At 40.8% G+C, this 141,942-nt stretch overlaps 8 protein-coding genes across 21 annotated transcripts in view; 6 read left to right on the forward strand and 2 right to left on the reverse strand.

Annotated features, from left to right (window-relative positions):
• Window positions 1-4,519: 4,519 nt before the first annotated feature.
• Window positions 4,520-6,244, forward strand: tmem250 (transmembrane protein 250). Of its 2 annotated transcripts, none has more exons than XM_029516319.1 (2): window positions 4,520-4,679; window positions 4,973-6,244. In XM_029516319.1, the coding sequence occupies exon 2, from the start codon at window positions 5,170-5,172 to the stop codon at window positions 5,587-5,589; it is 420 nt and encodes a 139-aa protein (XP_029372179.1). In that variant the 5' UTR covers window positions 4,520-4,679; window positions 4,973-5,169; the 3' UTR covers window positions 5,590-6,244. The 2 variants fall into 2 exon arrangements, with proteins under 2 accessions (XP_029372179.1, XP_029372180.1); XM_029516320.1 differs by having other exon boundaries at window positions 4,976-6,244.
• Window positions 6,245-9,150: 2,906 nt separating this feature from the next.
• Window positions 9,151-35,867, forward strand: nacc2 (NACC family member 2). Of its 6 annotated transcripts, none has more exons than XM_029515563.1 (9): window positions 9,151-9,706; window positions 26,184-26,298; window positions 26,934-27,702; window positions 28,721-28,901; window positions 29,017-29,769; window positions 31,240-31,416; window positions 32,800-32,905; window positions 33,144-33,241; window positions 33,338-35,867. In XM_029515563.1, exons 4-9 carry the CDS (start codon window positions 28,790-28,792, stop codon window positions 33,868-33,870), a joined length of 1,779 nt encoding a protein of 592 aa, XP_029371423.1. In that variant the 5' UTR covers window positions 9,151-9,706; window positions 26,184-26,298; window positions 26,934-27,702; window positions 28,721-28,789; the 3' UTR covers window positions 33,871-35,867. The 6 variants fall into 6 exon arrangements, with proteins under 6 accessions (XP_029371423.1, XP_029371425.1, XP_029371427.1 ...); XM_029515565.1 differs by having other exon boundaries at window positions 26,934-27,604; XM_029515567.1 differs by lacking the exon at window positions 26,934-27,702 and having other exon boundaries at window positions 26,184-26,324.
• Window positions 35,868-39,827: 3,960 nt separating this feature from the next.
• nup214 (nucleoporin 214) lies at window positions 39,828-67,527 on the forward strand. 3 transcript variants are annotated; one of them, XM_029516133.1, is made up of 36 exons: window positions 39,828-39,991; window positions 40,679-40,874; window positions 41,010-41,164; window positions 41,723-41,921; window positions 42,001-42,071; window positions 42,166-42,235; window positions 42,326-42,429; window positions 42,737-42,843; window positions 43,009-43,075; window positions 43,384-43,507; window positions 45,794-45,952; window positions 46,600-47,035; window positions 47,126-47,253; window positions 47,376-47,458; window positions 48,193-48,276; window positions 48,829-48,978; window positions 50,038-50,196; window positions 50,313-50,416; window positions 50,501-50,680; window positions 51,099-51,181; window positions 51,273-51,356; window positions 51,782-52,090; window positions 52,251-52,421; window positions 52,787-52,898; window positions 54,630-54,693; window positions 55,314-55,383; window positions 55,579-55,660; window positions 56,202-56,254; window positions 56,368-57,924; window positions 59,174-59,241; window positions 59,335-59,512; window positions 59,694-59,846; window positions 61,849-62,020; window positions 64,088-64,233; window positions 64,946-64,979; window positions 66,637-67,527. In XM_029516133.1, exons 1-36 carry the CDS (start codon window positions 39,950-39,952, stop codon window positions 66,671-66,673), a joined length of 5,991 nt encoding a protein of 1,996 aa, XP_029371993.1. In that variant the 5' UTR covers window positions 39,828-39,949; the 3' UTR covers window positions 66,674-67,527. The 3 variants fall into 3 exon arrangements, with proteins under 3 accessions (XP_029371993.1, XP_029371996.1, XP_029371994.1); XM_029516136.1 differs by having other exon boundaries at window positions 52,790-52,898; XM_029516134.1 differs by having other exon boundaries at window positions 59,338-59,512; window positions 66,637-67,526.
• A 7,876-nt stretch (window positions 67,528-75,403) lies between these two features.
• On the reverse strand, window positions 75,404-86,289 carry fam78ab (family with sequence similarity 78 member Ab). 4 transcript variants are annotated; one of them, XM_029516095.1, is made up of 4 exons: window positions 86,153-86,289; window positions 85,860-86,041; window positions 84,651-84,954; window positions 75,404-80,347 (listed from the first exon to the last, which is right to left on the reverse strand). In XM_029516095.1, exons 3-4 carry the CDS (start codon window positions 84,911-84,913, stop codon window positions 79,822-79,824), a joined length of 789 nt encoding a protein of 262 aa, XP_029371955.1. In that variant the 5' UTR covers window positions 84,914-84,954; window positions 85,860-86,041; window positions 86,153-86,289; the 3' UTR covers window positions 75,404-79,821. The 4 variants fall into 4 exon arrangements, with proteins under 4 accessions (XP_029371955.1, XP_029371953.1, XP_029371954.1 ...); XM_029516093.1 differs by having other exon boundaries at window positions 85,766-86,041; XM_029516094.1 differs by having other exon boundaries at window positions 85,070-86,041.
• A 1,087-nt stretch (window positions 86,290-87,376) lies between these two features.
• On the forward strand, window positions 87,377-93,473 carry LOC115052123 (inactive phospholipid phosphatase 7-like). 2 transcript variants are annotated; one of them, XR_003841343.1, is made up of 2 exons: window positions 87,377-87,662; window positions 91,949-92,081. XR_003841343.1 is itself a non-coding variant. In XM_029516058.1 (2 exons), exons 1-2 carry the CDS (start codon window positions 88,076-88,078, stop codon window positions 92,335-92,337), a joined length of 888 nt encoding a protein of 295 aa, XP_029371918.1. In that variant the 5' UTR covers window positions 87,985-88,075; the 3' UTR covers window positions 92,338-93,473. The 2 variants fall into 2 exon arrangements, 1 of the variants encoding a protein (XP_029371918.1); XM_029516058.1 differs by lacking the exon at window positions 87,377-87,662 and adding an exon at window positions 87,985-88,574 and having other exon boundaries at window positions 91,949-93,473.
• A 2,271-nt stretch (window positions 93,474-95,744) lies between these two features.
• Window positions 95,745-114,123, forward strand: prrc2b (proline-rich coiled-coil 2B). Its single transcript, XM_029515958.1, has 31 exons — window positions 95,745-95,884; window positions 98,375-98,552; window positions 98,645-98,822; window positions 99,143-99,245; window positions 99,502-99,565; window positions 99,751-99,894; window positions 100,071-100,384; window positions 100,527-100,651; window positions 100,740-100,903; window positions 101,079-101,163; window positions 101,247-101,406; window positions 102,148-102,487; window positions 102,595-102,785; window positions 103,511-103,712; window positions 103,814-104,018; window positions 104,186-106,222; window positions 106,937-107,100; window positions 107,227-107,342; window positions 107,436-107,577; window positions 107,940-108,016; window positions 108,113-108,400; window positions 108,635-108,736; window positions 108,908-109,100; window positions 109,195-109,292; window positions 109,375-109,502; window positions 109,654-109,891; window positions 109,978-110,145; window positions 110,238-110,317; window positions 110,417-110,498; window positions 110,812-111,021; window positions 111,694-114,123. The coding sequence occupies exons 2-31, from the start codon at window positions 98,438-98,440 to the stop codon at window positions 111,859-111,861; spliced, it is 6,681 nt and encodes a 2,226-aa protein (XP_029371818.1). The 5' UTR covers window positions 95,745-95,884; window positions 98,375-98,437; the 3' UTR covers window positions 111,862-114,123.
• Window positions 114,124-115,750: 1,627 nt separating this feature from the next.
• edf1 (endothelial differentiation-related factor 1) lies at window positions 115,751-121,727 on the forward strand. Of its 2 annotated transcripts, XM_029515552.1 has the most exons (8): window positions 115,751-115,836; window positions 116,848-116,986; window positions 117,082-117,186; window positions 117,985-118,911; window positions 119,696-119,747; window positions 120,009-120,169; window positions 120,932-121,025; window positions 121,136-121,727. In XM_029515552.1, the coding sequence occupies exons 4-8, from the start codon at window positions 118,834-118,836 to the stop codon at window positions 121,195-121,197; spliced, it is 447 nt and encodes a 148-aa protein (XP_029371412.1). In that variant the 5' UTR covers window positions 115,751-115,836; window positions 116,848-116,986; window positions 117,082-117,186; window positions 117,985-118,833; the 3' UTR covers window positions 121,198-121,727. The 2 variants fall into 2 exon arrangements, with proteins under 2 accessions (XP_029371412.1, XP_029371411.1); XM_029515551.1 differs by lacking the exons at window positions 115,751-115,836; window positions 119,696-119,747; window positions 120,009-120,169; window positions 120,932-121,025; window positions 121,136-121,727 and adding an exon at window positions 115,928-116,113 and having other exon boundaries at window positions 117,985-118,703.
• A 3,809-nt stretch (window positions 121,728-125,536) lies between these two features.
• The window catches only part of prag1 (PEAK1 related, kinase-activating pseudokinase 1), a 17,806-nt gene continuing 1,400 nt past the window's right edge, over window positions 125,537-141,942 (reverse strand). Inside the window, exons 2-6 of the mRNA XM_029516410.1 lie at window positions 139,684-140,022; window positions 137,824-139,592; window positions 131,414-131,550; window positions 129,551-130,314; window positions 125,537-128,116 (exon numbers count right to left, since the gene is read on the reverse strand). Coding sequence (XP_029372270.1) covers window positions 126,956-128,116; window positions 129,551-130,314; window positions 131,414-131,550; window positions 137,824-139,592; window positions 139,684-139,947 — 4,095 coding nt within the window. The 5' untranslated portion in view covers window positions 139,948-140,022 and the 3' untranslated portion in view covers window positions 125,537-126,955. The remainder of the gene's footprint in view (window positions 128,117-129,550; window positions 130,315-131,413; window positions 131,551-137,823; window positions 139,593-139,683; window positions 140,023-141,942) is intronic.

Raw genomic sequence — 141,942 nt, forward strand, 5'->3', positions numbered from 1 at the left:
GAATAAACAGCTCCCTCCAGTGGTGGAAAAATCCAAATGTTGCCTGATGTCGTTTTTCTAGAAAAAAAAAAAAAAAAAAAAAAAAAAAAGAACCAAACAGGAAAATCTATTTTCTTCTTTTCAGCTGTTCTTTCAAAGAAAAAAATACAGGAACTAAAGGAACTAAATGTTTTATGACATGCAAATTTTAAAAAATGAAACAATCATAGAAAAATGGCAATTTGCAAATGCATTTCATTCCATTTAGACACAGTATAATTAACATGTATCATGATAAATCTGAAACCTTCTATGGCACATCTGTGTTCCCATGAGCAGATTAGATCGGAATCTCCCATTATGAAACAACTAAATTCAAACTTTTTCCAGTTCCTTTCAGTAAGCCTTGGTATTAGGTAAGCTCATTTAATTGAGACCAGCCAAAAGGAAACAGCTAATCTGCATTGAATAACAGTAAGTTGAAGAACTGTCCTAGCCAATTTTTGTGCAGGTTTACCACTTTCAGATGGATTACAGATTATACAGATTACTGAAATGCAGTAACGAGGTCTCTGACATAAATGTGAACTTCCATGGAGATCTTTTTGACACCTTTTCCCTTGTCCTTGATCTCTATCTGCCCTTTCCTACTGTGTCAACATTATTCATACCTGAGAACGGAATCTGGTTCTTCACTTCCTGACAAGCAAGGATAACTCTTCAGGCATTTCGTTTCCTGAATGACCATCATTAATCTTCCAAACAGAAAATAGTGCAACCATTTACAAGTTCACATCTCAAGAGACTTAGATAGGCAGGAAAGTTTCTTCCTACAGAGAAGCAACTCAGCTGGGTCAAGAAGTACAGCAACCTGTGTAGTAGCACCAAGATAAGTATGGACAGTATGGTATGGAGTTTCTGACAACATGGGTGTGATAGCAAGGATATACAGAAAAGGGAAATGTTTAGTGAGTTTTCAGCATTTCAATCTCAAAACTCATAGTATACAACAGGAATTACACGGTTTGACATGAAGTATTGTTTTGTGCATTATAGAATGGCGAGAAGGTCAGTGTTTCTGTAAATCAGAGCATCCATCTGTCCATAATCTGCAGGAGGTCAACCATCCATGGTCATACTGGGCTACAAGCAGTTAACCTAAACCCAGAACCACTGCAGTCCAAGATAACCACAACTGCACAATCAGGTCAAACCAACACAAACGCTTTGTTGCTCACTTCCGGCTTTTGAGTGGAGAGAGAGCTCCTCGTCCCTCTTAAATTATCAGTCAGCAAGAAAAAGTACAATTCAGCAAAGTTACCCTGAACACACCAAAGCTAATAACCATTAGCATTAGCCAAAGCTAATGGTAATGGACTGCACAGCAATGCTAGCCAGCTAGCATTAGCAACGTTAGCCGAACACATTTGTTTTGACAGGTTATTTCGTGCTATCGTGTCCTTTGGATCCGGTCACTGTTAAAAACAGACATGTAACATTATGTGTTTTAAACTTACTTCGACACTGAGGAGCAATTAGCAGCAGGTTCGCCGTCTTGGTTAAAATAAAGGTCCGACTGGGGTGTAAACTCAGCTTTGGGCCCGCTGTGTGTCAGAGTCCTGATCCGTGTGGAGCCGGTGAGAAACCCAACAACATCAGAACAGGTGCTGTGATTAAGTTTTGTTCCCTCCTGTTTTAATTGACTTTCATGTAGCGCCCCCTCTTGGCAAACACATCGACTTTTATTTTATCTGAGAAAGCTGACCAACAGCTGTAACTACGGGTGGCTGAGAAAACACACATGGACCTTTATATTACTTTGTTCGTAGGAGGCTGAAAGATGGTTTTCTTCTTAATGGGAAAGTGTGGAGGGTTTCTGTTGTACTACGCCTCGCCAGAGGCCAATCCTTGTTGTAGTTACAAACACAACATGCTGCCAGACTGCACAACAAAGACAGCAGAGAATCTCACATTACAACACACATAGGATGTTAGATTAACCTGCCCCACCTCATTCTCTACTTTATCTTTATGTAGGAAATAGTATTTTGATTATGTATTCTTTTTTTAATTAGTTTTGCAAAACCTTTAATATGTAGTTTGTGTATAAACTTGGAATGGATGAAGAAACTTACTGCCTTAGTGACTTACATACATATAATCCGGATGAGAGGTCACCTTATTCTTTTTCATGCCAATGATAGGAATCCAAATACGCACATCTGAAGTACATATATTAATACTGAAAGTGACAACTTCTCTTTTAGTGATGCAAGACAAGGCCAGAGATTGCTGTGTCACAGTTTCGCACTGACAAGCCAAAGTTCAACCTTGTGCAGAGGAAATAAGGCTTCATCGGCAAGTAATGAGGAAACGGAGTGCTGAAAGCAGCTCTTTAAAAGAATTCAATACACGTGCTGCAGGAACCCCCTGCATTAGTGAAAATAGCTCAGAAAAAGAGTCCATGCAGGCAAACAGAAAATACAATACAACAATATAGCTGGCTTGTCAGCTGCTTGTGACCAACACTTGTGCGCTGGGTTCACTTGCAATTCAGACATTTTGTTTTGAAGATCAATATTTGTGAAGCACATATGAGATAAAAAGTATTAGATGTTGTTTTAAGTGTGATTTTTTTTTTTTTTGTGGTTATCAAGTATTTTAAAATGCAGACCTAACGTCAACAACCCACTGCTCACTGATAATGTAATTATCAATGAGCGCTCTCTTGTGGACAACACATAAAAACAGGCAGTTGAGTTTGCTGACTTAAGATTTTGGCTGCCATTCAAATTATTATGCTATGGATTTCATTACTAAACTCAATCATAATGTGAAAGCAAAGTGCATGGGTGCATATATTAAGCCACTTTGACAGCTTTATGTATGTTTGATTAAATAATATAAGGTTTGTTTTTCTAATTTTGCATATTACACTTTTAAATTTGTAGAAAAATGACCCAGCATTCCATTAACAACTGTAATAAACTCTTATTTAAGATAATTAATCTATTTTTTTTTTTATCTTTTAAGGCCAGTATTTATTATGATTTATGGCCACCTGCTGCCATCTGGCTTGCTGACAGATAGCTGCGATATAATCCTTCAGCCAAACTATTAATCTGCCCAATGAAGGTTACTTGATATACTGAGTGATAGTGTAGGGGACCTACACTTCTGAGGATGTACATGCACAACCTTGTGAGGTTTAGAGAGACACATACTTTTTGCAATGTTAATTTTATTGTTATTATTTATTTATTCGATGTAAAAAAACTACAAATAGGCACCAAGTTTGAGGAGTGTAAGGTAAAAGTGTGATATATCCTTGAAATATCGTGTAATACTGTAAGTCGTGATGTTCCACAAGCACATCAAATCCCTAGCAAACTTAGCAAATTACTGTGTCCATTTCATGTTAACTCTTTTCAGTGAGCTTTAGTTTAGGCTTCTGTGGGAAAAGGTGAAGTCACTTCTTTCTATGCAATAACTTAGGATTTGGTAAGATTTGGCTCCAAATCTGCTGAATGCTGTTTAGTAGCCCCATACAGGCGATTCAAATACGTTTTTATTTGAAATCTAGATAAATAAAAACTTTTGTTTTGAAGCCACTTCAAAACCAAAATAACCCCAAACATTTCCTCATATGTTGAATTTAGAAAAGTTGATGAACTACTTATGCGTTTATACATACATTGTACATATAAAATTTGTCTGTTGATATGCAAATTATTATTATTTTTTTTTTTTTGTGGCTGTGTCTTACACATCCCGTTTAAAAATTATCATGTGATAAGGAAAAGCTTTTTTTTTTTTTTTTTTTTTTTATTGCACTCATGTTTACACAAAGCAAAACTTCCACAGCACACAGTGCAAAGTAGTAACTGCCCAGTGATGTGTTGTGACTGTGGAGTTAAGGAAGGGACTGCTGGGCATTTGGCCCAGCTCAGTAGAAATGATGCAGCAAATATACACTATATTGCCAAAAGTATTCGCTCACCTGCTTCGACTCGCATATGAACTTAGGTGACATCCCATTCTCAATCCACAGAGTTTAATATGACATCGGTCCACCCTTTAGAGCTATAACAGCTTCAACTCTTCTGGAAAGGCTTTCCACAAGGTTTAGGGGTGTGTTTATAGGAATTTTTTTCATTCTTCCAGAAGCGCATTTGTGAGGTCACACGCTGATGTTGGACGAGAGGCCTGGCTCTCAGTCTCCGCTCTAATTCATCCCAAAGGTGTTCTACTGGGTTGAGGTCAAGGCTCTGTGCAGGCCAGTCAAGTTCATCTACACCAAACTCTCTCATCCATGTCTTTATAGACCTCTGCTTTGTGCACTGGTGCACAGTCACGTTGGAGCAGGAAAGGGCCATCAACCTGTTCCCACAAAGTTGGGAGCATGGAGTTGCTCTCTTGGTGTGCCATCAATGGTCCGGGGGAGCACGTCCCCTTTAAGGCGGCCGCTGACGTCACTGCAGGGTGACTGGTTTATTTTGCGACAGGACGTAGAGTCACCGGCTCGCCTTCTCTGCCTCATCTCTGCTGGCATCGTGGGAGAAAAAAAAAAGAAAGAAAGAAAGAAAACAAAAATCATCTGTGCTTACGTTACAGCCAGCTGTTTATAATGTGATACAATCCGAGCATCAAGCACCAGTCGTCTCTTTTATAGAGGAGGAAGGCGTCGTGGTGTGTTGCATGTAAGATGGTCATTGGCTCTGCGCGATCACTTATTTAAAGGCTAGGATGATAAAGGTCCTTTCTTTCTTTAGGATACTAGACTGTGTGCTTAGCTAGGATCGTTTTGTACAAACATGATCAGCAGCTTTATGTTCATATGTAGGTTTAAACCCATCATTTCTAACGCTCTGTTGTCATCTGAGGAAAATAAAGCATGCACAGGCCTGCATATCTTGGGTTGTGTGCATGTGTAGTTCGACAGTGTGCCCACAAAAAAAAAAAAACATACATTAATGATGTTATTCCTTCACAGAAGCTTGTTGCACTTGATGGAGAGAGCGTTGCTGACTCCAGCTCCAGCTGCCACGTCTCATCGCTATGCTCCTGTAAGAGCCAATCTTTGCTCCACAACCAGATGAAGCTATCTGCCTCCCCTGAAGCTGCTCTCACAGAGGCCTCCACTTGTAACTGGGACTACTGTGCACTGTGCTGGGCTCCTGTAGCCCACCCATGCCTGTGATCCCCATCCCACGGCGGGTGCGCAGCTTCCATGGCCCCCACACCACCTGCATGCACTCGGCCTGTGGGTCGACACATGCTTCCAAGCTAGTGCGCACCAAGTACAATAACTTTGACCTCTACCTGCGCTCACGTTGCATGTACAGCTTCCTCCGTTTCCTTCTGTACTTTGGCTGCAGTCTGCTGACCTCTCTTCTCTGGGTGGCGCTCTCTGCTCTCTTTTTCCTGCAGTACATCAGCGTGCGCGTGCTCCTCCGGCTCCAGTACAAGCTGTCTGTCATTCTGCTTTTGCTGGGGCACAGGCGCTTGGACTTTGGGGTGGTCAATGACCTGATCATCTACAGCATGCAGATCACCATGTTTCTGGTGGGGGGGCTTGGCTGGTGCTTTATGGTGTTTGTGGACATGTAGCTGCAATGTGGGAAATGTAGTGTACAATGTGGTTGCTTCACACTGTAATGACAGCACTGTGTGGTTTTATGGGACAACACACACCTTGAGCTTGTCCCGTCGGATGCCCTCTGTCACCCAGCTCTTGTCAAAATGACCATTTTGACATCAACTCATAAAACCTTATCGGTTTCTTTTCAGAAATTATAGAATCTGAAAAGAATCTGTGTAACATCAGATTTATGACGTTTATATTCTATCACATTTTTACCATATTTTGTTGCCATTTGTAAAATGTTTTCGCCAATTTTAAAGGGCATGTCGATCAGAAAATCTTTTGTTTACTGTTATGGAAAATGTGAATGTCAAAGTCAATGTTGCACGGAAATGTTACTTAGTATGTGACTGAAGAGCATTGTGTATGTGTGATGCAAGGCAGTCATGTGTGCCAAACGAACACAAGTTGGGCTCCAAAAGTAAAAGTGTACAATGATTACCACGTTGATTACATATATATAAATATACATGGTTGGTTATAAATATATGCCCCCCAGAGAGATGAAGCTGATATTCATTAACTTAAAGTGGCTAAAACAAGTGAAGTTGTTGGCAGAAGTGCAGTATAATGTCATTTTGTGGGATGGGTGGGGCAGAACAGGAGAGAGGGAAGCTGTTCCAGTGACAAACATGAACTCTTTTTGTAAAGTTATTTAATAAAATTTCTGTTGATGAAACGTGTTTTTGCTTTAAACTGCATGTTCAAGTGAATGTGTTTACTTGTGTTGTCTAACACCCATGATGGCATGCCTAGAGCTGTGTCATAAGAGTGTGTGACAGTTCAAATTGAGAACGGCTTTAGGTCAAGTGTTCCATCAGTCGCTCTTCACATGGTTTCAGAGCTGATCTGACAGACTTCTCTGTTTAGCTTCCCACACACACAAACACCAACCACATCTAGATCCTGCTGTTTCTGCCAAGCATAACAATGGAAATGGCTGTGTCCCAATCACCTTATTTAGTCTCAGTTTCACATAGTGTGAACTATGCTTACAGGAACTAACAAGGGCAAAACAAGATGAAACATTTTAATGCCCAACTTTGTGTAAATATACATATTGTGTGTTTGAATGTACAACATCAGTTCAGATTTCTGTTATTGTGTTTTTCTCTAGCTCAGGAGAAGAACATAAAAAAGACTGGAAACTAAAACCATAAGAGGGCCGTCCTTAGGTATGAACTTTCGGCACAGTGGCTGTTGGCCTGTCTAAGACATGCTTCAGGCTGGTATGACCTCAGGCTGCAAATGGATAATCAGGGGACAACAATAAGCTTTTGTTCTGAGGATCAACACTTCATATGCCTCTTACAGGGAGTCCAGGCCAATCTGACAGTCCAGTTACGCCAGAGGAGAACGAGATTGAATGATTGCATGAGTTGTCTTGTGGTGTCTGTCATAGAGCTGTACTGCAGATGAGCTTGATCATTAAGTCACTCACTCATTCATTTTCATTTCTTCTTTTTTTGTTTGAAAATTGCAGTTGTTTGCTGAGCCTGAATGACTTTGGGCTTTTTTTTTTTCTTTTTTCTTTTTTTTTTTTTGGCTGGTTCCTTAATCAGCATCCTCACCCCTTCTGCATTTGATGCCCTTTCTCAAATTCAAATGTGGAAATCCCACAACTATTTAAAAAACGCAATATACACAGTGATATATTTACCATAATGACCACATGAAATGGAAATATTTTGCCTTGAGCAGTGATTCTCAAAGATTTTTACATGAAGGACAAGTACCCTTAAAGTGGCCACCATTCGATCTGATTCTGTCCTGTGATTCTGTCTGACCTTTATTGTGGTGAAAATTATAACGTAGACCTTTTTGCCTAAGACCTTGTCAAGCCTCTTGAAGAACTGCCTGGATTTTCCTGGACCCTAGAATGAAAACTATTGTGCTCGAGCATTCAGAATGATTCAAACATGTGACTTTAAACAACATTTTTGCTTGCAGCAAAGTGTATCACGCCATGTGAACTTCATTCATCCTATTGTTACAGATCAATGGTTGTGAAGTTTGACCTTCTATATTGTCATTATGTTAGAGCATATAAAAGCTGACATCATTAGTGGACTTTTTATCACATCATCTACTAGTTTAGGTGAACAGTCATAATAATAATAATCTTTAATGTGAATGCAAACATTATCAGGGACATAACTGCCCTACTGGCCTAAATACAATAAGATCATTATAAACTCACCCTTAATACTGCAAACACATGATAGTCCCGCCAGGAACATTACAGAGCCACCATACACTTTTTAAAATAGCAGGAAGCACAATAAGCATACTGTAAACTATGAACCATCAATCCAACGTAGGCCCATGTAGATGTGTCACAGGACTATACAGAGTTTTGTCTTTTCCTAGCACGAGTATTGGAGGTGGCATGGCAGCATTCTTTCTTTGGGTTCTTGACCCAAAAAAATGAAGGTCACAGGTTCGGTTCTCGGGCCTGGGGTCTTCTGTGCAGTGTTTGCATGTTCTCCCTGTGCCTGCGTGGGCTTCCTCCAGGTACTCTGACATCATGCCTGAGTTAATTGGTGACTCTAAGTTTTCCGTAGATCAGAGTGTGAGTGCTTATTTGTCTCTGTCTGTCTCTGTATGTTGGCCCTGTCCAGTGTGTACACCCCCCCCCTCGCAACTGAGAAATGGATACGTGGTCGAAGCTGAATGAATGAAAAATGAGTATTGATCGTGGATGAAACTGGGTATCACACAGAAGCACTTTCACACACTGACAAGATGGAAGAAGCAAGAAAAGCTTCAAATGAAACGTCGCGACAGAAGAGATTAGGCCGGATGCTGTCATAGTGGTAGTTTCATTGAATAAAATATATTTCTGTGTATTGGTACTTTCATAAGATTTCCAAGTATAATTGCAATCAAATTCTTTAATAATTTACTTTATCAAATAGCTTTTGACACTAGTTGTGTGTTTTACTCGTATAACATAAAGTATTAAAACGTTTTTTTTTTAAGTTAACTTTTGCTTGCTTAAATAGCTCACCTTGTTTTCATTAGTTTAATAAAAATGAATAAAAAAAAAAAAGCAAGAAAAATATACATTTTTAATTCACCACTCGAAATAATAATAGCAAACCAAAACTGGCTATAAGAAAATGTCGACCAAACCCCAAAACCTTGAGAACAAACATACATAGTGACCCATGCGGTGAGTTAGCAGGAAGATGTGCTGCTACCATGAAGTTTGCAACCCCTGCAGTGATATTGCATGTCTGCAGTACAGAAAAGTTGACTTGAGGTCACGCCGCCAGCAGTTGGCGCTTACAATTTAGCAGAACAGCACACATGCGCATCGTGTAGCCTGAGCTGTCATCACATGGACACGTGAGGTAACCACACATGTACATTTTCTGTATGGGCGCAGCGGAGCGTCTGCGCGCACGCTTCGTGAGCCTTTTTCGAGCAATGCATCACACACACACACACACACACACATGCAGAGTGGGGGCTGCGGGTTAAATCGCCTGGTTGTGGTTGAGGTGTTGTTTGCTGTCCACAGAGGAGCAGTCTTTATGCCTTTAAGCCTGCGGAGTGCACCGGGTTCAAGTGTCCGTGAAGGCGCACGATGTGACCCGCACACACAGTTCTGACAGTCCGTCCGCTGCGGAGACTTCCACCGGGACGGTGCACACCTACAGTAACCTGGCGGCTCCCGGCAAAAATGTCTGTGTCTTTAAAAAACAACTCTATACCGACCGACTGGTGCATGATGTCAGGCTGCCTGCAGTCCGTATAGCGTTCATGTGAGCGGCGTTCACTTCCTGTAAAGGGACAGAAGCGGGCAGAGAGAGAGAGAGTGGGATAGAGAGATGGGGGACGAGCGGCGGAGATAGGACGGCACTGATAGAGAGAGCCAACGGACGAAGGGGGGAACCGTGGCCTGCTCTTCTTTCTTTTCTTTTCCTTTCTTTTCTTTCTCTCTCTCTCTCTCTCTCTCTCTCTTTTTTTTTTTTTTTTTTTTTTAACAGCCTGCAAACTTTATCGGCTTTCCGAAGAGAAAGGCTGCCACATCTGCGCCAACTGACGGCCGCAGTTTATGGATTAGCGACATATCTGGTAAATATATCACCCCCCCCATCTCCTCCTCCTCCTCCTCTCTACCCCTGTCTTGGCTTGGTGTTTGCAGTGCCTGATTTGTATGACGCATAGGGTTGTGTGTTTTTTTTTTTTTTGTGTGTGTTTTTTTTTTTTTTTTTTTTTTGCTATGCATTATCCCCTCGCGTCTCTCTCTTTAAAGGCACAATAGTCAGCTGCACACAGCGGACACAATGCCGACATTACACTGCGAGTTAAATCGACAGTTCAACTAAGTTACTCTTAAAACTTTCTTGGCGTAATAATCGCGAAATGTGCGGATTTTACGCGGAGCTTGGCGCGTGAGAGCGCAGCCAACTGCACATGGCACTGAAGGAATTCAATCAGATTTATGATATGTGCAATGTCCTCCACCTTCCCCAAAACGTGTAGCCTCACAGTCGCGTTGGGCAGCTCTTTAAAAACCACAGGAAATGGTACTGTCCTGTGAGTTTCAACTGTAGCCATGAGTGGTGAAAGTGGCATGATATTGTCGGTCTTGCGTCACGATGAAGTCAAAACAAAAAATCTCCACCCATAATGCATCCATTGTATTGATAATTATTGCACGGTTGCTGAGATGAAGATAGACATGATACAGTTTCATAGAGTGTAATTTTCTTTTCTTATCTAATCTAAAACAACCGGCTCCTCAAATCTTCAGCTTCCAGCGTTTACATTATCAGCACCGTTTCATCTTAAAATGATGGCTTTGTGTCAAAAAGCTTCCCTTATCACAAGAGACACAAGACTTAGCTTTAACATTTCTATTTATTTTTAAAATTGCATGATACAGGCCAGATCATTTTTTTATTCCTTATTTGAGGATTCAATCAATGTGTCCACATATTTAGCTTGGTGAAAGCTGTAGTGACTTTTTCAGGATGAAGCTGAAAAAGTTGAGAAACAAGTTTCCCCTTACATATACTTACCAGTTGCCCTGCTGTTGTGTTGGTTTAGACTCTGTGTACCTTACCTGAACCCTGCGGGAGTCATCTGACTATACATGCAGTTAACACCCCCACCCAGCCTTGTGTGTACATGGGTGCATTATGTGGCTGGCCCACATGTAGCATTTGGCAATTTTCTTCATTTCCTGTCACTCTCCTTCCCTCTCACACACATTAACTCTCCCTCCCTCTCTCACTGTCACCCTGCTCTCAGTCTTACTGACTCTAATCCACAATCGATTGTTGTGTGTTCGATCTGAAGATGACTGTGAAAAAGACCCCCCCCCCCCCTTTCACTCCCTCAAATATTTGCAGGTTAGTTAAAGGCTGCATCTTATCTTTGCTACGTGATAACAACCCAGACTAACTGTATAACTTCACAGTATGGTTGGCATCTTGTGCCCTGACAGGTGCCACACAGGTTGGATTGCAACTTAAAGCCAACTTTATAGAGTCATATGAATCATTTAGGCAGTGTAATGTGAAGTTCACAGCTTGTTTAAAAACATGTTCCTCACAGTTTTACAGTAATGAATTCCACTTTGGAGTGTTTTAATGCCCATCTGTTTCTGCTTCTCTTATGTAAAAATATCACGGGTGATAATGAGGTGTGTTGTGCTTCTCTTTTTTTGTAGATAACTGAAGCAATATGTATACATAGGTGTACCTGAGCAACACAAAGATATCAGTGTAGTTCATGATAGGCCTTGTCCAAATACGGGGAAATCATTTCGGGGTAATGTGGGTTTGCTCTGCCAAGTTTCTATCTTCAGTGTTTAACACAACATACATGGAAAATGTGGGGATTTTTTTTCTTCTTTCTAAATGGGGGCCTTCCAACATCACTCGTCTTTGACTTGGATGCCTGCCAAAGGGTTGTGATGGCTCTTAACAGCTGTATTTTGTGTGTGTGTGTGTGTGTGTTCGCGTGTGTCTGCGGGTGTGTTAGCATATGTGAGTGTTTGTGCGTGTGCGCTCACGCTGTGTGTCCTGGGATGCCCTTCCTCCATAGGCCTCACACTATACAGCATTCCACAAGGGGGCCCGGGGCTGTCTGTAAGTGGGGAGGGTCAGGGAGAGAGAGAAGGGCAACACTGTGTGAAATGTAAGTGATGCAGATCCTGACAGAAAAGTGAGAGCTAAAACTTTGAGATTCATGCTTCATCTTTTGCTGGACCCAAAAATGAGCTTGAGCTGATTTCTAAAAAAAAAAAACAACACACAAAACATTCCTTCACTTTTAGGACTATCCAGATAATAGATTTTCACAACATGATTAGAATTCACTCTAACATCACAATAATATTAAATGATATGTAAAAATGTAAAATAATACAAATTATAATATCAGTCAAATTCATATTTAACTGTATTGACTGGGTGTTTGCTGAATTAGACTCAAATCTGAGAGCAGGGTGTTGTAGCAAGTGTGATGATGAAGCGATAAACAAAATATCTACAAGGCCTTCGTGTGTATATTGTTAACACAATTTCAGTGTTTAAATATCACGGTTGCTGTCAGCATCGATATATCACGATGACAGTCAGACATCAACCTGTGTAGAATTTCCTTAGAGCTCTCTCAGAGATGCATGGCAGAAGTTTTTTCTGGTCGGGACCTACAGATCAGCAATTGGCAAAAACTGCCCTAAAGGTGCTTGCCACTTTTCTCTCTCTCTCTCTCTCTCTCTCTCTCTCTCTCTCTCTCTCTGACAGCAAATATTTGAGGACAAGCTTCAGTCTTTATCGTATTTCACAAAGACAGACACAGAGGAAGATTAAAACGGCTTGCTGATATGAAAAGTCACACACACTCCCACTCTTCCCAGCTTTATTAAGACACATTGGTCCAAACTACAACATTTAAACCAAGGAAAAAGACTTTGTCTGTGTGTGTTTGTGTGTGTGGGTGTGTTTGTGCAAGCTCATGCTTAGGGTACTTTTGTCCGTATATATGCTTGTGTACTTGTGTGGGGAGTATATTTATGTGTGTATGATTTTCCTCTCCTGAGACAGTGGATGAGTCATTGCTGATGGTATGCGATACAGTTCACCAGTCATACATCATGCTCTCATGCATCCGTCTTGTATTTTCTGTGGAACATAGAGCTAGTTAAACCCTGATGGATTTGGGGGGGGTGTTCAGACTTGTTGGTTGTTGTTCATGGAACTGAAATTCTCACAGGGTAATGTAAAGAAATGTCTTCATGCTGAATGTTAATCAGAGAGATCAGCACAGATATGTTAAAAGAAATCATGGAATGTCACAGGTGTTAAAATTTTAAGGGATATATTTTTTTGGAAGCTCATTCTAATTTTCTGGACAAATTGGTCCTTACTCCAGCTCAAAGTAATTGACTGTGGCATTTTTTCCTCTAACTAGCTACAATTAAAATCTTCTTGCAAATTACAATTTAACTATCTCCAGGTCTATATTGGCTAGCTCCTCTTTGGCCCACATGTCCTATTTAATTTACCCCTGGGGCTGATGGGACAGGAGGATAGCATACTTCTCTTCTTTTTGTCTGTCATTGTCAGAGTAGTACACCAGCCAAATAGATAGACACATCCATGAATAACCTCCACAGGAAGAATACCCTCCTAGCTCCATGTACAGCTTATATGGAGTTATAATTTCTCAACTCATCAAATGCTGATGAATTGTCAACAACACTGGATGTTGACATGTCTGCATATTTCCTCATCAAAGCCCAAATTATGCTGAGAGTCGCATCAAATCAGGTTGACCTTCAAATGAGTGAATTTGGAAGCACTGCAGAATGATACATTTACTGAGATAAACTAAATTATGTCCAACTAAATGATGTTTCATGTCCAAAAGTTACATGGAAGTCTGGTCTGGTTTGGTTTGGTCGTGAGGAGGTCAAATCATCACAAAAAAGATGGTTTGATTGCAGGTATCCAGTTTACGTGTGAGACCGCATTCCTAAAGTTGGCATCAGAGATTTTTTTTTTTTTTTTTTTTTTTTTTATGTTGCTCTGTCTGTCACGACATTGTTTTTTCAACCAAGTTACATGTGTGTGCATGTTTGAGGCATAGAAGGTGATTGCCAAAGCCTCAATACAGGGTTGGGCAGTTCCTCAAATTTGCTTCTCGTTTAATATATGATATGGCACAATTTCTTTCTTGGAATTTACTACTAGTCTCAGTTAGGCCATCCCACTTTTAGTCTCACTTGAGGAAAATTTGTGCATGGTATGTGGGGCAATGTTTGTGTGTCTTTTGTTTTGAAGTTCTGTAAAAATGATGATGTTGCTGCGGATGTTTCTGATACTATAAACTGTAGTGTATTGTCGTGTGGTATGCACAACCACACACACGGCAAGTCTATCTTCAAATATGCTGGAATACAGAAATGTGGAGAAAAAAAAATAATGAGGGAGAAAACGAGAGTGAGGATCAGCAAATGCCATTAGGAATCTTGAAATGTAACTGATTTGGACTGCTTTGGCTTGCTACATGCTTTTCAGGAAGCCTTCCAAGAATTTAGACAATGAACAGTAAACATGGCATGTTCCTCAGAACAATTCCACATTAGATCTCAAAGATCACGTGTACCTTTTTTTTTTTTTTTTTTCCCTGAGAACTGACTGCCCCCACACCACAGTACATTGCAGATAGTGGTAGCAGCTACATTTCATGTTCCCAGTGTATGTACTGTACTTACCCTTGGCAAGGAGCTCTCACAAACTGACAAATGTGCAGAATCTCACTCTCTCGCTTTCTCTCTCTTGCTTTCTCACTGTCTCGCTCTGTCTCAGAGATTTCTGGTAAGTGACATGTTTGGCCGTTGGCATAATGCCTAGCAAGATCACATGGCATGAATGTCAAGCCTGTGTTTTGTGTGTGTGTGTGTGTGTGTGTGAGTGAGAGACTGTACATGTCTGTGCATTTGTGTGCAGAAAAAAGAAAAGAAAGGGAGCATGTGCACATTTGATTGTTCCAAGTATTTTCAGCATGAACAGGAGTACGTAGCCATAGCAGAGAATTACAGACTGTTGAGAGGTATGACGGGAAAGTGTTCCTGATACAGTCATGAGATCACATTCTCAAATAGGATGGAAAATTAGATTTTTTGCCCTTAATGATACTACATACTCAGAGCTACTTTGCCTCATTTGATGGCATTTTTGCCATCAGAATATTAATAAATCCAAGAGGGTACTCTCATGGGGAGGTCTTTACACTCGTTGATGTAACGTGAATTGAAAGAAATTCTGTTAATATCTCAAAACTGTTCATACTTAAATAATCATTCTTAGTATTACCTGGCACTTGATTTCCAGTTCTGGGAACCTTGTTGAACTCCCTCTGTATGTTTAATCCCCAGTATGTCAGGGCTTATAATCATAAGGTCACAGGCACTCACCTAAATATCTCTTGCTTAAATCAACTTTGTAACTCCCCATATCTTTGCAAAAGGCTTCATTGTAACTGAAGACAGTAGCTTGAATAGGTTTAGAACAATTTTCCCAGATTTAGATGTTCAGTGAGGGGACATTAGACTTACTGTGAAAGTCAAACCTATAATTCGGGGGATGACGCACACAGACATGCACAAACATACACACACTTACACACACAAACACATAAATAAACCCCACAGAATCATGCAGATACACACACACACACACACACACTCACACTCACACTCACACAGAGGCAGACACAGAAGGAGAGGAAGGGAGAGAGAGAGAGCTCTGTAGATGGCATTTATCCTTGCAGCCCACCTCAATTTTCCATGCTCTTTTGCCGTGTGCTGTACATAATTAAATTGCTGCAAACTTCAAGCCTCTTTCAAGACTCCTGCCAGTAAACAAAGTTTGCTAATTACTACAGAGGGTAATAAGTGAGGAAAGCAAATTGGCTGACCCCTTCTCTGTGGTGATGACTTGTCCTGTATGTGCACCTCATGTCCTAAAAGCCTGGCAGAATGCTGGTGGGGGCCAGTGGAAAAAGACAGGAATCTGAGGCGGGTCATTTTCATTACACAACCCCCACCCCCCCACCCTTATGTACATGTACATTAGCAATTACTGCTAAAGAGTAGCATTAACTACCTGATGCTTTCATTACAGTTGTGTTTGCTGCAGCAGGTTCGAGCCATTTCGTCTTCAATTTTGTTTTTGGCATTTCCTGGTTTATGTTTTCTTGCTTCAAATTGGATTAAATTTGTCTTATAATGACAACAGTAAATTTTCTGATGTAAAATACTCTGATTAGTTAGCTTAGCTTTGTATAAAGGCAGAAGGCAGGAAGGTAATTAACATACTTCTTAGTTACTTCCTCTGTGCAAGAGAAATGCTAGTTGTCTGACAAACCCATGTTGATAAAAGAAACTAGGAAATCACTGCCTTTCAATATACACATTGCTTTTGATATTAAAACAACAAAAAACTAAAACAAACTGTCTAACAAAGCAAGCTCTGTGACCCTGTTTTCTGTCTTCATGTTAAGCTAACCAGCTGCTAGGTTCATATTTACCCCCATATATAGTTCAGTAGTATCAATCCCCTCAGCTCATTATCGGCAAGAATGTACCAAGAATCTTCAAAACAAGCAGATCATAAAAACAATTTCCAAGTAATTGCTTTCTATTAATGCTTATTCTGCAACTGTAAATACAATAAGTCTCTAAACCACGAAAGGCCACATTGTGCCCACATAAACCCCTTTAATCAACTAAAAATGATCTCACAGACTTAAAAGTGTCACAGTTTGTAACTTCATGAAACTAGCGTGGTAACTATTATGTCTTCATACACAATCACTCCTCTCCTGAACTTTTGTGCGTGTTCATTTTGTGAAGCCCCCTTATTTTTTAGTAACCATCCTTTTATCCTCCTAAACTGGCCAACCCACAGATATACGTTCAAATATTATTTTAAATTTCAGTGGAATTTTTCAGCCGTGCAGGGTGCTGTTAATTTCCAAGTTGTTGACTCAACTTGAGACAGCGATAAACAAGCTCTTTTCATGTTGGTCAGCAGGGGTTCTTTTACGTATTTTACCACTGTGATGAGGTTATACAAGGTGACATGTTATTTGAGCACATGTGTGCTGGCTAAGTCTGTTGCTGACTAGAAGATTCATAGGTCACAGTGAAGTGTGTGTGTCTGTGCGTGCGTGTGTGTGTGTGTGTGTGGGTCTTTCGAAGGGGAGGGAGTATATGCACTCAAAATAAATTTGTATGTAATACTGTGCACTTGAACAGACCATCTTTTATGATAAATTTTAACACATGACAACGTTGTTAATTTTTATCATGGGCAATCTTTGCCGCATGTCATGAGACGCTCTTTTGAACCACCTACTCTGGTCCTGATATCAAATAGTGTTTCATTCCCCCTGCTGTTTTCATTTAAGGGAGTGAAGTAAAGCATTCTGTCTGCGGTAATTGAAAAATGTACACGGGGCACTCGGTCGACGTTGGCACTGCTCTCTCTGTATGTCTTTGTCTGAGTGTGTGTGTGTGTTTGTGCATGCCTGTGTGTAGACAGTGGGGCAGTGATGCTGAAAGATGTGTCCTCATTTTTGCATTGCACTGGGCTCCTCTGGCAGCCATGTTGGGCTGCTCTGATGTCACGTGTGTCACTAAAGAACATTCAGCTCACAAACGACAGTGCAGGGTGATCAAAATGGCATGTTTATTCTCTTCATAGCCCCCCCCAACACCACCACCACCACCCCCACCCCGTCTTTGCTTCTGTGTCACCCTCTTCCTGCCACTCACTCTTTCACCCACTGTTGGCATTAAATGCACTGGAAACTTTACGGTACACATCTTCATTTAAGTTAATCTCTTTCTTTTTATGTCATTATGCAACTTGCTTCGTTAGAGGGATAGAAACAGAAAAACCGTGTTTTCACTGTGGAGGAATTGAAAGCTGCTTTCACACTTAAAGGTGTGACAATGCTGTCAGAGCACACCCTCATTTTATGTGTTTTTTTTTTTTTTTATTATTGCTCTCGCCTTGCATGCCCCTGTATGATTGGCACTATTGCTGCAGCTGTTATTGACCATTTTTAATTGTTCTTAGAATATGAATCCACTGTCATAACATGTCACATGCCTCCAACACGTGAATTCCTACAGTAGGAACCTTCATTGTGAAATTGCTTTATAACGTGCCATGTGTTTCCAGCAGGTAAAAACCTATTGACCTGCTATAAGACTGCAAAAGGAAATAAACTTTTGACCCATGTACTCTTTCGTATTTGAAATCCTGAAGTGGTCCATTAACTTCAATAAGGGTATAGAGAGAAGTTAATGAGTCCTCACTTTGATGTTTTTATTTATTTTATTTTTTTTTTGGAAAAGTTTTAAGTGTGTATCAGAAAAGACTAGTGCTTACAAAATGCTTCTGTCTGTTGGATGGAGCAAGGCCCCAAAAGCTACAGCGATTAAAAATGAAGGACTAAACTACTTAAGCATTGTTGGCTGAGACAGCTCAGATTGATCTAAAACAGCGAATCAAGGTGGCTTTGACGTCTAGATAGTATTTTATTGACCTCAGTGTGGAGACAAAAGGGAGCAATAGGTAGAAGAGAAAGCTGTATGTTTAATTTGGTATCACCAAACTGCTGAGTAAAGCTATGGAGCAGCAAGGCCCTGTTTTTTTTTTTTTTTTTTTTTTTTGTAGCATGTGCAGCAGCATGAATGTGGTTTCATGCTTTCAAAGTTACCAATATGATTAATATTATTATATTAATATTGTTAATTTTAATTATTAAGCTGATTAATTTATTAATATTATATATATTAATAGTATTAATATTGGTAATAATTGGACGTTTTTTAAATACTTTATGAATTACTTCAAGGAAATTCACTGGTTGGGTTTGTTAGTCCTTAAGTATACATACAGTGTCATGATGAGTGGTTGAGTTAACAAAAAAAAAAAAAAATTCAACATTGTACCCTTAAGCAGCTATTAAATCCATGCAGTATGTAAACAGTAGAATGAACAAATCTAACCTTTTTACCCTCTCACCACTTCATTCATTGGATATGTGACTGTCTTTGCTGAGCGTATGTATGTGCAGGATGGTCACTGATAAGCTCTCATTTCATGCTGTTTCATCCTTTTCCATCCATCCTCTACTGTGTCATGCGCTGTGAAAATCAAATCATGTTTGGAACAAATGCACAGGGCACGTCAGCACTGATACACACTGAAACACTCGCAAACATACAGACCTCCTGTGAAATCTAACCTAATTGTAGTCCTTGTGTGACTGACAGTGACACTCAGCAGACCATCTCATGGTCCCTGTTGTCCCCAGAAGAAGGTCACGTATAAAGAAGATGTCAATGAAACTTTTTGGCCTCGCGCTTGTGAATCAAAGTACAAAAGCCACTGCACAAATTTGCTGTGTTTCAGCATACGTGAGTGTCAGATGGTGTGCTAGCACAGCGGTGGAGCATCTGCTTTGTAATTGTACTTGCAAGAATAAATTATCAAGGTGCTCTTAAAGCAGGTATCAACTACAGCCAATTAGCTCCTTCTTAAACTGGTACACTCCCTGCCATGGCACAGTCACAGTTCGGAAATGAGGCAGGCTGTTCGGGATGCCACACCAGCGTCTCCCGAGAATGAACCGGTGTCCTTGTCAAAGCAGAATCACAAGGAAGGAGAGCATCACCTGTATTTTGATGCGAAGGGAAAATGCAGTTTGGCTTTGTTGCATGTTCATAGAGACTATAGTGCAGTTTTTTTAGGGGCTTCAGTCCACAACATTAGTCTTTAGTTATACCTTCATTAAGGGAGAATAAGAAAAACTGCTTAACTGATGATAACTTAGTTTATTTATCTACCTAAGGGAGTCCATCGCCTGCATAATGATGACTTACTTCACAATTCTCTGCGATATCTCATATAATAGCCCATTTTTCAGCTGGCTTTAGCGCTGCTTGGTCAGTCTTTGAAATGCGTGTGATGGGGTGAGTTACATGGTAAGTGTTCATTTGTCTGATGGAGTGTGGGAACTGGAAACCCAATGGTAGCCTCCAAACAGGCAGACAATTCTTGTCCATACCGCGAAAAATAATCCTGCCAGCACCTCTGCTGTTCAATTAAAGGTGCTATGCCTGCCACAATTGACATCAATGTCAGTCTGCCCCCCACTGATTATTTCCTTTCCAGTAATTTCATACTGAGCTTTGAAATTACCAAAAATTTCAAAGGTGGGGAAAAGAAAAACAGCTTAAGCTCATCAAAACTGCTGCTTTGCTGGTGTATCAGTAGATGCCAACAAGAAACTAGGGACCTGAGGTTTCTGGAAAATATAATTAGGTTGTGTTTTAGTGATACACCAGTAACGTGGTAGCTGTGCGTGGATGCCAGTGCTGATGGTTTATCAGTTAGAAACTGTCCCAAATTAAGAAATCTCACATGCCAGTCATTGCGTTGTATTTTATCCCTGCGCATACATCCAAGTGCCGTCGCTGTCAAACACATTTTTAGACACCTCTGTTCCACAAATGCCTCCTGAATCATGTTCTGTGTTACTGGGCTCTCTGTTCACTCCCTTTCTTCCTGTGCTGCTTTCATCGCTTCCTTATAAGTTGGAATTCAGGGGAGTTTTTGGTCTTGTGTCAGTGTTTGTTCAAAATATGTCTTGCGTGAGAGCCAGGTCTAAGCTTCCTGGGCACTCACACGTCACACTTATGTGTTGCTATAAACTGGAATGATCTAAAGGCCTTTGTGGTTCTGCAATATGAATTGAGTGTTTACCCCCCCAAAAAAAATCCAGCTGCCTTTGTCCTAACACTTTCCCTTGATGCTTTTGTGTCACATTGAATAGTCCTCCATTTTTCCTGTCATATGGACCTTTTTGCCCCAGAAATGGCAGCCTGTTTGGTGATTCTGACATTTTGAGTCAGTAATGTGGAGGTGAAATCTCTTTTGATTTGATGTAGGTGTCAACTTGTTGTATCACTTGGCTTCGTCAGTTGCCCTGCTCTTAAAATCAGACACCCAGAGCAACAGTTTGAAAAGAAATCTCACCATATACCAAGTTATATACCAAACTGCTAAGGTCAAATTTCTAGTGGGATTATGATTGTAAGTACAGCCAGTTTAGTTTATTTAGCCACTGATCTCTGTTGTTTTTAGCTCTTACAGTTTCTTTTCTCACCTCCTTCTGAGCTTTACCTTTTTCTATCACTCTGCCTCAATTGCCTATTCATCTCTTACTCTGATGTGCCTGTGACTGCACTTTGTCAAGTTTTCTCTTGTTCTTTTCTATTTGCATCTTTCACACACACTCCCTCTCTTTCCTCTGCTTTTTTTTTTTTCTTCTTTCCCTCTTGCAGTCTTCCTTATTGTTTCTTTCGGTTCAACTTCCCCTCCTGCACTTTTCGATCGTTCTCTCTCTTCTGTTTCTATCACTTAAACCCTCAACAAAAAAGTTGTCATTTTTGTGGGGTGATTTGTGTGCGTGCGTGCGTGTGTGTTTGTGTGAAGCCAACTTGATGTCCTGTAGTAGTCATTGCTACTGTTTGTTTGTTTACCTCCCACTGCCACTTGGAGTCCATTAGGAATGCCTTTGCCTCAGGAGGATCATTCGCACACACACACACACACACACACTTGTGCACACATACTGTACATGCTCTTCCTCTCTTTTTCCCTCCGTCTGGTTTTCTCTCTCACGCACATCACTGTGACTGCAAGCTAAACAGACTGGTAGCCCGCTGTTACTGGAGTTTTCTGTGTTTGATAAAGTCCCCACCCACTGTGAAATGTCAGTTTCTGGTGCAGTAAGCAGTGTTAGTCATTCAATTGCTTCAATGCCATCTTCATCAATCCAGTGGCTGCAGCTCAATGTCACGCACATATTCATGTATACATGTGTGTGTGTTGCTGTTAATTAATCCCCTGCTGCAGCACAACATAGGCAGGTTTTCAGAAAAAATGAATGTTATTGCTCATTTTGCAAAAAAGGCAACCGAGCCTTTGACCGTTTGATTTCAAGGGGAAATAAACAGTGATAAGCACTGATTACAGCAGCAGTCATTGTAATATAGCAATAAAACAAATTGATCAAATTGTCAAAATGATGAATCTCTTACAGATCCAAGAAACAGCAATTTTGAGTAATTGCTTAAATTACATATTATTAAATTGACAGTAGCTACAATAGCCAATTGGACCATCACTTAAAAAACAGACAAAAAATGAAATGCGAACAATGGAAGACTGGCATTATATTTGTCCAAATAAAAGTGCACACAAACCACACTGACTAGTCTAAATTTCCTTGTAGAATTGGTGTTGTTCAGTCCATTCATGGTGCATCATGGACCTCAATTAAGTCTGCAGGAACTGAACCTTTTAGCCATTTTGAGTAATTTAAAGCGGCTTTTAACACAACACTGACATTGTTTTTAAGTTAATATGGCAAACTTGTTATCATAGAGTTTCCATTTGCATAACCAGTAGATTTCTAGTGATGTTAGAATTAATGAAGGCTCTTGTTACTGGTGTAATGGAAATTGTCATAAGTTTATTGTTTTTTTAAGATCCGATTTTACTGTTTTCTGTGACACGTCGCAGGCCAGGAGACAAAGACAGATTGTGTGACCTTACTCTACACATAACTAGGCAGATTGCAGTAGCCTCCCTTTCTGTCTGCGTCACATTTGCGCCCGTGTTTCATGAATTCCAAAGGACCTTCACTTGATAAGGAGGCCCAACCACAGCGTACTAATTCTTTAGATGATGTTTATCTACACAGGCAGATCAAAGTAACCTTGTAACATAATCTATGTTTCAAATAAATGTAATTAATCTAACACCTCCTTCTCCTTCCCCATTTTAGTCAACTCATTCCAGAAAGTGCTGTGGGTCAGATTTACAAATTAAAATGACAGAATGACAAGAGCATATGTTTTATTCAACAGAGATTTCCAGAAAACTGGTCACCGAGCTGACCTAAATTATGTTTCCTTTTAGCTCTGTTTGTGGTCTCCACCATCTCCCAAGAAAGATATTTGGCTCTCAAAAATGAGAAATGCTCATGTTTATAGCTGCTAATTTTGTCCGTCTGCTATTTGATACTGACCAGGAGGGTTACAATGGGTTTATCAGATATTATTGGCTGAAAACAGCTGTCTGCCTGGACTGAAAGTGGCACCATGTAAAACCAAACAATGTGCGAAAAGATATTACAAAGCTATGCTGCACTGACGACAACAGCAGAGCTGGCTCGATCATATAGCTGCTTTAAGTGACGAGCTAAAGGTCAGATTAGCTGTCATGATAATATTAGACACGGAGATCAACATTTAAGCTTTCCCATGAAAAAGTAGTTAAACTATATGAATCAGCATGAAAAAATACGGATGAGCCAGCAGAAGCTATTATTGTATGTCTTGATTGACAAAATATTAAAAAACTTTTCATTTCAGTCGTACAAGATCACTTAAATCTCCAGAATCACAACTATTACATTGAAAAAGATAACTACATAGAATAAAATGTATTTAAAACAAATAGCCATTATTTATTTACATTATTTTCTCTAAGCCACGGGGAGCTGCATCAGAGGGATGAAAGAGCCGCGGGTTGCCAACCCCTGGTATAAAGTAATCGTTATTTTTCACATTTAATGTACTTGAGCTAATTGTGATGATTTATGACTACACAGGTTTTAGGTCCCGTCATACTACACATCTTATGTGGCCATCTACATTACTTTATATTCATGTTGTGACTGTGTTGCAGGAAGCATTGTGCCATTCATTACATTTTAAATCCAGCCTTTTTTCCTCCCGGTCACAGATTTATATTATTGGTGCATATTGAGTGAATACACGTAGAGAGATAGCAGACAATATTCAGCCCACAACAAATCATTTCATAGTTGTCTGTTTGTTACATAACTGTGTGAATCATTGGGAGATGTTTTTTTTTCTTCCCTTTCTCAAAAAAAAAAAAAAGGAAAAAAAAGATGATTTTGATCCTGACTATGTGGAGACAACTTAACCCAGCGGGGTCTATACACAGGGAATGATGTTGCATTATAAGCTGTGATAAGCAGCCTCTCTCACTCTTTCTCCCTCGCTCTCTCTCTCTCTCTCTCGACATCCCATAATGATACTCAGACAGACTCAGGCAGACACCCGCTCCGTCCCGATTGGTAGAACTGTTGCCAGGGAGCGTTGCCGTCTCAACGTGGATAGAATCTGTTGTCTGGTACACTTTAGACATGAGAACAACTGCAGGATCTGAATATTTATAACGAGGAGACTGTTCATATTGTGATTGTATAGAGGCAACATAAGCTAGAGAGGAAGGTTCTGCTCCTGGTCAGCTCACTCAAAAAAAACTCTTAGTTTGCTTTTCTTACGGATTGCTGTACTTTAAATGAGATACTAATTAACAATTAATCAATGTTACTTTTCTGCGCATTCGCCTTCTTAACATATATTTACCACGTTTATGTATTTTTTTTCTGCATTGTCTGGCACCAACTTAACTTCATGATTGAACTTGAATGAACTATTCCACAAAGTGTTAAATGGCAATTACATGAATCCTAATTGTGTATGACTTTTATGGTTTTATGTTTGGAAGTTACTCTGTTGTCATTTGGTAGGTAGCTACAGTAAACTAGTAATTAAAATCTGTGTGTGTACGAGTGTACATGTGTGAGTTTGTGTGTGTGATTGTTTGTGTGTGTGCCATCTGGTGAATCGTCTCATTTCTTCATATTATTCAAATATGCCTGGACCTGCTGCTACAGTTAATAACACTGTGCGTAGGTATGAATCCTTGATTAAAATGGATGTAACACATTCCAACAAAGCAGACAACAGCAATCAGAGCAGTATTCAAAACTCATATCTCAACTTACAAACTACGCAAACATACACACTCACATACTCTCAAACAGACAGACACATGCACACACCCGCCATGCAGTGCCAAGAGTCACAGCCCAGTATATAACAATGATTATAAAAACACGCCTTGGTATGCAAGAAACTTTGACATGGAAATGCAAACACAGAAGGAAATGAGGACACTGGCAACGGAAAGGCGCACGCACACACACACACACACACACACACACACACACACACACACACACACGGGCACATATGATCACTAATTAAGCAAACAAGTTTAGGGAGTTCATGCCTTATATTTTTATCATGTGCAATGTCTATATTTAATGCATGTGTTCATGATTGTGTGTGCACATGTACTACTAGGTGTGAGCCAATGTCTTGCGTTTGCTCATACTCTCGCAATGGAAATGTATGCGCGTCTTTGTTTCACATTCATCCATGCATACATGTGCATGCGGCTGTGTGCCTGTGTATATGTGCAGCGTGGCACACTGCCGTCCTGTCTGCCTGACTCAACATATTCTCCGTTTGCTTGTTCACTCTCCTTTGCTCTTTTTCTCCCCCTCCCTTTTCCTCTTTTCAACCCCTCCACCCCTCCCCTCTCTCTCTGCCCGGCTGGCACGTACATGCATGTCTGTAGACTCTCTACTGTGCTTGCTGCCGTGGCACGCGCCAGCCTCACTGCAATGCAGCCCTGTGTGCATTAATTGGCAGAGAGACAGTGGGTACGTGGTATGCAGGGCGGAAAGGATAGAGAACAGGGAGAAAGGGGAGAAGCAAGAGGCGATGTAAGGAAACAACAGTGACAATAACACTTGGGTGGACTAATGGACAGAGCAGTTTGGCAGCTTCTTAAGAGGGACAGACAGACAGACAGACAAACAGAACAGGCACAGGGAGATCACCTGAAAGTGTGTTGGCGTGTGCGGAAAAGAGCAGGGGAATTTGTATACGTCTATTTGCAGATTTGCGTCTCCAGCGTTTAACTGTGCTTTTGTAGGTGCTCACTCATGTATACCTATATGTGCTGTTCGGCTATCACACTGCTGGGGCACAGCCTTCTAAACCAAAGTCTGACTCATTGTATTCAAGGCTTTGTAATATTGTCCTTTTCATATAGCTGCTGTGACTGAAGAGTAAAAGTTTGCTCAGTTTAGCACAACTTTCTCTACTTGAGGTTTCTCTGGCACAAAAAAAAAAAAAAAAAAAAAAAAAAAAAAAAAGTGGCGATCTGTCTGGATGCTTTCTGTGGAGTTGTTCAGATATAATAATCCTCTGCATCATCTTTTTTTTTTTTTTTTTTCAGATTGAGTATTCAGAGGTGAAAGGGTTGGAATGAGATATAGAAAGCATTCATTAAAATGTTTACTGTCTTCATATCTCATCATTTAAAAATGCAGTGTGGAGGTCAAAAAAACTGCCCACGTTGTGTTTTTAGATTTTTACGTGCAGGAATTACACAACATGTACATGTGTATGTGTGTGGGTATGTATGCACACACCTACTGTAAAATGTACTCACTCATCCGTCACAGCAGTTTTGTATTCTTATCCTCCCACACACATCTTTCTGGAAATTATCCTCTCTGCTTACTGTTGTCTTTTGTCTTTCCTACCCTGTCACAGGCTGCGACATCTGGCTCCTGTCCTCCGTTGTCCACATCAAGCAACGTTTAGGGAGGCCGCCCGGTGCGCTGCTCCAAAAATCAGCGACAGTATAAAACACAGAAATGTCACCTGAGTAAGCTGAGCCACCAAAACGGAGGCGTAAATTAATCATTCAATTTATCAATTCAAGTAGAAATACCAAATTATCTTGCATGAAGACAGTAGTGCTCCCTACTTGTGTGTAGGTGTTTGGCAGAGAGGTCCTTGCATGATTCAGAGAAAATACACACTTGCTCAAAAGTAAAACCTTGTTTTTAAAACTATTGTCTGTACTGTAAGAAAAGAGGGAAACAGCAGCCAGTGTTTTTGATAAACCTTTTTAATTATACAATAGGAAGAATTAGAGGGTTACTACATTGTATATTTTAAAGCTTCCAATTTAGTAAAGCTTTGTTTTACCAAGATGACCGGTGACGCATGTTCCCTTGACTTGCGTCAAACTGGAATTTCGGAAGTTTCACTACTTGTCGTCCAATTAATTAATGTTTGGTACGACCTCTGGAGCTTTTTTCATTTCTCTTTTGTCTTAGTCATTCTCCTCCTTCTATTAGACCATATAGGCATCTGTGTCCAGGGGCAAGTGGCAGAAGTTGCTTCAACCTAATTGTCTTTCTCTACTCGTACTGTCCTCAAATGACTTTCTCTCTGTCTCAACTCTCCCCTCCCTCCCTCTTTCCCTCCCTCCCTCCCTCTTTTGCTTCTCTCTAGCTCTGCCCAGTCTCTGTCTCTGTCTGTAACTGTAGCCTGTGTTTTTCTCTCCCTCCCACTCCCTGCAACGTATAGATACTGCATTGATCAGACACACACGCGCAGACACATGCACACACACTCGCGCACACACTGAGCCTCCCACTCCTTTCATCATTGATTCGCTCTGCTCTGCTCTGCTCTGCTCTGCCTATGCTCTCTCTTTCTCTCCCCATTCTCTCTCCCCCTTTCTTTCTCTCTCTCTCTCTCTCTCTCTCTCTCTCTCTCTCTCTCTCTGTCTCTACAGTGGCACTTGTTGAATACAACCCTTGGAGAATAGAGAGAGGGGAGAAAAACAGAGAGAGATAATGACAGGGAGGCAGAGGCAGGCTTTGAGACACTGCTGGAACAGACAGTGAGCACAGAGAATGGGGCTTTGGAGGATATAGAGATATAAGATAGGCTGGTGAAGACAGACAGAGAAAAGTCAGTCAGACACCAGAGAGAATCATCTTTGAAACAGTGGGGATGACGCTTTAAGTGAAAGAGAGAGTCAGCCAGACGGAGTACATCAGAGTGCTCTCCTTCCATCTCTAACTACTCCTCGTCTGTCCTGGTCCTGGCTGCTGCTGGTGTGTTAGTGTGTGTCAAGGCTCCATGGTGTGTCTTAAACAGAAGACTGGCTTACACAGGTCAGAACTGTCCGTGATCACACTGAGCGCTTTATTCGTGCATTTGTGCAAGTGTGAGGAACTGTTAGTAGGAGAAAGTCGTGTGCTGGTTCCCCCAGGTGAGTGCTTGCATGCCAGAGTACACAGTAATTTTCCCATGCAGCCTGTACTGTGTGTGTTTATGCATGCACACTTTTTATGTAAGTAAGCCAGAGTGCATGTCTGTCTGTATGGAGTGCATGAAGTGGGAGTGAGAGAGAGAGAGAGAGTGTGTGTGTGTGTGTGTGTGAGTGTGTATGTAAGAGAGGCGGTGACATTTTTTTTCAGTTTGTATTCCTGGAAACTGTTCTGCAGCATTGCTCAATAATGAAACTAGTGCGTATATGTATGTGTGTGTGTATGTGTGTGGGTTGGTGGGGAAGAAAAAAATAACAATGACAAAGGTTCAGGGAAGGAAAGAAGGTGCCAATATGCCTGGAGAATGTTAGTGAGCAGGAGCAATGGAAACTATCAAAGTTAATATCGAATTGTGTGTTGGGTAGTTTTGAGTTTAGAAAGAGAACAAATTTGGACGGATCTATGGAGTTTTAGGAAGAAAAGTCAGATTTGTCACATGAATAGCTGATTGTGTTCACCGTGGAAAAGGTGTTGTGACGGCTGGCTTACAGGTCATTCAAGGATTGTTGTTGATGCACAAAATGCGTTTCATGGCACGAGTCCTAGAAAGGTTCCTGGAATTTTAGTCATGTAAAACAACATAGCTTTAAGGTATTTCGCAATGTTTTCATGTACAGTAGGCATGGCATGGTATTCACTTAGTTTTTTTTTTGTCTTGTGGACTGACTTGACTCCTCCTTCCTCTATCCTGTCTCTACTCTCTCACCCACCATCTCTGCATATCCATGTCTCTTTCACACACCTCTCACTTCTTCCTCAACTGTATTAATTTTCTCACTTCATCTCAACTCTATTTTCATTCTTTCTCTCTGCTTCTTTTTAGATTTTCTCAATTTTTCCTTCTCGCCTCTCTACCTCCCTCTGGCATGTCTTTTCATCTTTCACGCATTTTCTTTTCACTCCTTCTTTATCACTGTCTTCTCCAACCTTTTCTCCATGCTTTTTTTTTTCTTTTTACAGATGCCTCTCTCAGTAGCAGAGTCTGCAGTGAATATCTGAAACCTCATCTTCCCCTTCTCTGCGGCCACCATGTCCCAGCTGCTCCATGTGGAGATCCCGAACTTTGGAGCCACAGTTCTGGGCTCCCTGAATGAGCAGCGCCTGCTGGGACACTACTGCGATGTATCCATCCTGGTCAAAGGTGGGTTGGCTGGAATGATGTTGTTTTAATTTTATTTGCAGAACTCTGAAAGTGCACCACAATTCATCAATATCCTCAACTTCTTTTTCTGTTCTCCATTATTTCTATCAACCAGGTCAAGCATTTAAAGCCCACCGGGCCGTTTTGGCTGCTAGCAGCCTCTACTTCCGCGACCTCTTCAGCAGCTCCACCAAGACCCAGTTTGAGTTGCCCTCCTCAGTCACACCTGCTTGCTTTGAGCAGATCCTCACTTTCTGCTATACAGGGAAGCTAACAATGGCAGCTAGCGAACAGCTGGTGGTCATGTACACAGCTGGCTACCTCCAAATTCAGCACATAGTTGAAAGAGGCATGGACCTAATGTTCAAAGCCAACTCACCTCACTGTGACTCGCAAACAGCAGGGTCTTTAGAGGAAACAGGATCCGAACCGCAGAGTCCTTCTAATAATGGTAACGGCCTTGCTGTGGCCGCCCTTTTGGGAACCCCGGGTTGGTCTCCATCCCTGCTCTTGCCGCAGCGTAAGATTAAACTAGAAGGGGGGGAACCAACACCCTTGACAATACCCTCAACGCAAAGCAAAATTTCATCCTCAGAGTTGGGAAGTCGACTGGCGAGGGCTAGTTCATTGTTTTACACGACAGCTGGAGGGACCGCCATCCCTGGTTTGCCTCCGTTCCACCTTCAAGGGGCCGGTGGAGGTGGAGCAGGAGTTGAAAGGTCCAGTCCTGGAGCTTCCAGCTTGCCCACCACTGACAGTCCTACATCCTACCAGAATGAAGATGAAGAGTTTGAAGAAGAGCCCTATGACGGGATCACAGAGGATGCGTACAGTCACCTCTACGGACGTTCAGCTAACCCCTATGGGAGTGAGTATTATGTTATGCTGATGCTTTTTAAAATGTTTGTGAAGTGCTGCAGTACCTAAGTGTATTTCACTTATCAACACATCTCTGAACCTTTACTCTGAAATGTTTTTCCACAGCAAAAACTTCTCAAAAACTAATATTGCACTTTTACCTTGCAACAACAAAAATAATATTTACTTTTTAACTCCAGATTAAAGTTATTTCAAGGGAAAACTGGACAAATGAGGAAATGCTAACAATCTCCATAGCAATCCAGCATCGATTTTATCTTTCTAGTCATGTAAGGTCTGACTAAGTGCATCACTTTCTCAATTGCCTTTGGCTCAGATGGCCAAAATTCATTTGATATTAGACCATTCTGAAAGTGAAACTCTGCATGACTTTGCAAAAATATATAACCATAAATTTGAGCATTTTGTTGCTCCTTGTCCAGACTTGTTATGTATTGGACATAAACAAACACAAAACAAAGAAAAACAAACAAGCAAAAAATGGTGCAGATTCATTTCATCCTAGTTGAATTATGTAATCTTTCATAAATCATGTATCCTGCACCTTGAAAAAGCAGGATGTTGTTCCTTCATAGTGTGTGTGTGCGTGTGGAGGGCTCAGCATAAAGATAGCTTTATGGAGTTATGATTGGAGTGCATCGTGACCAACAACACGCCTTATCACAGCTACAACAGCTGCTCTGTATTGCTTTTTGTTATAGTTTTTTCACTTTTTCTTTTCCATCATGTTGTACTTTGCCTACACACGAGGGTACACATTCTGTGCATAGTCACATGTATTGGGCCATTAAAGGTAAACACACAGACACTAGTGGATAGTTCAGACCCTAATTTTCATCTACGCACACACAAACACAAAACCCCATCATCAATAGCCTCCTGTGGCTTAAAGGCATCAGACAGCTTTGTCAAATTCTAGAGTTTCAGATATTTATGAAATCCACTCTATCTGCAATCAGTCAGAGCACCCCAGGGTGACATTGTGGGATATTTGAGAACCATTCACATTGTGTTAATGTGTGTGTGCGAGTGCACGTGTGCAGGAGGTTGTGCATGGGCATACACTCACCCAGTCATCTTAGAGGTTAGGCGAAACAATTTTTCAAGTAAGAACCTAACACCCAGCTTTGGATCTGTCCCCTTCCAAAACTCAAGTTGCTGATGCAGCATCATGACTTATCTGGGATACATCTGCAATGCTCTAAAACATTTATGAAACAAAACAAACTTGCATGAGATTACACCAACCTGCTTTGCTGATTAGATTTTGTAGTCTCTCTGTAAACAGGGTGGCACAGAGGGTGATGGATTGATATAACTTTGTGCTCATGGTTTAGTCCAATAAATGGAGGCATTCGTGTACACATTTATTTGTCCTTGTTTTACCATACAACACAAAAATCCTTCTGGTTTTTGAAATCCTGTCTGAATCTTTTCTGATTCTCGTTGCTCTCATCAGTCCAGGACAAGCCGGAAATGGCAGCAGTGCCCTTGGCCTTGGAGAACCGCAACTGTGTGCTGATCCGCCGGGACCTGGTGGCGCTGCCTGCAAGCCTCATCAGCCAGATAGGCTACCGCTGCCACCCTAAACTCTACACTGAGGGGGACCCTGGAGAGAAGCTGGAATTGGTAGCTGGTAGGCATGCATATAACTCTACACTTCAATCCACATATAAAACTCAGTTTATGCCCAAATTAAATTTAATTAATTTAAACATATTAATACATTCATAAGGTTTGAGGTATCCATTAATTTGAAAGAAAAAATGTAAATCAACCATCCACCCAAAATTAGTATCTTAACCAGGCAGAGGTAACCCAGCACCCAGTGACCTCTCAAATGTCCCTTTTTAGCCATAAGCAGCATGTAATCAGCTTGTTTGTGACCCAGAGGAGATTGCTGTCAGCAGTTCATTTTGTTATAATTACCATTCACACTAATGTGAGCCTGTTTGAATGCAGATTTTGTGTATAACAAAGCCTGTAGTGTAGCCCTGTTAAATGTAGTGTTACCCTTGTTAAAGTAAGGTGAGGAGGGGGGGGGGGGGTCAGATGATGCGTATTGAGTCTTTCAGGTCAACCACCATAGCAGGTTGGATGTACATCACTGTGTCAGTCTGAAAGGGATAAGACAAAGATGCACATAGTTTCTTTTTCCTGCAGAGAGAGAGATGACTGTGACAGAAGGACAACCATCTCTGCAGCAGCCATCAATCAGGCCTTTATGGTAGAGTGACTAGACAGAAATCCCTTTGGAGTAAAAAGCATATGACAGCCGAGGCTTTGCAAGATGGCCCTAAGAGGCCTCTGAGAGCATGAGGAAAAAGATTTTTTGGTGTGATGTGTGTAAACCGAACTCTTTGGTCTAACTGCCAGATATTGCTCTTGGCTGTCGGACCACAGGCTTTCAAACTGAGCAGGTAGCTAATATAATTCCTTCAGTAGAGTATAGCAAAAAAAAAAAAAAGTTGAATCAATTTAATATTGAATCTTTTCAGACAAGAGAATGGAGCCTGAATACAACCTGATCTATTTTACACACAGACACAGTGGAATACAATTGTGTGAACATGCAAGTTGTGCAAAATGTTCAGGCTCAAAGTTGCCTCATGGTGAGATTCAATCAAATTGTAATATAACTGAATTAGAAACAGAATGGAACACAATGGAAATGTGTTACTCAGTTGTGCGGTACAATACAACCCATGAATGTAAACGAGTTGGTATTGTAAAAGAAGCAAAACCAAGTCATTTAATAGTGTTGTGCTTTTTTTGTCCTCGAAGTTCTAACTCCTTCCCCACTTTCTGCTTCCGCTTTAAATGAAGCTTTGTTGTACTCTATTAAAGATCTTCTTGAATGTGAATTCCAAATGTTGGAAAAATCAGACTATCTGAGAGTAGATGAACAATTTTCAGGCCAAAGGCAGAAAAGACGAAGCTTTGGAGCTTAGAAAGACAAAGAAATTGGTTGTAATATAAGAAGTTCTCTCAGCAGATCTTGCTTTTTCTTACTTTTCAGGTACACAGGTGTTCATGACTCGCGGCCAGCTAATGAATTGTCATCTATGTGCTGGTATCAAACACAAAGTCTTGCTCCGCCGACTGCTAGCCACATTCTTTGATAGGTGAGTATTAAGGCATGCACAACTGAAGACAACAGTTTGTATTAGTCTTTAAGGAGCCACTGGAAGATGTGAGTTCTGTGCACGAGTCCAACACGACCGCAGTTGTCACAAAACAACTTTCACACTCCATCTGTGGCCATGTTGTGCAATGTGGTTGGTTATGTGTGTTCCCATGTTTGCTTTCTTCCATGTGCCTGTGGCTAACTCTGCCCCCTGCTGCTGACTCGTATCTTTGCAGAAACACTTTAGCCAATAGCTGTGGGACTGGTATCCGTTCTTCTACTAGTGACCCCAGCAGGAAACCCCTGGACAGCAGGGTCCTCAACGCTGTAAAACGTAGGTTTAGTATCTAAATTATTTAACTTGCGAGACAGAATTTCAAAATAGCAAAATTAGTTTTCATGGAGTTTACCATTTTCTCTCTTTTCACAGTCTACTGTCAGAATTTCAACCCTAACTTCAAGGAGAGTGAAATGAATGTGATTGCTGCCGACATGTGCACAAATGCAAGGCGTGTTCGCAAGAGATGGTTGCCCAAGATCAAGTCCATGCTGCCTGATGGCATGGAGGTATACCGTGCAGGAATGGGCATGGGTGCTGCTGTGGGTCTGGGCCTGGCACTGAGTGCCCCCCAACCAGGGGTATCCCTCCCCTTTGAGCCTGACTTCAAGTCCCTGGAGCAAAGGTTGTATCCAGATCGTAAGGACCCCGTAAGGACTCACCCATCGCTCACAGAGGGCAGTCCTGGGTCTGGGGCTGCTGGAGCAGAGGCCGAAGGTGAAGGTGAAGGAGGCGCCCAGGAGGAACAAGAGGAAGATGAGGATGAAGCTGGGTTAGAGGGTGTAAATGGATCACTGGGGGTGCCGACGTTGATCCCAGGGGCCGAGGCAGGCAATTGTGGTGACACTCCGCCTGAACAGGAGGCGGAAAATTTCGGACAAGGTCTAAGGGTGAATGGACAGTGAATGTCCTTCTGAGGCTGCCTCTCACTTTGTGAAATCTGTTTAACAACACATTTTCTTTTGCTTGCATCTCGTCCACCACTCTTTCTTCTCCTCTGTGCTTCCTCAATAGGAATTATCAGCACAAAAAACAACGTTCGTCGTTCTTACTAACAGAAATATGTCACACATGCATGCGCGCACGCGTGCTTGTGTTAACGCATACTTACTGACCGTGGAAGCAGACACAGGCATGGCATTATCACATCAAGAAAACTAATGATTTCTGCTCCACCCTTTTCATAATGTATTCAGTATTTACAGTGTTTTAGCTCCCACAACAATATTACAAAGGCTTGACAGATGAGCAAATGGCAGTCATGATTCAAGATTTCAGTGCAATACAAAAGTGGTAGCAACTTTGCCGGCAGTTTATGGACTGTGGTATAATGGCTTGTAAAATGACTCTGTTTTCTAGAAAGCTACTTCTAAAAATAACCCTTGAAACCTTGGGAAAAACAGATCAGAGAAATTTTCTTCTCTTAAAAATCAGCTTATTTTTCACGTCATTTTGTTGGGAGTTGGGATCCACAAAAAAAAAAAAGAGTTGTGCTGTAATTGAAGGTCAAGGGCAATACTAGCACCATTAAACCGAAAGATTTTTATTTCCTGATTTAAAAAAAAAAACAAACAAACAAAAAAAAAAAACCAAACCTCACCTTGTTTTTATGCTAGAGATGAGGGAAGATTTTTCTGAGAAGGCTCTCCACAATTTAACAGAATCTATCACATGGAGTTGTTTTTCATGCTCATTTGCCTGTGACACATTGGATTAGACTGTCAATGTGATGCCTGTGTCTGCTTCAGACAGCCCCTCTGACACACAAACGCACCTGCACACCTCCCACAGTATGATATTAGCCTTTAATATCTGCACCGATGTATTGAGAATACACCGATGCATTGAAATTCAACCCCCGCCCAACTCCAACAATGCTTTTTACCTTTGAAAAAAATCCTTTTTAAATTACACCATTCTGTCTTGGAGATACAGAGAGAGACATGAACAAGAACATGCACTAAATCAAAGCTTGCATGCATGAATACAAACAGTGGCTACAGAGAATTACTGAAAACAACAAAACCACAAACCTGCATCTAAATAAGAAAACAGCTATCGTTGCCTTGAGATATGCCATTAATACGCAAAATAATTTTTTTTGTTTGTTTGTTTTTATCTCACTGGGACGTTTCTCAGAGACCTCAGTCTGACAAACGTTAGAACTGACCTGGGTGTGACCCAGTACTGACTGTGTTTGACACAGTGCTGATTGGATTTTGTTTTTCTTTTTTTCTTTTTTTAAACTACGGAGCATACTGTCACCACGGGTAGAGGAAAATGACTATATGGAGTAGTAAGAAGAAATGCACTACACCAAGTGGTAGAAGAAGACAAATGCCAGAGAGAGAAGCACTGTTTCACCTTGATGTGGTGGTGTTTGACACCAATACTACATAGTCCTGCTTCCATCCTGTTTTACTTTTATGATTTTTTTTTTTTTTTTGTCCTGGAGGGGTGGGTGGAGTTCTTGAGGGGGGTAAATTATTGAATAAAATTTCTAATAGCAATTTCTGCTGGCTTATTGCATTTGCACTTAAAAAAAATGTTAAAGGTTGGAAACTAAGGAGCAAAGTATGACTGTGCTAAAGACTAAATGCAGGATGATCTGAGGGACAAACCCTCCTCTAGATCATTTAGATTATTTATTTGATTAGGGTGTTTTGGATTTGGAAAAGGGGAGGGAACCGAATGGGGCAATGTCAAACAGCGACTTCAACCTGTATTTGTCATCCTCATTTTCTTCTTTTTTTTAAAATATGTTTTCACGCTTTCTGCCACGCATAAGGACAAAGTCCAAACAGCCTTTCTTTGTTATTAAGTGCATTGATTTGAAAAAAAAAAAAAAAAACACTGTTGTGTGTTTTCTCCAGTTTTCTTGGTTCCCTGTCGAGCGATGGAAGCACATTTAATCATAAGCTCAGATCATCATGTCTAGTAAAACAATGAACTCCAGAGTTATTTAAAGCCAGCACTGCTAATTGTGAAGTGGTTGAGAAATTAAACAAATCTGAATTTTACATTACAGACAGTGACAGCATGAATGAGCAGCAAGACGGAAAAATAAATAAATGCCCCTAAACACATTTAATCTGTTTGATACCGTCAAGTGCTGTGCCGCTACGCAGTTGGACCAGTTTATAATCTGTGTCTAATCTATTTTGTTTCAGGTTCTTTTGGGGGAAGCTTTAAAATGGCCCTGCACAAGAAACATAGGGTTAAAATTGCACTAGATAATAATATTGACGTTTACAGTATCTTAGATTTTTTTTTTAATTTGGGGGGGGGGGGGGGGTGATCTGTGATCTGCCATAGATAAAACAGGGCTGCGATATAATGACTGAGATGATGAATGTAAACCGTAGCACTGCTGTGGTAAGGCACCAAGCCTCAATTGAATATGGTAAAATATTTAATCTTTTTTTTTATGACTCATGTCTGTCCTCAATTGTATACTCTTAAAAATGGGCCATGATATAATATGAATCTGACTGTGGATGGATGTTCTGTCCTAAATTTTCAATGAATTTGTGATATATATATTTTTTTTTCTTCTTTTTTTTTTCCCTCTCACTCATGTGAACAGATCTTCCAATATGGCAAACACCAAGTAACATTTCTTGAGTCGAGAAAGTGAGCGAGGTTCAAGTCAAGTTTTATTACTGTTTTATAATATCTTTTCCAAAATAGTTACATATGTAGAAATCGCATTTGGTTGCAAAGCTGAGAGATCCAGAAGATTTTTGTAAAGCTGTACAGAATGGGTTAGAAAGTGGTTTTATCTCATTTTCAATTTATTAGGCGTCATTTCTTAAAATTACTCTTGTAAAGAAAATAAAGGTATAAGTTGTTTTGTTGGCACACCCACCTTAATTCCCCAGCTTTTGAGACTATCAACTGTACTTGTGACTTTGTCAGCTAACGTAAACAGACTTCCCAAAAATCCATATGTGTATAATTGCAGTGATTGTTTTAGATTACAAAACAGCTTGGAACTTAATCAGACTGCCACTCTAAAGAGAGTTAAATCCCTGTCCTCTAATCTGTGCCATTAAACTGTGCAGAAGAAACATTTTTCCCTCCCTTCTTATTATTTTCACTTTACAACGGGAAGACTATAACTTACATGAATTTGACCTGCATTCAAATTACAGCAAAGCGTTATACCACATGGAGACTAAAACTCTGATACACTCCGAGGCAGTGATAGAAGGGTTTGGAGCAGTGCCATAGACTGTGTGGGTGTAGAACAAGATGAAGGACTGATAGAATGCAGTGATTTAATTTGTTTTTCCACAAAGAACCATAATTTTCCCAAAAGCTTGCTCAGTATTAGTAATATATGTAAACATTTATTCTACTATGGTGCCTCTTCTTTAAGGAGAATGTGAAACAAAATCCAGCCTCCAAATTTAGTCGGACATTTTTACCAGACTTACATATTCAAATATTCAACTACCTAGATACCCCAATGAAATTAATCAACATCAGCATTTAAGGTCATTTCATACAGCTTGTCCACAATTTCTTCATCTGAACTGGAAACATATGTCCAACAAAATCAAAAATACCAACTTTTTCTTATTTCCCTCCTGTTGAGGAACTTTTTTTTTCTTGTGCAGGGTGAATTTGAACATGTATGATGTTGCACTTAAAAACTGAGAGATTCTCAGAGAATGTCATGGCTAACCCTTGGGAAGTTGAGCTCTATTTGAAGTGGTTGACAGAAAAAGTCCCGTAAACCTATGTAATGTTATGTATTTTCAATGTTGCTTTGTTGGAAAGTGGTGTCTCCTTTACACGTGATCGCTGACTATTACAAAAGGGACATTGTTGGTTGGTAAGGCCCTATTTTCACAAACCTTTTGGCTAATAAATTGTTACTTACTTTCGAAAAGCTTACATAGTGCTCTGTTCACCCCCCATCACTGTAAAATGAATGGGCACAGTCGGTTTTTGTTCCGTTGAATGGTGATCCTGGAAACAATACATTTATATGCAAAGAGACACTTGTATCATAAAATGCATGACACTCACTCTAACCCAATTGAACCTCTGATCTTTATGCACCATGTATTTTATGCTGAATAACTGTTGTCACTGTTTGCAAACAAAAACTGTGGAGTCTGAGTAGGGTTGTATTTTTACTACACACCCTGGCCTTTTATTGAATGTTTGCATAAAGTTTAATCTCTTGTTATAACAACAGCAAAGCAGTGTGTAGAGTGGGGTACATAAACTTACTACCCAGTTGAGTATGCATTTGAACCTACAGGAGACTCAGAGAAAATGCACTAAAAGTTTATACAGTGTGTGTACGTTTATGTCTTTGAACATAATGCCAGCACTTTAGAACTACTTTGAAAAACAAGAGAAAAGAGAATAACACGAAAAGTGGCCGAGGGTTAGGTTAACGAGGGGGAAACTATTAAAGCCATGTGTTCAGAGCTCTGACAATCAGAAAAGGATTGAGACTCAAAGTGCACTAAGGGAGATCTGACAGGACTTGCTGTGCTCTTGCTCTTTGCTTTGTCTTTCTCCAGCTTGCTTTGGTCTCTGCTAGCTTACTCTCCAGAGTTGAGGGACATTATGATGTTAACCCCAGCCTTCTTAGTTATAAGTGTATGTCTCTGCGACAAGGACTGACTGATATTGATACTGATACCTTGGTGCTTCCTGAACAGAGCTGTGCCATGTTGACATGGGCCATATCTGTAATGCTCTGGTAAGCAGGGGCTGAATTTGATCCTAAGTCTGGGCTCATTGGTAACCTCTTGATGGGCGACAAAAGAGGATCTTATCATGCAACCCTACTCTTTGATCATGGTGATGTTCTTCACTATCAACAGGGCTTGGACCAGGTAAACTGGGATGGGACATTTTCAGTGTTGATACTGCTTTATGTCTAAAATGAAAAATGTTAAAATGTTTATGCGCCTTCTGACTCGAGCATCAATAATATATACAACAAGAATGCAAGTTGCCACTTTTGATGTTGCATACAAAATCTACCTTCCATTCCCGTCATGGTATTTGCCACCACCAGTTTCAGTTGTGTAGTCCAAGATTACCCGATTTCTTTAAATGCAATACAGAAAAATCTGCTTTCTAATAAAAGTCCTAACTTCACCAAAATTTGTCCTCCTCTTTCTTTTGTCTCTGAGTCTCATTTGGCAATCTTTTTTTACTGAACATAGCTTTAGTCTGGGTTGACTTCCAGAGCATCCAGTTTGAAAATATTTTCCTCTAAGGAACCCAGGTTAAGAAGTTTTTGCCGTTTTGTATTATAGAAAATGAAAATGTAATATTTCAGAGGAAAGTTGTTCCTATTGTGAGTTCTATATTTCATATAGCTTCAAATTCATTTAGTAAGAGAAGTTTATTTCAAGACAATAAAGGAAAAAAATCTATATAGTTTATAACTTGCTAGAATGACATCAAACTAAATTACAGCAGTGCACTGGTCATGGTCATAATCAACTGATTTTGTTTTTTGTTTATTCTAAATGTAATAATTGTTATTACTACTTAATTTAATAATAGTAGTTAAAATGAATTTCATCAGGAATGAGGGGAAAGCCAATATTTTCAAATTGTATATCGCTTTATAATCGCTTTTAGAAATTGACTGATATTATTCGTCCAACAGGATGGAGAACTGGAGTAATAGAGTGGGTTCGTTTGATAATTTGTAAATAAATGTAATTTTTTTATTCCTTACATTGCTATATGTTTTTGAACATGTTGCCAAATTTTGTCCTTTTTTTCAGAAAATAGCTTTGTTTAATGGAGCCCAGCGTTGTGATTGCTCTGTTCTGGCATCTACTTGTCATCCTACGTAGCTGTGACGTAGCATCTCCGCCCGAATCGCGCCGTGTTGAACGGTTCAATGTGGCTAACAAGATTCTTCTCTCAGATACAGTGAGAAAGAAATAGACAAATTCAACAGGTCGACTGAAAAACCAACAGCTTGTGTCCCTCAAAATGAGTGACGACACGGACTCCCCTCCAGAGAGGGAAATGAAGGTAGGCTCTGTTATTTACAAAGTGGTGCTGACATGCTACCATTGCTAAGCTAATGTTTGCTAACCTTGTGCCAGTTCATCATCTGTGGTTCAGGTTAGCTCAGCTTTAGCTAGTGAGCTAGCTGCTTGGGTTTAGGTTTTCTGTTTAGTATAGACAAGGCCAAATGTATGGAATGGGCACGATTATAAATTAAGAGTTCTTTAGCTTCTCGAAAGTTGCCCAAAGTAAAGCGGATGTTTTTACTTATCACGTCTCTATTTTGATGCTAGCTCGCTAGCAGCATGTAGTAGTTTGCTCTTTAACAGTTTAGTTTGAACTTGGCTGTAGGTAATCTTTCAGTCGCCTCTGTGTGAAATGACACGACCAGATATTAGACGGTCAACACGTGTGCTTTTGCTGTAACAACACAAATAATGAAGAAATAATAAAAATGGGCATAAAAATCGCAGCGTACGTTCTCCGCTGATATCCAAGACTTTAACTTTCAATTTGAGGATCTGTGGTGTCATCAAATTAGCCAAGGCAAAGACAATTAGCTCCCCTGTCTGGTCAGGCACGTTTACAGTATACTATTATTTCCCTCCTGTTAACTTTAACTTGCGTTTATTTAACTGGACCCTCGTTTGTTTACAGCTCATAACTGGCCGCTGATAAGTAACAGTGCTTGTGCTTGCCTTTGTGTTGCAGGATTTTCAGTTTCGTCAGATGAAGAAAGCAAGAGTTTTTGATACGCCTGAGGATTTGCCAAAAGAAAGATCTAATTTGCTGACCATCTCAAACAAATTTGGTTTAACTTTTGTTGGACTTGATAGAAGATTCAAAGTTTACCAAACTCAAGATATACTGGCTGCTGATAAAGCAGATGGCAACTCCAATGAAATAGGTATGAACAAGACCACACAGGTGCCATTTAAAATGCATATCTATTCAGTTCTGTGCTGTGTGATCGTGCCACATTTTTCATTTAATTTCCTGTCAGCTGTTGTACGCATATATCACTCCAATGTTTGTTTTCTAGTCGATGGAATAGCAGTATTGGCAGAGGTGACTGTGGAGCTGACTGTACACCACTTGGCTCTCAGTTGTGATGAACTTACATTGTCGGTGTGTGGGATGTCTGAGGGGGCAGGATTGTCCCTCACGTTCTATGATGTCCGCACCTTCATGAACAAGGTGACTACTTGAATAACTTTACCTAATGTACCTGTGTGTTAAGTGCATAGTTCTGTTTATATAAAAAGCATTAAGATATCTTCAGATATCATTACAAGGCTCCACAAAATAATGCAGTTTATTGACTGAAATTAACAAGGAAATGTTTAAATGTTAAAGTTATGTAAATGTTGAAGTTATGTTTAAGTTATACATGTTACACTAATTCACACGCAGCAAACTCTGGCTTTGGAGAATCATTACACCTTACACATTACACACTGAGTTGATTAATACCGCGTTGAAGCTCACATTGCTATTCACTATTTGTATTGGCAGCTGTGGACTTAGAGATCCCTAATATGAAAGAATTCCTGAGACGCAGCTAACCGTTGAATGTAATTTGTTTGGCTGGTTCTGCTGCATAAAATAATGTATAATCGTAATTGAAAATAACTTCTAAAATGCATTTCATTGCAATTTATATTTTGCTAATTTAATGTTATATTTCACAACTTCTCTTAGTCAGTTAAAAATGTAATCACTTCAAGCATTTTGATGTGTCTGATTCCTTTTCAGACAAGACAACAGAAGTTACCATTTGCATCACTGCAGCCAGCTGCACCTCCTGGCACTTCAGTGCAGGATCTGAAGTGGAATCCTGCTCAGGTGTCTACTCTGGCTGTCTGTCTGTCGGATGGCAGTATGATGGTTTTGGATGTTACTGACAGTGCCAAAGTACAGGCTGAGCTCCCCTCTTCAAGTGGCATCACATGCAGTGAGTGAGACTGACTCTAGCTGCTGAAGTATCTCTATTCCACATCTCCGCTGTGACTCATGTACTTTCTTTTACACAGTTTGCTGGAGTCCAAAAGGAAAACAAGTTGCTGCAGGAAAAATGAATGCCACAGTCAGTCAATATACACCAGTGAGTAAAACTAAATTCCTGTAATCAAAAGTGAAATGCTGCAGCAGCCGGTAATGGACAATGTGAATGACTGATTCTCTTCTCTGTTCAAAAGGCACTAGAAGAGAAAAAAGTAATTCCTTGTCCACACTTCTACACCTCCTCTCCCGATGAACCTGTTAAAGGTAAGATGTCCATTCCCACATGTAAAATTTAAGAGAGCTGTGAAGTGTGCCCTGTCTGACTAATTTCCATTTTTCCATCTTCTCTCATAGCTCTGGATGTGCTGTGGCTGAAAACCTATGTGTTTGCAGTGGTGTATGCCGCTGCTGATGGGTCCCTTGAGACGCCTCCTGAGCTAGTGTTGATCTCCCTCCCTGTGAGTACCCTGGACATCCTCGTAAACACACTTCTGTCAGGTTTCTCACCTTTGGTTTTCAGTGCAGTCTTACTCAGTGCCTCAGTGGACCATGCCTAAGTATTACTTGAAGGTCAAATAATGCTTCTGTATTATCGTGCTATCAAATGTGTTATGTTATTTGAGTGGGTTCCTCTGTGTAAGCAACTACTGAACCATACAAGGCTGTTGCTCTTTGTTTCCTTATGCTTCTTGCTTGTATGACTTGTATGTAACACCTACATTTAATTTCTTTTAATTCAAATTAAATTTCATTTTATTTTGGCAGAAAAAGGATGAGAAGGTGGAGACAAAGTATCTGAATTTCAGTGACACTGTTTACGGCAGCTGCACAGAGCGACAGCACCACTACTTCCTTAGTCATGTGGAGGACTGGTAAGACTAATCAAAATGTACAACTCTTGATGTTTAAAATAGCCACTCAAAGACCTCATGATTGTTTAAATATTTTGTTTATCTGTCCTAGCAGTGTTGTTTGTCTTATTATATCGTCATGGAAAGTTTGTGTAACTTTCTGCTTTGATTCATTGTTACATCCAGGGACCTTGTGTTTGCAGCATCAGCAGCTTCCATTGAGGTCAGCGTGATAGCCAGACAAGATGACAAGGTGTGTAATGAAAGAAAAAGCTGTTATAGATTTATTTTAAAAAGACACACAGTTTTAAATATAGATTTAGGAACAAATTAACAGTGCGTCTCACTACGATGGATGTCTGTTTTAAAACCACATTTTTGAAAGAAAAACACAACATTGTAAGTGCTTTCTTTATCTACAAAGTTTTAGTGCTGTGTGTTTGTTTTTTTTTTTTATAGATTATTCTCTTGTTTTAATTGACAGTTGGTTTTAGGCTAAATAGATGTATAAGGAAAATGTGCCAAATGCCCGTGGACAAAATTTCCAACTTATCTTTTTAGATCTGGGAACTTTGGATCCTGGAAGATGCAAGTAGGGCTGAGCTTCCAGTGACAGAGTCAAGTGAAGACACTTTGCCACTTGGGTTAGCCATTGACTACACCAACCAGCAGGAGATCCACATCTGTAAGTGGACTTTCTGTGGATTTTTTTCTTTTCACCTTTCTGACTCCCCCCCCAAAAAAAACCCTGAAACTACAATCACTGTAGTATATGAAATCAAATATTCAGTCACAACATAGTTTGTACTCAAATGTGTGACCTACCACTTTTCCCTACATAATCCAACTGAGTGATTTAGAAAATATTTCATTACATCCATCCTCCTTGCAGTTGTTATCCACATGTGTTTAGGTATGACTTATGATTTACTTTTGAAATACCTTAGACGTATGTCTAAGGTGAGGCTTAGGCCAGTGGATGATGAGCAATGGAAACTGAACAAGTTTAGGTGGTTTTGTACAGTCTGTCACAGCTGATACGACCACCACCTTGATGAGCTTGTTTTAATGAGGGCACATGATTGGAGTGATTGATTTTTGAAACCAGGAAGACATACTGTGGGGCCTAAGAATCAGATTCCACTTTTACATTACAAGGGAAGAGAAAAAGTTCAAAGCCCAGAGCCTTCTTATTTTGTCTTTTCAGATTTCTACAAATTGACAGCTTCTGTGGTGTTTAGTTTTTACAAGAAATCTTCTCTAATAGAAAGAGAACCAGGGGGCATCCATCATTTTTAAGTTAATTTTCAATTTCAGGCTACCATGTGCATGCAGCATCCACTGCAGTGTTCTAATGCAGCATGTGTGAAGAATAGTGATAAGCTACCGTCTCAGTACACTGTTTTATCCTAACTAGCAAAGTCTGTCAGACATTCACGTAGAGCTGCTTATGCTGTCTCGTCACATCTCTCCCTACTCATTCTAAGCACTCCATCCCCATCAGGAAAAAAACCCCTGCAATTTGAGCATTTCTGACATGATTGAAGTCTGATCAAAACCTTTATCTGAAGTGAGACATTAGATAAGGAAGGTGAAAGAAAAGTAACAACGGCGTTATCTGAAGAGGAAAAAGATGCACTAATTAAAATGGCTAAGACAAGCTAGAGGACTACAACAAACAACAAAGCCCAGACAATCCTGTTGCAGAATGCTGATTAGGTGGACTGCGTGCCTGTGCCTTCTGTTCACTCTCTTTCACCCTCTATCTCTTTGCTTCTCACAATCTTCCAAACTATGGTTTCATAGATGCAGTATGTTTGTGTTTTGTTCTTTGCAGTGTGATTATTTTGTGGAGAACTTAAAATCGCTGTATTTTGGGAAGAACAATACTTCAACATATGTTTCCATATTTATGTTGACAACATCTAATTTAATGTGTTTGTGTGGATGTTGATTTATGTAGTAGACAGACATTTTAATTTATGTAGACAAAAAAATAAGAGGCTGTCATTATGGAGTGAAAAAATGCAAAATGTTGAATATTTTTCAGTGGTAATTAACGAAAGTCTGAGAAACAAGCTGTTATTCCCTGATGGCAGGGAAAGTTTCACCTGAAGATTAGTTTCAGATACACAACAGCTGTAAAGAGAACAAAGAAGACAAAGTGCTTGGTATATATCGCTTGACTTTTCTGTAATGACTAGTATCAGCTCTGACTAATGCATCTTTAATTTGGGCTGTGAATACTCAATTTCATCGTTTAAATGTTGGTTTAGACTGGAGTTGCAGTTTTTGTCTGCAGCCCACAGGACACTGCGTGATTTTTAGAAAGTGGGTGTGAAGAGCAGGATAGAGTTTCAGGGTTTGGCAACAAGAGTACAGTGGCGGACTGTATTTTACCAAACAAAGTATCTTAGAATGTCATCTTTGTACTTGGCTAAAGTGTGCTGCCTTCAGATGAACACTGGATGCTTATTTTAACCACTGCAAGGTGGAATGAGCCAAGGCAAATGAGATAAATAGTCCACCAACATTGAGGCTTTGAGCTCAAATGCAATCAAAACTTTAATGATTAAAGTGACAGACCACATTTTCTTTTTCAACATGAACAGAGATGGCATATTCAGTAGACAGCACTTTTTTAATTGTTTCTTTTTTGCATTTGTGTGAGTTGGAAGCACAGAGGTGTGATGATAAAATAATTTCTCAGCGGTATATCAGTGTCCAATGTAGACTGCATATCGATATGGCTCTCAATCAAAAACCTGTCTACAGAGTTTCTTACCAGAGATCTCTAGAGATTCTCCCTGATCTGTGGAAGGTTACAGAATGTTTTCGAGAGCAAGGATATAGTCGAGTTATACTAGAGAGGAAGATGAATGATGGGTGACAGTGATGCTTTATGAAAAATAAAATTGGTATTTTTTCTGACTAGATTTGAATTTGCATTTGTATTTCCTCTCTCTTAAAGCTGATGAGAAGACCTTGCCCCCAGCACCCACTATGCTAATGCTATCCACGGAGGGATTACTCTGCCCATTTGCTCTACTCAACCTGAATCCTGGGGTGAAGCAACTGGTCTCACCACCTAACCCTGTCCCCTTGCAAGGGGAGAGGCTTCCCAAGCCAGGTAAGGAAGGTGTTCAATTAAAGTCTAAAAACTAGTTCAAAGTTATTCACAATAGCAAATTGCAATTATATAAGTGATAGTTACTTACTGTTTGCCAGACTTCACAGTAATATCTGGGCAATGTAGACTCAAATTAAAATCTTAAATTCTTTCACACCAAACGTAAGTTATGATGTGAATCGTATTATTTTGTTTTCTTCTTCTTGAAAACAAAGTAAAATGACAAAAATTATTCAAAACAACTTTTGAATTTATTTTGTTTAAAATTTTCCCTTGTGGGATTTAAACTAAATTTCCCCTTCACTTTATATATTCTATAAAGTACTCTGAAAGAAAATGCAATGGGCCGGTAGTCACTTGATTTTCATTTTCCCGTTTTTGTTGTTGAAACTTTGTGAGGAGTTTTTTTTTTTTATTGAATGAGACCAGTTGCTTTAATTGAGCAGACAGCTTTGACTAGACAGATATTTATTTATTTATTTATTTTTATTTTTTTTCCATAAGTAAAGCTCATTCAGAGACTCCTTTGAAGACTGACAGTAATGTAGCATTTAACCTATTACTACAAATGCAGACTTCTTCTCTCTCAGGGTAATTAATTTGCTCCTAGAATTCAAAATGACAACTTATTCATTTTTTATTCACAGGTTCCCTGGCAGTCCAACCACTCAAAGTTACTGCCCCCATCCCATCTGCCCCAGCAGCTTTTCCCAACCTCAGTCTCACTTCAGCAGCTGTGTCCACTCCTCCAGCTCCTGCTGTGTCTTCCTCTGCTGCTCTCTTCAGCAGCGTTCCCACAAATCCTGTCTCATCGTCATCATCAAGCTTCAGCTTCTCTGTCCCATCCACCACCTCAGCCACTCAAGCTTTTTCCCTTGGGGGGTCCACACCTTTTGGCTCCGGATCCTCTGTGTTCTCCTTTGCGTCCAAACCTCCCTCTGACAGTCCCTCAGGACCTTCTGCGTTTTCTTTCAGCACCCCTTCTATAAAACCGCCAGCAGTGGCAGCACCAGCTCCAGTTTCAACACCACAAAACCTTGCCACTGCCTCCCCCCCTACTGTGAAACTCAATCTAAATGAAAGGTATAGACATATCATATTTTAGGCTATTCTGACTGACACTGAGGTTTTTACACATACAAATATACTGAAATCTGTTTGCTCTATGCTAAGGTTTTCAGCTGTGGAGACCCTGGCACCAGCTTCAGCCCCACAGTCTTTCTCCTTCAATTCTTCACTGCCCAAAACAGTTGTCTCCAATTCCAGTGCTTTGACGACAACTAAACCCACAGCTGTATTAGGTAAGAAAGCTCAGTTCCTTCTTTTACACAAACTTGTGAATCACTATCAAAGAACTTTTTAACTGTAAATGTTCATGACCAGGATTGTGATTCTCATATTGTTGGTTGTGCCTCACCTCCAGTCCGTCCAGTTCAGACAAGCACGCCACCCACTGTTGTCCCGAAACCTACTCCTGCTGCTACTGGCCGTGTCCAAACTCCACAGGTCCTGTTTGTTTATTGTTGTTGTTGTGTTTTATTTATTTATTTATTTATTTATTTATTTTTTAATAATATATTTGTCTGAAAAATGTGACAAAAACATAAAATGAGTAATAAATAAATATTAAGCAAAATGTAGTTTGGTAATGTTAAAGTGACATGAATCTTTTTTCAATCATTTTGGTAATTCATTGTCAGGTATAAAATGAGAAAGGTCTCAAAGTCTCAACATTTGGTCTTAAAAGATTCAAAAGGAAGCAGGTGTGAAACGCTGACAGCAGGGATTGTGACTACTAATTCGAAAAATATGACACGCCATAAACCAGAGCAGAAACCAGACATATTGCAGCATTTACCATGAATTACTGGAAACTGAATTCACATTAGCATTACAAACAAGTTTCTAACACACTGCACTCGCAACACATTACATTCAATCGGCTAATATTCGACAAATAAAAAAATAAATAATAACATTAACAATCAGAAAACAGCCTTGATATGCAGTCTCAAATAGATAAAACATTGAGTATTTGCATTGCAACAAATCTATACAGTCAAAGCGTAACTGCCATAGCAACAGTGCAGCAGTTGTTGCTACGAATATTCAACTAACTAACGAACAAGTGCTGCGAACAAAAGTAAACTATCAACAATGTAAATGACATATCTTTGAAGATGAACATTGTGTATTTTTCTTGTTTGTTTGTTTTTTGTTTTTTTTGGGGGGGGATACAGGCAGCTCTAAGTGTGAAGGCCCTGGAGAAGCAGCTACAGCAGAAGAAAGACTCAGACCACGTTATGGCTGGCATACTCGAAGAGGTGAGACACATCAAAAAGGTTGAGTCTTGATAGTTAAAGCTTCAGTCCCAAACAATATCGGGAAAATAAATGTTCTTGGTAGATGTTTCTGTTTTTACCTATAAACTGCAGGGTTGGAATTTTTATGCAGGTTACTGTTAAATGTAAATTAATAGTACCAGGTGGTGCAAAGTATGAGCAAGTCAGTTTGATTCCCTCTGCATTTACCTGCCAAAGTGTTGTAATGTAGGAGCTTTCGACCACATAACTGCTACCAAAAGTTTCCAACCAGTAACTACTACGTACTGTTAGTTCACTGAAATAGCTAGATGTCCAAACTTATCTTAATTGGCTAATGCATGACAGCATATACTTTTTGTAAAAACACACCATTTATACATATCACATAATAGTCCTAACAGTGCAATTACGTGTAGTTAATCATCATTTTGAAACCTGGCACAAAAGTGAAGTATTTTTGTATAACTGATGGAATTCATTGCTGGTTGCTGTTATGAGTATTGGAATGAGTCTGGACAAGTTTTTCTTAGCATTTCTTTCCCTTGTCGTCAGATTGCACACTTCCAGAAGGAGTTGGATGACCTCAAGGCTAGAAGCGCAAGGGCAGACTTCAAAGTAGGCAGCAATGATGAAATGAAGGAGTTGAGGAAAGAGTCAGAAGACCTCCATATTTTCACCCTGGAGATCAAGGAAACTACAGAGGTAAGTTGTAGGTGAAATACATCTTCAAAAACTTTTGTTTAAACCATATTTGAGAAAGCAAAAATTTGGGTCTAGACTGATTGTGTGAGCAAAATGGGTCTAGATTCAAATGAGCATGTGAATATCGAATGGCTACAGAGCTGTCTTTGTACAAAGAAAACGTTTTTGCTTGATTATTTCTCAAGCTGCCACGATTTATTCATCGGGTGTGTAATGTTCATAACATGAGAGGTAATTTCGTAAAACAAACAATGCACTCTGTAGTCTAATTGATTGCTGAGGTCTACACTCAAAAATATAATTAATTTCCCAAAAATAGGGATAGCAGAAATTTTTATTCTGTCTGGACAAACTAATCAAAATGATTTTATTAATATCCTGATCATACGGGGTGGCAACCAAGAATTAACCGGTGCAAAATTGTTCGCTATGCTTATCTTTTTCTTTTTTCTTTTTTTTTCTTTTTTTTTTTTTAATTAAATTTTCAGATGAGTTTGAAAGACTGGCCCATCCATTTTATATTATCTATTTCTGTTTAATAACATTGTAAGTAAATATAAAATAGTAATTTTCTGTTGCGACATTTAGGTCTGTTACATTTATCACGACAGCCTTTTCAGTCTCCGGAGTACTTCACTCAAAAACTCATGGAAAACTGGCACACCACAAGTTGAACATGAATAACTTTCTGCAACAATTTCACAGCCATTTGAAACTGTTCCTCCAGTGACGTGCTTAAATAATGTACTGTGTCACATAGTTATAGACGTGCACAACAGCAACGCTGCTACTGGTATTTGCATCTTATAAACTAAAATAGTACAAGCACCCTCTTAGGTTATATTCACCATGTGCTTAATGACTTATCAACCATATTTTTGTTAATTACAACCAACATCTGGTTTTTTACGTTGAATTTTTTGTGTTAATGTAAGAGTTAATACATGATCTTTGTCTAAAATGTCATTGTCATACATGTTTATTAGTTTTAATTGATTGGTTTGGACACCTGATCACTGTGGCATTGCTGTCCAACCTTTTTGTCTTTCTGATTCTCAGTCTCTTCATGGGGACATTGGGACACTGAAGACAACTTTATTGGAAGGCTTTGCTGGGGCAGAAGAGGCCATAGCCCAGAGTGAATTGAGCAAAGACAGACATTACAGACAGCTGCTGTACAAAAAACCTCTGGACCCACGCAGTGAGGAACAGCTCAAGGTGAGAAATTGGGAAATGGAAAACTCAAGTAATCTTTGCATGAGTGAATACTTAAAAATATCATGCGGTCTTTAGGTATGTCACATCAATTTTGTCTTATGTTCCCTTTTGCTCAGGAGATTCGCAGACTGTACCAGTATGTTATGTTTGCTGTGGAAGATGTCAATGACGTGTTGAATGTGGAATGGGAGAAACACTTGGAGAAGAAGAAAAAGCAAAAGTAAGCACAAAACACCAGATATTCCATACTGAAAAGATTTTGGGTTTAATATAATTAGTGCTTAAATAATTCTCTACTTTACAGACACATGGTTGTACCAGGACGCGAGGGTCTGTACACTACACTTGCCAATAACCTGTACATCATCGACCAGCAAAAGAACAGATTGGAACAGTTGGTTAAGGAGCTAACTTCACTGCGACTTTACAACAAAACTACAACACGAACTATAAACAGTAATACTGCAACAGAAACAACTGCTGGGTAAGGATATGCCAAGACCTAGGAGTAGGAGTGGAAGAATGTGAAAACCTCAGGAAAGAATGAGTGTTAAAACCTTGTTCATTGGGAGAATGCAGAACCTATGGAGCAGCTTTGGGAATCAGAGCCATCATACTTCATGTTAATTGTGACCTAAATGGGCTACGTAATGAATGTAGAGCAGTTTTTGAATAATTAACGTGAACAAATTGAACCAAGCAGGATGTTTTTCTTAATCAGCTGACATCATGGCTAACAATGTAATCATATTTCTTGAATAACAAAGTTTTCACTTCTTTTTGGTCATTTCCTTTAGTGAGACAGCCTCAACAAGATGCTAACATCCATTTCTAATTACATTTATCAGCTTACTGGAAATAGATTTTTTGATGCACGTTATTTTTTCCTGTCATTTTGTCAGAATGGAAAGTGAGCTTGAGAGTTTAAAGGATGCTCTGCTGAAAGCCAGACTGGACACGACCCCTCCCAAAACCAAATCTCCAGGTATTCATTTTTCTAAGTTGAATATGAAAAGCATAGCACATTTTTTAATTTTAGCAAATACTAATGCTTTTTTTTTTTCCCCCACCATCAGCCAAGATATCACCAGTGAAACAGTCCCAGCTACGTAACTTCCTCTCAAAGGGACAGATGCCTCCTGTCCGCTCAACTGCACCAGGTACATATATCTTATTTTAACTAATACAACCAGGATTACAGTAATATTTTAAGATTGTAATCCTATTTAATTGTATTATTTTATGTTGTGATTATTTAAAAATGTTCAAAGATATGAGTTTATCTCAAATACGAGTAAAGTAAGTCAAGGCTAGGAAGATATTCACATAAATTGGGATACAAGTGATAATTTTTTAAGAAAAAGTATCTGATAGTTATTTCATCAGGACTCAAGCATTCTTGCTGTCTGAGAATTCTAACATAACTTCATAAACATATCAGGGATGAGAATTAAGAAAGCGGATTTAATACAAATACAATCTCAAAAAAACTGTCAAAAATGTTTGGAATTCAGTGGTCTCTGTGACATTCCTGTTTAAATTCTAATATTGATTGTGCTCCATGAAATGTATTCTTTTCCTACAGCCAACTTGTCACGTTCAGCCTTCCTTTCACCTAAATACTATGAGGAATTAGATGATGTGAGCTCAACCTCCTCCCTGTCCCAGTCCCTGGACCCCCACCCAGCTCACTTGGACTTGGAAGAAGAGGAACTACAGCCAGAGCCCCTTCCCATGACTGTAATACCCCCAGCATTGTCCAATCCCCGCCACCCCACAGTCGTGAGGACCCCTTCTATCCAGCCAGGCTTTGGAGCCATTCAGTCCACCCCTTTAACCAAAATTCACTCAGTACCGGGTATGGGCTTTGGACTCAGCCCTATTGCCAGCCCTAGTAAGTAACTCATAGTAGCTGTTGTTAAAATGTCCAACACAGTCTGGCATGAACATCCAGAGCAACTGCTTTTAAATAACACATGTAACTCAGTTAAACTTTTGAACCAAAGTAGACATGCTTTGTCTTATAAATGTGACTCATTCTACTTATATTTCAGTTCCGACCAATAAGATCAACCTTAGTGGGGCTGATAGCACTGCTCTTGCCACGAAGACAGTAAAACATAGAGCCCCACCAACTGAGCAAAGGACCATACCTGTCACTATCCCTGCCCAGCAGGCTGCAGCTACTGCAGCTCTCCGCAGGCAGATGGCCAATCAGAAGACAGGTAAAAGGAAGCCTTTGGCTTCAAGTGGGAACAGTTGTTCATTTATTTGTTTTTAAATGATAGTGAAGATTTATTAAGTTGTTGCAGGCAACATTGCATATTACAGGCTTGTCTATTGTTGGGTTGCTATGCTCACTGTCAGTCACCAGGGGGAGACACAGACCTACACAACAAATCATGGGAAACTGACAACTCGTGTTTGAGTTGATAGTCCCAATACATCTGAGAATCCTTCAATTAAGCATTTGTGCAATTCAAACCAGGCCTGCATCACCATGGAAACATTCAGTTCATTTAGTTGCATATGTATGTTCTTTGAAATTCTTAACGTAAACTTAATGTATGTGCTTTTGTGTGTGTCCCAGCAGTCATCAGTACTTCATTGACAGAGTCCACTTTGAAGACTGTCCCTCAGGTGGTCAATGTTCAGGAGCTCAAGGACAAAGGGCCTCCTGTGCCATCTTCCAACATCATCAGGTAAAACACAGCATTTATTGTTATTTTTTTATGCTGTGGATTTACTTGAAGTAAAGGATGGCTTCTTCTGTAGATACAATTAAATGTTCTCTAAAATTAAAATAGTATTCCAGTGACTAACTTGTTTCAGAAAATGTTTTCATTTGGCTAACACAGAATGCTTCTAAACTGCTCCCCAGAGTTTATCATAGGAATGCAGATATTTCGTAATCTGGATACATTTCCTGTCGTACAGTGCAGTGACAATAACTTCACCAACCCTATTCTAATTTATGAACAGTGCAGTGTACAGACCTCTGGCAAACCCACAAGCAGAGACACTTTTGAGTTATTTCATTGTCTTGCTTGCAGCTGAACAACTGTGAACAATCCCACAACATTTTTAGTTTGTAGGTACTTAGCAGGGACACATTTTAGCTATTTGACCCTGAATCATTGTCAACAGATATGCTCTTTTATTCTTGGCTATAGGAAGGCAGAGAGATAATGCCTGTCCAAAGTATAGGTGCTCTTCAAAGCTTAATAGTTTTTTTTTTTTTTTAACTTTGTATTGGATTGGAGTCTTTTTGGTAACTGCAATTTGTGATTACCCAATTAAATTTTTTTTTAATGAACCATACCATCCAATTGTCTTCTCCATCTAAATCATCCCATTTTTTTTATTGTTGTTGATACTAAGTATCTTATATAATAAGTACTATCTTACATCATGCCTGTGTTCTCTTGAATCTCTTTCTGATGCAGAGAGTAAACAGTCTGTCAGTATGATTCCTCAAAGGATCCTGTGTTTTGAGTGCATCTCCTCAGCATAGCTTTATGCTTTATTAGTTCAATGGTTAACTGATTCCTAGCCACTGCACATGACTGCCAGGGGCCAGAAGTCTTCAGACTTGATTAATCTGCATCGTACCTTTTTTTTTTTTTTTTTTTTTTTTTCCCCCCCATTCATCACACTCTTCCATCCATTCTTAATCAGCATTCAGAGTTAAAAAAAAAAAAAAAAGCTGTCTTAATTTTCATCCCTTTCTTCACCTCTCTAGAGCTAAGGCAATGGATTATGTCATACAAATCTCCTGCACCAGCATACTAGATGTTCAAATACTGGGTCAATGAGTAATGAAAAAATAATATACTGTAGAATTTAGCCAGATGAAAATGAAACTATACTGCATTATGCTTCCTGCATAATTCTCTGTTTTCGTACCATACTCCTCATACCATTCGTCCTCCACCACTCCTCTTCACTTCCCATTCCTCATGTCTTTCATTTGGCTCTTTATTCATGACATTATTTAGGCACTTGTGTTTTGGCCATTTGCTTCCTTCTGCCTGTTATTCTTTTTGCTTCACTGGGTTTGTCCTGCACTTTTGTGCTTGATATTTTGGCAGGCCATCCCAACGCAGGGCTTTTCCCATATAAAACCTCCTCACATTAATAAACAAGAAAAGTAAGTCATTGAGAGTGTAAGATGATTATGAAAAGGGGCTTTTCCCTGATTCTGAACTAACATGCTATGCTTTTTCTGAACCATTACTGTTTGACCACATGTACAGCAACTCCTTCAAGTGATTCCCAGCCCAATATAGCAGGCCAATGTGTACATTTCACAACAACAAATTCCAATATCAGTTATTAATGTAAATATAATTAGCACGTGCGGTTTTGGCCATGTGTACACAGATGTAACATGGGTGCATTTGAATCATTTCTTCATCTGCTCTTACTTCCAGTTTGTCAGTGCCTGATCCTGCTGCTCAAGTCTTTGCAACAGTCTCCTCCAACCAGGCTAAACGAGTGAGTCAATCAGCTGTCAGTTTTTTTTTGTCATACACGTTTTGCTTTATTCCTGTTGCCTCTGTCACCCATTAGTTCCAAAGATGAACTGCTCTTAAACACGCAGTGAAAGCCTCACAGACTAAATGTCTTTAAAGAATTGGTGACACGGTGCAGGAGTAAACAGATGTCTTCACTATAGTTTCATGAATTTGACATGGCTTTCTTGAAGTATAAACATCTAGATTACGAAAATTCTGTTATCCCCTTAACTATTAACTTGGGAAATTCACAGATTGTTGACAGCTTTGCATGTGAATACAGAGCTTTAACTCCATGGGTGAGAAAAGTCCCACTGCCTTCCCATGCCGGTGTTACAAATTGCAGTTGGGCGACAGGGGAACTCCTCTCACATATCTTCATACTCACATGGGCTCAGGTTCAATTTAATGGGAATGACCTAAACATAGTCATCTCCAGAACCATGTTTTTTTTTTTTTCACTGTTTTTCTTTTAATATAGCTCATTGGACCTGAGTAGATGTGTAAGAGGGAGCTGCATAATTAGACATAATTTTTAGCATTACAACATTGTCAAGAAAAACTACAATAATTAGTGCCTGTTTTAATCTATCTCTGCAGAATCCTACCCAAACTATTCAGAAGATGTCCTCTGAAAACACAGCCACTTCACAAACAAGCTTTGTATTTGGTAAGCACTGTTTTGAAATGTGTTTCTTCTGTCCCATTGCTGGCATATGGTCACAGATAAACAAAATTACAGTCTCATGATCACAGGCCAACACAACTGGCATTTTATTTTGCCTTGTGATGCATGCCAAATTAAGGGGATGCCACAACTTTCATGACAGCTTTTGACTGACTTCGTCCACTTTGTGTCCCTCAGGTCAACCATCCAAAACAGATGTTTCTGTGGTTCCTGCTAGCTCAGCCGAAAGCACCAGCAAAGGTTTCTCCTTCACATCAGGGTGAGTCAGCTCATGATAATCAAAGAAGCATCCATAACTGAAGATTATGTGTAAATTATACTGAATGATTTTATATATTTTATTTAACAAAATGAAAAGAGAAAATAATTGAAATTATAGTTGAATTTTATCTCTCTGCACTCGTATATCAGAATCTCTATTTTCCCGTGCAGGTCTTTATCCACGAACCGTAGATATTCCCACTGAAATGTGATTTTGGGCAACCAGCTAAAGCCATTCCATTAGTCAGTATAGCCATTGAAGCAAGAACCAAATACATCAAAAGAGTGTGGCCTTAGTCAAATTAATTCATTGCTTCATTGCTCCATTGCTGCACTCATTGCCTGTGCCTGACCACATTGGTGAGCAAGGTGTGGATGGAAGTGAATAGTTTTATGCAGCTTTGTATTGCTGAGATTCCCCAGAGACCCAAGTGTTTTCCCACATCCCAGAAATCCTTCAATCTGAAATATTCCCCATTACACAAGTCATAGACTCTCTCACTGTGGTTTCATTGTGACTGAAATTGTTTCTTTTGCAGGTCCACGGGGTTCAGTTTTGGTTCAGTTACACAGGGAGCTGGAATGTCTCAAGGTAAAAAAAAAAAAAAAGAAGAGAGCACCATGGTATTGAACAGTTGTAGATGTAGAACATATGAGGGTTTTTATTATTATTTATTTATTTTTGTTTTCCTTATTTCTCTGTAGGGAAGGACGTCACTAAGTTTTCATTTGGTGGAAATGGTAAAGTGGCATTTGGCCAGACTGGAGAGGAGGCATTCCCCCTCATCCCGAAGTCTACCTCCGCTGCTCTCGGCACCGGGTCCCCCACCATGAGTTTAAACCCACCAGGGGAAACAGGCAAACCCACCTCCACCACAACTGCTCTCAGGCTAGAACCACAGCCTCCTAAGACAATTGGAGGAGAAACCCTCGGCAGTTTCTCCGGACTACGTGTGGGCCAAGGAGAAGAAGCCAAAGATTCCTCTGCCAAACCAACTCCTGCCTCATTTACCTTTGGGGATGCTGGACTTGGATTGGGCAAGGGAGCAGCACAGTTTAGCTTTGGTGCAAATCTCCAAAAGTCTGCAGAAGATTCAACAGGGGCAGACTTGTCCAAAGGAGCAACGTCAGGCAGTCTGTTCAGACCCCCTGAATCTAATACCAAGCCGGCCTTCTCTGTTCCACAGACAGGCTCAGCTGCCTCAGCGTTGCCTATGTCCTTCAGTAGTCTTCTTGCAGCATCCTCAGACTCCTCAGAGGAACCAAAAGCTCCACAAAAATCTTCAGATCCCACGCCGCCTCCTGAAAAAGAACCTGCTTCTGAACCTGCTGCAGAGAGCATAAGTGCCCCTGTAGTATTGGAGTCTGCAGGGGATGCTGCCACCACAGAAACGACTGCAGCCAAACCAACACCTGCAGCATCCACACCCACACCTCCTGTGGTCACAGCTGCCCCTACAACAGACCCTCCCTCATCTATCATTGCACCAACTGAAGCTACAACCCCAGCTCTAGTCAGTGCTGCTCCCACAACAGAAGCCAACGCAGAAACCACCACCTCCACTGCTGCTCCTGTGCCTACTTTAGCTGCTGTTGCCCCTGCTGTGGTGGCTGTCTCCCAGGAAGTGCCAGCAGTATTTCAGGTTCCCTGTTCTGACAAACCAGGGTCCATTTTTACTCAGCCAGTTCCTGCAACGACAGACAGCAGTTCCCTAGGAGTCACACCAGTCATCAACACAGTTGCCCAGGCTGCCACCACCCCAACACCTACCATTGCTAACAGTGCAGCAACTACTGTTGTTAGCACTGTATTCGGGCAACCTCCTGCTCCCCCAGTTTCCTCAGCACCATCAGGCGCCGCAGCCCCAACAATCACAGGTTTTACCGCATCTGGGTTTGGCACATCAACTGGAACTGCTTTTGGCAAATCTGTGTTTGGACCAACGACTGGCTTTGGTCAATCAGCCAGCAACACTGGAACTGCCAGTGGCTTCTCTTTTTGCCAGTCTGCATTTGGATCAAGTTCTAGTAGCGCGACTACAGGAGGGGGCGGTCTCTTTGGTGCTTCTACTGTTAGCAATGCAAGTTCCTTCTCTTTCGGCACAAGCAGTGCAAACACAGCCAGCAGCACAGGTTCAGGGCTGTTCGGACAAAGTACAGGCCCAGCATTTGGCCAGAGCTCTGGTTTTGGACAAGGGTCAGTGTTTGGTAGTAACACCACCACATCATCATCTACAGGATTCAGCTTTGGACAGACCTCAGGTGAGTGGGAGGCGGCACTTCCTCTCAGTTGTAAACTACATGAGGCACTTGTTGATAACTGTTTGTGTTCTCACTCTATTTAGTTGCACTGAGTAATAAATCCTGACATTTATGTCGAAGATATGAGTGCTATAGCTATGATGTTTGGTAAGATAATAAGATTGGAATAATTTGACTTTAATAAAGTCAATTACAAAAGCTGCAAGAATTGCCCAGTAAAGGTCTGGTCAAATGTGTCTCAGATCTCAAGCCAAACAGTGTTTGCAATTATAGTAAAAAAAAAAAATTTGTCCTTTTTTTTTTTTAAGAATATAAAGAAATTCTGACCGAACTGTCTCGTTTTTACGTGTCGTATCAGCCCTGATTTTAATCTTGTTGATGCTGCTGTTGTTTTTCATTTCTGTCATTTGGATTAAATCTAATTTGGATGCTTTCACGACCTTTATTTGTCCCCCAAGGGCAATTGTTTCTGCTGCACTGGCAATAAAAACATCCATAACAACAGTATCGCCAATAACAACGACAAAAGTAGTAGAGTGAGACACACTAGTGCTAGCTGGCTTTCCAGAGTTGAACAACAAGATAGCCGAAGCTGCAAAGAATATATCTCTTTGTTTTGGCTACTGTTTTTTTTTTCTTTTAACAAATAAGGCATTCTGAAATGACACTACCAGTCTTTGAAATGAATGGGCTACACATTGTTTTCAGTTTCCAATGATATTCATTCATCAAAGTTACACAGCTACAGTTAACTTGTGTCTGACAATAGTGACACTAATAATGTTTGACAACCATTACTTTATACTGGTCTATCTGTAAGGGCAGTGAGGGAGGCTATGTGAAAATGTTGTGATGAACCAAATGTGACACTCGACACCTTATTTTGTCTGCAGTATACTGCTTTCCTGTGAGTGGGTTTGAGGTGTGGAGTTGGCTATGACATTTATGGTTGTAGGGTCTCAGTCGGGTGGCATGAGGGGAGTTGTCCCGTTCCCAAGGATTTTCTAGATTCCTAACTCGGTATAAGAATATCTGTCTCTGTGGACAGCTGATGTCAGTGTATCAGCTCAACAGTAACACACAGCTGATGTCTCCAGACTATGTGGGTTGGAGGGGGTCTCTGTTTAATGATACTGGTGAACAAATGGGAAGCAATCTTGCATGATGGTGACTAAAAACTGGGAATGGCATCTGTTGTGGAAGTACAGAGAATACCTCTGCCTTGACCATTTTTATCTTTTTATTCCAGCTTTTGGTTGCTCTTCTGCCACTCCTGTGTTTGGTCAGCAGACAAACAGTGGAAGCGTTTTTGGACAGGTATCTTTCACCTTCCGTTTAGTGAGATTGATAGTATTACATTCCAAAATATTGCTCATTCTGGACAAATCATGACTAACAATCGTCTCCTAGCAGCAGCCATCGACTGGTGGGAGTCTGTTTGGTTCAACTTCAGCCAATGCAGCAGGCTCATCTGCTGGTGGAGGATTCTTTAGTGGCCTAGGAGGCAAACCAACAGAGGAGGCTGCCAACAAGAATCCATTTGGAACCACCAGCTCCACTGGAGGCTTCGGGCAATCTGCTCAGACAGGTAAGCCAACACAATCTATTACAATGTTGTTTACTGATACTTTTTTATTTATTTATTTTAGTTTTTTTCAATCTTACTACTTGCGTCTACCACACCAGAATGAAAATTGAAAGCATTAAACAGAAGAGCTGGAAATACATTATTTACTGGCCTTACATGAATTTGCTAATTTTTCCTCAAGGTACCAGCAGTCTGTTTGGCAATAGTGGGGCCAAGTCCTTTGCCTTTGGGCAATCCTCCTTTGGTGAGCAGAAACCTAGTGGGACCTTCACCACTGGAGGTGGGAGTGTCGCATCACAGGGCTTTGGCTCTTTCTCTACACCAACAAAACCAGGTACAACTTTCCCTGTATGAATATGTGGTATCCCTTTTGTTTTTATGTCCTTACTGTCTCTCGATACTCGAAGAGATTAAAATAGTGCACATTTGTACTTTTTATTACATTTAGACTGATGACAGTCTCACACTAGACCTATCTGTGATATTCATATTAAATTAGGGGATGAAATTCATTCATTCAGATCAGGCTTGTGTAAGTGATGTTGGATTTTTCTTTGACATTTTATTTTCCGGGGTCTGGCTTCGGGGCTGTGGTTCAGTGATAGGGTGGCAAACCCCAGGCACCCATACATAATCATATTTTATTCAGCAGCCAACTCTTGACATTGCTTTCTCCTTTATCATCCGCAATACAGCAAGTGTCCTTATCGCTTCACCCCAGTAGAGCAGAAAGTGAGGTAGTCAGATGCTCTGTCATTTCCTGCCAGAATGCTGCTGATGCAAAGTTACCTAAAAACTGCTAAGTCACCATGCAGTGAATCAAAGGTGTTATATATTTAATGCTTAAAGTGATCTGAATTATAATTTTAGTCTAAGTATCTTTATTTAGAATATTACCATTCACTATTCATCATTGTTATGAGTAAATTTGAAAATACGGTTATCCCTCTCTGCTGTAGTGTACAGGATGTGTAGCTGAGGTATCAATTAAAGCAATGTCATAATTGGGATACAGGAAAGGGCTTTTTTTTTTTCTGCTGGCTCTAAGGTCTGCCGCCTCTCTTGCAAAATGTTTCATAGGAGTTTTAAGAAGGCCTTGTTAGGAGTATAAAACATTTTCAAATCTTCTAACATTCTAACACCGACCAATCCTACCACCATTTCTGTTTGTCTCTTAAGCTAGCAAAGCAATGCCTTCTGTCTTTCTTTGAAAAAGGACTTACTATAGAATTACTAATTGTATAGTAGGATGCAATAAACAGTACGGGTGCAGGTAGAATGGTAAAGCAGGAAAACTATTAAGTAATTTTATTTGTCTTTGTTTCATTCCAACTAAACAGTCAACAACTGGGCCCACAAAATATTCTTTTTCCTGAAGAGGTGCATGGGAGCCATTACATACAGCCTCTGATAGAAATCATGCCAAACACATATTCAGCAAATTCACCTACATGGTAGAGGCATGTTACCCAGGCTAATATGCCTACATGTGTCTTCGTCTGTTTAGATTTTTCATATGGTCTGAACTGACTGCTGTGCTTTCCTGTGTCTATGTTGACAAATATTTTAAAATGGATGTAAATATAATTAAATGTAAAGTGAGGTAAAATATAAAACATTAATTAAACCTACCCAGATAGACTTTGGGGTTGTTAAGATGTCAACAGAACCTTAATAATTGCAGCAATTCAAGTTAAGATATTGGTTCCACATACTGGTACCACTAAGCATGCTAATGCTCTTTTCCTGGTCCATGTACAGAGAATATCATCTTGTTTCATTAGCTCAATCAATTATTTACTAAACCATGCTGGTAGCCAGGCTGTAATTTCAGAACTCCCTCTCTTGCCAATGCTCTTTTTGAGGTTTTGAGTTGGTGTGATATGTTCATTCTCTCAGAAAAATGGGTTTTTCCATAATTAAGTACAAATCACAATATAGTAAATCTATTTGTCATTCCAAGGTGAGTTATAGTGGGGAAAGTGTTCATGCTCATTAGAAATTTTAACACAATACACAGTTGTTGACTTGTTTCTACCCAGTAAACAATGTTCAGTGTATTAGTATTAATATTAACTCAGGGAGTCTGAACATAACTCTCCTCACTGATGTGTGTATCCTTTCTTTTGCTCAGAGCCTTCCCCTGAGAGGACAAATACCCTTGACATTGATCAGAAGCCCTATGTAAATGAGCTAAAGCCAAAAAACAATGTCATGACGCACCTTTTTTAATCCATCTTCTGTAGTAGTGATGATGACCATGAATCTCATTGTCTATGTTCCACTTCTTGCTGTTACAAAACAATTTAAGAATATATCAATTTTCCTCTGCACAGGTGGATTTGGCAGCGCTCCTGTGTTTGGCAGCCCCCCGTCTTTCGGTGGATCCCCAGCATTTGGTGGTGCAGCATCATTTGGCTCCAGCCCGTCATTCAGCAACACCTTGGGTTCCTCAGCTGGTAAGGTGTTTGGAGAAGGAACAGCGGCTGCCAATATGGGAGGATTTGGGTAAGAATCTTAATATGTTGTTACAAGCTATGAAATAAAGACTTGCTATATAAATATCTTTTTCCAACTTTTTTTTTTTTTTTACTAAATGACAATTAATTTTTTCAGTTAAGCCTTGTTTGTCTATAAAACTGAAAGTGGGAATAGTTGATAGCTAGTCGTTGCATTGACAATGACAGCAACTTTCACAATTATGTGATTAAATAATCTGGCCTCATTTTTTCATTTGTACTGTATCTATTTGTCATTGTGTCTTTGTATTGGTTTAAATCTTTCCCTGCATCAAGTTTAGATCCTGAAGTAGCAATGTTTGTGTGGCACAATTTCTGACTAACAAACACTAGAGACAGTTATTTTATTTATTTATTTATTTGGTTGTTAGGTTGCCACAGTCAGAAATCATCTAAAAATGTCAGTGTCACCAGGCACTGTGCAGCACAGAGGAGGGAGATGGGGAGCAGGATTTTGCCTGTAGCAAGCAGCAGCTTTTTTGGAAATCATAACATCTGTGTTTCCTCAGTCAACACCCCCTCACACAAGCATAACACATAAAGAAACACCACATTGTTAAACACGCTATTAACATTAGACTGTTGAAATAAAATTAAACTGTTTCAAGGCTTGCTGGTTAGCCAAATGGAGCATGGGTTTGTTAGCCTCCACTGGTGCCTTGTCCAATTATGAAGCGAGACAGCTTTTGTGGGGTTGTATATACTGCTTTTTTTTTTTTTTGCACACATTGTTTTGTTTCTGATGCCTACAGATAAAAGCCTCAGATGGCAAAGTTTACTTTATATTATAAGTTTTAAATTTGACAGAAAAATAATAAATCAGGGTCTACTTACCGGTTTTGTGTGTCTTGCTGCCTTTACTGGTGCAAAACACTTGCTTATTGTTCATCCATCTGACGGTACAGTCATGCAACTTTGAAACTAATGCCACTAAAGCTTTGTCTTTGTTTCTGCCTTCTGCCCAGTTTATTGCCATTTGAGGAGAACTCTTTACATCAAACTCTTTGGTTTGATGTAGAGTCTCACAGCTAATGCAAATCGCCCGTAATTGAAATTGCCTTTTATTATAATTGATTGTGCAGCCTTATTCTGAAGTGCATTTTACTATAAAGTATAATATAGCAAATGATGGGATTTTTTTTTTTAAACAACCCCAAGCAATTAATTAATTCAATCATTCATTCATTCATCTTCTACTGCTTGTAGAAGATGTTGTCTGTTTCTGGGTCATGGCGGGTGCTGAAGCCAATCCCAGCTCACAATTGTTGAGGGCGGGTTAGGTTAACCCAGTCCATCACAGGGCCAACACACAGAGACAGACAGAGACGAACAACCACTCACACTCAGACCTACAGACAATTTAGAGTCACCAATGAACCCAAACATGATGTCTTTGGATGGTGGGAGGAAACCCTCACAGGCACGGGGAGAACATGCAAACTCTGCATAGAAAGGGAACTTTCCCCTAGCAAGTCAGATTTAAACCAAGATAAATTTCTGTTCATTTTACAGCTGTAAAGATGAATGAATCTTTCAAACGATTTCTCCAGCATTGTCAACCTCTGTATGCCCACCGTGTGCATTGCGCCCAAAACTCTGTTCTGTGCAGGACTAGATTATTCCCCTCAGATAATCTCACTCTGGAGTCATCATGCTGCCTGCAGATTAAACTGGCCTGCTTGCTCTCTCTCTTCCTCTGTTTTGCATATTCTCTATTTTCAGTGGGTGTGGGTCCTGTTGAAGGGATTACTGCGTAAACCCCTTTCCCTCAATCCTCTAGCACCATGACACACACACACACACACACATGGTCTGACACCCTCTGTCTTGCTTGCATGTTTACTTGGATTTAGCTAAGCTGCGAATGTCTCTTTTTCTAATTTCTTCTTTCTATTTGTCCCAATAAATTGTTGTTGTAAAACATGGCTGGTAAATGACATCCAGGCCTACACCAAACTGTCTCATGTCCCCCACTTGGTACCAACCTGTGCCTGTTTTAATGTCAGGAGTTTTGTTTGCACTGTATCACATCCTCTGTTTCACCTCCTGTTTTCAGGTTTGCCTCACCTTCCAGTGCCCCATCCTTTGGCGCTCTAGCCAGTCAGAGCACTCCCTCATTTGGGAGTCTGGCCCAGCAGGGCTCTGGGTTTGGAACTCAGCCCACTGGCTTCTCTGGCTTTGGACAACAGCCGCAGGCAGGAGGTGAGACTACTATTTAAATTGCCTTTTTTTTTGCTTTTCTTCCCTAATCATCTGCAAGGGGCCACTTGTTTACCAGCACTTAGTTAAATATTGCAGGCAGCAGAGTCAGTGGCTAAAGGAGAGTGAGTGAGTACTAATGTTACCAACCACTACATACTGGTTTATCCTAGTGTTCTTCATCTTTTATTTTTAATGTTTCTAATGTATTTTTTTATGTAATACAGTGGTATAAAAATAACAGTTAATTTATATCTGATTGTAATAATACAGAAGAAGCCAAAACTCCTACAACCAGTGAGTTGCTTGTTATGTTGTTAAACTCATTATTTGCATTGTAGTGTTAAAATAAAGTGTGAGTGTGTGTGTATGCATATAAATAAATCAATCAAACCACCATGTTGTCCACCCTAAGGTGAAATGATGTGTATGCCTGTCTTCGAGTTTGCCTGACCTAAATTTGTTAGCGGATCAGAGCTCCCCCACTTGTTTCTGTTTGATTTCTCTTTTTCCTTTTTTTTTTTTTTTTTTTTCCCTCCCTTTACGATAAATCTGTTCATCTTGTTGCCTTGTCAGGTCGGCTTAGGTACACAGATCGACGCACACATCTTATATTCTGTGGATTGAGAAATGCTTCTGAACTGTTGGTTTCTCATCTTTTTGCCACACAATCTTTTATTGCTACAATTAATTTCAATCACTTTTCATTTTGCAGGATTTTCAGGGAATACCTTTGGGTCTGCAAACCAGTAAGTGTGGTCACTACATTTAGTTTTTCTTCATGCCCTTTTTCTTTTTTGATGAATGAGCTGATGAATGAGTAGACAGACCTACATTTCTCTGTTCCTTCATGGCAGAAGCGTGTTCTGCCTGTGGTGTTAGAGCTCTGCTGAAGCTCACATCGTTTTTTCCACAGCAGTGCTCCCCATAGAACCATTCAGATTTAATACCACCTCATCTCCTTCCAGTTATTCACTCTTCATGTTTTTTGCCACCTTGAGTCTCATTTCCCCTTTGCTATTCAAATGCAGTAAACCCCAAAAAGACGTGAATACTATAGTCACGTCTTTCGGTACACTATTCGATAAACAATACAGTATTATGATCAGTATTACACGTACTAAATACACATTGTGTCTTTCGTCTTGAACCTGGCATCCTGTCCCTGGAAGGGTGCTGCACAATTTAATGCTCTAGTGCAACTTCCTTATTCCCTAAAATTGCTCCCTTGCGTTTTCCACTCTCACCCTGCTGTCATTCCATTGCGTCTCTCCTTTTCATCCCTCCATCCCATACTCTGCCTCTCCCTCAGTTTGATGCTGTTTGTCACATGGTAGCCACTGCTCCCCGGGGTGTGTTTCACTGGAATGCACTCTTAAGTGTGCATGAGTGTTTGGAGGCGAGCCTTAGTGTATTGGACACATTCACATGCTGTTAATAATCCTCATTCATTTGTTCTTCTTGCATTTCTTGCTCCTTCCACTTCCCCAACCAAACCAATAACCTGTATACACACTATGAATTGCTGCTGTATCGTCAATGCTGAACCATAATTGAACATCTCAACCTCATCTACACTGGAAAGAAATTCAAGTGAAAACCTAACTGAATTAAACCCAGTTTAAACGGTCTTGGTATTATTTGCAATAGCAATATGTTCCCATTAGAAGTCTAACAAATTTCTCCATAAATAAAAGTTGACAGAAAAAGTTGTGTTGCCAAAGCAATGGAGCAAAAACCCAGATGAGATGATGGAATTCATAAAAGACTGAATAATGAACAAAATCACAATATATCTCATACCTATCATTGTATACCTGTGGTTTCTCCTGTGCATCTGCAGTGTGATCACATACACGCTTGACGCTGCTCATGAAAAAATAAACAACAAAACAAAGAGAATACATCAGAATCACAGAAGTCCCTGCTCAGTGTAAACCCACTGTGGGCAAAATAATGACTCATGAAATGATTTGTCAGTACTTTATTTTATGTGTTTTATATATGTTAAACTCACATTCACTTTGATTTTTAATGGGGAAAAAACCTCAAAGCAAAGCACAAATAGTAGCAACATGTCTTTGGTTGTTCCAACACTTTTATGAAGCTCTATCATTGTTATGTTAGCAGAAATATTCATATTCATTCAGTAACAGTTCCACGTCTTCAGAAGGAAAACTACAAGTCTATCAACAGAAAATTATTTCATACCAAATTTTAACAAAGCTGTAATTTGGTATGAAATGTTTGGTATCTTTAAACCTAAAATGGACTTTGAAAAAAAGTTTTATTTACTTTATTTACACGTTAAAGACATAATTGAAAAAAAAAAACAAAAAACTGACTATTATTGAAATTCTTTTCAATAATCTCTCTTTCTGCTTTGTCTGTGATTTCTTCTTCCAGATCAAGTTCACAAACATTTGCCAGTTGGAGAAGCTAGTTTTATTAAACCTCCATGAGCTACAGTACTTTCTACAATCAAGCCCTTTGTGCCACACAATGGGAGGAGGGAAAGGGGAAGACTGTTGCTTTTGGGTTGAAGGGGTAAATAAAGTAAATTAGAAAACTTTTTTTATGTATTAGGAAAAAAAAATAATACAGCTTTTCAAGGAGCGGACTGCAGTTCATTTTCTACATGTTATCCATTTCATGCCATATTACTTGGTCTCTAATATTTTCTGAAAACGCGAGAGAATAAGTTATCGGCAGCCATACAAAAAGTTGAATTCTGTAATTCTTCTGAAATCATGAAAGTAAAATAATTTTGTCATCACCTTTTTTAGTAAATGTATAATTCTTTATTGCCATAAATGGAACACCCCAAATTGATGTTGCCTTCTGTCCAGCATTTAAAAATTTTAGTCACTGTACCTTGTGCAAAAAGTTGGATCCTTTATTTCTAGACATTTCATCATACTACAACTATATACTAAGCATGAATAAATAAATCCAGTTCTGTCCAACTGTCTATATAGAAAAGAGATCTGTCTCAAATGTACACCCATGGAGAATGTACCAAAAATGAACAAAACCAACCATTTAAATGATAATGAAAAGAATTGTGCTTTGATATTTGAAGTTATATTTTCCTTTTAAATTAATTTTTGCAGGAATTCTTCTCTTGATGTATATTTTTTACACAAAAAATAGAAATAAACAAAATTTCAACGTCATCTACACTGGAAGGAACGTGATTTGTTTACCATAGATGTGGATTCTGTTAATATTACAGTTGAATTGTTCATATATCATGTTCCACTCATTAGTCATCGTTATTTGGTGTAGATTTGGTTTTCTTGCAGAAAACTGGGAACAAAGGGGAAACATTTTCTCATAATGTGACTTCCTGGCTAATGTATTATCTTTATATTCTTGAGATTAAATTTAAGCAATAGTAACTAAAACGTCACAGCCCTTTTCCAAAGCCCTTAATTGTCATCCTTTGAGAACTATCAACTTATCTTGCAAAGCAGAAACATATTATTATTATTATTTTTTTTTTTTTGTACTGCTTTATTAAATGGGTTAGTAAAGCATATCAAAATGCATTGTGTTAGCACTTCACATCATTCGAGAGCCTAGTGTTTACTTAATACGAAGGGGAATAACATTTGGAGTTAGCCATATGAAACTAAACTGTTTCACTCAAAGAGTTATAGGAATAGTGTGGCAGCTCGCCCCCGGCTATGTTTAGATGGTTTGCTAATTGATGCTAAATCCCTCTTGATATGCGGCTCATTCCTCCATCTTTAATTCATTGACTCGCATGCAGATCTAAGTTGGGCTCTGGGAGAATGTAGATGGGGATCTATGGTTTGGAACACAGCTTTGGTGCTGTGGCATGCGGCCACCATCATCAGAATTACATTCCCGGCTTATGGCCGTGGAGCATGTCACTGTCACTCTGTTCACCCTTATCTTCAGTCTCTTTCCGAAACTGATGGCAGAGGCCGTCCTCGCTCTGAAGTGGCAGGGGAATGTCTGGGTCATAATGTGACCTGTTGGAGACACCTGCTGAAATAGTCCAATCCACATTCCTCAGCACTCTGAAATGGATATAATCAGTGGACTGGAGCCACTGGCTTTCTGGTTGAAGTATGAGAAATCATTGACTGTAAATCCACTGTCGACTTTTTTTTTTTTGTAGTCAGTTGTTTTTTTGGAAAGGTCACTCTAGTGGTAACAAGAATACATTTAGTAACCATGGATGAGAGACAATGGCAGCATGCACCAGATAAATGGGATGGCTCAGTTAAAGATTTCCAGCTGAACACACAGTCACAGAGCCCAGAGTCTGTAATGCTTCCAGTTGAAACAGATGAATTTAGGGAGATTTTCAGAACCAACTCCACAACTGGCCTCTAAAAGCATTAAAGGCATTAAAAGAGGGTTGTTTGTGTGTGTATGTGTGTAGATATACGTGTGTGTGTATGTATGTATGTATATATATATATATATATATATATATATATATTATATATATATATATATATATATATATATATATATATATATATATTTATATATATATATATATATATATATATATATATATATATATATATAAATATAGATTGCTGGAAAGACAAGAAAATCCTAGACTGTGGAAGACTATGGAGGATGGCAGCTGCTTTCATGATATAAAAATAGCATAGTCCAAACAACCCCCTGCCCCACCCCACTTGCCACAGTCAGTGATGATTAGCAACTCCTGAACACCTCCTGCTAGTGCTTTGCTGACACATTCATCATCCCCACATGTGGCACTGGACTCCCCAGTGAGTGCATCTTTTGGGCTTTGAGACATTTCAATGTGCAGTCTGCTGTTCCTGCATTTAGTGAGATGAGGCTGATCCAAAAGTGGACACCAGCTCCTCTGAAAGAGTATGTTTCAATTTTGACTAATGGGTAATTTTGTCTGGGCAGATAATCCAAATCCAATAATCCGTTAACAGAGAGAGACCACACTCCCTATTTCTCTTCTCTCTGAGCTCTGTGGTGGTTTAGTAGTGATCACTTCTTCCAAGGCCTCGGTGTGGAGTAACACCTAAAGGAAGTGGGTCTCTGTTGTGAGTAGGTTGAAAGCTTGAACAACATTTTTTTTATTCCTACAAAGGAAAAATCATAAATATTCAATCATCTTCTATTGCTTTCCCTTTTCCGGATCACGGGCGGTGCTAGAGCCAGTCCCGGCTCACACTGGGCGAGGGCGGGGTGCACCCTGGTACAAATTGACAGAGACAAACAACCACTCACACTTAGAGGCAATTTAGTGTCACCAATTAGCCCAAACATGATGTTTTTGGATGGTGGAAGGAAACTGCAGCACCCAATTAAGCTGACTCAAAAGGAGACTTCATAGATTTTCAGTACGAACTTTGAATTTTGAATTTGGGATGCTTATTTATCATTGAACTCATGTTTATCCACAAAAACATGAATGTAATAACATACATTCATATGAGAATGTTTTCAGAAACATGATAATTTAGCCATAATTGAACATTTTGATGTCAAGTACAGTTCTCAGTAAGATAATACACATCAATACCTTCTGCCTTTTTATTTACATTGTTTTATTAGTATTCAAGTATTCGACATTTTCTCTTCTGGCTAAATTCTGTCCTTTCACAGCTGTCACACACTTCTGTGACTTCTGCCGTTAAAGGAGTGATTTCTGTGTTTTGCTGTCACTACGAAGACAAAGTTGGCATCTGCAGCTGTTTTCCTACTAGGCTGGTAAACTAGTTCAGCATCATCTTGCCAAGAGGCCTTTCCAGCAGTGAAAAGCACATGAGCCTTTTTTTTTTTTTTTTGGTCAGGCCCCTGTCGCTTGATGTCGATAATCTCAGTGATGGCTGAAGTCACGATAAGTAAACTGCTGGTTGTGCTAATGTTGGCTGTGTTTAAGTAGCAACCTCACTAATAACTTTAGGTTATTCAGTGGAAATTCACGGCCAGTTAGCAGACTCATATTGGTACTTAAATGCTAGCTGTGAGCATTTTAGCCGTGGTGACATGAACATCATGGCTGATGAATAATATACCACTATACCAGTGAGGCCATCTCAACTTTTCCCTTTTCTGCCTCCTCTTCTACTCTTCCTAACTCACTCACAGGGATTATGTACTTCCTTTATCATGATACTTCAAAGCGGCTTTGCACTGAAAGTTTTAATTTGCGTCAAACTCCCTTAAGTCTTTCAAGCATTGGGCTGGTTCTCCCTTTTCTGTTGCATGTGACGCAGTACAAACAGGTGGGCACAGCAGCAATTTCAATACTTTGCATGTGAATGGATTACTGAGAATGGGCTTAGTGTTATCTAATAAACTTGATTCTGGATTTCAGGCATTATCACAGATGTCAAAGGGGAGGACTTTGAGAATCACTGAGTTGCTGAGGTTTTTGAAGAAAGCAGGGCCAAACTAAGCTTTTTCTAATCCTCCTGTGAAAAGTGCCTAATGTGATCAGATATTCTCAGATGTAAACATCTGTGAATATGGACAGTAAAATGTATGAGAGGGTATGAAGTACCTGCCGTTGTTACCATTGATCCAACCATAGGTAAATGATATACATACTGCATACATCACACAAGATTGCCTTTGCTGCTAGCTTGGCCCCATCTTTTTCTTTTTAAAGAAAGAGCTCACACTTGTCATGATCACCTTTGAATTTCCCATTCAGGTAAACATTTTCTGCTTCTGCATCACTGGAATCCAGTTTGAGCTGACTCTTTAGTCACCCAGGCTTCATCTGCTTTGTCAAAACTGTTCCCCGGAGTATTTATGTTGTCGGCTAATCCAGCCTCTGGAAGCCTGATTTGATTGCCAGGATTTTTATGTAATTTGTTGAGTCTGTTTCGCAACAGAGGACATAGTTAGCTCATTATGTCATCAGTATCCCTTTGAGCGTGTTTCACTTTGACTTCCTGAGTCTTTGACCTTCTCTCATTTGCTGATTCTGGTACTTTTCCCCATTTTCTACGAAGAATGCATCTTGAATTTGGATCTGCTGTCAGCAGATTTGTTGCATTGGCCATCCACTTGTTGATTCTTAATTGACAATAAAAAGCTATGGCCTGTTTTGAGACATTGCGCATGATTTACTACAAACTGTAGAAGCGCTTTAGCCACGGTCATGTTTTTCTTACAGCTCTCTGGTCTGTTATGACAACACTGTCAACTCAAGAACCTGTAGCCTGTTATCATCATCTGCTTAAGCAGCGTGATATCAAGAAATTCAGTGTTACTTTATGTCGAACAGGCTTGTAGAGGTCAATGTCAATATCTGCATGCTTTTATCTATCTTATATATGTATCACCGATGCCTGTCTGGTCATTCAAAATCAACGTGTCATCAAGTAAGAACCACAGGCTGTTTGCCTCTCTAAGCTATCTAAACATGTAAGTCAGATATTGTGATGGCAGAATATACCAGGAGCCTTGAATTCTGACTTACTCTTATTTTTATATTTTATATTAATATAGCAAATGAAAATGTACTATCAATACATGCAGATAATGTTTGGGGGATCTGATTATTCCTTTATTTAAATTGTTTATCAGTAACAAAGGTCAAGTCATAAGTGGCTGAATTAACCACCCATAAAGCAACTGGTTACAACTTAGTAGTGACCAGATGACAAGACAATAGTGTGAAATGACAAGGCATGCTCACCAAGGGGGTTCAACCAATCTTAAAAATCAGTTGTTTTTTCACACGTTGCCATTACTGTTGTCACCAACTGTCAGACAACCACACGACCGCATCAGTGTGGTGTGTACAAGTGTGAAGAGAATAATGTGTGTAGGCTTTCAGATTCCCAGTAGTTAATCATGAAGCATCAAAGGTCAGATGAGGTGTTCAGTTTCATTTCTCAAAGTATTTCAGAATTAAATAAAGTGTCAAGGCTCGAAATGCTTCTCCTTCATTAGCTGCTTTTGATTTTGGGGTTTCTTGAGAAAGCTTCAGGCAGAGTGTGGGAGGTGTGGGATCCAGGTACAGGCTGGCATTACACAGATGGAGAGGCTGTCCATAAGTATGCATGTCCCAGCTTGTGGGATGTGCAATGTTTAATGGCTGTCATTAATTTAAATGGAAAAATACATTACACTGAACAGAGAGCAGTTATTTTCAAAAGTCAGTCTAACAGTCCGCTGTCAACTTTGTTACATCAATCTCTTATATAACTGTAGGGATTGCAAAATGTCCGCCGAGCCAAGGTGTAAAAATGATTTATCTACTTTTCTAATATAGTCTACAGCTAAAGAAGTCTGCAGCTAATTAAATATTTTATCTGTAATATTATTTGTTTTTTGGGATAAGTTTGTAGGCTGATAAATTATAGACACTACTGTCAGCTAAAGTAAACTCACCGTCTCATTATCAGCAAGAGTCAATTTGGTACATAACTCCATTTTATTTATTGATTGTCGTTTATTATCTGCCAGTTTTTAACACCAAGGTTATATTCATTTATCATACCAATAGAAATAAATGTTGTAGACTTGAAAATAATAGGAATTCAAAGCAATTTATTTTCTCTTGGTTTTCCATTGTACACCTAAAACTGGTATTGAATTATATTATATGTGTTAAATTGCATTATATGTGCTATAGAAAGGGCATTGAAAACCTTAAATTGAAGCTAGTGAACCATGCAGAGCGTCCGAGCGTAATAGGACCAGTAGGGATCTCAACAACTGTACAATCAAATCTTTCAGAGGTGTTTCCTCCATTAATTTCCCCTGTTAGTGTTGACTGAGAAGCCAACAGGCACATGGCTTCATCACTCTCTGATTATTTCATAACAGACAAATAATAACACAGTGCCATCACAGAATATTGATACTTCAACTTTAAGCACACTGCATGATAATAGTCATCTTCAGAAAATGTACTTTATATTGAGTATGTATGTATTCCCCATTTTTCACTGACTGACTTCAACAGTTTCCTAATATTAATACAGCCACGCAAATATCTTTGGATTCTGGACTGACCTGAGGATATTCATAAACACTCTCTGCATTTTTGCATACGAATTTAAATTGTGGGTTGAATCTTTGAATTACAAGCATTTTTCATACTCCTTTTTATTCATTATATTTTTCTCTAGATGTTGACAACCAAAATAAATGTCAAAACTCCAGCACGTCTGAAGGAAATATGCAGAACATCAGCCTTTGATCACTTCTGTAGCATCAGTCCCATGTATTTTTAAAACTACACAATATAAACAGCTCACAGGATGACAAAGCCCTCAGATTCCCAGAAGAGAGACTAAGGTGATATCTATACCCCAGTCCAGAGCAGATTACCTTAAATCAGTCTATTTATCTCTTATCAATCCATTTTCCCTTCAAATTCCACCTTAAGTGGGAAATGTTAAGGTAGCGCTGTAATTTTCAATACCAATGATATTAGAAAGTCCTGCTCCAGTTTGCAAGGTCACCTGTAAATCAATCAGTTGAGGCAAAATAAGCTGTTTTGATTGGACGACTTGTTGCAGCGTGTATTAATAGTCACGTCTTGTGCCAAATATGTAGTGGTGCACTGATTATTAACCTTACAAATAGGGACAGGTGGATGTATGCAGGGAGACATTGTAACATACTTCTACTCTCTGACCCATGTAAATATAGCCATGAATGTGCAGCTCAGGAATGTGACAAGGATAGCAAAGACAGAAGAGACCGCAGTTCTGGAGCTGAATCCAACAAGTAGACATAGGGACACTGCAGGACAGCCATTGAGACAGTAAACCACGTTCCCTCTTCCCTCCCCTTCACTGTTAGCCGTTTTCACAGCTCACATTGGAGTCACCAGTGGCTTAATCTCTTGCTTCCCCTTAAATGTGAGAACTAGCGTCTTCCTCTAAATCTTCACCAACTCTCTGAGCTTCTACTGAGAAAGGAAAATATTCCTGCTTGTGCTGTAGACTGGAGATAAATTTTAAAGACTTGCCTACATTCTTAATGTGGTAATATTATTATAGACCGAGTGATGAACAGAAAGTGAAGGAACTCACTGATGCACTTCTCACTCCTTTGAGAGCTCAGCACAGAGTTGGACTGGAGGTACAGTGCAGAAGGAGCAGAAAAAAAGAACGTGCCATTATTGCTGCTCAGCATACGTGTGTACCCCTCTTGCATTTCAATTACCTGATTCAGATGCATACATTTTGATTCCTTTAAACACGCGACTGTGTGCTAGTGGGAAGGGAAGAGTTTCCTGAGCCACTGAGAGGTAGTTACAACTCAGTTGTGCCCAAGCTGATGTGATGTAGCTATGATTCTCAATATTTAAACCTTTTATACCTCCTTTGATTAAACAATGCATTAAAATTTGGCAGATCGGGGTCATGCATTAAAAAAAAAAAGAAATCTACTTCAGAACATATAAAACAAACTGATGAGGCTGGCGATTTATTATTACAATTGTCAATAAATCCCACAAAATCTCCTTACTACACATTACAATCATCGGTAGTTAAATCAAGTCAGTGTCCTCATGCCATAAATCCTCTCCAGAATGCCAAACGTGTATCAGCTCCCATTTTAATTTATTTGTAACCTGACTGCATTTTAACAATCTTCTCAGTTTTCTATTTGGCTCTTTGCCTGTTTTTATATCCCATCTCTTAATACAATCTAGTTCTTTCACTCTTTCGCACACTGCCATCAACAAGAAGAGGCAGATGGAACTCTCTTGACTGTCACATACAGGACATCATGTGTGGCCTCAGGTTGCATCAAAAGCGTGAAAGCTTTCAAGCTTTTTCATTTCAGCATGTCAGACTGCATTTCTTTGTCCTGACTCAGGGAGTACATGGTCATTTGATGTGTGCAATTTCAATGGACCCAGAGCTCAGCATCTCTGGGGAGAAAGCCAACCTGAAGTATACAGACACAACTAGCAGACGCATTAAGGAAGGAAATGTGATGTCTGACTACCCGGCAGCAATGGGAGCTTTTTGTTGGTTGCAGCAGTGATAGCCCACAACCCAGACCATTATAGGATATTCATAAAAGTGTTGTATTTATGAGCAAATATATACTATATATAATACAAGATCATATAAATAGCCTGGTAACACTAACTGAGAACACATAACTTAACCCTTTAATCTCCACATTATAGCTAAAAAGAAAAGGAATGATGACGGACAGCATTTGTAAATTTTATTTGGTAATGAAAAAGAAAATTGTTGTATATATTTTTCATGGGTACTTTCCCCAATATTGTGCATTTTCACAGTTTTAAATATCTGACAGAACTGACCCATTTTCAAGTATTGTTATGAAAGTCAAAGCTGAACACCAGAACATATACCGCTTCAACTATTTCAGTGCTGTATTTCCAGAACACAAACCAAACAAGATGAGAAACATACACAATTGCTCATAGCATCTTATGTAGTACATTTGGGGTTGTATTTGAAACACTGTCTTATGTTATATCACTTAGAGAAAGAAGGTGAACAGTGAGAACATTAATTTTTCTTTTTCGTTAGATAGGACCAACAGTATAAGCCAGGAAATGAAGGCAGATGGGCATGACTGAAGTTGTTGGAATAAATAAAGGGATGTCTCCCATGGGGGTTAAATCACATCAAGAGCTGAAACAAAGGTAGCAGCCCTCAGAAGAAAAGTAAAGGTGTGGGTTTAGGAGAGGAGGCCTTCCATCACTTGGCACGGCTTTACAAGCAGAAAGCACTATTAGAAATAAAAGTCCCACATGGCTGATTTTACTATTCTGATGTTTCCCTGGAAATTGAAATATGCTAAAAAACTGAATACAAGCCTGTTACCAAGCTCCAAGAGATTATTGAACTCATGAGACACCTCCAATATTGTACTGCATAGTTTTGGCTTTGTCCAATTTTGGCACTTTTTCTGCTCCATACAGTGGTGATAAATGTGTGGTTTTGTTTCTCCTTGGCTTAAATAAGGAAGCACATAAAGTATTCTTTCTGCACTGTAAATATAACATATACATCATTAACACAAAATTAACAGATTCTGACACGTGCAGAAGCTGTCGGTGCCCTTTTCCGAACATCAAATACCAATAAGCATTAACAGCCACCTATTCAATGACCTCAGGATTTCAGTTTCTTGGCGCCGTTGTTGTTTGTCAACAAAAGAGAGACGTTCGTCGCCTCCTGTCTATTAGTAGAAATGTGTGTCTGCATATGGCTTTTTAGCATGTGCATGTGTTCAGACAGTCCACGTGCAGGACTGATAAATGAGTTCACACTGCCAATGTGACACTGCTGTGACAATCAGATACCATGGCAGGCCAGCTCCTTTCCCCTCAGGGTGTTTGTGTGTGTGTGTGTGTGTGTGTCTGGTTTATGACAAGGGCATAACCTTTCCAGCACTGTACTTGAGTATGTGTGTGTGTGAGAGAGAGAGAGAGAGAGAGAGAGAGAGAGACTCCTGACTCAACAACAGCATAACTGTATCAGTGAAACTTATCCTCTCTAAATCCTTCCAAAGGGATTCAACACACAGAGCAGCATGACATCATACACGCACACACACACCTTCTGAAGGTGTGGGGCTCTGCGTGTCAGGGTTTAAATACATTACATGCAGTTCAGCTCAAATATTGCCCACAGTATCTAGTCATTGAGAGACACTATGAAATGGTCCGTGCCACAATAATTTGCCCATAATAGGTTAGACAAAAGGTCACTGAGTTCTTAACATGAGCCTCAGTTTTCTAAATAGGTTCCGTTTGTTGTCACCTTCGTATTCATTCCCTCACAGCCACTCTAATGTCTACAGCTGAGTTTAGGAATTTGATGGCGCCTCTCACACAGATATGCTGCCCCCGAGACCTTTGACATTTGACCTCAGTTAAACGTCACCCCTGACTCCAGTCAGCCCTTTTGCATTGCACAGCACGGCTCAGCACAGTTCAGTCCATCTAGGGCATGTAAGTGTGTCACAGCAGATCTAATTATGACGGCAGTCCCACAACTAGCCTCTTACTTTTCTTCCACTGCTCCTATCGCCACGATTCCCTGGGACCCAGCCCAGAGCAGAGGCTATCATCGTTACGCATGAATCGAGTCGAGCGGCAGTGCCTGATGTACCCGAGCTTAGAATTAATTATATCAGCATAGCCTTTAGCCAGCTAATTTCCAAAACTCGATTGTCAGTCAAGTGAGCTAGCACACTATTAGATTTCAACTGGAAACCATTTCACTTGTGGTTAAATAAATATTCAACCCTTTCAAATTACAATTGTGTCATCTGAGGAGAGATTTCAGAAAGATGCCAATCCATCCAACACTCTGCAAAAAAAAGCAAATAAGAAACAGTTTGAAGAAATATCAGCCACACTATAATATCCTGAAAGACACAAAGAAACGTGATCTGGACAGAGTGTGAAGGGTGAATGTTTTTTTCAGTTGGTAGTAAGGAGATGCTAATGCAATCAAACAGCAGCCAGCCTGGAACTGTGAAATACATGAGCAGATCAGACTTGCATGCAATTTTTTTTTTTTTTTTTTAGTTGGAGGCAAAATACAGGGACTTGGTGAGCACAGCGAACTTACAAAAATGTTTGTAGCATCTTAAAGCTACAAAGCTCTGAAAACCTGGGTGTAAAAAACCGTACAAACTGTGACAGAGCTCATTGGCAGATGGGGGGGGGGGGTTGTTTTTGCAGCTGATGCCCTGCTCACAGATTAACATTTAAATGAGCATTATTTGTTTCAATGTTGGTATTTAGCTGACTAGAGCTGTTTGTGTGTGTGTGTGTGTGTGTGTGTGTGTGTGTGTGTGTGTGTGTGTGTGTGTGTGTGTGTGTGTGTGTGTGTGTGTGTGTGTGTGTGTGTGTGTGTGTGTGTGTGTGTGTGTGTGTGTGTGTGTGTGTGTGTGTGTGTGTCTCATTTGCTAGCGGGAGAAAAAAGGGGCAAGCCCAATATTTCTGCTTCAAGAACAACAGGCAAAGCAGGGAACTGGGTCATCTATATGCCAACCAAGCAGCTGGGATCAAACTTGCATACTTCCTGCTCTGCTTGTCAGACTCTACAACAGATAAAAAAGTGAGAGAAAGAAGATCGGAAGGCAGGGAAGTGGAAAGAAGCCCTGTAAGGAGGAATATTAGTGTAGATGAAACGATTAAGTGACAAAAATAGATATGAAATATTCTTTAAAAAGGAATGCGATGCATGTGAAAGGCAACAATAAGAAACGCTTTGTGTATGATTGTCAGACAAGTGGATGACAAAGCACGGTAGATATCCTACCGCTCCGATGCTCTGGTTATTAAAAGTTAATTCCCCTGTCTGTGGCTGCATATTAATTTGAAGTGTTCGCTGATTAAGATGAGCAATGCAAATCCTTGCTCACTGTGGCAAGAAAAATGCAAGTCAGAGTAAATTCAAAAAAGAGAGAATGGGAGGAAGTGGAAATGGGGCCCTGAGGTGGCGCGATGAGAGAAATGTTTTCTGACGCTGAACGTTGCTAGATGGACTAAAGTGAATGAAGTGAGGCTGACTTTTCTTTGAGTACCTTTTGCTCACATTGGTGAGCTCACATAGAGCTTTGTGCGTTGAGTGCTATTGACAAGGGTTTGCTGAACTGCTGTTGTCTGTGGGTCCATTTGCACAGAGCATGTCCTCTGTTGCATAATGCACTTGATACACAACTAGTCTGCCTGGTTGTATAATGGTGTTTACACATAATGCTGGTTGTACTTGTAAGACAATACATTTGTCAGGTAAATGCAAGAGAACATTAGCATAGCCAACATTTGTAGACCCAGTTCTGGTGTCACTTCTGTCCTAAACCCACACATGCCAGCACCAAAAGTTTGGAAGAGATGGGAAAAATGAGCAAAATATTGCATTGCACTTTGTTTAAGGCAAAAAACTTTTCAGTGGAAAGCGATGTAAACTTAAGGCAGCATGGATTGAATGTCTTACATGTAAAAAAACAACAACAAAAAAAACCTAAACTCTAGTATGTCACCCAATGCAGTTTGCCATGTGCTTCACATGGCAAGCAAAAGCAAAACAACAAACAAAATTAAATGCACTCTCTCCAAACCCATAAATAAAAACACAATTAAACATGTACACAACATTTGTGCCAATCCATGTAGTAGCATGTATGCAAACATGGTAATGCGATTCCACCCACACTCACAAACCTCGTAACACTCGACCCAAAGAGCCAACTTATAAAATATAACAAACAACAAATACCCATGTTTATTATTTTTGCAACGACTTCATTTAGCACAGTGAGACCTGACCCAGTTTGAAGGTAGAATGGTTGCAGTTTGTTCACTCCGGTTTTAAAAGTATGTTCAACTAGCCCCTGTCCTCATAGAAACAGCTGGTCTTCTATCTGAGCTGGTTTCATTTGTCTCTGGTTTTCTCTGAAAATAGTTTTAAAATGAAAGAAAAAAGAGCTGGGAGGCAAAAACAAAATAAAATCTTCCCTAAAGGAAGGCTGAAGCAGTGAGAGCTGGTGATGAGCTAGAACAAAAGAGAACGAGGAGAACAAATAAGAGATTTTTACTGTTTAAGTATCCAAGGCCAGTCTGGTCAGTGAAACAGTTCAGTATTTGGGTGGGATGACCACTACGGGGTCACCGCTCTTTGGCCGCCACATCAGCACCTGGGCATCATTGGCATTGGGCTTGACCATGGCGTTGGGGGGGATGGGTTCGTTCTTGCCCAGGACCTGGGGCTGTTCCTGGGCCACGGGCTCGTTTAGAACGGCCCTGTTGCCCAGAGGCTTTTCTGGGTCTACTTTGATGTGAAGCCGCATTCTCCAGCGAATTGTCTGCAAGACAAGTGTCTCTGAGGTGGCCTGGTTGATGGCCACCAGCCAGGTTGTAAAGCTCTGGTCGCGGCGGATGCTGCTAAGCTGAGGCACATTACTGTCACTGACCGGCACCCCCCAGGTCACGCTCGGGTAGAAATTGTCGTTCATGCTAACGGTGAACTTGCTGTCCTTCTTGGTAGGGCCTACAACAGTGCAGGTCTCTGTGGTGTTGCCGTACCACGGGTAGTTGACACCGTCTGAGTCGCTGATCGCCTGGATCTTGCCATCACGTAGGTCAGGGAGCTCCCAACTCGACCTGGAAGTTGAAAAGCGACCATAAATACAGTTTATGGCTATTAAGCAGTCAATTGACAATTGGGCGTTATCAGTTCTTGGATCTTTTGGCAACAGTTTTGGTTATCATCATCGTCGTCTCTGTGGGTTATGTTAACATTGTACTCGTACTTCTTACTACAGATCAGTCTGATGGTGATATACTTATTTCATTATATTTGTATACCGTTTATGTTTCTTAACCTGTTTGACTTCTTTTCGGAGATTTACATGCCTTTTACAAAAACAATACCAAAGTAATAAACTGGAACTATCCTAAAAATGTAGCTTTACAATAACCCATACTAAAGAATTGATTGTGTGAACAGCTCGCCTGTCTAACTTTTTCTGTATAAATGATCAGTAATCTTCCTCTTGATATCTCTGGCTGTCTGCTCCGTCAGCTCTCTCCAGCAATTTTTAAACTGCAGAGGAAAAATACAATGCAACAGTGAAATATCGTGACACACACAGTGGGCAATGCTGAACGGCTTAAGTGATCTGGACCCCAGTCTGTCCACCTATTGATTTTTCTACTTGCACCAGGAAAAAGATTACCTTTCCTTCCCTGAAGCAAAAGACCAGCAGAACAGAAGAGATAACGCTGTGATCCCAGCCACATGACTCACTGTCTGCTTGGCCTGGCCTCATATTGAGATTTATGCATTCACCCAGGGGGTGAGATTAGCATGTCAGGCATGACATCAGCTGGTGTGTGTGTGTGTGTGTGTGTGTGTGTGTGTGTGTGAGAGAGAGAGAGTGAGTGAATGTGAGTGTGTAGATGTGTGTATATATATATATATATGTACATGAAAAATCCTTTAATCGTCTTTCCTGATGCCTCCAAACCAATTTGCAGCAAACAATTCTGTCAGTGACATAAACTCAGATAACTCCAATACAAGGGGGGGAAAAAAAAAAAAAAACAATGTGAGAAAATAATTTCACTATTTTAACTGTAGACAATGTTAACAACAGCTAAATGTACGTTTGAGTTCCTGGTTGACAGGAAATCTGAGACCTGGTTCTTTATTTGAATTACTGTGAAACTGACTGAGTCTTCAGTGAAAACCAACGTACATCAAAAGCCAGAACGTAGCCCGAATGTAAATAGCAGGGGCGCTCAGAAAAGGTACATGAACCAGAGCAGACTGCACACATGCACACATCACACATCACCCTACTGAGGAACTTTGATCATAACTGCAGAAGCATTTCAGAGATGTATTTCACTTCCTGTTTGCAACAGACAAATTTGTGTGTCAATTCAAAAACGTGGCATAAAATGCTGAAACTTCATTTGCAGCCTATTTTACTGCACAAGGGGGAAATTTGAAGTTTGCAAAGAGCTTCATTGAGAAATGAAGTGTCTTACAGAGCAATATGGAAACAGCCTGTTTCCTGTTTCTGCAGCTTTGTTGCAACTTTCATTTGTATGCTTGACCAAGTGTTTAAGAGTAACAAAATTCTGTTCATATAAAATAAGAAAGACTCAAAACATTTGATGCCAATCAATGTACCAGTGACAGTAAACTTTATTCTCAACACCAGTCACTTTGTGCTTCTGTGTGCTGAGTACATTAGCACACTGCCCCATCAAGTTTTTATTTTCAGCACTTTTCCATTTTTATGCCAACATGTGTATCAGCATGTGTGCATGGTTGTTTAAAAATACACACATACAATCCAAACCTACAAAACCATACCACAGTGAAGCTGCTCGAAAAGAGAGAAGCAGGGAGGAAGAGACAATAAATGTGCCCAGAATTCAGAGCACATCATCTAAAGCCGAGAAATCATCCACATTACCGTCGTCATCTGCTCAGTCTGATGATGGCACACTTAAGTTTTATTACCATCAAAGAAGCTACTTAGCATTAGAGTATCAGCAGCGAGAGCAGCCTCGTCTCTTCCATCGTAAGAGTGACTTAAAAAATGAGCATCAACAATAAATTCCCCTAATGGGCCTGTGAAGTTCTGTCACTATCCGCCTTTACCGACACTGAACATTTAAAGACTTAAGGAATGGAATACGATCACGTATGAAACACACTTTGGAGTGTGTGAGTGACAGACAACATCATGTAAACACTGCACTAAGAGGGGAGTGCCTAAACAGTGCTGCAAAGCTGGCTGGGAGCATTCTTGTAGCCCTATATACAGTGTAGTTCTATATATAAACTGTATCTGTTACATCCATGTTGGTTAGTTACAGCTTGAGATCACGCTTCCTCTTTCTGTATGCATTATTATGTGTGGTATTTAACCTAATTTGACCCAAACTTTGAAGCAGCATTTCTAATTTCAGCTTTTACTTTTTTAAAGTGATGGGTTTGTGTTATCTTTTTAACCTGATTGTTAGTAGCTCAAGTGATCTTTAAAAGTGTCTGTTGAAATAATGAGTCAGAAAATTGATTAGTCAACCAACAGACAATAACTCCAGGCGTCACAATTATAAAACATTTTCAAGAGTAATTAATGCTTTAAAAAATTATCAGCAAACTAATAGACAATTACAATAATTGTCCATTCCAGCCTTAAATCTTTCACAATAAAATTAGAAGGAAAAAATATAATTGCAATTTGTTTGCTGTTGTACTGTGAGCACAATCAGGTGCAGAACATTAGGGGGATGGTTTAGGCTTCAAAATGAGGCTGTTTTGAATTATATATTTTTTTTAACTTTATGTTGAGGATAGGATGGGGTTGTTTTTTTTTTTTTTCAGCTTCTCTATGTGGAGTGGTGACAGTCACCATTAACTAAAAAGAGAGAAGGCCATAACGTTTCAAGTTCAGAAAGCTAAACGAGTGAATATTGCCAATACCACAGAGTAGCTTGGAAGAAAGAGGCAATCACTGACCGTCAACCCAAAAGCATTTTACAAAAGACATCGATCAGCCTGGACTGGGCTGGAGAGTAATTGGGGATTCTTTCACTTCCTCACCAGCTCCCTCAGTCTGACACACACATGTTGGGTCGTAATGGGGTGGGAATGTAGGGGAGGGGACTGGGTCTCTAATCTTAGACGTGCAGCTCGCACACATCCTCTGCTGCTGTGCACACAGATAAAGCATATTCTAGGTGCATGTCAGCTTGCTGTTTGTCTGCAGCACTATATTAGATACACCACATGTATTACATTTGTACCAACAGAGGCTCGTACGCTGACAGGAAGAAACGCAACAAAGTGAAAGAGACCTGTTAGCTCAGTGTTGTGAGCCAATTTTAAAGCTGCACTTGTTGGTCTTTGTTTTTTAATAACAACTGGAGCAAAATAACTGTGTTGTCTAGTGGAGGGGTCTGAAAGGTCATAGCAATTATTTTCCATCACAATGTCCAGCTCTCATATCTGTCAGGTTTTGAAGTGCTTTGTAGCCAGCAGGCTTGCAGCCCACGGGCCCACATGCTGCAGACAGCTGAGCTTTTGATTGAATTAAAGTGCACTTACAGTCAAGTCGATTTATCTTCATTCTGTAGGCCATATCTTTCACACAACAGATGTTCATGTGTACAATTCTGAATACACAGCACATAGTGATGTTGGGCAACCCAGTTGCACCAGTTTCACAACTCTATAATATTTCCACTTCCATTTCGCTTTGCACATCATACAGAAATAAAATAAAGGTTCTCACTTGCTGATGGGGAACTGATGAGTTTTGTCTCGTAAGTGTCTGATATACTTAAAATTGGGGACATATATTCTCCATGACCCTTTTAAATGAAATATCATATTCTTAATCATGCAACTATTGGTTGAATCAACACTGATTTAATGAGCAGCAACTTGACTACTGATTTATTCATTCAGACTTGCTGCTTTCACTTTGCCATGTGAGAGAGTAAACCTGCCAGCCAAGATAATGCATCATTTTTATGGCATTTTCCAGACCAATACTAATCGATTAATTGCAATTGCATTGTAAGTGGCTATCATTAGATGCTGATAATAATTGGTAATGGCAGGCCAACTAAGAATAATGAACATCATGTGAATGACTCCAGTAAGAAACTCAAAACATGAAACCTGAGGAGTCTAAACCAAATGTGCTCCACACATTCTCATCAACCTAACACTGATAATGTAACATTATCGTGTATCCATCCTTTATGTAAATGTATGATATTGTACGTTGTGTGGCCTTGTACTTGTCTGTGTGTGTTTTGTGTATCTGTTTGTGTTGGACTCCATGTCAGACTGTGAAAACAAATTTCCCTTGGGAAAATAAACTATTTATCTAACCAACCTCTGCTGGTAGCAAACAGAAGAACCTGTGATACTCACATCCCTTTGTTTCCATAAGTATTGTAGAACTCCATGTGATTGCACGCTTGGATCCAGCCGATGGTCCATGTCTCCTGGCCGGCCACAGGCGGCACCAGGATCTGAGCATGAGCTCGGAAATGTGGTGTCCGGTAGCGCAGCACCATGCTGTTTGACTCGTCGATGCTGGTTGGGTTGGAATCGATGCAAGTGTTCACCTCCAGGACGATGATACTGTCTCGGAAACTCTTGGGCTTACACCTGATACTGTGGATACAGCCCATTGCATTAAACAGCAACACAATCTGCAGCAACGTCCAGAGTTCTGGGGGGGAAGACAGACGCATGGAAACAGCAAAAGAAAAATCACCTCAGTGGGATCCTCACTACGTTTCCCCCACCCCACCCCGAAAAAAGGCAAAAAGCAAAAAAGGTTTTACCAGAAATAAAAGTGTTTATGCACAGAAGACTGTCTCATAAAAAAAAAAAGCCATGCATCTTTGATCCAAAACTACTTCAAGACGAGAAGGAGAAAAAGAAGAAGAAGAAGAAGAGGAAGGGCTCAGAGAGTCTTCATATTTGTAGAGCGCATGCTTTCTGGTGCGTAAACGCAACTTCACCACACAAGTGCAGGTGTGATAACTTTGCTTATCCGTGCATTGATGTTTTCATGCAGTGCCTCCCACATGTGCACCATTACAAAAAGATCCGAGCCCCAGGCATCATGCATCCACTGGGAAGGTGCGCGTAAAAGCCTCGGGTTAATTACGAGCGAAATAATTAACAGAAACTACTAGTGTTACAATTTCGGGTCAAGTTGTCTTTTGTGTGACTCGTTTAACTATTTAGCGAGAGGGTAATCCCCGGATCTATCGTTTCGCGCTTCCAGCTGGTCACAATCTTACTTGAAAAATGTTAAGCCGGACATTTATAAACGACAACTGGCAGCTCACATTGAGAGATGCTTGGAGTCCATTTAATCCGCAGCAGCCTCAATAACAACAACAAAAATGTGTAATTTAACGATATAACGACGAATTTCATGTGTGTGGATTAAAGGTTCATGTGCAGCTGCATGAATTGTGGTTTATTTTTAAACAACAAAAACGACATGCACAAAAAAAAAGGAAGTCTACCTATAAAACAGTTCAGTAGAAAGTGTCCAGAGCCAAATACTGGAGGGATTCAGAGACAGAGGTGAATGCAGGAGGAGGGGGGGGGGGGTCTCACAGTTCCTAGGTCAGAGAGGTAAATCCTTTATCTCCTTCACGCCGGCTCCCGTTATTTCTCCCCGAGTCTGTCGCTCCAAACGGTCTCAGCGTCCCGCAGGCAGAGGTAGCTTTTCCACCAGCTCTGAGATCTCCAGAGGACACCGCCGGGTCAACTTTAGCGCCCATTTCACCCGATCCATTCTATGGAATTTCCGAAAAAAAAAAAAAAAAAAAATCAAAAAATCTAAAATAAATAAATACAAATAAAAACACATAACGCCTCTTTGTTGGGAAGTGCCAGCGCATAGTCACATAGTTGGAGCGGAGCCGGCAGCCGGCGGTCCCGGTCCTTGTGCCGTCCGGGCTCGGATGCAGTTTCAGTCTAAATTCCGGCACAAGCTGTCATTTCTCCGAGCTCGTCCCATCGCTGCCGCGGCAGGTTCACCCCGCTAATGCATTAGTCTGTTTCAGCTGCCTGGGGAGCAGCTCTTTAAGTATCTCGGAGACGACACTTCCGCCCTGGGCCTGCAGGGGCTTCTGGGAAATGTAGGCGCGTCGCGTTTGTGCTGAGAGACAGCAGTTATCTCGTTAGGGAGTTCCCATGTGATATTAAATTAAGCTTTGCTGCGAGTTTGACCTGCAGAGGGTTGGAGGAGGGGTTCGGGCTTTGTCCACAGAAACCTTAAAGCAAGATTTCTAATTTCAGACGAGTTTTTAAAGTGATCGGTTTTTAAGTGATTTTACAATCGTCTCTTCAGAGCTGAAATGATTGGTCAATGAATTCATTAGTTGACCGACACAGAATAACGCCAGACATCATTCAACAGTCGGATCTACTCCCTTTCTCAGTTTGTGCCATAGTAAATCATTGTAAATTGTGGACTTTATACTAGTGATCAAACACCAAGAGGTGTCAACTTCTCGCACATTATCCCAGGTGTTAACGTGCCGATAAGTCACAACTAAATACTAATATTTTATCAATAATGGATGACGACGAGTTTAATTTGCATTGTTTTGTATGTGTGTGTGTGTTTTTTTTTTTTTTTTTGTTTTTTTTTTACAGCTTTATGGTCAGATGGGGTTAGTTTGATTTGATTTGTTTTATTGTGTAGACAGGTTTCAGGACAGGTGTGATCAGTGTAATCAGGAATCATTAGGGTCTGTGGTGACTAGTATTTTATTTTATGGCAGTATGCTTTATTGACTGTGGGAGCTATCGATTCTCTTCAAACAGTATTTATGTATTCACGCATTCATTTTCAGTCTTGTTTTTGTTCTTCTGGTCTGTTCAGTAAAGTGCATTAGGAATTTTTGAATGCTTTTTTAATTGAGGTCGGTATAAATAAAAGGGAGGTAAAGACTCAATACTGCCTACGCAGGAGCAGCGTGGTTGTTTGTTGGCAGCTGGAGCTTTATAATAATATTTATGCACTGATGTGTGTTTTTGTGTTTGTTGTGTGGTGCCACAGTGGTAAGACAGGCCAGCCTGTGTCTCTGTGATGATGAGTCCGCTGTCTGTTTAAGCACCTTGGAGAACTCCGCTCCGCAGCGGAGCGCAGCGCGCAGGCTGAATCGGGACTGTGCGTAAACTACGTCAAATCCGCACGGAAGCTCCGAACGCTCTCCTGTCTCGCCTTCACCCTTTGTTGGTGATCTTGGCTGCCTCTGAACTTCCTCTTGTTGCTCCTGCGTCGCTCTGTTTATGACTAGATCCCTCTTCTCCTCGCTGCCACGGACATCAGAGGTGATGCTGGAGGCTGCAGAGAAGCTTTAGCTGCAGTGATGCTCCTCGGTTCTTAGCTGACTGACCCTTCTCCGGGTAAGACGATGATCGCGCTACGACGTGTCTTGCGTATTTCTTGCACCTATTCTGCTCCGAGCTTGTCTTGAAAAGAGGCGCTATCTGTTAGTTGTGCAGCAGAGTCGTGCAAAGATCCGCATGTTGTTATTTTATCTGCCTGCTGTAGATCGGGTTTCCCTGCGTTGGCCGAGACAGATGCCATTCGGCGCGCTCTCCCTGTCCGCATGTTTTAAACAGCGTGGCCATCGCGCATTCCACTGGGTCTAAATATATCTGTTAAGGCCACAGGAGGCGGAAAACTGGTGCTGGAGGGGGGGGGGGGTATCCTCGGACATTTCACAGCCGACCTGAACTCGCACCACTTGAATTGCCATCCGGAGATTGACAATCGGTTATTGCACCAGCAGAAGCGAACTTGGCCCTATCCAAACATGCCCTCGAGTTATAACATGAGATCCAGGGCGCGGGAGAGAAACAGCGTCCTGAGCAGACCTGAGTTCCTGTCCTTGAACCACCAGCCCCTGCGCGGCGGCGGAGGAGGAGGAGGAGGCGGCGGCCCCTCCGAGAGCCGAGGCAGCGCACGGCGACCGAGTCAAAACAAGCACCAAATCAGCCAGCAGAGCGAAGAACCTACCGACAGTGGCAGCAAAGACAGGAGAGAGCCCGGCAGGATGCCAGAGGAAGACTGCATGCAGCTGAACCCTTCATTCAAGGGAATCGCGATGAATTCCCTCCTCGCCATTGACATCTGTCTGTCCAAGCGCATGGGGGTGTGCGCCTACACGTCGTCCCCGTGGGGAGGCTGCCGCTCCATGGTCACTCTGTTGGCGCTCACTGGGCACGGCATCACGTGGATCATTGGCACGATCGTGTGTCTCACACGGAGTAATACTCTGGCTGGACAAGAGGTCCTGGTCAACTTGCTGCTTGGTAAATGTCACATCACACCTCACCGGCCTGTCCGAAGCATGCAGTCCGTCCAGAAAACTCACCTCATGGCTGTCTAGAAAAGTTAACACAAATAAACAGATCACTGGGATGACCTGCACCCACAATCTCATTTATATTAGTCCACATTTTCCTAACGAGCTGTGTCCCAGCCCAACACCAGGCCAGGCCAATGTGCCCTTTATAAAGGCCTTAGAAGTCATCATTTAAAAGATAAGATGATCTGATAACAGCCATTCAACATTATTTATTGATCAGTCTTTAAGTTGAAGACATCATGTGCTACAAAATTATGGACACACATTAAAATTCAAAATGGCCCTTTTAAATCTTTATTATACATCATATAATCTATCTATTCAGATTCTGCCTCAGCAAAAGCAGATTCATACTTTGGAAGGAGACACATTTTCAACATTTTAACAGATTAGTTCAATAAAATCAATATTAAAGAAAGTTTTTTTTTATGTTGCAGTCAAATTTGGGGCTATTTTTTTTCTTTTTAACACAATCCAGTGCAGTAGCCCAACAAAAAAAACCTTAAATTATCGTCATCTCATAAGAGACTTTTGTTTAGTTTTTTGTGGTTTTTCATAATATGTTATTACAGCATGCCACGCAATTCTAGTTAATACAGCCACACACTAACTATTGATGCAGAATTACAAAAAATGGCCAAAGTTGCAGCACTTTTAATGGAATTGCATCACAATCGTTGGCATTGTGTCACAGATCTTAGCAGCAAAACCAGCTTCCTTTGATCAACGCTTATTCAGAAGCAACGATCTTGAGACGTTAAGCTTAGCAGCCCTTGTTTGATAAGGTTTTGTCCCATAAAGAAGATCTTTGCTGCTGCTGATCCAGTGTTGAATCATTGATTGGTTTCTGCTGTTGGCAATTACAGTGTAAAGCAGGAGAGCAGAACAATTTATTTCAACATATTTCTGCAGCAAATAGCCGATGACATGCAATTGAATTTTTCTGATTTTTTTTTTTTTTTGTGGGGGGGGGTCTAAGGCGTGTGCACAGAAGTGCACATGCACAATCTTGACCCACACAGATTATTGACCAAATATAAATCCTCTGTCTGTGGCAGCCTTGAGCTCTGGTTGGAAGTCAGTAAATCTCTGGATTTGGGACACAGTTGTTTTTTGTTTTGAACCATGTTCTACCCCAAATGTTTGTTCATTCTGTGTTAGTCTGGGATCATTTCTAGTCTACTCAAGTGCATCTCAATAGACAGACCTCAATAAATCTACAGACACTGAACAGCGGCTGGGGCCTTACTGTTAACTATTTCTGATTTGTTCTCCTGTAGTCTGGTGTGTCAGGGTTGGTGTAATTTCAGTCCACTGTTGAGACCATATAAACTGTGCTGTGCAAAAATATTTCCCATATAGTGCTTTGAAAACAGTGTAGCCACATAACAACTGGGACTATCTATAAGACAACTGAACATGTCTGAGGATCCAAAAGCAGACCTTGACTGAGCAGAGGATGTTCCCATCTTTATCAGCTGCAGTGTAGTCGGACTGTGGTGTTTTCTAGTTTCTCTGTCTGTGTGACTTTGCTTTGTTTTCACTAATTACTCCACTTCTTAAAGAGTCTGCAATTACTTAGAATAAACCAACAATTCAAACTGTTGAAGAAATATAAAAAAAATAATAAAAAAAAAAAAACGGCTGTAGACAGCTACAGATGATTCAGGCAAAAATTTCCCTCATGGTCAACCTATTCATGAAGAAGGTCCTTAATTTAAAATTAGGGTCTCACATATTAGAGAAATGGGTGCAATCCAAAAATTGTCACTGTTGTTTCACTTTTCACAGTTCTTTGATAAAATGTACTGAAACCAGTGAAGTGGTGGTTCAGAATTACAACAGGAAGACCACAAAAAAAAGCAGCAGCAAACTAAGAATTATTAAGACAGTACATAAACCATGCATGCATATTTGCAGATTTGCACAGCCAGTGAGCGGCTATGGCTCAATGAAATGAATAAATTTGGTGAGCTCTGAACTTCCAGCTCATGGTCTTATTGTTGAGCTCACCATGGATTGTTACAGTAACAAATAGACACAATTAGGCCATCCTCACACAGCTGTCAGCTTTGATTAATTTTTCATTAAGCTTTGTGGAACAGATAGCTCGGTGTTTAGCATCAATTTCAGGCACTCTGTCTTTGTTGTCCGAGTGATGGAGAGTCTTTGAGAATTCAAATCTAACTGTTGCCACTGATGACTACAGTTATGCTGACTGTCCTGAAAACAGCTGCAAAACCTTCCCCCCAAAATTCTTTTCACAGCTATCATCCGCACACTCTAGATGACTTTAGACATTTGATATTCTGATGATGCCAAACAAATCCAGCAAGAAAAACTGAACTGTCACTGCTGCTTTAGTCCGCTGAAGGGCACGCCAGCACACACCATATGTTATAAGTTGCAGGGCAACATAGGACTTCTCCAACGTCTTGATGTTTTTACTTTTTTACTTTTTACTAGTACACCCACCTCTCCTTGGTTCTCTCGTCTTTTTCCCCCCACTGACCATGAAAATGACAGCTCCTCACTAACCTGCCTTTAGGCGCTTTAACGGAATTTAAAATAATGTCTCAGTTAGTTAATGGTGGGCGAGTGGAATGAGAAGTAGGGCAGCATAACTAATATGCCAGAGAAGCTGACAGTCATTTAGAAGAGTTGGTTGAGTGTGTATGTGAAGATGGCAGACTTGAACAGAAGTTAAAGATGGCGATGGTGGGGATATTTTTGGGTTTGCTATGGTGCTATAAAAGGCATCTGTAAATATCTGGTATGGGCACTGAAACCAAACGACAAAAGTAGGAAAGATAAAGCATGTGCACAGAGCTGACAAGACCCCATTCATTAAAAAATATATAAATAATTGTATAACCAGGGTTTGTCCAATGGTGGTACATTTCCATAGATAATGTATTATAATGTAGTACAGTTTTCAGGTGCTTGACTTGAGTGTTTTTATTGTATCCTACTTCCCTTTTCTTCTCCACAACATTGCTGTTGGAATTATTGGCTGTTCTACTCACCTGCTATCAGATTAAGACTTCATATTAATGTATGTCACAGTTTATAAAATTTGATGCATTTTCATGGATCGAACAAATGGCTTCCAACCTTTTCAAATATTAAATAAAGATTGTCCGATTGTCATGTTTTGTATGTCTATGAATTATTAGCAGTAAGGAGTATAATGGAATATTCTTATATTTTGTAATAGCACAACCTGAATAAAGCAGCTTAATATTTCTTCCACCTTGCTATTATAGTATGTCAACAAAATCTGTGCCTTTGTTATCGAACTCTCTTTTTCTGTGACAGCGCTCATCCTTGATGTCATGACTGTGGCCGGAGTTCAGAGACTTGTGAAGCGCAGGGGACCCTGGGAGATGACGCCAGGCTTTCTGGACTGCATCGCCATGGACTTCTACTCCTTCCCAGCTGCTCACGCCAGCCGAGCCGCTATGGTCTCTAAGTTCCTGCTGTCCCACCTGGTCCTGGCCGTGCCGCTTCGCATCCTGTTGGTGCTGTGGGCCGTTCTGGTGGGAATGTCACAGGTGCTTCTGGGGAAGCATCACCTAACTGATATGGTGTGTGGCTTTGCACTGGGCATGTTCCACTTTAGCTTGATGGAGACAGTGTGGCTGTCATCAAGCACCTGTCAGACTCTTATTTCCATAAGCACACTCAGCTGGAGTCCCTTTTTCTGAGCTCCTAATACAAGGCTATGCTAGCACACAAGGCTTAATACACTAACCCCACAATGTCAAGGATTTAGTTGGGTAGGTTAGTTATTTTTCTAAGGGTTTGAAGTTCTTATTTCTGGCTGTGAACAGAGAAGCATTTATATCTTGATGCAAATGCTGACTTGCATGTAATGCACAAGACAGGCAGATCCAAAGACCTTTCAAGATCTTTATAATGCTTCACAAATTCTGTTTTCTTCAGTCAGATCTCCTGACACGCATCCCTACTACTCCTTCATAATAAAAGCAAAAATAAGACAACTGCAAAGTGGTGTTAAATGAAAATGTAAGTGCACAGTGCATTTTTTAAGATTAGTTTTTGATTAGTTTTGATTCTCATGCATATGTATGAAAGCTGGTACAATTCATTCATAACTCAACCTTTTAATTCAGTAAAAACTGTGTCTTACTTTTTCTAACTTATTTCCCTCTACCTCCACTCTATTACCTATTCCTGTTTTCTCTCTTTTTTTATTTAATAAGTGTTTGGCTTTTATATTGAACAAGTGAAATACTTAAACTATGTCTGACGGTGAATAGAGTTTGGTGTAAGGCCTTAATATTGGATGCAATATTAAAATAGCTGATTGTTGTTTGGATATTCCGCTGTGTTCGAATTGGCATGACATGTATATCTGATCTTTACTCTGTATGTTATGAACTTATTTTTGTGTAAAACAAATTTCACACTTCACACATCTTTTATTTTTCAGACAGGATGAAATATGATTTCCCCCAATGTCCCATTTACATCATGCTCCAATGGTTTGAGTTCTTTTTTTTTTATGTCTCCTCAGCTCTTTCATTGCAGGCTGCTGCAGTCTGCACCTTAGCCTAACAGATGATAATGGTTTGTCCGATACTTATTCTGTGCCCAAATAAACAAATTTAGCGTGCAAAGCAAGAGTATCTATTTAAAGTAAGATTTTTAAGATATGCCTTCATTTTATGATTTTTTTTTTGTATGAACATTTGAATGAAACTTGCTTTTTTTCCATCTGTGGTAAAATATTTCAGTACATTGGTTTGGTGTATGAATAGAGTTTTGTGAACATTCGTGCAGTTGCTTCCATATTTCATGTTTCTGTTTTCTGTATGAATAAAATGAGGCGGACTGTTACTAAAATGTGAAGACTGTGCATTTTCCATAAAAATTTGAATGCATAATAAGGAAAAGAGAGTTAAAGATGAATAGTTGAGTGAAAAATAAAAATAACTCAGATTGTTCTGACTTTCTCAAACATCACATAGATTGTAAAGTATCATATAGTGCACAGCTTGGTCAGCAGAAGAATCAAGATGTTTGGTGAAAAACACAGGTGGTCTGAATGTTTGGTCATTCATTCATTGAACAGCATTATGTCTAGATGTCAATCTGAAAATTAAAGCAAAGAACAGCAACATCAAATATTTTATTTATTAATAGCAAAAATGCATTTAATTGGAGTCATGAATGCTGTCTGAGAAGTTGTGAGCATCATTACATCTTAGGGACAACTAGTCTGTAGGAGTGATCCTAACTATGCAGAATCCACTTGATATAACACTTATTAACAACTGAAGTTGTTTCCGTTTTTTCTTTATGACTGCACAGTAATTGGATGATTTTGAGATTAAGTTGTTTACCTGACTGATGGTTGGACTCGATAGCAAAGGTTTCATGTACTTGTGCAACAGTATTTCTGAGTATCATTCAGGGTGTGAGTCCTTGACATTGCTTTCCTGTCACGCTACTCTTACCACAAATAATCTGACAAGAAACGACACCAGTGCAGTGCTGCGTGTGCACTCGAACTCTCCCGGCTGCCGTAGGAGCGACGGTGGGGCGGCTAGCTAAGGAGCGGAGCCTCGACTCATTTCTGCCGTCATCCTGCATCTGTGACAAGAAGCGTGATCGTAAAAGGAAGTAGACATGGAGCACACAGGACAGGAGACAGAGAGCTAGAGGACATTGCTAATCGTTGCTAAAAGTTTGATTACAGTTTACTGTCTATTATTTAACACGAGGTAACACACAGCACGACCAGCAGTCCAGACCTCCCGGTCTCTGAACATGATTGGCTGTCTAGCAAAACCTGGAGGTCCTCGCAGTTATCTACAAGTTTTTCTTTGACTTTTGCACCAATATCAAGGTCTCTACAAACCTGCAAACCCTAAATATCCCCGTGAGTGATTACTGATAGTGCACATGCACTTATTCAACAGACACCACACTTCCTACTGTTGTGTCTTTATGCCCTGTTCCTCTCATGTTCCCAGTTAAATATAAAATATGTAACATGATACATCACAAGTCTATAGGTGTTATTAATCTCTGGCTCTGCTGTAGGAGAATATCTCTGTAGTAATTATAATGTCAAAGAGGTATTGTGGCAGTTGTCATACATTTGTCAAAATGTTTGCCATGAGGCTGCACGATGCCCTGATAAAAACCTTTGTGTGTTTGTTTGTTTTTTGTTTTTTTTGTCTGAGTAAGTGCCGCCATCTGCTGTGAGATCCGGTATCTGCAGCATTTCAGAAAACAGCTGAAGAAGGATTAGACAAGTGCTCCCTCTAGAGGAATCTGCTTCATTATAATTCAGTACCTTTTATAAAATTCGTTTTTTATAGGCTTGAGTTTTCCTGGAAGAGCTCTTTCAGCAGCAGTTACTATAAACCTCATTTGTTCCTCTTACGGTTAATTTTCATGTGAAGCAGAGATAGTACTGTTTTAGTACAAATGCCCCTTTCTTAGAATTAAATAAAATAATTAGATAAAGCTAAATATGCATATTGCTTGAAAATAGTGTTATCGTATGTCTAACACATCACATTGATCCGTTTTATCAAGTATCAAGTCCAATTTAGTTTTTTTTTAATTAACTGTCAGGTCAAGATAGTAAAAATTCATTTTAATCGATTTTGTTTTATGTGAAGTGTTTGTTTAGTTTTTTCTTTTTTACTTCTTTTCAATTTATCTGACCTTTCGTTCCTCTTTGCTATGTGACACTAATTACAGTAATTACAACTTACAGTCTTCTTGTATTCGCCTCACTCTGCGTGTCTGCGTGCGTGTTTGTTTGTTTGTGCCATGCCTGGTATCATCTGCTCCCTCTTTTATTTTGGTGTATTTTGTTCACTTGTGTCCTACTCGTCAAAACACTCGTTAAACTTTATTTGTTCGCAAACATTTATCCAATTAATTATTAATTAATGATCTAATTAATTAATTACATAGGTTCATTTATTTATTTTTTTACTCTGGCCATCTAATTCGTCGCATTGACCAACTGGGGGCGCTGTTTCCTTGCCAACGACGCTCGGTGACGTAGGACGCCGAGTGCCGAGCAGCTCCAGCCTTCACTCTGCTCCGTTCATTCTCAGGCCGGGGAGGACCCAAGCAACAACTCTGCTGTCGGTTCAACCTATGAACATTGGGCTTTTTCAATCGCCATCCATCCTTTGAGTAGGCAACATTTTGTGGAAATATATCACTGTCGCTAACCAGAGGATATCTTAAGTCGTTGAATCGGTGAGTTATGGGCGCGGATGATGGTGCCGAAGATGTGGTTTTTGCTCGTCTTCTCCTTCTGCCCAGTTTTATTGTTGCTTTGTTCTGGGCAGCAGCCATTTTTAATCGCCTTGTCCTACATTCCCATCGCTGTGTTCAGACCGTTGTGAAAGCCAAAGCTAGGTCGAAAATGTTAGCATAGATGTGAGTGTTTCATAGAAATTACGAGTGTAATTTCACCGTGTTTTGTCTTTGTCAGACACAAGCGTAACTGCGCCGGGACTGGCCGGCCTGTCAGGCGTGTTTTTCCGATCACTACACTGGAAGTTTAACGGAATTGCCGTGTCGCTAGTTTCGTACAAGCTGCGACTAGCGGTGCTAGCTAATGCTAACTTAAAAGGAAGCGGTTGTTAGGTTATTTCTGCCTTAAAGAATAAACAAATAAAAAAACAGCATTATTCTCGCATCTATCACCTGCATGAAGGTAAAAATAATACACAGCTATACCGGACCATCTTGTCCAGTAGCGCTTGATGTTTACATAGCCATTTTCCTTTAGCCACCAGCTAGCACATTTTACTACTGCTGAGCAACTAAAACAAGGGTCCTTCTTGACGTTTTTGCTGTGAGTCTACAGTCTATTAGGATATTTTTGTCCAAGGTCTTTGGAATCAGGTGTGATGCCTGAAGTCGCATATTTAGTTTAGTGGTGCCTTAAGTTGCATTAGGTTGTGTTTTTGTTTTTGACCAGTGAGCTGGCTGGTGTCACTTTCGTGTGCTGGAATTAGCTTTAGCTTCGAGTGAGGCAACGGCAGCTGTAACTAACTTTCACTTTAGAGAGGCCAGTCATTAATTATCAGGGGAGAAAATATGTCGGCATAATAGTCACTTTCGGCTCTCATACTGTTGTATTTTACTTGTCTGATCGAACTGGCACGAAAAGTGTAAACACTGTCCAGGGACTGATAACGTTAGCTGTCATTGCGTTAGCTCTCATAGCTAACCTAGTGTCGCTTATATCAGTAATGTGGCGGCCTTTGTAGAAATTCTGGGTTGTTGTTGGTTTTTTGTTTTGTTTTTCAAGTTCATATTACAGAAATTTGTAGGTATAGATTTAAAAAAATAACCAAAGTTTCAGTAAAACGCCTATGCGGGGCTTTAACCAAACGGCCTCTGGTACATTAGTAATAGCTTGACTTTTGACTTAAACAATATAAATATTTAATTGCACAGGTTTTGCTCGAAATCCATTAAAAATACTGTCAAATCTGAGCTTTAGGTACAAATTACAATATTCAATCTTAACATCAACTTTTGGTCAAATACTCACAATCTTAACACTGAAAAAACTGGTTTTGTCCAATCTGAATTGAGTGTGGTTACAAAGCTAATGTGAATTAAGCCTGATGCTTTACAAACAAATACAACCTGAGACAAGTCAAATCCATTTATGAAAACGTCACATCAGTTTCAATACTAAAGAAAGAATAAATGGAAGTGTAGCTTAAATCAGGAGAGAGAAAGGGTTCTTGGGATAGCAACATCATATTGCTTACTTCCTGCTAATAAGAACTGGTTTCATTGTACTTTATTTTAGTGTGAAATAAATTTTGAGCATCTCATGTGATTAGTTGTGTTAATCCAGGCACGGGGAAATCCCCACAATGTCTTGAAACTTGCTGAAAATAAGTAATCTGTCACAGCAGCCCTTATGCCATTACATTTTACTTATGCTTACTGAAGAAAAATTTCCTATGAACGCAGGAAGGACAGCATGTCTACAGCATTTATTTTAGTCAGCTGCTCAAAGCATCTCGTGCTGTTTGGTGGTCATTAAATACCGGTAATTCTACAATAAGAATTATGCCTCTACATGTTTGAAAACAAGTTGGGCATGATATTGTCTTTGCACTGGTCAGAATTTGCTTAAAAGCAGACAAATGTTAAGAAAAAAATGTTTTTCCCATTGAATGCTCATCTCAGAAGTGATGCCATTAAAAGTAGTCTTTTGATCAATGAGCCCATATGCAACCATTATTTTCTATTTGTCTGTGGTGTTGAGGCTACAGTGGTAATGCTTATGTTCACTGTGTGGACAATGGCCATGACTTACAGAAGTGTCAGTGCTGACAAAAGATGATGTGTTGCCTCACATTGGTTCACATCTTGTTAATAGTTGAACAGGAACCCATTGCAAATACTACAGGTACATTCTGCATCTGCTTAAAGGTGTTACCTATTTGTTTGAACTTGATTTATGCACAAAATGTATATTCTCTAGAAACAAATTATCCAACCACATTTATTTACTCTAATTGGAAACTGTTTCAGTAGCCTCTTTTTATACCAGCTGTACAAATAGAGCTGGTAATGTAAACTTTTGCTTTGTGCTGATGTTCTCAGGCTGTGCCTCGCTTGTGAAAGAAGAAAAAAAGTTAAATGGGTAAAATAGTGAATCATTGAGTTAGACTATTCTTAAAGTGGACATTTCTTTTCCTCTTCTCTTTGTAGAAACAGAAGGCACTTGGAAGAGGCGCAAAGAAAAATTTCCATACTCGATGACATTACATCGCAATGTCCGATCGTTTGGGGCAAATAACCAAGTCCAAGGATGGGAAAAGCAAGTATTCCTCACTCAGCCTATTTGACAAGTACAAGGGGAAATCAATAGAAACTCAGAAAAACGCAGGTAAGGTGGATTCATTTGTCTTTCTGTCTTCTTAGTCAACACCCCCTCATGTTGTAATTTTTTAAGTTTTCTCCTTTTTGTTTTCTCTTCAGTAGTTCCGCGACATGGCTTGCAGAGTCTTGGCAAAGTGGCCACAGCCCGGCGTATGCCCCCACCTGCTCACCTGCCGAGCTTGAAATCTGAAAACAAAGGAAACGATCCGAACGTGATTATTGTGCCCAAAGACGGTACAGGATGGGCGAACAAGCAGGAACAACCCGATCAAAAGAGGTGAGAGAAAAATATTTCAACTATCCACTCATCAAATCATTATGTCAAGCTCAGGTAAATCTTGTCATCCAAGTATTTTAATGTACTACAGTGTTACGAAGATGTAATGGGGTCTAGTGCTGGGTGTAGATAAGTTAACACTGTATGCGATTCAGAAGCACAAATTGTGAGATCATTCTTATCAATATCGAGATAAAATGAGCTTTGGAAAGGTCAGTTTTCAAAGCCATATATGTTATATTATCAGATTGCCAGTCTATCAGCATCATTGTGGCTGACTTATATCTCCAAAACTGCTTTTCCTTCTTTCATGTTTCTAGTTCTATTGCATCAATACCACAGCTGCCGGAGTTGCAGCTGCAGCTGGCTTTACAGAAATCTGTCTCCAATCTTCAGAAGCCCTCACCGGTAGCCAACCAGGAGGTGTGTTTGTGTAGCGAAACTTGGGGCATTCTTTTTCTTATTTTTACCACCATAAAGACTGCGTTTAGACTTATGACATGTATTTGCTCTTCATTAGCTATCAACTGTGAATTTACAGCAGATTTGAACCATCAGAAAAAAATGCTTCTCTCTGGTCATCATTTAGACTCAGACAGAAAATACTCTGTTCATAAAAATATCAGCAGACCTTAATGCAGTTGTTGGACTGTGGCCTTGGTTTTCTTGGTTTCCATAGAGCACAAACACAGGTGGACCAAAGCAATGGGGCCAGCTAAATGGAAAGGCAGTAGAGCAAGATGGTAAGTCATCTCATATTTATCTCTAATTGAGAGTGGCTTGCATTAAACGTTATATAGCATATCAATGGTAAAGGATATGCTGTACAGATGTCACTGCATGTTACTTCACCAGTTCGAGCTATATACTTTTGTGTGCATAAACCAAATATCTTTCCTTATGTTGCTTCTTTTAATGCCAACATCAGGTTCAAGGGCCTCAAACCGACTTCAGCCCTTCTCTCACGAGGAATTTCCCACGCTGAAGGCAGCTGGAGAACAGGACAGGGCTGGCAAGGAAAGAAGCGGCTTCGATCCGTCGTATGGGCCCGGACCAAGCCTCCGCCCCCAGAGTAAGTTTATATGCCCAAAAATTGGCTGGCAGTCCCATAGATAAGCTCGTGTATGCTGGAAAGCAAATGATGACGTTTCAGTTCATAAATTAGAATAAACGTAATTTTTTGCAGTTGAATACAGTCTGTGTAGGATTTGTCATTTATCTCTGAAATCTCCTTCCCTCCACTTTAAGATGTGACGAGCTGGAGGGAAGGTGGTGGCAGGAACCTCCAGCCCTCGTCCCTGACCCCCGGGCTGCCTGCAGATCCTGAGGGTAAGCTCACTGCCCTGGCTGAGACTGGTACCCCTCCAGCCTCATCTCACCCTCCCTCTGCCACTGGCACCACCTCTTCAACTGTAGTGACAGCTCAGTCACCAGGCCCTGACCCTAAGGAGCCTTCCTTACGACCCGCCCAGCCTGTCCGCAGAACCACCGTCCCTACTGCTCTGCAGTACCAGCTTCACCACACGTCAACTGCTGTTTACCATGACATGTTGCCTGCGTTTGTAAGTACTACACATATCATTTGACTTTTCAGATGCTGTCTTTCAGGGTACCTGTCTTTGAAAACTCCTAAATATAGTTAAAAACCACCTTTCGGCAAATTGCAATGGTGTTATGAACACTTGGTCATCTTGCTATTTTCAGATGTGCTCTAAAGAGACACGTGAAGCCCCAGGTACAGAGCACGGCCCTACCACCGTAGCAGCCCCAGCCCGATTTGAGAGCAAACCCACTTTTAGACAAACTTTTGCCAAACCTGATCTTGTCAAGTGAGTTGTGGTGACGGTGTGAGAACAGTTATATTGAGGCATTTGTTTCTGCCATTTGTTAAAGTTTCTTTTCCATCTTTGATTGTAGTGGTGAGGTGAGACGAGAGAACCGTTTCGTCCGTGTTCCACCTAGACTCTCTTCTCAGCCCATCCGTAGGCCTGGTGACAGACCACAACGCCCAGCTATCATTAATCCTGAAGACCTGAAGGATCTGGATGAGCTTGACAATGACTGTGAGGATGGATGGGCTGGTCAGTATTCCTTCAACTTGTGTAACCGACTCCAAACCCCTCTAGTGATGCATCTATTAAAATTCACTATTCCAACTATTTTGTTTGTGACAAGTAATTAGATGGCACAACAGTGTCAGTTACCATCCCATTGCCAGAGCACACATGCTCATGGTTTGTTTTGTTTTTTTTCCAGGACTCCATGAGGAAGTTGATTATAGCGAGAAGCTCAAGTTCAGTGATGATGAAGAAGATCATTTACCCAATGATAAAAAGATGTGGTGAGATAACGTCATAACTGCTCTCATTGCTGTTAGAGTGGAAGCACTTGCTGTCATAGCTTTGACAGGGTTTTTGTTTTTAGGACTGAATGGGAGAGAGAGAACCAGCGTGACTGCCAGTCCTCCTTAAGTTCAGGTGAGGCATCTTACCCTCATGAAGGGCCTGATGAAAATTATTCCTACCATCATCACCACGAGCCTCCCAGGAAGACCAATGGCAGGTACCTCTCAACAGACCCCCAGGTAATTTTCTGCCTTGATTCTCACTTTTTGGGATTACTCAACATTTTAAAATTTTAACATGTTGATTAAAAACAGTTAAAACAAAGCCTTTCTGTTAAATGTGAAAATAAAATTAAGCAAAACAATGCATGTTTGCCTTGATGAGACAGTCATTGACATTTTACTACATTAACCTTACAGCAGCCATAGTGATATGTTTTACTTGCAAAGCCCTTGTGCTTGGCAAGTGAAAAAGATGTGATACACATAATGGAAGGATGGATTACATGTCTGATATTTTCATTTGGAAAGAAGAAATTGCTATATTCTTTGACTCAAGTCTTAAATTTGCATGAGTGTGGGTGGATTTGGGATATGGAGTGTTCTTAAAGGTTAGTGATCCAAGATGCATACTATGTAACAGCTATTTCCCATGTATACATTTGGACCTGAATTTGTCATTCACTCCTCTTTTCTAAGTTTCCATAAATTAGAGGAATGCAGCCCTAATCCTAACACTCCTAAAAGTAAAACCTGGTTTCAACTGTCCATTTTATTTTTTAAGCATGGAAAACAAATGTATCTCAATTCAAAACTTTTTCTTCATGATCACATTATTATTAAATATGTTTGATATACAAAATACATACATATACACAAAAACATGACTTTGCATATTTCAGCATTTAGTCCTCTGTGTATTTAAATGAGAAACAATGAATGAATGTCTTGGCCCTTGAACTCCCTCTGTTCCATTTCCAGGCCCATCAGAAAAACCAAGGCGACCCGCTGGCTGACCAGGAAGATCACCAGCGTCAGACTCAGGCTCCTGCTAGGGCAAAATATGTCTCACCCGAGGTTTCAGAGGCAGTTGAAAGAGCCCGCAGACGCCGTGAGGAGGAAGAGAGGCGTGCCCGTGAGGAAAGACTGGCTGCTTGTGCTGAAAAGCTCAAAAAGTTGGATGAAAAGTTTGGGAAGACTGAAAGGCAAATGTCAAGGACAGAGGAAAGCCAAAAAGAAGGAGATGGCAAAGACGTCCCACTGTCTCCAAACAGAGACCAAAGTAAAGGTTACTCTGAGAACTGGCAATACAGTACAAAAGGTAAAAAAAAAAATACAGCTTTTTTTCCTGCATATTTAACTCCTAAACTATGAACACTAAGCAGGTTTAAGTACCAAATTCTTCTTATTTTTTGAATCAATTTGCAGAGGGAAGTGAGTGTCACCCAGACAGTTCTCCTGGCCATAGTTACCGTGAGGAACATGGCTTCTCTACCTTCCGTGGCAGTGAGGATGATGGTAAGGAGCCATCCTCCCCCCCAGGAGACTATAATGGACGTCATTCCTCTAAATCCATCCCACCCCGCTTTCAAAAGCAGCCACAGCACCACCAGCAGCAGGTGAGCACCAGCTGATGCCCTCTTCTAGCCCACAAAGTCCTAATCCTAGTATCATGCATCAATGTATTAGTGACTGCTTTGTTGAAAGAGGGAGCGCATTCCTGAATTGTTATCGTCGTCTCTAGTTGATTATTTGTTTAGCTTCTGGCTTGAGGAGTTGTAAAGGTGCTCATATTTTCTGACTTCAATGAGTTGCTCCTCGACTTGACCCATGCTCTGTCCATGTACAACAATGAGATGTTTGAAAACGGTGCACCGTCTGAAAATACAGAACTGGAACAGTCACAGCCCTCTCAGTCTGCACTGGTCTGTGTCTCCTCTACGTGTAGTTATGTTTTTTTGGGAGGTGCGCATCAGACTATGAACCAGACTCAATATATAATAGGTGGCATGATTCACTAAGCAAATTAACTTTTTTTTTTTTTTTTGCTCTTTGTTCATTTCAAGAGGTATGATTGAACACAGAGCAGCTTGTTTCATGGGACATATCCTAGGGGAAAAAGCACAGGTGTAATTAACAAAGCACAAAATTGAAAATGGTTCTGTCTTTGATGTTTTAGTGATGGCTTTTCCTACAATCTCTCTTCTGAAAGGGATTATTGCTTAGCTAGAACATTGTCAATAATCATGGATCGTGCATGAAACAATTTTCTTGAATTCAAGTTTTCATATTTAGAGTGTATTTTTATCATGTATAATATGTATTAAGCGTATACATTCTACAGGAACAAGTCTACAAGATGCAGCATTGGCAGCAGTCTGGTCACCCTGCCTCATCTGGCGCAAGCCACAGTCAGCGGAGCTACTATCCCCCACATGTCCTTGGGTTTGACCCTCGATGGATGATGATGCCACCTTTCATGGATCCACGCATGACCCAAGGTCGATCCCCTGTGGATTACTATTCTGGTGCTGTCCATTCCTCAGGTGAGCATTACAATTATCATGTAGCTTCACAGCTGAAATTTGGAAGTTTGGTAGCATGGGAAAAGTTTCAACACTGATTTCCCCCCCTCTCTTCTGAATAGGAATGATGAAACCCATGATGCATCAAGACCACTTGAATAGTCCTGGTTCTGATGAGGGATGTCATCCCAACCTGCACCCGGAGAGGAGGACCCCCTCCACCGAGCCTTACCCAATGTGGAACCAAGATGGCTACCCCTTGCGTAGTTTCACTCCACCTTACCAGAGACAGCATGAAAGCTCAGATAGTGGCCAGGCAGATGACAGGTCTGTTATTGTGTAAAAACATTTGCTTTGAATTTTTCATTTAAGGCAGTCTTTCATTTTGCTAAAAAATAGTTTAAAGTGCTCATGTTTCCTTGTCACATAGGCCTCTCTTGATGTGTCTGCGTTTGTTTTTGTCACTTTCTTGTTCTATCACCTTTCTCCCACAGAAGTGACATGGCCTGCTCCCAACAAGATTCCTATGAAGAGAGGGCCAACGAGTGCTTGACCCACCCTCAAGATGATCTTCCCCATCATGTATACCAGAGCCGAGGCCCAGATAGAGCACATCATGACCAAGGCTTGCTGACCACTGCTCAGAACCACCCCCAGAATCATGCAGATAATGAATACTCTAAACAAGACTGCAGAGAGAAACATTTAAAAGATGGCTCTGAATCTCATGATGAGACCATAGATGGCTCCAAGGACAATTGGAAGAGAGATGGAGGCCAGAAACAAGATGGAGGATTTAGTAATACTCAAACTCAGTGGTCTGAACCGAGTTCCAGCTCCAGTAGTAGTGTCAGCCAACCAGCTGAGACCAGTGGGCGTACCTTGATTCGCAGAACTGGGCCCATCAAGAAACCAGTTCTCAAGGCACTGAAAGTAGAAGATAAAGAGAATGAAAAGCCTAAACCTGAGCCTGAGGAGAAGCCTGTCCCATACCGTCTGGAGAAAGAAGTGCTCACTAATGTTTATGACTTGAAGAAAGACATCCAGCCTGCCAATAACAGGCGTGCAGCCTCACCTGTTGTTGAGAAACAACCTGAAGAGAGGCAGCATCAGTCACCAGCTCCCACCAAAACAGAGAGGCCTTTGAGCACCCATAGTGACGACTCTCCCAAGGAGAGTGCATGGGACAGTAGTAAGAGCCAGTCACCTAGAGATAGCCAAGAAAACCGTGAGCCCCAGGCACCACGGCGCAATAACTGGATCTTTATTGACGAGGAACAGGCTTTTGGTGCAGTCAGGGGAACAGGAAGAGGCCGTAGTCGAAGCTTTAGGGAATTCAGCTCAAGAGGTGGGACCCGTGGTGGTAGAGGCGGAGACAATCTCAGAGGAGCTTATAACAATAACAGCAGTGGCATTGGTGCTCAGCGGACAGGCAGAGGCCGAGCACCACCTCGAGACCTTGTCAAGGTGGACGAGTTTCAGAGGGGCAAGCCCAGAAGACGAAATGTCAGTGAGACCTTGAGTGAAGCTTCTGAATACGAGGAACTGCCCAAGAGACGACGCCAGAAGGGATCAGAAAATGGAGAAGGTTACTCAGAGTCTGGAGAGGCCCGCAAAGCTGACAGAGATTCTTGGCGATCCAACAAAGTGTATACAGATGACCAGACAGCCCCAGATTTCAAAGAAAAGACCAAGGCCAGTAGGGGTTTTGGGGGTCGTACGCTGCCTCCAAGACTTAATACCACTGGAAGTTACAGTCGAAGCTTTGGAGGCTCCAGAGACATTTCTACATGGAGAGGCCGCGGGCCCCAGTTTGGTAGTAATGGTGGCTCCATGCAAGAAAATGGCCATGGTCCTGGAGCTGAGACGATTTATTCTCGCAGACTACCTGGTGAACGTGACACTCTCAAGTACACCCCCAAATTCACTGGCTCTCTGATGGAAAATGGCACAGATGACCGTGAGGGAGAGTACTACTTTGACAATGACAACCCTGACAGACAGATGTTAAGGAGACGGCGCCCACCCCGTCAAGACAAGCCCCCACGCTTCCGTCGCCTGCGACAAGAACGAGAACCTGGTTCAAACCAGTGGACAAGTGATGAGTATGTAAATGGAGACTTTGCCAACCCCTGGCCTGGTCGCTCTAAAGGTAGTGGGGAAGACAGCTGGCCGAGTGGTCACTACTCTGGTGGACGATCTAGCCAGCATGGTCAGGTGGAGGACTGGGAGACAGGATCAGACAACAGTGATTTTGGTGACTGGAGAGAGAGGCGAGCTGGAAGTGGAGGCACAGCTACACAGGGACATGGTGATATTCCCTCTGACTCTGGCCATAGTGAACCAGGCTCTGGTGAGAAAAGGGAACTTTCCAAGAGAAGCTTCTCCAGTCAGAGACCATTAGTTGAACGTCAGCACAGGAAAGGAGAGCCATCTCTGCTGGAAGCGAGCAAGATGACACGTGCACCTGACAACACCCCCACCTCCTCCAACAGAAATGACAGTTGGCAGAATGGAGGAACTTGTAAGAGGTGAGATTAATAATAGAACAAACTTCAGGTTGGGATTCATTGCAAGTTATACTATCTTAACTAACTATTAGTGTGAATCGCCCTTATGAATGAAATATCTGCCTGGGAATTACATTTATGTTCCAGTGTCTTGCTTTAGGCCTCATTTTAGTTGCTGTGAACTTCTTGGTCTGCCTTTTTCAAATATAGTTTTTACCTAAATATATTCCAATTAATTTCTTGAGGTTCATGAAATTGTTATATTATTCCCTACCCATACCAATAATGCATCAATTGCAATTAGCAGAACAAACCACAACAAGAACATTAGTGGTTTTTTCTGCCAATGCTCTTCCATTGTGCTCCATTCCCAAGAGAAGAAATATTATATATAGTTTGCTATTGTTTCCTGTGGAGTTGAATTTTCAGGTACTGAGCTCTTGTTAAACCATCCCAGATGAGGATCCAGTTCATTTTGATTGGTGAGATGAATGTGAGAAAGGTGTCTGTGCCTTTAGCATATTGGACAGCTCTGGAGGTTTTGCACTAATTTCCCCTAGTGCCTGGTCCCTTATTTTATTTTTATTTAATTTTCTTCTCCCTTATTATTTGGCCTTGTTAACTGGCTCCTCAAAACATACTCTTCAAAATTGAATTAACAAGATTCAACTTCTGTTGATGCTTTAGCAGTGCTCAGAATATCCGATTAAAACTCCTTTGTCTTTTGATTTTCAGCAGGAGCCCAGATGAGTCGGGCCCAGTCTACAGCCTAGAATCACCAGAGGAGAGGGAGCCCAGTGAACCTTCAGGGAAGAAATTAGACAAGGAGCTGAAGCCAGGACCTGTCAAGACAGACTTAGCTGAACCTCTGTCCCAGTATGAACTCAGCAGTTACCCAAGTGAGTCAAATTTTCTATTATTAACATTATTGGATTTTCTATCTTGATACAAATGAAACATTTCTGGACAATTGGTGCTTTTGTAATTCTACTAAATAAAAAAAAACAAACAAAACTATTTTATAGTCGAGGGAGATGCAGGGGGGCCTATTTCAAACCCAGATGGATACCAGGATGCCTTGTCCAAAAAACAAAGACGCCCACAGGAAGATGAAAGGAGGAGGAAGGAACAGGGAGCTGGTGTAAGTTAAACATACATTCAACATATGTTCAGTCTTCATGCTGAGAATGAACTAAATACATGTAATTTAAGCCGTGTCTCACTACTGCATTAGGTGCCAGTAAAGAACAGGACAATAGCATCCAAGATCCCACCACGTTTTGCCAAAAAGCAGGGAAGCATGAGCATCGAGCAACCCGAGGAGGCACTTTCTTCCAACAACCTCGGAACTGAAATCTGGGAAACCAACAGCTCAGGTAGTAACTTTTTATCAATGCTTTTGTTGGTTCTTTAGAGCAGAAAGAATGCTTTATATCAATTTGAAATGTATATGCATGTAGCAGTGTTTTCTATTGAAATTTATTGGTCCTTTTTGGGTCCTAGCAATTTGTTTGACAATAAAACACAAGGGAAAAAAAGAAACATACACTATTTTTATTCAGATTGATTGAAAATGTTCCCAGTATTATTATTATTATTTTTTTTTTTTTTATGAAGCTACATTTTGTATTCAATGCAGAAATGTTTATCAAACCAGGTGTTTATGAGTGGAGGGCTTTGAGGGAAAATTATAAACGTATCCCATTAATGAAGAGTGCAATCAATTTATCTTTTTCAGCTCTTTCAGTACAGTCCTCAGGTGGAGACTCGTGGACTAAACAGGTGTCTTACACTGGGAGTGAGCCCAACTCTGAGGTAGTAACTTTATTGCAAATATTCAGCATCTGTATTTTATGTTGTTAGTTAGATGCTTTTTTGACAATATAAATTGTTAATTCCTTTTTTGGGCAGGATTCTGATGCTGGCCCAGAGCAGAGTAAAGAACAGCACAAGCCAGGGCCCATTGGAAATGAGCGTTCTCTGAAGCACCGCAAAGGCTCAGAGGGTGTTGACCGGCTGGAAGGTGGCCCCATCACGCCAGTCAATGGTGTGGACCTCCATGTAGACACTGTGCTGCCTGTGCCTCCGATTGAGTTTGGTGTCAGTGCCAAAGACTCTGATTTCAGCCTACCACCTGGCTCTACCCCAGTGCCCGTGTCAAATCCTGTCAACAAGCTTCAGGACGCACTTACCACCAATGTGAGTCATTCTATCTTGACTTGTGGTGTTTTGGAGTTGAGCAAAATTAATAAAGGATAACATCCTAAATTATTATGAATTAATATTGATATTAAAAATAAATAACTAATATTAATAATTCCTAGTAAATTAACAATAATAATAGAAGTGTGTGGTTGTGGTACATATCAAAAGGAAAAAAAAAAAACATTGACGTGCAAGTGGTAGATCTTGAACTTTTGTCTTTTTCAACAGACGGCTCTGAATCAAAGTATCCCCATGCTGCGCTCCAACCACCTGCAACCTGGCATAAACCTCAATCCCATCTCCTTCCCCAGTGCTGACCTCACTCTCAAAGTAATTTTATTAAATTTCATGTACATAGAGCTTTATTTTTTCATGTGTTACAAATAAGTAATAATCCATGTTTGTCGTCCTCCTGAATGGGAAAATATATAACCCTAACCCTAAAAACACACTGTGATGTTGAAACGTGCGTATCAATTTTAAATGTTTGTGTCCCTTCAGATGGAATCAGCACGCAAGGCGTGGGAGAACTCCCAGTCCCTCCCTGAGCAGGGTTCTCCTGGCGGAGGTGCTTCAGGTGCTCAGCCTCCCTGCAGTGTTGGCTCATCCAGTGGTGTCAGCTACAGTTCTTTTGGAGGAGTGTCCATGCCACCAATGCCTGTGGCATCTGTAGCACCCTCCATGTCCATGCAAGGTAAAAAGGCATTTCTTTTTCTCTGTTGATTGAAAGTTTAATCTTTAATCTTTGAAGTAAACTTTAAAGCTGTTGTTTCTGGATGCTTCTGTAGGTAATCATATTCCCCCATTATATCTGGATGGCCACGTCTTTCCAAGCCAGCCACGCCTTGTGCCTCCCACCATGACCCAGCAGCAGACGTACCAACAGGTAGGAAGAGAATTATATGAGCAAACCTGCATGTTTGCATACCAGCAGAATTGTCATATGTTACATTTGTTCATCCATTCAGGCGGCAGCAGCTCAGCAGATTCCCATATCTTTACACACGTCTCTTCAGGCTCAGGCTCAGTTGGGGCTTAGAGGCGGTCTACCTGTTTCTCAGTCTCAAGAGATGTTCAACTCTATTCCCCCATTCAGGTACTGACACCAGTTTTCCATGGAAGTTGTAGAGGGTCCATGGAACTGCCTCTCTTGAAGTGTAATATCTGTCCAGCTTGTGTCGAACAAATGAATCCCATTTGATTTCTTTAGCTCATTCTGCCGCCATGCCTTGTCTTCCTTGTTTCAGGTCCCAGGTTTACATGCATCCAAACTTGTCACAGCCCAGTCCCATGGTGCTGTCTGGTGGAGCCCCCCTCAAGGGTCCCTATTCAGCTTTCCCAGGCATGCAGCCCTCAGACATGGTCAAGCCACAGTCAGGCTCACACTATCAACCAATGAATGGCAGCCAGCAACTAGTTTATGACAGCCAGATGAACCAGACTGGTCTGGGTTCTTCCCAGTTAATGGACTCTCAACTCATCCAGGTTAGTTGGTTTCACAAACAACTTAAGATACTATGTTTCACTTGGCTTTTAAGCAGATTTACAGGTAAAATTTTTCATTTTTCCAGGTGACCATGCCACTACCTGGCTCTCAGCTGCGCTATGGCTCAGCTCATCAGCCGCTCATCCTCCCACAGTCCATCCAGCTGCAGCAAGGACAGAACCTGTCAGTGGGTGCCCCGCGCCGAATGCTGCCACCTGCCTCACAGACTGCTGTTATGACTGGCAGTCGAGAGGTGTGACTTGGCTGTATCAAGCAGCTTTTAAACCAGCACTCCTCAGTGGTTCATATTAACAGTATATCCTGTTCTGTTTTCACTATTTAAAGGGGTCACAGATGGAAATGAAAGGCTTTCAGTTCTCCGAGAAGCCCAGCCATTCCCCAGGCATATCTGGAGGCTCCTACAGGTGAGTGGAGTGGGTTAACTGGATAGAACTGCTATTCAGATAAAACTCTGTGTACCTTTTACATTGTTACTGAGATAGGATTTTTTTCTCCTTCATCAGGCCGGGGTCTGCCAGCCCCAGTGGCAAGCCGTCTGGTCCTGGGGGCCCTGTAGGCCCCCTGCCAACACATTTTAATCAACAGGTATGTATTTTTCATTTATTTTAAAATGTATTTACTTAACAGGTTAGTCGGGGCATTTTTAAACTTTGGCGATTGACAGATGCGTTCACCACCTAAATCTGAGTGGGTTTGGTTTGTTGGCTAAAACTTGCTCTCATGTGGTCCAGAGTAAACTTGTAAAAATTAAAAAACCCTACTACTACCCTGTGACGTAAATGTTCTATCTGAGTCTGAAAATGCCCATAGAAATTCAAGACTAGCATGCTAATTATTCGTTTCATTTATTTCCCACCCCCTCATCTACTCCCGTCCCATCCTCTCCAATGACCGACAGGTCCCACCTGCTCAGGGCAGCATGGTGATGCACATGCGGCCCCCCACCACAGGCCCCTTCCCCAACCCCATCCAGAGACCAGTCATGCAGGTCAACAAGCCTGTCATCATCCGCTCCCCCCCTTACCCTAATCCTGGCCGTGACCCTTCCCACTCCACCCCTCCCTCGGCCCCCGAGCCCTCTGTCAAAGGGCCAGAGGATGGCATGAAGGTGAGCCACCCACTGTAAATATAGGTAATTTAATTTAATCACTTTTCTTTTTCTATATTTCATTTACTTGTTTTATGGATTTTTTTTTAATTGAGCCATTGACTTGATTATTTCAGTCTTAGTTACCATGTATGAAATGTCTATTTTTAGTCCTGTAAAGTTATTTAGTATCTTTTATCTGAAAGTATAATTTTATAGTTAATAGTTGTAATATTTACATTTTTTATGTTGACTAATCTGTACTGTACTATGGAAATGTAGTTTCAATGGCATATTTCTTCCTTGTAGCAGGAATTACTTTTACATTCATAGATAGAATTACAGATCAATAAAGGGCTTATTTGGTTCTTCTAGTGATTCTTGTTTTAGTAATTTAAGGGTAACCTGGCTGACAGATAATCACCAGCATGGCTGGATTTAGCACTGCTTCTAAAAACTAAGAATCTTGTTTACCTTTTACTTCATTTACTATGTCAGGTGTTCCAAAAAAGCTTTTAATTGACTGGACAGGACAATGCACCCTGTGCAGTTCACAGAAATTCATAAGGGGGAATTGTCAAAAATGGCTGCTGATCATCAGGCTTGAACCATCAAAATAATTGTGTATACAAAAATGTATAGCTTGCCAGGCACTGGTGTAGGTCTTAGTAACAATGTCTTTTCTTCGTCCAGAGTAAAACCATACGAGATGTGAGAAAGGCAGTGGGTGAGGGCAAGACATCATCTGGGGGTATGACCAGCAAACTCCAGGAGCCCCTACCTTCTACGGGGCAGGCCAAACCAGCACGCACTGGAGCCATCAAACCCCAGGCGGTCAAAGTAGAGGAGGGCAAGGCATAACAATGGACCTGAAAATCCTCATCATCCTACAGCCTGCCAACACAAAACCTGTTGACCGATGTCTGAGCCCTCTGAGGTCCATCTTATCCCAAGGCACCGAGCCAAGAGGCAAACATGCAGACATGATGAATTACCCCTTTTGAACCATCAGAACTGGACACTATTATTTCACACCACGTATAGAGATATATAAATAAATTATAAATATATACATAGACACAACAGTCTTTTAAGCAGATCTCTTCAAGGTCTTCTTTAATTTATTATTAGTCACTTTTAGGGAGAGATTGGTAAAGATAAGAGATATTTCTGTTTTCTTTTGTGTTTCTCCTTGAACTGGGGAAAAAGAAAATGACCAACTCAGAAAGATGGTTAATTTTTCAAACTATTTTGCCAAACATTTACTCCATGTTTATGGACTGTAGCCCTTAAGACCAGGCAGACACTTCATAAAACATGCTCTGAGAAGCAAAGTCTGTTACAATATTAAAAAAAAAAAATTAAATGCAGTGGGGCACTTGTTTGTCATTTTTCATTGGCATTTTTGCTGGTAAATCAAGTTGCAAGTCATCACCCCTCCGTTCTATCGGACTTCTTTTATTAACCCTGGAGAAATCCCATCACCAATTTGCAGACATCATTGCATGTCAACATGACAAATGTCAAGTGTATCAGCCTAGAAATGCATCTTCTGGGTTTCCACACCCAGCCCATGAACCGTGGCAAAACTGCTTCGACTGGTAGAATTCTTTTTTTTTTTTTTTCCTTAAAACTCTGTTCTTCGCTTTTTTGTTGCTTGCTCTCTCCTGTCTGTAAATTGAAACAAAAAGGTGGACATTGTTCCAAAATCATGTTGCTTCCACGGAAACTTGACTAGCATTGATAAAGCGTGTGCATGTGATGTGCTGAATGTGTTTTAACCTGCAGGGCTCCTGCCAGAAGCTTGCACCATTTCACAAAGACTGTACCTGGACTCGGCATTCATTATGCTGCCATCGACTGTGTGGATTTTGATAAACCAAGTTGGCAACAATTTTGGCCTTGTGAAGTTTTGTGTGTGGGATGAGGAGGTGCTGCATTCTCAATTGCTGTAAAGGACCTCTGAGATAACTGATAGAAATGTCTGCTTTCTTACTGCTTTGTTTGGGTTGTCATGAATCAAACTGTCAGTTTGTGAAGATGTGATATAAGTGATTATTTTTACACCCCTGAACCAGTGGGCAGTTCCCCCCCCTTTTTTTTTGTTGCAACTGAAAGACCTTTCTCTTTAGTTCTGTTCAAATCCCACCTGACAGTACCGTGGGGAATTGTGAAGAAACAGACTCAACACATTTGATTAGCATCTGGTCTCTGAGGTGGCACTAGCAATAAATGCAGCCTAACTATAATCACAATCAGGGTCCAAAAAACTTCTTTGTTTCCTCTGTTAGAAACTAATGATCACAAAGGAGGGCCGTAAAGCGTTGCTTGCTGAATTAAAATATGATCTTTGCTTAAGCCTTTTTTTGTTTTTGGCGCACTGCAGTTCCAGTGGACTACGAAGGACTTTTAAAAGTGTTCTATTTGAAAATGTGAAGCTGTTGGATTCATCATATATTTTGTTCTTTTTTTTTTTCTGTTTCTTTTTTTGTAATGGACATTCAGTTTGAAACTCACAATGCCAATGTCATAAATGGTTAAATGTTGATGCTTACTATAATGCTCCATGACACTACAAAATGTTGCAATTTATCTTTATGATGATGTTTGACTGGTATATATGTACATGCATACTTAACTGTACAGTCGAGCCTTGTCAGCGAGGGGAGGCTTAAATCCACATTTCATTTTAGATATTGTGGCACTATAAAGGATTTAACATTGAAAAGCTCACTGTGTTCTCAGAATGAATTGCTTTCACTTGTTGATAGGTTTATCAGGTTTGGAGTGTTTTTTGCCTCTTATCCCTTTCTGCAAACGATCTTGATGCTTCTCATCATTGTATCTGCACCAAAATGTTGCCCTGACTTTTTTTTTTTTTTTTTTTTTTGTACTTTTAAGATGCATATTTCATTTTGTCAGAGGACCAGCGCTTTCTACAGCTGATCCAGCATTCTATTTATCCTATCTGATCTTTATCCTTTCAGATATTTGGTCATTACTCTCCCTTGTTTAAAAAAAGAGCTTATTGAAAGAAAAGAAATAAAGCAGTTGTGATTTCTTAAATGTACTGTTGATTCTGTATTCTCACTTTGTCATATTAAAATCATACATCAAATTCTTGTGAAGGAAATAGTGGAGAAATGATTTTGGTATTGGGACTTTAGTTGACATGTACTGCTCTGGCTGTGAGTTGGCTTGACAATTTAAATAATCAGTCAACTAAAGTTGGATGCTATGTGATCAGCTCAGTTTTCCAAATACATTGTTCATTTACATGTTTCACTAAAGATTCAGCGCTTTTTATAGACTCAGGTCTTTTAATCCTGTTCAGCAAAATGCATCTTTTTTCAAGTCATTCATTTTGTTCATTTGAAACAGTGTGGTGCTGTAGCAGTCATTTGAATAATGACAAAAAACACGGCTTTCAAACACTGAAGAGCAACATGGTCTTCACTTGGCATATAGTACACAAGTTTGCTTTTGTTAAATTATTGAGCACCCTTTTGGGCCAAAGCCTACTGAAGTTGAAATTACTGATTACTTCATTTTCCTGTAGGAAAGCGCTCTGCCTGTCATAAAAAGTTCTCATTCTATGATGGCTGTTCACTTCAGCCTACCTGCTCACTGAAGTTCCGTAGTGAATGAATTTGTTCCTACGGAGAGGCAAATTAAACATCCATCCCATAGATACATAGTGAACGTTAACTTTCGTGCTAACATCAGATAGCTCTCCTCACCAGTAACAACATTGGTCATGTTACTGCTGTAACCACGTGAATAATGAACAGAGGACCAGAAGACCTGCACTTATGAGTCGTGAAGAAATCCCTCATTTCTACACTGAACCTGCACAGTGGCCATGAGACAAGTGAACGAGAGACTCAGACCCAAAGACCTTATTTTATGAGTCGTGAACGAATTAGCCATTCCTACACAGAGAATATGTGGCAGAAAGACCCGTTCATGAATGAATCTAAGCTTGTGGCGTGCATACGCGAACCAGGGAAAAAAGAACAAATCACCCACCAAGTCATACAAAAGATTAGTTCAAAATGAACAACAAATCACTACATTTCACAAGTTAAGGTCTTAACATGAAGCCAAAGACCAGGATTTTACAGACTGCTGTTATTTTGTAAAGAGCCAGAAAGCCAAGCTCTGTAGTGCTGGCTATCTGTTACTGCTTTACTACACCAATGCTGCCTTTGTCCCAAAAGCTACCCACACATTAAATTTATAAAAGATTGTACTATAGAACTAAGTAATTACAGTAAACAGACCTGTTGTCTCCCCTGATTCATCTAGATTTCATACATTGTAGTGGGCTAAATATAGAAATAGTTTTGGGTGTGCCTAATTAAAAAACGTGTGTATCCAGACAGCACGAATGAGTATTTGACTAGTTGTCACTTCTGATTGTATTATTGGTCTATATAAGGGTAGCAAAAATAGCTAGTTCATCATTTCATCGTGCATAATCGCAATTCAAAGACAATGGCCTGAACAGAGACACCTCCAAGACTGTTAAATCTACCGTAACATCATCTGATATCACTTTTAAACAGTGTGTTCAGAACGAGTTTGAAATAGACCTGAAAACTCTTCATTATTTGACCTGTTGGTAATTTTAATAATAAAACAATACCGTAGTAACATAATAGTGGCGCACCTTCAAAAAAAAAAAAAAAAAAAAAAAAAATAGCCCATTAGGTGACGTCAAAAGTGTCAAATTCCGGAGATTTTTTTTTTTTTTTCAGGACAAAGACGAGACTTGTCTGGACGAGGAAAGTTTCTTCTCGAGGAATTTATGAACTTGAACACAGGACCTATTTGGTTAGTTTTTATTCTATTGTTAAATCTGAGACTGTGATTGTGAGCGTGTCTACTTTAGGTAAACAACGGTAACTTGGTTTTGGTTTGTTAAACTTTATTGCCACTTCCGTCGTTGAACAGAGTTTTCCGCTGAGCACAGCTGGCTGATGGGACATTAAATCTGAAGTATTGTTTCCAAGTTTGAACAGTTTAATAATGTCGACCATCGTGTGCTGTGAGCTAAACAACAACAACACATGGAGGCCTATCTGGGTCACAGTAATCCAGATGAACGGTGGTAAATAACTTTTAAATTGTAAACAATACTGATACTGTTTACGTATTGCAACAAGATAAAAATAACTTTTATTAGCTGATGACTCCGTATCGATCCAAACAGTAAATGGTGTCAGCCATCTTAACCTGGCTCAGGCTAGCTCGCTATCTTAACATTTATTCGTGTTGCTGGATGTTCCTAATCGTTTACTCCATTGGAAATACATTGTCGACTAATTTGCTAATCGATGACATGTCAGACTACACAATCAGATTATCGATCAAGAAAAACCACTGCAATGACGTAGTTTGCACACGGCTGCACTTTTGGTTCAACCTAAAGAGGATTTCCAAATGTTTTGTTAGCACCAGCATCTTTAAAGGTTATACCCTGCTGATTATTATTTATTAACAGTTTATACAGTTTCTCTAAGTTAGACTTAAATGTAAAGCAGAAACTCATTGGGAACATTAAGATCTAAGTTAAATGTTTCCTCTGGACTCGACACTGTTGCTGTTCTCATCCAAACGCAAGAAACAGAAACAGTTGCATTTGCAGATATACTCCTATGTTTTCTGATTATATCCATCACATACTAGGCAATTGCAGAGCAATCTAAGATGTATTTTTATGATCAGCCATCGGTCAAAAATACAGATTTTGTATCACAAAATATTCCTATTTGATACAACTTCATTCTCATTGACCTCCTGTTCTCAGCCAGTATACCTGACTGATGTGTTCCTCTGACTCAGGATGGCGACTAAGGCTGGTGTGAGCTCAGATGAAGGCCTGATGATGATGCAAGAGCTTGATGACCGGCTGAAAGAGCAAATTGACAAACTGGAGCATGTGCGTCTTGCTGCCGTTGAACTAAAGGACAACTTGTCTGAGGTACATTAGGCATATGATTTACAATGACAGCTGTTTAATCAGAATGTATTTTCATTAAGCTCCCTTGTATTTCACATTGTTTCCTTCTGATACAGTGCGATGGGGATCTATCGCAGGCAATTGCTGACCATCTGGACTGGCTGAATCACTTGTCAGAACGTGTGGAAACTCTTCACATGAACACAACAGTTTTTGTTCAGGTGAGAAATGTGTAGTATCGGATGGGATGTTATGCTTGTATAAAGTCTATCCAATTCAGAAAAAATGCCACTAGTTTTGTTTTTCACAGAGAAGAATAAAGGTCTGAGCATATAAACATTTACTCCTCCCAAATCAAAGGGAGTCACTGTGCATGTCATGACATTCGTTTACTTGACAACATTATGGGTTAACCTCTTTACTGAGCATGTGAGCTAGTTTGTGTGCATATGATAAAATATAAAATTGGATTTATTTGTATCTTGTAAAGCACTCCTGAAATATGAATGCCGTTAAAATTAGATTTTACCCAAACCCTCTTTAAAACAGCACCTTGTTATCGGTGAATAACGCAGGAGTCAACTTAAAGTTCTTGCCATTCTAATTACTGTATTAAATGTTGTTTTAATTTTGTTTAGTGGGGGATAGTTTGTACAAAGTCACCATAAAGTAATTGCCTTGTGCGGCCCAGCATAATTATCTGCATTCCCTGGTTGAATAAACTAGACCCCTTTCTGGAAAGCACTCATAGTTGTGAAAATTTGATCAAGAGTTTGATTAAACTAAAAAATTTTATGAATCCACACAGAGAAAGTTGTAATATTGACTCGTGCAGGGGCTCCGGTAACCATAGATAGCCAGCTCACAGGTAACCAGCTAAGAAACAACCTATGTCCAATTTTCAAAAAGGTTAATTCTATATTGTAAGTCTTCTTCCATGCATCCTGCAAGATGAAAATACATATAATGTTGCACGGTGCATTGGCATCTTTCCTCATTTCTGCTTCATCTTTTTCCAGATGAATCCAAAGCCTCGTGCATGGGCAGGGAAACAGGGCTCCAAATATGGCTACCGCTGGGCACGTCTTCACCAGGCTGATGACGCCCAGTCTGAGTTTGGCTGGTCCCCCATCCGCACTCGACGGAACAGCGACGCTGCCTCTGAAATGTCTTGTAACTGGTGACCTGCTAGTCTGCAGCTAATATCCTAAAAAAAAGGATGTGGTTCAATGCAAAATATTCAACGGCTGTCCTCAAACAAATGTGTTATTTGCACATCAGAAACTTTGTTTGAACTCATTCAATCATCATTCAAACTTTTACCTGCAATTCAGTACTTCACAGTTTTATATTCCTTTGTGTTGCTGTCCAGTTCCCTGTTGTCTTAGTGTTTATTTTGTTTAAAAGATTAGAAAATGCTTCCAGTGCATTTAACTGCACATTATTCCAAAAAAAACCTGTTTCCAATAAATTCCCATGTTGCCAGATTGTGTGACATTTGTGCACGTTGTTTTCAACACAGCCAACAGACCAAACTTTTGCAATAACTAGATAAGATTGATTTATTTGTTTTTTTTAATCGGTCCTGTCTGATGTAACGTGTGCTTTAAATGTGTCATCCCGTGTGGACAACACGTAGATGTAGGTCAGCGTCCTCCTCCGGCGGAGGGCGACGCTGAGCCGCCGCCATGATGTCACACTGTTCACCACTGTGTTTAAATAAAGTTTCGTTAGAGCGCGTGGGTGGTCTTTCTGGAAGGAGCGTCAGATTTGCTCGTCGTTTAAAAGGATCCTTTTAAACGCAGCGAATTAAACTTATTTTTCTACCTATATTGAACTTTCCGGGTATCGAGCAAACCCCAAGAAACATGGCCGAAAGCGACTGGGACACCGTGACTGTCTTGAGGAAGAAGGGGCCCACTGCTGCTCAGGCCAAATCCAAGCAGGTTAGCTCACCACTGTATTTTCATTTTTTGCTTTCTAATTTTAATTTCGGTCAGAAAATCAGTCACATTTATGAGTGTTACTGTGTGAAGGATCAGTAAAACTGATCACGCCCTCGCGCGTCGAAACGTCCGACTGCCCAGCAACCGTCGCCCATGCTTTGTGGTGTAACGTGGTGTTGTTATTAACAACACACCAGCCGAAGCTAAAGTTTACTTAGCAAAAATGGCAACGTCGTCTAAACCAACAGTTTTAATGTTAACCTCACATGCTCCTCGTCACGACCAGCCCCCACTCCTGAAAACGTTACATTTGGTCCAGGGGGTGATATCTTTAGCAAGTCCCTGACGGTGACCAGAACAGCTGCTAGCTGGCTAGCTAGCTAGCTAGCGTCGGCTCGGCTAAAGCTAGCGCCTTCGATTTAACGCTGCTTTTAGTTTTAGTTGGATGTGTCTGTGTCGGGGAGGACAACATGTCGGCCCTAATGTCCATCATGAGTATCGGTGCTTCTCTGGGGGGGTTGTGTTGCTAATCGTTACACACGCCAAAGGCTGACTTCACACACAACAGCTGTTCCCAGACAGTGTTGAGACATTGTTTATATTGCCATGTCAGCAGATTGCAGCCTAACCAGCGTTCAGGTTCGATTTATGCTTCTCTCTTTCCGAGAAGTAATATTCATTACTCATTAACCAAACGATGTGTAATAAGAAGCCAAACTGTCTGTCAATGAAAGTGGAATATGCTTTGAAATTTAAGGTGTGCACATTTCCATGTTTTCTTCAGGCTATCACGGCTGCTCAGAGACGTGGGGAGGACATTGAGACATCCAAGAAATGTAAATTTCTGCTTTCTGTGAAAATTTGTTAAAGGCCACAGACGATGTTCTTGGTGACCTTTTTATTTATTTATTTATTTTTTAATGCGTATTGAGATGTTCCTCTTCTAACCCAAAATTTGCACACAAAACATGAAATGCACTAATTGAATTTCATTGTCATTTAGAAAAGTGTGATTATGATCTTTTTTTTTTTTTTTTTACATGCCTGCCACGCTGAATGGTACATTAGTCTTACATTGATCTTCATTTGTCACACAGGGTCTGCAGGCCAAAACAAACAGCATCTCGTGACGAAGAACACAGCCAAGCTGGACCGTGAAACAGAAGAGCTGCACCATGAAAGAGTTACCCTGGAGGTGGGCAAGGTCATTCAGAAAGGCAGACAGGATAAAGGCCTGACCCAGAAAGACCTGGCCACTGTGAGTATACAGACGTCTAATATAGCCCAATCACATCCATAATATATAGTGGATGGTGGTACTGTTGGAAAAGATGCCTTTGTCTGTTTTTTTTTTTTTTTTTTTGTGTGTGTGGTGAAATTTTTTAGGATGTTATTTGAGCTGGTACGTAGTTAGCTTGAATTTCATTTCATGATGCACAGAAACACTTGACCTCAAAACATTGATTTAAAAAAAAAAAAAAAAAGCCAATGGAAGGTCTGTGACACACATCTGGGCAGCACAGCCAACAGATTTAAACCAGCAATGAAGGAGCTGCCTCTTTTTAAAAACAGCAGTCACTGCTTTGGATGATAAGAAGATCTATTGAAAGAACTAAAAAAAAAAAAAAAAATCATACAATTGACTTGTTAACACTTAAACCTGTAAACCTGACATTACACTTGATTACATAATAATGCAGTGGCACAGTGATCATCTTACCGTTTTTAACTAATACTCATATAAACTTGTGAGCAATTTCTTGTGCTGATCTTAGCATCATTGCTATTTCTCTTGCGGAAAATCAGAAGACTGCTTAGACAATCACTGATAACTTTCAACATTCAGATAACTAGTAATTTAAAATTTTTACCGTTTTACTTCCAAAAACATAAAAGATTTAAATGAAAAGACACCCATTTCCATCTAACAACTGTTGTTGCATGTGTGAGTAGTTTTGCAGGCATTTGGCCTTGTCTTTCAATATAATTATAAATTATGTATGATAAATCTTTTCTTCAGAAAATTAATGAGAAGCCTCAAGTCATTGCAGACTATGAGAGTGGGAGAGCAATCCCCAATAACCAGGTCATGGGGAAGATAGAGAGAGCAATTGGTAAGAAACTGGTATTATCCTTCATAACAGAATAACCATATATTTTGTCTCGGTTGTCCTGTGATTAAACAACAGGTTCATCAGTATGTTTCTAAATCTGTCATGAACAGGGCTGAAACTGCGTGGGAAAGATATTGGCCTACCCCTCGAGGCAAAACCCAAGAAGAAATGAACACAAAGCCTCGAAATCAGCCCATCCCCTCCCAAATTTTTCCTTTAACTGAAAGTTGAACCCCTTCCCCCCCACCACCTCCACCAACCCACCCAAACTCTCCTCATCTCTTCCCTTTCCCTTCCTCCAACCTGGGCTGATCTCACCTGTGTCCTGCCTGAGGACCTGGTATTCCCCGCTTTACAGGCTGCATACTAACAAGTCATAATCAAATGAATGATCGGACACATTTTTCAACATCACAAACTTTGAAGTTCTACAGACTTCTTTTCACCTACGTCTGCTTAGGCTTTGGCATGATAAATCCAACTTTTTGATAGTGATGTAAAATCGTATAAAAAAATTGAAAGTCTTTCATGACCAAACAATTTAGTTTGACTAACTTTAGTTCTGAGCATGATGTTAGGCCAAAAGTGCTTGATTTAATCTTTTCACACACTTCAGACAGTGGGTGAATGTCATACAGTGTTGAAATGTTTTAATGCTGTGCTTTGTTTTGATCGAAAAATAAAGTTTGGCAGTTAATGACATTTCTGGGTCTGAATTCGTGAACGCTGTAGTGGGATTTCACAACTAATCCAGTAATGTTTTCTTCATATTCCTCAAAGGTTATTCGTTATTCGTCATCTTTAATCAGAGCAGTATTATACCAGTTAATGCCTCTTCAATGCAATAGCACTTGCTGTACTAGAATGAATTATTAAATTAATCTTGTGTAAGAATAGAAAATGCCTGCCTTTGTTACAGAAACTTTAAACTGGATTGTTGCACTGGAAAGCCAGGTGTAGTTGTGGTATTGACCCACTAGATGTCACAATATTCCAGGAAATGTATGTCTGTTGAACTGAATGTTAACTAATGGGTAAGCCATGAAAACGTCATATGCATATGGTCATTTTAATGGTTAACTGGTTTAATAACATGGATTTTTTTTAAAATAACATAACACTTAGTAAACAATAGTAAATTAACCATAAAATAAATGCCTGTACCCTTCAAATATGCCACATTACGGCAACTGTCTTTCAGGGAGCTTTGCTTTGTACAGTGTTTTCTACTTCATGCTATGGGTGATTGATTGAAGTATTGTGAACTTGTTAGCTGTTTCAAGATTTCATGATCCTGATTGCTGCAAAATCACAAAAGCAGCGTGGCTTTGGGAAAAGCGAGGCAGGCAGAGCATTTTCAAGAACTTGAACTTCATGGCAACAAACATGGCATGAGTGTTTGCATTGATGTGAGCTTAAAGGCCAGTTTGATGTCAAGGACTGCGTTTGTGCCTCAAGAGGTCCAGTTCACGACTCTCCACTGTCTAGCCATTAGAGTTCTGTATGTTGTGATTACAGGGGCATCAGAGTGTCTGCACCTCTGCCTTGATTTTCTCATTTGTCATCCTCAAGGTTTACTGAATATTTGTGTGTAGGCTTTCAGAGTAAAAACATCAATTGCATATTGGATCACTAAGTCAGAATGCCAGGGATACAAAGGAAGCGTGAGCAGTGATGTCCTCTGTCCTATATGACCTCTGTCAAGCCCTACCGTACAATCTCTGGTGGGAGACGGCCTTGTGGTGCCCCTGGCACCTCTAGCACATCAGTAAATCAATGTGGTCGTCATAAGAAGGACAGACAAATAACAGCCTGAAGAAATGCGTGGCGTGGTTGTGCTTTATCTGCTTGCTTTGGGTGCACACTCCCAGGGGATGCTGGGTAGCACCAAGTGTCACTTTTATCTTTGTAATTAATAGGAGAGTAGTGCTGCCGTGTCAGTGACGGTTACTCTTGGGTTTCTTAATAGTGCTGGCCTGTGGCGTCAAGCTTTGGGCTGTGTTTCAGTGAAAAGTAATTAATCCTCAATCTAATTTTGGAATCAGTGAAGCATTTTGTTTCAGCTGCTACTACAGCAGCATGAGCTTCACTAGCGACAGTAAAAAGTTGGAAACAGCAGTTTTTTGGACCTCACAGGGTAAAAACAGCCAGATCGACAAGTACACAGACAGATGACATCCCAACTGTCAGATCTGCTGCTGGCAGTGTTTAAACTGTTTGAACAGAAACACACAGGCATAGCAGAGTAGAACGAAATAAAATGTCCACAAATGGAGTTTCAGAACTCCTCTATGGACTCAATACTGAGTGAAGACAAGGAAGCTGAAATGGGGGTGGGTTAGAGGTCAGACCTGGGGAGGCATAAACAGGATGCTATGTCGTGGTCCGATGCTGGTGCGATTCCAGCTTGTATCATTTGCCTGTCAGACCCCCAGCTGTCCTATCTAATAAAGCCAGAAAAGGAAAGAAAAAAGTCAGGCTAGACCGGTGTGGTGTCATGGAGTTATGAACAGGAAGCCATGTTATTTAAAGGTAAGGAGGGCAAACAGATTTCTTCTCTCTCAGGAAAACAGTTTTTGGAATGACCATACCAAGCCCTAGGCCGCCTTCTTATGCAGGGGCGAGAGTCAAAGAAGTTCAGGCCACCCAGTATCACTCCATCTGCATTCTTCTAAGTATCTGCACTCCACATCTCTGTAATACTGAGTGAATGGCTTGCACAAGGTCATACAACCATAGAGGTCTTTTTGGGCAACAAATGAGGGATTGCAGATAAGGAAAAAGTTGAGTGATTGTTTGTAGATTGACCCCTCCCCACAAAAAATAAATAAATAAATAATAATCGAACCTGGCCACTGCATGAAAATCGTGCCTGGGTACTTCTGCAGATTAAACAAAGGAAGTGGTGACTAAAAGCTGGAAAAGTAACTATGTATAAAAGGCCTTCTACTAGTGTGTCAACCACCCATTGTCATTTCATGTTTGTTGCATTAAGTGTTACAAGACTATTTGCTGCATGTGTGTGGTGCGTGTGCGAGAGAAGGCAGTAAAAGACATAATGACAGTGTGGCTTCAAGTAATTATGGCTAGATGTACAGAAGTGACTACAAGAATGCGGGAAATCGGTAATTTTAGTCAAAATTATACCTATTTCAGTTCAAGGTTCACTGTCTAATTTAAAGAAGTACACGTTGAGGCTCAGCAGGCATTGTATTTCTGTAGCAAATCCATTTTTACGTTATGCGTGATTGTATATACCTAGATGTCCATCAAAAGCTAACAAATATCAGTCTGTAAAGTTTTAAAGTGTCCTGATGTGTCTCACTTCAGTGACATTTATGCTGAAGATGTGTAGTGTGGTGTCTTTGTCATAGGTCCTGTGCAGAAGATTGTCTGCTGGGAAGCATATTTGCAAATAAAGTATGCAACCTTTTGACTGGCGTTCTCCGGACAAACAAAGGAGGGAGCCTTGCTGCTGTTACCGGGGGGGTTATTGGGATTCTTGCTCAACAAGCTGCTTCACTTGGTGAGTGAACGTGTGTGTGTGTGTTTGTGTGAAAGAGCGAGAGAGAGATAGAGACAGACGGCATTGCTGGAAATGCCATTCCATTGGTCAAAACACCCTGGCAACATAGTTCCACCTATGACAAGGGAGCAGCCAGTGGTTTTGAAGGAGTGATGTAGAGCAGAAAGCTACATGGAGGGGAGTAGAGGGGGGTGCTGGAGGAGGGATTTTGGTGGGGGGGGAAAGGCTGTGGTCTGTTTTGGCCTGAGGCTCCAAACTCAAATTAAGATTCCACAACACGTCCAACCTGTTGTGTTGCTCTGTGCTTCACTTTCTGTCTCCCACATGACAGCGGACGCTTCTCTTACAGATGGCTGATGTAAGTTTCAAATCTTTCTGGCCTGTTAATATTTATTCCCTCATATCTTTACGTAAAAACCATTTCAAAATTCGGCCGCACATCAAAGATGACTTAAACTACTGGCGTAAATTGTGTTTCATGCTTCACCTAACAGCAGAAATACCAGACAAATGAATGTATTCAGCCGGAGTAACCTCCTGCTCAGATTTACTTAACAATATGAGTTGTCTGATGCTCGAGGCAAATTTCAATAGTTACAGGGTTAAAGGTTTTTATTCATGCCTTTATAACAGATGCCAAAGACTTGCATAATGTACTTTAGATAAATAGGAATTCTAAGCCAGAAGTCCAGCAAGAAGCAAACAAAGCCTGGATTATTTAGTATGCATCAACGCTCAGTGTTCATCAAAATAACACCCTCCACTTCCTCAGTCACAAAAGATGGGGACTGTTCTTCAGTCAGGTCCTCATCTCCTCTTGTCTCTCTTCAGTTGATCCTAAGATTTATGAGTTTCAGCACGTAGAAAAAAAAGCTTGGCAGCAGTTTGTCAGCACTAGAAGCCGGCAGGAACAACATAATGCTAATAGGCCATCAATGAAGTAGATGCAAGAAATGATCAAAACACCAGATAATACTGTGAGAAAATATATGCACAGTTTATTGATAGATGCAAATAAGTGAGGCACACATAAAATAGTTCAAATCATTGTATTAGCTGTGAGATCAGGCCTTTTTTTTTCTTTTTAACATTAGAAACATCTGTCACGGACGAAAACCTGCATGCAGGTGGTTTATTTCTTGTCTCTCTGGACTTTTAGGAAAAAAATTCTTGGCGATAAACGAAAAGAAAAAACTAATGAAGCTTCCTCTGCAGCCTACGCAGAACAAAAAAAACAAACAGGCCCAGATGCTGCTGTGCATTAAAAAAAAAAAACAACAACAAACAAACATTATTCAATTACTGACACGAAAATAAACACAAATTCCAGTGGCTACTACAGGATAACAAATTATATCATAAATATTTTTAACTGCTGCTCATATTCATGGCTTTTTAAGACCTGCTTCGGCTCATTTTTTCCTAATATCATCTACAAATAACTGTACAAAGTCGTTTCTATAACATTCTGTGAAAGGCCAGTTTCACTGAGGACAAATGATCAGTAATATTTACATTTGGCTTCTGAGTCACTGTAACATATACAAAGAACAAAAGGCACTGTGACAAATGTTAAAACATTTAAATATATACTAAAAGTAAGCTTAAAATAGAACTGGGCACCATCCATTTAGTGGAAGCTATCAATTATGGTAAAAAAAGTGTTTTGTCGGTCCAATTCATGTTGAGTTGTGTTAGACAGTAAAGATTATCATTAATTTATATTGAGCAATAATTACAGTGCTGTCTAACAAGGCCTGAGATAACACAAAGTACCAGGCATTATTCTGTTTGTGATGTTTACTAGTTCCATGAATAAACCTACGATGGAGAAGGTGCAACGCTTTCAATCTGGTGCTGACCTCATATTTTTATTAAAACATCAGGAAAGTTAAGAGTTAGCTGCACATTTAGACAAGACACAGCATGACATGGTGAAGCTGGCTGTTCTCTGTGGTAAAATGTCTCCATTGATACTTAATAGATACACAAAATACAGTGTCAAACATGAAACTTTGGTAAGTACATTATAGAAAATCAATAGTCCATATTTTTCTTTTTTACTGATGGATTTATCAACATCAACTAATCCCAGTGAATGTTTTTGTCCAGGTGTTTGAATGCTTTCAAGTCATTTCTTTGTTCGTCATTTTGATGTTCGGTCGGACTGTTTGTGTAAAAGGTTTAGAGTGGACGGCTAAGTTGATGCATGGCTCGTGCATGTGGCAGTAGCGCAAACAGGTGGGCAGATTTCACAGTATCTCCAGTGGCTCACACTGTCTGGACCCATCCATAGTGTCGAGACATTGGCGTTAACATTGTTGGTCTTTCTCATACACACACTCACAAACTTACACATAACTTCGGCTACACTTACATACAGTTTCATTCCTAATGTAAGCCATCACTTCAGTGAGTACAGCAGTTCAGCAGTGTGGCAGAGGGACAGAGGGTGGGCTGAGGAAAAGTACTGACAGCACAGCCAGTCCTCCAGCTCTGCGTTCCTCTCAGGCTCCAGTGAACGCTCGGCAAACTTCATCATCAGTAGGGCTCGTTTCACGTCCAGCCAGTTGAGTAGACCCTCGTGTCGGGATCCATCGACAAAGCTTCCTCCATGTCCATGTCTCTCCAGCTGCTGATCCATCAGGTCTCTCCTGGGGCCCCAGAGCAGGCTCTGCAGAATGCGCTTGGCCTCCTGGATGTGGATTCGTTTGATGGGGTCGGGTTGGAGCAGGAGCTGGGCCAGCCGCCAGAGGCCAGATGAGTAAAGGGAGACAGAGGGGATAGGGGGCAGTTCCTCACAGGAATAGTCCTGTTCCTTAAGTGCTGGACTCACCTCAAACGGGTTGGGTTGGTGCAGAAGTTCATAGATCAATATGCCCGTCTGGAACTCGTCAAATTTGCGGTACTGGGCTGCTGAGACAATTTCTGGTGCCAGCCTGGCATGGTCACGTTTGGTGCGAGGGTCCACGCTGCTCGAAGCGGCATCCTCGGAGGAGCGACGTTTGGACTTGGCAAAGTTGCTGATGAGGAGCCGGGGAAGGTGGCGCTGATTGGCTGCACCACTCGACCCACCACTGGTGCTGCCGTCATTGTTGGTCTGGTGGGGGAACTGGGAGGGTCTGCGGTGATGAGGCACCAATAACAGGTTTTCTAGGCAGATGTCGCGGTGCGTGACTCCATGCTCCTTCAGGTGTTCCAGGCCATTGCAGAGCTGGAGGAGGAGGAAGCAAACGCGTCGCTCGTAGACCTCTGGCTGAGTTTTATGAAATGCCTCCCACTCCTTGACAAAGTCGGCGGCTGTCTGCTGGGGGATCTCTGAGGTGATGACCACCACTCGCTCTCGGTCTACCTGCTGGCTCGGTGCAGATGTGGAGGGCTGAGGGAGCGACGGAGCAGGTGTGGTGTGAAGAGAGACCTCATCAGAAGGCAACATGCTCTGGGGGATGCAAGCGAGAAAGTGTCCACAGTCCTGCTGGAGGTTGAAGTGGGGTGGCATGCTCTGCTGCACTGACAGACCGTAGAGATGGCCCTGCTTGGCTTCCATTGATGGGCTCTTACAGATCTGGCGAGGTATAAACACAAAGGGCAGGGGGAGGAAGGGACAAAGAGCAGGAGAAGAAAGGGATGGTGGGGGGGGTTCAACACAGAGACGGAAAGGGAGGGAAGCCAAGAAACATAAGAAAGGAATGCTTGTTAGTGAAGTTCTAAGGTCAAAGCCAATTCAGTTCCTCTTCTAATTCAAGTAAAACCAGCATCCTTGATGCAGATTTAAAGTTCATTCCCAACCAAAAAGCTTAAAAAAAAAGAAGAAAAAACTATTTTAACTCACTTGTAGACTGAACTAGGCTCGGCTAGTGTTCTAAACTACAGCCTCTCAGTGTCTTTCATTCTTTAGTTAGCTATGGGAAACTGCTAACCATTTGATGTCAGTGTGTGTTGGGATCAGATTAATAAATATAATCTCTTCTTTGGGATCAACTGGGCTAAAATCTTAATTGACAAGTTTTCAAATGTCAATACACATAATTACCAAAACACTGTGTATACACAAATCAATTCGGATTTCAGATGACATCATAATCATTAGCATTACGCTGCATTGAGTGTATCAGGTTTTGTGTGTTTTTGTGTGTACGCTTTGAAAACGAGGGTTTGTGTGACTATAAATCTTGCATGGAATGTAAAGATTAATTGGGTCTTGAGATATTAGGCAATATAGTGGGCACACAAATTTTATTGTGTACAAATCCGCACTGCTGTTTTGTACAGCACTAATGACTTTGGGACAAAGGTCAGTGAGGCTGAATCCACACGTTGCTTTTCTCAGCGGTTGTGTGCACGACATACCCTAAAAGTTTGTGTTGTACTGGGGACCATCCCATCTGAAGCCTAAAACCAAACACCACCACCCGTTTTCAATCTCCTCACTCCATCCTTAAACTGTCAAATCCCAGCTTGAAAGAACAGTTTACAACACCCGCAGTCCAAATTATTCCTTCAACAACAGTAAAGATGATTCTGAGTCGCTCTGACTGGAGAGAACACACCCTCAATGAACCTTAAATTCTGTAGCAGAAACTCCAAAAAATTTACAAAGTATCAAAAACTATATGACTGCATGGTAAAATATAAGGCATCTCATGATGAAGAGGCAAAAAAATTAATGCATTTCTTTAGTTCAATGAAGCATTTTCAAGGAAAACTAGTTTTTGTGGCTATAAATTTTTTTTTTTAAGCAAAGTCATTTACACATTCTCTTTGGGTGGTAGTTTTATGGTAGTGTCTGCCATTTTTATCTTATATTGAAATAACCTGTATTCTAGTCGTGAAGCCATTACACAATGTATTTGTCACCGAGCTTGGAAATGCCATGGCATTGACATGGCATTTTATTTTATTAAGAATGACTTGAAGTTTTACTGTAGGTGAGCACAGTTATTGCAAAACAAATTCTCTATACTTTGTCTAAAATTAGGGCCAGTATTTTTGAGATTACCTTAACAGCGTAGGAGTTGCTGGGGTCTGAGGCGCAGGCAGCAGAGTAGTAAACTGCATCTCCAGAGTTGCAGCTTGGCTTGTTAGATGTGAGCCTGAACAGAGACCAGTTGCTCTCCTCAAACCTCAGAGAGTTCTTCTGGGAGCGCGTGAAGTGATCCTCACACTTTAGAGCCAAGCGCCGTAAAGACTCTGCATACAGGCCCCCCAGTTTGGAGTACACCCCTTCTCTACTGTCGATGTTGCTCAGGAGGGTCTGGAGCTGCAAGCTGGAGCCCAGATTTGGTGACGGGCCTGGTTCTGAGCCCAAGAAGGGAGCACTGAGCTGAGGAGAAGATGAGCAGGTGATGCTGCTCCGACAGTGCACACCCAGACGCCCGTGAGTCTTCAATGGCTCATCCAGCGTCCGGGACCTCGAGGTTCGCCCTAGCGGGGCGTGACAACGCTCCAGAGAGTCATTGGAGGAGAAAATGGGCCGTGGGTCAATAGGGCTGGACGGTAAACTGGACCGGGAGCCGACATCAGCAGGTCGACATACATTGCTCTCTGAGCCGGTGAACGGAAGGCGTGGATAGGCTCGGACAAATGGTTTCCCATTGGTGCTGTCAGGAGCTGACACAGTGCGGTTCACCATCTTTTTCTCCGGGAGGGGTGGTGGCTGGCTATTTAAGCTGTTGAAGGGGGGGTGAGGAGACCCTGGAGCTGAAACCACCGGACTTCTGGAAAATGGAGAGGAGCAAGACATCCGTGTAGCATCTCGAAAATCTAAAAAAAAAAAGGGGGGGGGGGGATTTATATCAGCAAATCTGCAATTATTGAAAAAAGAAGGAGCACAGACTTGGTGTATCCTGAAATCCTGAAACATCAAGAACCTTTTTATATTGTTAATATAAAAGACCAAAATTTATTCAACTGATGTTAATTTTCTTTTCTCTGCCTTTGCGGATGCAATATATCCTGTTTTTACTGTTGTGACTGAAATTCCTAAACCTGAGCAGTGCACACAGATTTGCACAGTCTTGGAGGACAGCTGTGAATTTGATTTATTTACTATATCCAATTATGTCACTGCCTACTGGTCGGTCTCAGTTTAAACACCTACCTTGCCTCCTCTGAAGAGCTGGGAATTTCCACAATCCAGAGTTCAAGCTGACACTCAAAACATCTTCCATCCAATTATAATCCATTTGTAAATTAGAGACTTATAGCTGGGACTTGACATTACACTAGAGGAGACAGATACTCAAATAATTGTGTGGTGCAGTCTTTAGTAACTGCTTTCACACAGGGGGTGGGGGCTGCTGAAAAAGAAAAATACTCTGAAGGATGTAGCCAAGCCCTTTTTCCCTTGTTATCATACTCCATAATTATCTCTTCAAATGACGTTGCCAAGGAAGTTACAGCAATTACAAGTGTCTGAGCAATAGAGTTTAAAAGTTGTTCTATGAATGATGACCATTTTCAAACTGAGGGCAGATGCCAGTCATTCTGAGTTATATCTCAGGTATGATGACAGAAATCAACATTAGGTTAAAACCATTTGGACATGTGAACTTGGAGAAATGGAGAAAACAGAAGAGATAAGCTACGGTTGTAAAACCATGCAGCACTGCCTTTCCTCTTTTTAGTCCAGTTTCAGTACAAAGTACATCACCATAGTTGACATAGACATAGTTGTGATAAAACACTATCTGAACACAAAGAGATTTCCTCCAGTGATTCATTGAAATAGGCTTGTAGGTCAGGTAGGACCTGTGAAAGTTTCCGTTGAAGGATGTTAATGGATGCCTACCAGGGCTATTAAAAAAAAAAAAAAAAGGCAAAAAACAAACCTTAGCAGCATGTGAGTGTGAGTTGTGCTTACCAGTGTCAGCAGTCAGATTGTCAGTGGAGGCAGAGGGTAGACTGGCACTACTCTGACCCCAGGGAGATGAAGTGGCGCTCTCTTGTTGGCTGCAGCGGTCCAGCTCCATGTTGCTGCCGCTCATCTTACTGGACACTCTGTACAGGAGAAACAGCAAACACAGAGTGATTTAGTATGTTGGAAGAAGAAGGTAAAAATAAATGTAACTAATGTTTATTTCTGCATCTGCACTGCTGTCTGCCTGTGTACTGCTGTAGTTTGTCAGTTTGTTGCGGTTTGCGCATCTGCTTATATATGCGGAACCACTCCACTTCCCCTTAAGGTTTTCAGGTCTGCAAAATGGATCACTAATATAAAGGTATGAACTCATTGTTTTATTTTAAATGATAAACAAAGCAGTAGTTTATCATTCAAAATAGTGGTTGTAGTCAAAGTATTTTGACTTCCAAGTTAGAGAGACACACTTCTCCACTCACCCCTGATGACACAGATGTGACAGTCAGACTTCATTATGAGGTTGGCTCTCTCTTTAGTTGCCAGCACCCAAATCAAGTGGCTATTAGAGTTTAATAATGGCACATTAGATTTCCCTAAATTTCCCCACAATCACTGGATTTAGTTATTTTAAAGTGATAATCTGTGTAAGGGCTACAGCAATGAGGCTGCAAGCAGCGTGCAGTAAACAAGACTCCCACTGAGACACAAGATGTTTACTACTTGGTTTACTTTTGTGATAAAGCAAAGGGGCGGGCACCCCGGAGGCTGGTTTGGGCCTGACCAATGGCTCCCAGCCGCATGTAGTCTCTCCAATCTCTCCTTTAAATCTAAACCTGCGTCAGGCACTGCAGAAGCAAAATGATCAAATACGTGGCAAAATCTGGCTGCAGTTTGGCAAGATTAGCAACAATTAGCCGCACTTAGCTGGAACAAGTGAGGCATTTTGTGACTAAATTCCAAGAGAAATATTGTTATGTCTTCTTGCAAAAGTAACATAAACCCAATTTCATTTTCTAATTCACCAGACAGAAGCGCCACAGTCTCCTTCTTAGTTTGCCTGTCTACTATTGTTGCCACTTAAAATACCCATGAAAACTGTGCATGAGGAGACTATCTAATTAAGGTGACCAATTAGGCTGAGTGACAGCCTTTCACTTGTCTCATTATACCCACTAATGGCTCAGGGAAACATGGTCTCATCCCATCCCTTCATCCCCTGTTCCTCCCTTCCATCACAAAATTACTCCTTATCCATTTATCTGCTGGTCCCTGACTTCACTTCCACCATAAATCAGCAGAACAAACAGATGAGGAGAAGAGAAAGGAGAAAGAGGAGGAGCGCAGGAGGAAGACAAAGGGTTAGGTATTCTCTCTGGGCAGCGAAAGGATCTGCTACCGTTTAACTGACAAAAGAGTCATGATGAAAGGTAGTGGAAACACTGAGACAGAGGAGAACAGGAGGAATGGTAATGGGCGCGGGGATTATGACTGTGTACATGTGTGCACCTGTGCATGCCTCAGTCTAGATCTCAGAGATTTGTGTCCAAAACATGAGGTTTTGTCTGGTGGAATGATGCCATTGCTTAATATCCTGTGGAAGGATGTGAACTCTGATTAAGGGCATGCAAAAAAAAAAAAAAAAAAAGATAAAAACAAACAAACAAAAAAACTGTTCTTTGATTAGGGATTCATGTAACAATAACCAAACATCCATGAGCTGCAATCAACACGTATAGTTTTTCATTATCAATTGACGATTTATTGTTTGGTCTACACTCTGACATGGCAAACATGATTTCCCAGAGCCCAAGGTGACATGTTGAAATGACATGACAAATAACTTGCCATTATTGCAACAGGAGCAGTCAGGAAGCTAAAGAAATCCATTCATTTGTTCAATTGAGCCAATTACTCAATCACTATTGGCTTTTCTGTTGATCACCTAATCCGACAATTGATTTATAGTTTCTTCAGTCATGTGTTTGTTATCTGCATCTGACAGTCAGAGCTATGAAAAATTATTTTAGCCTGGCATAAAATCTGTGCTATTATGACACCAAATAGTCTCATTCGTTAGTATTTCCATCACTGTGCTGAGGAGCCCCAGTTCTAGCCTAACAGTCTATTAATAAATATCTTGATTGCTGATTTCAGACGAATAGATCGCCCCAGTAAATCTGTCAGACAATCTCCCCAACAACGCAAGTAACCCAGATTCAGAGAGTAAACAATCATGCTACACTAAAAAACACATTGGATCTGGTGACACACATGCTATCCTGCTATCATATGTGTGTGTGTGGTATTAATAAAGGTGTCTGAGAGGAGCTAGGGAAGTTTTTAAAAAAGGGATCAGACTGGAGTTACACCTAACCAGCAACAGAGAGCAATGTGACAGTGTAAAATGAGACACAAACTAAACTAGGTTGTTGTTGTTGTGGACCAAGTTCACACAACTGCTTTCACTTCCTGACTCTTATATAGTGCGTTCTCTGTGGTGAATGATGACATCAGAGAGACGCAGTGAGGGACATCTGTTCGCTGCTTCCCCCAGGTTTGCAAAATGCTCACATACGCACGCACTGACAAACACACCTTCGCTCTCTGGGGCTACATGCAAGTCATCAAAGCTGCTTATGCAGCATTAAGAGTGATGAAACAATGCACTGAATACACGCAACACATTTATCCCCAGAGTTTCTCTATGCTGCGGCGGGACTGGCTCGGAAAATAGGCTGACTCAGGTTGTACTCACACATGAGGTGGAGACGGTGTCATGAACACCCGTACAATGCAACGCATCCCATCCAACATGTCCCGGTTTAATGAGCCTGAGAGAAACTGATTTAAATACATGTATGATTTGTTGTTGTGTTGGGCACTATTATATTCTAAAGAGTTTATGTTCTATTATGTGAACACTCAAATGTAGTTATCTATTGCATTGCCAATGTGTGATGGGTTGCATTCTTAGTTACAAGGTGACAACCCTTTATGTTACAATATAGCTCAGGAAAGAAAGGCACCACTTGTTTATTTCCCAGAATGCCAGGGTAGTTACTATGGCTATGTGGTCATATAAGCCCAATCATCCATTAATGTTTGACACCAATTCTTCTTATCTTGTGCAACTTGTTCCAGCCTTGCCTTGTTATCTTCCTCTCTGTCAGCCGCCTTCTTCCCTTTTTGCTGCAACACGCCTTTTTTCTCTTTTCTATTCTTTTGTTTTTGCATCATATCAAAAACTATAAATTTGATTTGCTGCTCTGTCTGTAACACACACAGTCTACGTTACCACTGTCACTCTGGGCTGAGGCAGGGTTCAAATAAATAATACTACAATCTGAAAAGGATTACGAGAGACGAAGAAAATATCATATTAGCAGAAAGTTGACCACATTTCACTGTTCATGCAGCATTCTGAAACACAAATTTTGGCTGGTGAAGGTGTATAATCTTCCTCTACTTTTACTAACAAAAACACAGTGATGAATTGCTATTCTTCTCTAAGATGAACTACCTGCAGCACTGAGAACACCGCAATTTACTGTCAGTCTCAGTGTCTTGCACGGGACACACAGAAGTTGCCGTTATGTGCCTACCTCATGCTGGAGAGGCAGAGATCCTTGTTCGACTGTTGGGCACGAAATACCTTTAGATCAGACTGGCGGCTGTCTAAAGCTCCGCCATGTGTAGTAACACAACCCTGGTTCCTTAGAAGTCATATGTGTATTTAAAGTCTGTCTAAGCAGAAAGAACAACGGCACCCATCAGATACACAAAATTAAAGCAGCCATATCCCATTTGTAGCATTCACTCATTGACCTGGTGGTTCACTTGAGAGTAGCTTCAGGTCTGTCAGATGGCAACAGGATGCTATCTGCTCTGCTGCAGAGGGGCGATCAGGACGGCTCTGCAGAGGGAGGGGCAGCACCATCTCGGAACAGTAATTTAAAGAGCAAAAGACAAATCACACCCAAGTCAAACTCATAGGCTTGAATCTACATGGCTGATCTATAAATTCTACTTCTGTTGGCAGTGACTGGCTGCCAGACTGGGACAGTTTGGGAGTTGCCTGGGGTAACAATCTGTTCGCTAAAGCTCCTCCCTTTGGCAACCTTCACTGACCAGGTGACACGCCCTCCCCGTTACAGAGCACTTCCTCACAGACTCATGCATGATGCACACACGTGCACAAACACACACGTCTCTTGAGCTGACCCGTCACATGATGTTGACCTGTTAGAAAGAATACAAGGGGGAACTTTTGCTGTTTTTCACTGTGATCAAAGGCTCTGGGAAGCAGAAATTTTCAGACCATCTGTGGCTTTTAAATGATTCAGCACAACAAAACGTTGCTTCCCAGGGTGCATGTTTTCTTTTTTTTTTTTGCTTTCATTCCACACGAGGTTTTTTTGTGTGTCAATAATAAACTTCTTGTGAAGATTTAGTTGCTCTACAGCCAATATTTAGATTTTTGTTTTCCTGCGGCACTTTGCCCTTCAGTTTCCAGTACTATCCTGGTGCCCCAGAGACACTTGTTGATTAAATACACTAAACCCGCTGATAAACTTGGAACACCAGGAAGCCACAACTGTCGCCGGCTAGCTTGAGGCGTGTTCCCACGTGTCTCGACAAGGTGTATTTTTATCAGTGCAGAATGTCGGCAATGTCATAACAGGAGAGATGGGCCCTTGCTAGAATTACCACAGACATAAGGGCCCCTGAAATGTGATCAGCTTTCTGTGTTTTGGCCAGTGAAGTCCTGCTTAGATTTTGCTGACTCGAGCACTTCAAGATGGTAGAACATCTGCTTGTCTTAAAGGAAGTCCGAGTTGTGTGTTGCACCTCATCGTGCCGTTCTAGACAAAGCAAAGTTTATTGCTCTCATAACTGCAACACAAGGCCTTTTCTCTGTTTCTACTTTAGGTGGCTGACTCAGACAGCACGCGTATTCTTAGCTTCATGCAGACTCAGGTTGAAGCATGCGTGCAAATGTTACTGCTAATAAATGGATATATAGACTTCCAGTCTTTTTGTAGAATCAGCTTAAAGGAGGTGAAACTCTCTGGTGCTGCAGATCCTCTAAATATTTAATTGAATTAATTACTAAACCTTAAAAGTAACCGGGATATGAATTTCAGCAGCTATAAGTTAACTTTAGAAATGTACACCACATGACAACAGTGCACGTACTAAAAACACCTGTTAATGATATCTCTTTTGCTGCATGACAATAACAATGGAGCAATGTCTGTTTTAGTTACAACTCTGTCTATTGAGCTGCAGCCAAAACAAATTTACAGTAATGTGACACAGAAGGGGGCTATTTAACAGAGCCATTTTGCGTGTTAATTAGAATTGAAAAAGTCACGTTACTAGCATGAATAGAACAAGGCATGCATTGAGGGATGTGGCTGAGCAGTTTGAATGATCACAAGGCGCTAGAATGGAGGCTGATTCAAGGCTGAATAATGATGCTATGAAAGGAGAAGGGCACAATAAGACTCACACAAACGCTTGGAGTAAGATGCATGCATGTGCAGTTCCTGGCAATGCACTGGGGCTTATGTTGCTTTGGCTGCAGCAACGTTATATATAGTCCCAACAGAGAGCAAAATTCATGTATGCTTTTAGACTAAGTGTGTCGTGTAAGTGCTAAATTATGTAATATAATGAAACCACAGCGTCATGACTGAATTGCAGTCCCATTAATTTTCCTGCAAGTCGTTAGGTAGCAAACCTGAGGACAGTCACGCAAATATATGCGATAATGGGAAGTTCAGATTTGATGAATGTGTCTTTCAGGGAGTGTATAGTAAGGTACTGTGTAATTAAACCTCTATTAGACCTTCTCTTTTACATCGCTCCTTCACTGTAAACATTATTTAAGACCAGCTCGTCCTCTGCTTTTACTCATTAGCTGGTGTTTGAGAAATGTTTAGTAGGTTGGGACTTAGAGACATAAGATGTGGCACAGCTGAATGCTTTCACTATTCTACATTAAAAATGTACTTGTAAAAATTTAACTGAAGGGCACTGAATTATGTAAATCCCTCATCAAAAGATTCTTGTTGTGTGGCCACAACTTCCAAACTGTACATAATTCACTTTCTTTTCACTGCTTCACATTTAAACGGGTAACTTTCAATCTATCCATCACTCCAATGTTGTCAGTGTGGCAGAATAACTTTCGGCTCTGTTAACATGAAATTGACATTTTGTCATTATGTCTGACATTTCACTGACAACCTGATTGACTGAAAAAGACTGATCAATAATAAAGACAAACTTTCTATTTAGAAAACTAAGTCCTACCCAGAATCAGTACTGGTGTTCCATTCTATAATATTAATGGAATCATTCGTAAATGTTTAAATCCATTAAAAAAAAGACACCTTTGCTGTTCTTACCTGTGCAGTTTCTTAGGTGGGGGAGGAGGTGGATTGGGTTCATTGTTGGTAGTTCCCTTCGCTGCTCCCAGAAGCTCTGATGAGCCGCCATGCAACGTTTGCTTGGCTGGCATACTCCCGTTATGCTTGCCCTCCTCCTCTGCACCGGTGCCCTCAGTCTCCCCCTGACAGGCACCATTGTTGGGGGAGGCCGGGGGGGCCGTGCCTGGCTCTGTCGTCGGAGGGGGGTTGCTGTGGGCCTTCCCGTCTCTGGCCTCCTTCCAGATAGCAGCACCATTGACCAGGCATGTCACCCGCGAGGTGGATGTTCCTGGCTTGGTGGCCAGCTTCTTCTTTTCCCCCTCTTTCCGCTCTCTGTCCTCGTCCTCCTCTTCTTCCTCAATGCAGCAGTTCCAGCCAGAACTGTGGTGATGTGGCTTGTGCCAGCGCTCGGACGAGGCACTGTGGAGCTCTGTATGGACTTTGAAGTGGCCCTCTCTGGCAGAGACAAGGAAAAGCATGGGGAGTTCAGGGAGAGGGACTGGAGATGAGATGGACGGTGACAGGCTGGAGGTGCCCAATCTGGGGAGTTCAGGAAGGGGGACCGGTGAAGACATGGATGGCGAGAGGCTAGAGGTGCCTAGTTTGGGGGAGCGGATGTTCCTCTTTGGGGGAATGGGTGGACTAGACTGGGGCTTGGGGTGGAGAGTGGTGTTGAGGTTGGCTTCTGTGGCCAGAGAGGGGGCGCTGTGGCTGTGGGTGGGCGTGGGCCAACGGAAGGCTGGGCTGCTTGGGTCTTTACGTGCCGTGGGGCTGAAGTGGCACTGCGTGCTGACAGCTGAATCTGGGCTGCTCAGGTAAAAAGTCCTGTTGTTTTCCTCTGTGTGAGCGGCCATTACAGTGATGGTGGCCCGCTGACTCTCTCCTGAAAGCTCAAGCTCAGAGCATGAGGAGCTCTTACTCTGGTCTGGGGACCCTGGCTGGGACTGAACTCCATTCCCTTGCGGCTTACGCTTTTTCTTGGTGCTTTCTGCATAAATGGGCTCAGAACCTGGCTGTCCATTGGGAGAATCTGGGTCTAACTGAGGGCTATCCATGGCTGGTGAATTTTGAGGGCTTCCTGACCCGACCTGCCTCCCACTCAATCTCTCTGTCCCAGGAAGTGAATCTGTACTACTACGATGGGAACAAGAGGAATCTGATACACTGGTCTGTTTTGACAGGACTGGAACAGAGTGGGGGGCTAGTGGGGGACTATATCTAATGTTGTCCACACTTAAGGTTGTGATGGGGAAAGTGGCAGAAGTGCTGGAGGTCTTAGTGGTAACAGCAGTCATGCTCTCACTGCTTGTACCATTACTATGAATTATGGCAGGACTAGAAGGGACAATATCCACTGATGGAGGCATCTCTTCAGAGGCCTGATGGGCTTCCTGATAATTTGCCTTGGTGGTGACACCACCTCCATTATAAGTGCTTTTGGTTGTGATAGCAGCTGTACTGTTCTGCTGCCTTTGGTTTTCTCCATTGGCAGTCTTTTTTAAACTCTGAGAACCTCTACCCTCTTCCTGGGTAACAAAGATGTTGCCAATGATCTTTGAGTCTTTAGACAGGATATTGGGGGATAAGGAACCAAAAGAAAAGGAGTTGTTATGGTCCATCTTGGTTTCAGGACTCTGCAGAACTGCATCTCTATGGGCTTTGTTGCAGCCATTGCTGTCAATATAAAGAGATGACAGGTCCAGAAGTTTCTTCAGGCCCAAACGCTCAACTGGGCTCTTTGTGTTCTCCTGCCACATAAAAACATGAGCACACATTACAAACAGAACCAGAAACACACATCACGGTTGGATACAGGAAAGATATATTCAAGAAATTCACCTGCTCGATGTTCATATTGACGTCAGTTGATTCGGTGGTGTCAAGGCTCATCATAGTGGGTTTGACAGCGATGGTTGGCTTGCTGTAGGATGGAGGCGCTGTTACTCCAGCTTCTTCATCGCCTCCCAGGCTGGTCTTCAGACATGCAGATGGCACGCAGCCATCCACTCCGCCGACAGTCTTGTGAGCACTAAGAGGGTGGAAGCAGTTCTTACAAGAGCCGGGTTTCCACACGTGTTCTGCAAAGTCACTGCACGCTGACATCTTTGGTTTACTAAATCAGGTTCGGTCAGAGGCTGCTGTGGGCGGATGTGGGAGATACAGGATGAACTCTCATGGCTGGTCCACAGAAGGTTAACACCATCACAGGACGTTGATCACAAGACAGCATACAAAAGAGAGACAAAGAAGAAAGAGATACAGTGTTAAAGGAATGAAGGAATTTTTTGCCCACAGGTTGGCATAATCACAATCTCATGTCTTTGTGACATTTTAAAAATGACAGTATGATGTGAAATCTACGACGAGCGAAATGATTCCTCAATATAATTATTTCTTCTCCTCCACTTTATAAATGACACAGTAGTTCTGTTTTTCAAGCCATGCAAAATGCTAAACTGCCACATCAGATTCATATTGCTCCACAAACTGAATTTATTAAGCTGATTGAGTTTCAACCATGATATTAGTAATCTTTGTTAAATAATAAGACAAAAAAAAAAAAAGAAAGTTCAGATATCTATGTGGAGTTGTCGAGGTAAAAGGTGACAGACTCCGAGCTGACAAGTGTTTTAAAGCTCATCGAGGACCTCAGTTAGGATTCAAGTGTCATCTGTGGATGTAACTTAAGAAGAGCCAGTGTGTGCTGTGCTACTTGTTCCCATGGCCTCCTAAATTAGAGGGTATGCGGTTTCTGTTCAACCAAAGGACCTGCCGGTGTGAGCCAAGCGACATAAAAGCCCTCCAGAGTCCTCTGCAGCCCCCGATGGGTTGGAAGAAGTCGGAGGAGCCTCAAGCATCCCAGAGGTCGGAATGCCAGGAATGTCTTAAGTCTCACCAGGGTGAATCTCACACCCACGCCAACCTCCCTTCCCCCTTCCACACACACACACACACACACACCTCCCATTCCACATGTGTGTCCTCCTCTTCTAACAAACAAACTGACCCACACTCACACCTCCCTCCTCTGCCCCTCTTATGTTCTGTTTAACTGGACAGACAGTGAGAAAATCAACAACATTTCAGAGGTATCGTTTGTCTCCTTGCATCTGGGTGTCCCTCTTTATGTTCTTTACACAGCTTTAATTACCTCTCGACAAGGTGCTGCAATGACACGGAGGAACATTAGCTCGAAACCTAGACTCATTATCTGGACAGAAAAAAGTGAGAGAGAATGACGAGGAACAATGAGTCCCCTTGGACAACGAAGAAAATGGCCTGTACATGCACTCATTCAGCCTTAATACAACTGTAACATTTAGTATTCATAAAGCGGCAGATCTTGATTTCTAAATTATACCTTTGCAAATTTTATTAAAAAAAGTACACACAAGATAAGGAAGGTTTAAGGCTTGTTCGAGTACAAGTTATTCGTGACTCCAGTACGCCAGTATAACCATAGGAATGGGGAGTTCTGTTGGCAAAGATAATGCATGTTTACATTCGTCTTTGTTCTGTCTGACTCAGTTTGGGCAGGAAAGCACCCACGGGCCCAGTGCTTGTTTAACTGTTTGACAACAGAGGAAGCTGAGCCTTGCCCAACAGCTTATGGAGTTGTGCATGAGTCATGTGAAGTGATGACTGATCAGTGATATGCAAATCTTAAGGCTACCAGGCCTGACAGTCAAAAGCACGATCAGGGGGGATTCTGGAACAGCCCGGCAATAATAAAGCATAGACAGACAGAGGACCGGTGTGGGAAGTTTAATTAAGTTACCAGACCAACAACCAGGGAAGTTTGATCTCTGCTGTTCCACATTCCCCTCACAAAAACAGAGGAAGCTATGACAGAGGTTCACCTAAAATCTGTCTGTCCTCCAAAAATGTAAACTACACCTCAGGTCAGGTTGTCCTTGTTGACAAGCTGAGCCCTGCTTGTTTGAACAGAGATAGACCCTACTGTCTACATTCCCCACTCCTTCTCAAGCTCAAGGTCCAATATTTCTCACCTCTACTTGTAAACACACACGCGTGAGGAATTCAGCTATATGACAAAATTCTAGCCATGTCTTCAATATATAACACAGAGAATACAGA

Source organism: Echeneis naucrates, chromosome 12, assembly GCF_900963305.1.
Source record: "Echeneis naucrates chromosome 12, fEcheNa1.1, whole genome shotgun sequence".
NCBI classification, from domain to species: Eukaryota; Metazoa; Chordata; class Actinopteri; order Carangiformes; family Echeneidae; genus Echeneis; species Echeneis naucrates.

Excerpts from the sequence above, each read along its gene's own strand:
- nacc2 (XM_029515567.1), top strand. The coding sequence starts at position 28,790 with ATGTCCCAGCTGCTCCATGTGGAGATCCCGAACTTTGGAGCCACAGTT. Across the intron at positions 29,770-31,239 it reads TTCAGCTAACCCCTATGGGA|TCCAGGACAAGCCGGAAATG; the intron begins GTGAGTATTATG and ends TGCTCTCATCAG. Across the intron at positions 31,417-32,799 it reads GAAGCTGGAATTGGTAGCTG|GTACACAGGTGTTCATGACT; the intron begins GTAGGCATGCAT and ends CTTACTTTTCAG.
- prrc2b (XM_029515958.1), top strand. The coding sequence starts at position 98,438 with ATGTCCGATCGTTTGGGGCAAATAACCAAGTCCAAGGATGGGAAAAGC. Across the intron at positions 99,246-99,501 it reads CACCGGTAGCCAACCAGGAG|AGCACAAACACAGGTGGACC; the intron begins GTGTGTTTGTGT and ends TGGTTTCCATAG. Across the intron at positions 100,652-100,739 it reads GCCAAACCTGATCTTGTCAA|TGGTGAGGTGAGACGAGAGA; the intron begins GTGAGTTGTGGT and ends CTTTGATTGTAG.
- LOC115052123 (XM_029516058.1), top strand. The coding sequence starts at position 88,076 with ATGCCCTCGAGTTATAACATGAGATCCAGGGCGCGGGAGAGAAACAGC. Across the intron at positions 88,575-91,948 it reads CCTGGTCAACTTGCTGCTTG|CGCTCATCCTTGATGTCATG; the intron begins GTAAATGTCACA and ends TTTCTGTGACAG.
- fam78ab (XM_029516092.1), bottom strand. The coding sequence starts at position 84,976 with ATGCGTCTGTCTTCCCCCCCAGAACTCTGGACGTTGCTGCAGATTGTG. Across the intron at positions 80,348-84,650 it reads ACTTATGGAAACAAAGGGAT|GTCGAGTTGGGAGCTCCCTG; the intron begins GTGAGTATCACA and ends TTCAACTTCCAG.
- edf1 (XM_029515551.1), top strand. The coding sequence starts at position 116,073 with ATGGAGGCCTATCTGGGTCACAGTAATCCAGATGAACGGTG. Across the intron at positions 116,987-117,081 it reads TAAAGGACAACTTGTCTGAG|TGCGATGGGGATCTATCGCA; the intron begins GTACATTAGGCA and ends CTTCTGATACAG. Across the intron at positions 117,187-117,984 it reads ACACAACAGTTTTTGTTCAG|ATGAATCCAAAGCCTCGTGC; the intron begins GTGAGAAATGTG and ends ATCTTTTTCCAG.
- nup214 (XM_029516133.1), top strand. The coding sequence starts at position 39,950 with ATGAGTGACGACACGGACTCCCCTCCAGAGAGGGAAATGAAG. Across the intron at positions 48,277-48,828 it reads TGGCTGGCATACTCGAAGAG|ATTGCACACTTCCAGAAGGA; the intron begins GTGAGACACATC and ends CCTTGTCGTCAG. Across the intron at positions 50,417-50,500 it reads GAGAAGAAGAAAAAGCAAAA|ACACATGGTTGTACCAGGAC; the intron begins GTAAGCACAAAA and ends TCTACTTTACAG.
- tmem250 (XM_029516319.1), top strand. The coding sequence starts at position 5,170 with ATGCCTGTGATCCCCATCCCACGGCGGGTGCGCAGCTTCCATGGCCCC.